The sequence below is a fragment of the Prionailurus bengalensis genome, chromosome D2 (assembly GCF_016509475.1).
Source record: "Prionailurus bengalensis isolate Pbe53 chromosome D2, Fcat_Pben_1.1_paternal_pri, whole genome shotgun sequence".
NCBI classification, from domain to species: Eukaryota; Metazoa; Chordata; class Mammalia; order Carnivora; family Felidae; genus Prionailurus; species Prionailurus bengalensis.
Genome location: NC_057351.1, coordinates 49,771,640 through 49,902,510, shown reverse-complemented (window position 1 = coordinate 49,902,510; position 130,871 = coordinate 49,771,640). Strand labels below are relative to the sequence as shown.

General features: G+C 43.1%; 2 protein-coding genes across 2 annotated transcripts; one reads left to right on the top strand and one right to left on the bottom strand.

Annotated features, from left to right (window-relative positions):
* Window positions 1–15,098: 15,098 nt before the first annotated feature.
* Window positions 15,099–95,426, top strand: SLC16A12 (solute carrier family 16 member 12). The gene is given in 8 exon segments (XM_043596942.1): window positions 15,099–15,206; window positions 72,155–72,291; window positions 72,294–72,405; window positions 82,404–82,507; window positions 85,411–85,554; window positions 87,488–88,067; window positions 90,014–90,273; window positions 92,620–95,426. Coding segments are annotated over 7 exon segments (1,545 nt in total). The 5' UTR covers window positions 15,099–15,206; window positions 72,155–72,200; the 3' UTR covers window positions 92,874–95,426.
* A 14,783-nt stretch (window positions 95,427–110,209) lies between these two features.
* Window positions 110,210–123,113, bottom strand: IFIT5 (interferon induced protein with tetratricopeptide repeats 5). The gene is made up of 2 exons (XM_043596941.1): window positions 122,853–123,113; window positions 110,210–113,213 (listed from the first exon to the last, which is right to left on the bottom strand). Exons 1-2 carry the CDS (start codon window positions 122,855–122,857, stop codon window positions 111,770–111,772), a joined length of 1,449 nt encoding a protein of 482 aa, XP_043452876.1. The 5' UTR covers window positions 122,858–123,113; the 3' UTR covers window positions 110,210–111,769.
* Between the last annotated feature and the right edge of the window lie 7,758 nt (window positions 123,114–130,871).

Sequence of the window (130,871 nt, the reverse complement as noted above, 5' to 3'; positions counted from 1 at the left end):
GGAGGGAATTAATCTGCTTGCAGAGGCTCAGCACTCTTGAAAGAATATCTTAGAAACATTTAGATGTGTTCAGAGGAAGGGGGATTTAGAGATTATCTTGTGGAAATGCCTAGAGGGGCCAGACAAATAATATGCATAAATGAAATGGGACAGGTGGGAACTGCCCTTAAATGAAGAGCAGCAGCCAATTTAAAAAAATTTTTTTAAATGTTTATTATATTGTTGAGAGAGAGAAAGAATGTGTGTGTGCAAGCAGGGGAGGGGCAGAGAGGAAGACACAGAATCTGAAGCAGGCTCCAGGCTCCGAGCTGTCAGCACAGAGCCCGATGCAGGACTCGAACCCATGAACTGTGAGATCATGACCTGAGCCAGAAATCAGACGCTCAACTGAATGAACCATCCAGGAGCCCCAAGCAGCATCCAATTTAAAGGCCACTCCCTCCCAATTATCTCAGGCTAGAATTTTCTTTTCTCTCTCTCTCTCTCTCTCTCTCTCCATCAGCACACACACCCCTTTTTCCTCAGGTCACCAAACAGAAAGCACTGCTCTCAGAAAAGTGGATTCCGAGAACCAGAGACAGGGCATCATCATCTTCAGGTGCTATTATCAGAGGAGGGATGAGGTGGGCAGCTGTGCCTTCCTCCCTGTCATTTGCGAATGTGAGAAGCTTGTGAGATGTGGAAGGGAGTCTCTGAGGCCAGAGTTTTCAAGGGAATTCAGATTTGGATTTTGCAAAAGAAACCAGAAATACGAAATTTCATGGGAAATCTCCCAACTTTAGAAGGTTGCCTATGACTGAAATTTTTGTCAATGCTACGGAGGGCCAATCCAAGCTCAGCGGGGAGCTAAATGTGCCTCCTTGCCCCATAGTTTACTCTCTAACCTAATTCCATCCTCTAATTTCATGGACCAAAGAACAGACTCGGAGAGGGGTGCCTGGCTGGCTCAGCTGAAGAGCGTGAAATTCTTAATCTAGGGATTGTGAGTTTGAGCCACACGTTGGGTGTAGAGATGACTTAAATAAAAAATTGGGGGCACCTGGGTGGCTCTGCCGGTTAAGCGGCCTGCTCTTGATGGCAGCTTATGTCAGGATCTCATGGTTGGGAGATAGAACCCCATGTTGGGCTCCGTGCTGGGCACGAAGCCTGCTCGAGATTCTCTCTCTCTCCTCTCTCTCTGGCTCTTGCTCTAGTTCTCTGCCTGTTCCCCCACTTACATGTGCATGCATGTACAAGCTTGCTCTCTCTCTCTCTCTCTCTCAAAAAAAAAAAAAAACCCACTTAAATAGACTCAGAGAAGCGAATGACTTGCCCAACATCCATATTCTCTCCCTGTAATAGGAAAATGGCTGGGAAAAGTGGAGGAGAGGTGTGACAGCTACCAGACAGCTCTTGTCAACTTTAAACACGCGGGGGCTTGAAAGGGAGCCGTGCTGCTTGGCAACGTTGGTGTTGAGACAATTCAGAGTGTGCTTTATCCTAACAATGAACGTAGTGCCTAATGTGGAAGATGATGATTATCGCGGAGGGGCCAGGGAGCCAACCAAAATGGGCTCCGTGGTGGTAAGCTGGAACACCACCGCGTGCGGGAGGCCAGCTGCGGGTTAAGGTCGGAAAATTCCGGGTAAGTCAGACATTGTATTATTTCACAAACCTAATAAGGGGAGCGCATGTGGGTTTGACTATTAAGTGAAGAAAAAACACGGGAAACGCAGTGAGCTTGGGGGTGTGGAGGAGGAGCTCGCATGGATGAGGACACGAAGGTGGCTGGGGCTTCCAATTCTGGGGGCATTTCAAATGCGGGCATTTCGTGGAAACGGGAACTAAAAATATTTTGGTACCATTTGAGAAAGTCCCATGTCCTCGATTGTCGACTCCACACGGCTGATTCTTGTGTCTTGACGTTCCGAGGGGAGAGCCAAGGGCTGACGTCAGCCTCCGGCTTCGTGAAGTCTAGTTCACCTCCCAGTTATTCTGTTGGGGCAGAGTGGGTATCTACACGTGCACTGTCACATTCCCGGTGAGGCCTCAGGCACTCACAAGACCCTCTGTGACTGCGTGTTTCGTTGGGCTGAAGTGACTTCGCTGAAATGAGAAGCCATTGGAAGGGACCGTAGAGCTAGATCTCATCGTGTGCACCCACTCCCACCCCTGCGAGTGTGACAATGCTCCTTCCTGTCACACGGCCGCTCCCGTCAGCGATGGGACACGCTATGTACTGTTGCCATGGCTGGCCAGCAGCCAGATCCAACTGCTCGAGACCCTCCCCAGATGATGACGCCTCACTCCAAACTAGATTGTCATGATGTTCTTGGCCAAAAGCCCATACTTTTATAATGAGACTTCATGTGATTCATGGGTTGTAATAAAACCGTAATAAGTATTAATAACACATGCCGTCTAATCAATTGGCATTCTCCCACGAAGAGCTCAAACTCTTCTTATTTCTTACTGTGATATCTTTGTACTTACGGACGCACGTCAATAAATCTCTCTACATAAGGGGAAAAACAAGAAGTTTCCAGGCAACAGTGTGAGTTAGCTCCACTAGGTCGGAAGAGCAACGGGGCTTGGGAATTCTATTGTTTATTTTTATTTTTAATTTTATTTTTAAGTAAATTCCGCCCACACCCAACGTGGGATTCAAGCTCATCGAGGGTCAACACAGTCTCCTGACTGAGCCCACCAGGCACCCTGTGATCTTGAAGCTTTTAGATCAATGGTCACTGAGATTACTCCACAATGGAGTTTAATTTCTCAATGCACGTTCTCACGCCACCCAAAAATGAAAGTTTCTGACCTAAGTCTGGGCCTTGCACACCTTGAACACTTTGGGTCCTTTTATCCATTCATCCAATAATTGAGTTCCTACTGTGCACCGGGCACCATGCAAGTTAACAGAGACACAGGATGAGCACCATGGACGTGATTCTTGTTTGCACTGAGCTGTTACTTCAGAGCCAAACAAAATGAAAACAAATGGCCTCGGAAGGCCTCGGGGAGATGACATTTAAGCTGAGGTCTTTGCAAAAAAAAAAAAAAAAAAAAAAAGTTGCAGCGCTTTCCAGGCAGGAGGAAGGGACACTGTAATAGACCTCCGCCTCCTTGGCTTGGTGCTGAGAAGAAAACCCAGCCATGGCCACAGCTATAGCAAGCAGGAGATGGGGTGCCAGATGACGTAGAGGGGCGCGGGACTCTCGCCGGTCATGCTCAGAGGAGCCCAGATTTTGTTTTAGGGCGTTGGGAGCCACGGAGGAGTTTTCAGCTGCGAGGCAATGCGATCTACTTTAAGTTTTGAGAAAAATGTTCTTGGTGTTGTCATGGGAATGGACTGCAGGGGGCTGAGAGCAGACACAAGTACATGGATTAGGAGGACACTGTGGGAGAGAAGACCAGACGGCTGGCTGCATCAGGCTGTTGGCCCTGCAGATGGAAAAACAGTGAGGCAGATTTAGAGTTCTACTTTGATGAGGTAATTGACAGGACTTGCGGATGGATTGATGTGGGAGGTGAGGGATGAGTCAGGTTTCCGGCTTGATGAATGGAATGCATGGCATCCCAATCTAATAAGACCATAACTAGAGCTGGTCCACTTAAGGAGGAAGACAAGGAAAAGGAGCAGCTGGTCCTGTCTGTTGGGGTGCCTTCCCCTTTTCCAACTGCCTTTGGGTCTCGCTCCAGTACTCACGCATGGCTCTCAATTTTTAGGGTGCTGAGACACTTGGAAAGTTTATTCAATACTGGTTTCTACATAGAATATTACTAGAGCAAAGCACTTAGAGCAGATACAGAGCAGAATGGTGAATGTGGACGTGTCTGCTGATAAGAACTATGTATCCACTCCTTTCAACTAACCTGCAGAGTGTTGGTTGGAAACACTTTTAAAGCAACTGGCAAGCAGTTTGCTGGTGGACTTATGGCTCCTTTTTGTATGCTTTTTCTTTTTTTAAAGGAGATTTTGTTTGTTTGTTTTTCTTTTTACTTTATGTTTTTCTATTCTTCGTACTTCACTGAAATAGAATAGAACCAATGACTATTACTCATATTCCTAGAAACTCTACCAGTGGTTCTTCCAGTGGTTGGGATGAATTGTACTTTTTTTTTTTTAAAGCAGGCTCCACACTCTCTCTGTTGATTGAACTCATGACTCCGAGATCAAGAGTTGCATGCTCTACCAACAGAGCCAGCCAGACGTCCCTGAATTGTACTTTTTTTTTAATGTTTACTTATTTATTTTGAGAGAGACAGAAAGTGCGAGTGGGGGAGGGGCAGAGAATCCCAAGCAGGCTCCACGCTGTCGGCACAGAGCCTGGCGCACTGCTCCATCTCATAAACGATGAAATCATGACCTGGGCCAGAATGAAGAGTCAGATGCTTAACCAACTGAGCCACCCAGGTGCCCCTGAACTGTACTTCTGTAACTTAATGATGTTATCGTAGCATCATCTCTAACCACAAGAACTAAGCAATATGGATGTGCAAATATGTGTCTCTGCTCAAAGCAGTAGATACAATAGTATCCTATAGTGCAGGTTATATAACATTTCAGATATACTTACAGCACATAGAAAAAAACTAAAAAGAAACTAAAAACGGTTGACGCTTTATTTATTTGGATTCGACTTACCCTCATCAAATCTTTTCTTCAATTTGCACTTCCCGAATTTATGAAAATGAATAAAAGTGAAGCAGAAATGTGCTAATTAATCCATTCAGAAGATTGACACCGAGGGTCAAAAGGGGGCAGATCAGCCCCAGACAAAGCTAGCTGGGTTTTCTTTTTCGTTGCGTGGCTTTTGTTTTTGCAAATAAGTGTCATGAGTCTCCTCTGTGTTTCTGTTGTTAGCAGGTGACCTGTCCAGCCGGAACCACGCGTCCCTCCGAGTGACTTACAGAAGCTGGGTGGCCCTGCTATGCGCCACAGGGACAGTTTCCGCTCTGCCGCTCTGTCTCCCTTCTCTGAACGGTGATCACACTTCTGTGACCCCTCTGGCACGCACTACATCCTACTTAGCACTCAGCTCTGCCTCTTTCTTATCTGCCCTGCTAGACATTACGGACATTCCCCGAGATCCAGGCCTTGCCCTTTTCCTCTGGTTTCATCTCGGCTTGCTTGCATTGAAGATTTTCAAGCCATATCTCTAACTTTTACCTTTCCCCTCGGCCCCTGACCTGAATTTCCAACGGCCTGCTGGGCATTTCACTCCCAGCTCAAGCTCCACGTGTCTAACATTGAAGAGTTCACCAGCTACCAGCTCTTCTCTCTCTGTTAATGATCACCATCCTCCTGGCTGGAGACACACAGGCTCCTCACGTGTCTTCCACTCCACATCTCATCAGGCACTTTGTCCTATTGATTTTTCTCTGTTCTCCTCAAAATGACTTATTTACTCTCTGCCAAATACACCTTGCACTTTCCCTCTGCTGATATTATAACCTGTAGTTGCACCTGCCAAGACGGCCCTCCTACCTGCTTAGTGAAAGGCTCCAAGAAGGAGTTCCAGCCCCACCTGTAAAGTCCAGCCTTCACCTGGGCGGTTTGTCTGCCAAGCATTCCACTTCGGAGCTCTCCTGGCAAGTGCTGACGTCCTTTTTCTGAACGAGCAGGCGATCATGCGTCTTGTCTTTTTGAGACTGTAAGGGTGTGGTGCAGGTGTTCTTGAAGTCTTTCATGGTTATTAAGCTTCTCTCGGTTCATGAATACTTACATTTCTTTTTTTTTTTTTTTAATTTTTAATGTTTATTTATTTTGGGAAGACAGAGAGACAGAGTGCAAGCAGGGGAGGGGCAGAGAGAGAGAGAGGGAGACACAGAATCTGAAGCAGGCTCCGGTCTCCAAGATGTCAGCACAGAGCCCGACACGGGGCTCAAACTCACGGACCGCGAGATCATGACCTGAGCCGAAGTCGGACGTTTAACCGACTGAGCCACCCAGGCGCCCCATAGTGTTATTTATCTTTGAGAGAGAGAGAGAGACAGAGCATGAGTATGGGAGGGGCAAAGAGAGGGAGACACAGAATCCGAAGCAGACTCCAGGCTCTGAGCTGTCAGCACAGAGCCCGACACGGCTCGAACTCATGAACTGTAAGATCATGACTTGAGCCGAAGTCGGATGCTCAACCAACTGAGCCACCCAGGCACCCCTAACTTTCAATTGCATTGTAAATTCCTTGAAGACAGGAACCTCATCTTAAAACACTTTGCACTGGGGGCCCCCGAGTGGCTCAGTCGGTTAAGTGTCCAACTTGGGCTCAGGTTATGATCTTGTGGTTAGTGAGTTTGAGCCCCACGTCAGGCTCTGCACTGACAGTGCGGAGCCTGCTTGGGATTCTCTCTCTCTCTCTCTCTCAAAATAAATAAATAAACTTAAAAAAAAAAAACACTTTGCACTGTGCATAGTGTCTATACACACTCGACCCTCAAAACAACTGGCTGATGTGTTCGCACTGGATTTGTCTGACGATAGAAACGAAGGAGAAACACACTGTGGTTGAGTTTCCAATTTAGTTGTTCATTCAATCGGCCCATCAAACAAAAATAATTTCTAATATATTGCTCACAGTATGTTCCCCCCCCCTTGAGTAATTAAAAAGAACAAAATAGCATGATAAAAACCGGGGAGGGGCGCGGGGGAGAGAAAGATTTCTGATAGGTATGTTTGTAAAAACGTATCCCTTCCTACAATTGTCGGGTACGTACAAGATCTGCGGGCATTGTGAATGTATACTTTCTCTTGGTAAAGTGATGCTGCATGATAAGCACGACACCCCAGTGGCTACAACAGTAAAGCTTTATTTTTGTGTATGCGTGAGTGGGTTGGCTGGGCAGGCCTGATCTGAGCTGTTCTCAGTGGGCTCCCTAGTGCACCTGCAGCCTGCCATGGGGATGGTAGCAGTTTCCCTGATCTTAGCTTGGCTCTCCCGGTGTCTGCGGCCTTGGCTGGGGTGGCCGAGCTGACTGGGCTCGGGCCCTGTGTTCTCCCATCTTCCTGCAGGCTAGCCCGGGCTTGTTCTTCCAGAGAGGCAGGGTTCTAAGAGACAGCCGGGTGGAGGCATGGCCCCTTAAGGCTCAGAAGTGGCTCGCCACTCTTCGTCTTTCCCACTGGCTGAAATAACGAACAGACTGGCCCCGATTCAGGGGGTGAGGCAACAGGCCCCACTTCTTGATGGGCAGATACAAATTCACACCACAAAGGATATGGAAACCCAGGTGGAGAGAGTCCCAGCTGTTTTTGTATCCAGTCTACTCCAGATTTACACCAGGCTTCACATACCAAGGGCGCTGTTACCTAGTTGCACAATGTTGCACAATTCCTTTCACCGCTCTGCAGGGGCCGAGGGCAGGCTGCCCCAAGATGAGTCGCTAGGGTGTAAAGATTATTTTGAGCTGAAGGCAGTTGAGAGCCTACAAGCTCAAGAGAAACTTTTGCCCCTCTGTTAACTACATAGAAGAATCTAAACTGGAGGGGGGTGTCTATCCCAGAATAGGGGTTACTGGCAGAGGTAAATTTTATCTAAGTGACCATCTGCATGGCAGGGCAAACGTCTAAATGCCAAACATCTGTTCTTCTTATTTCCCTGTGAATCACATTCCTTTCCCCTTCTCCCTCGTTCAAGAAGACAAAGACACCTCATTTTGCCTGACTGGCTTCAGCATTTCCACGTCTGTGTGGACTCCCTGTTAAGTATGTTATTAAATTTGATTTTCTCTTGTTAATCTGTCTCATGTCAATCTGAGTCTTAGTCCAGCCAGAAGGACTGAGCAGGAGGAGGGATTCCTGTTCCCCAAGAATTCTGAGCCACCTTCCTGCACTTGAAAAACGGGTGCTGTGAGACTGAACAAACTATATTTGTCTAGAACACTAGAGGAGTTCCGTAAATCCATCATACTCACCCTCCAGCCATTCAGGGGTGGGAAAGAGGGGTACACCAGCTATGAACATTAACGGAAGTTGAATAATTTTATTTAAGTTTAATTTGGAGAACCAAAATGCTAAAACCAACACATACTTCAGAAAAAAAAAATGATATAGAAGTTTGAACAGTAATTTACAAGATTTTTGAATAAATTAACTGGGAAACAAAGCTCAATGTTACTAAAATCAGTAGGGGCCAGAGTACCCGGGTGGCTCAGTTGGATCAGGTCACCATCTCACGATTCGTAGGTTCGAGCCCCGCGTCAGGCTCTGTGCTGACAGCTCGGAGCCTGGAGCCTGCTTCAGATTCTGTGTCTCCCTCTCTCTCTGTTCCTGCCCGCTCGTGCTCTGTCTTGCTCTCTCTCAAAATAAATAAACATTAAAAAAAATTTTTTTTAAATCAGTAGGGCCTGTGTGCTACTTTAACGGGAGCAAGAAAGGGTAGGTCATGAAGTCTGTGGGTCAGGCCATGGTGAATTTCTCATCTCTTTTTTTCCATACTCCACTCTGGTTGGTTGCTAAAACCAGTAGCTTTTTCTCTCTGTCCCATTCTTCATGGAAATATGCATTTCCATTGCAGATGTGTTCCCCAAAGGAGTTTTAGCTTGGTCAGAGAACTGTCAAAACTGCACACACAGTAGCTCAGAGCAGGGGAAACCATTGGCTTCAGGGAGAAAAGTACCGGGTTAGGTCTGAGGCTATCGTGATCCTGACCATGGTTGCTGACTTTGTTCGGAGTAAATGCTTCGTAAACAGTAACTGGATGAATCTATCAGAGGAACAAAAGCAGAGGTGAACAACCAAGGTGACATAGCTACAATCACTCATTCTGCAAAGATTTCTTAAAATTCCTGCTTTGTTAGCATTGGGAGAATTGCAAAGGAGACAGAGAGGGTCCCTGCCACCAAAGAGCTTATGCTTTATGTGGAAATTTATGTGTTTGTATGTGATTTTCAGCTAACATTTATTTTAATTTTTCCCCCAGCTTTACTGAGATACGATTGACAAATAAAAACTGATCTAGGGGACGCAATGTGATGATTTGATATATGCATACATTATGACATTATTACCATAATCAAGCTAAGAAAGCATCCATCACATCACGTAGTTACTTTTCTTGTGTGTGTGGTGAGAGCACTTAAGGTCTACTCATTCAGCAAATTCCGATATATAATAGAGCACTATTAACTATAGTCACCACGCTAAGTAAAAGCTTATATCCTTTGACCAACATTTTGCCATTTCTTCCACCACCGAGAATGGCAACGGCCATACGACTCTCTGCTTCTGTGAGTTTGACTATTTTAGATTCTACGTGTAAGTAAGATTATACAGTAATCGTCTTTCTGTGTCTGGCTTATTTCACATAGCATAATGTCCTTCTGGTTCATCCACGTTGTTCCAAATGGCAGGACTTCCTTTTTTATGGCTGAATAATATTCCATTTTATAAAAAGATACCACATTTTCTCTACCCGTTCTCATCAACAGATAGGTTGTTTCCAAATCTTCTTAGTGTAAATAATTCCACGAACATTTGCCAAATACTTACTATGTGTCAGCAACCGTGCCAGGCAATTCAGGAGTTACGTGTCTCACTTAACCCTCACAGCGGTCCTACAAGGAAGGTGTTGTTATATAATTTTATAGACGAAGAATCTGGAGTTTTGAGTTGTTACGGAACTTCCTCAAGGCCCCCCAGCCAGCGAAAGGTGGAGCTGGCTTTGAACTCAGATCTACCTAATAGCAGAGTCTGAATTCTTGATTACTATGGGTTAGACGGAAAGGCTTTGATATGTTTGTTTTATCTTTTAAAATTTTGGGGCGCCTGGGTGGCTCAGTTGGTTGGGTGTCCGACTTCAGCTCAGGTCACAATCTCGCAGTCCGTGAGTTCGAGCCCCGTGTCGGGCTCTGGGCTGATGGCTCAGAGCCTGGAGCCTGCTTCCGATTCTGTGTCTCCCTCTCTCTCTGCCCCTCCCCCGTTCATGCTCTGTCTCTCTCTGTCTCAAAAATAAATAAACGTTAAAAAAAAAAAAATTAAAATTTTTATCTCATTTATTTTTATTATGACCATTTTCAAACAGAAGAAGTTGAAAAATTATACATACACTGCTCCTCGATTCTAGATTAACATTTTACTACATTGCTTTAGCATGTGACTATCCATCTCTCCCTCCCTCCATCCAACCATCAACCTATCTTTTTTTTTTTTTTTTGATGCCTTTCAAAGGAGGTTACAAACATCAGTAGAAGCTAGGATTTGAACTGAGCCTGGAAGGATGTTATCAAGTCTATAAAGGCAGAAGAGATAGAGGAAGCAAAAGTCCATGTATGGGGAAAAGTGTGGGTGAAAGAACAGGGGCAGGAATGTGCATGATGACTTCATAGAACAAGAAGGAGGCAATGACAGAGGGTGACATGGGGGGGGGAGACAATGACAATGAAGGATGGGTAGGAAGGCTGGATGGAAGAGAACTTGGGCAAACGAACAGAGGAGTTCCACTTCAACGAGAGTAAATAGGGGAAACAGGAACAGCCAGAGTTTCCAGTAGAAAGAGCGCAGGTCATAAGCCGTATCGGGAGGGGTCGGTGTCCAGAAGGGCAGGAGTGAGGGAACACTAACCTAATGGAAGGCTATTAGTTGTAGCAAACTACGCATAAGGGAACCTGAGTCTGGAGAGCAGTGGGAATAGATAGGGAGAGAACAAAAATCACCAAGAAAATGTAATATAAGAAATTTGTTTTATTGTTGCTTAAATTCAAAAGCAATACTTTCTAGGATAGAATAATGTAGAACAACACAATCTAAATTAATTTTTTCTAAAAATGTTTTTCAACTGTGATCTTTGGAAAACCTGTCCATTGACAGAGCTCATGGGTGAGCGGATACCCACGTCCTGCAGATGTTGACCTAGTCAGGCTCTGTGCCGGCTGCTTCCTGTACATCGTCTCCTGGAATCCTCACAGACCCGCAGGGGAAGGCACTGACGCTCCTCCCAGAATTCCTCTAACCCTATGGGTGCCAACAGGAGGCAATTTTGCCCCTGCCCAGGGGACATTTGGCAATGTCTGCAGACAATAGCGATGGTCATGACCAGGGAGGTTACTATCGACAACTGATGGGTAGAGACCAGGGTTGTTTCCGAACATCCTTCAATGCACAGGGCAGCCTCGCAATGAAGAATTATCAGGTCCAAAAATCTAATTAGTGTGGAGAGTGAGAGTCTAACCTAATTAGCGCAGAGGTTAAGATAAGTAGCAGCTCAAGTCATAATTTTTGACAGGTACCGTTGGTCTAATTTTATTGATGAGAAACACAAGGCTTAAGAGGGTTAAGAAAATTTCCTAAGTTCACACTGCCAACGGGTGGCAAAAAACAGGGTGTTTACTTAGGTCTTTTGATGCCAAATTCAATGTCTTTCAGTTATACCATGACTCCATGAAGAAGAAAAAGGGGTTAAAATCATTCCATGGCTTCAAGTCACGGGACATGAGAGAATTTTAGCGCCAAAGACCAGGGCGGTGACATCAACGAGAAGAAAACAGCAAGTCTGGGGGCAACTAATGGCAGCGTGTACCTAATAAGTCCAGTTGCTGACAGGTCAACGTTGGAAGTGGCGGGGTGGGGAGAAGTTAAGTGACAACGTCCCCTGGGGATCTGGCAAGAAGACCCAGAGGTCAGGACCGGAAATTTACTGCCTCGAACAGGCAGCTGTTGGCTACAGGCATGACAAGAGGGGCTTGGGAGATGGGTTAAGTGAAGAGAGCAGAGGAATTGGGGCTGAGTTCTAAGACAATGCCCGTAAGAAAAGAAGTGCAGGAAAAGGAACCAAGGAAGACAACAAGGAAAGTGGAACCCGAAAGCTGCCCACAGGGTGTGATTTTATTAAAGAAGGCCCAAGAATAGGAGTTCGGGAAGGTCGTGTTTCTTGGCGTGTTGGGAAGAATTTCCCTGTATCCCATTCCATGTATCATTTGTATAACTAATTGGTAGAACTGACAGCAGGTAATACTTGTTTCTTTTTTGTGCTGTTTGTAATTATTCTTAGAATCTGTGTTAGCCCTGAAAAGAAACTTTCAACTTTCATTCAGGCAAAAGCCTCAGACTGCCAGCCCCAACCCCCAAGCTTCTGGTAGCTTCCAGTCTGACGTGGACACCCCAAATATTACTTATCTGGAGCCAATGTTCTCATTTCTCTCTGCTGAGTCCACACATCCTTGTTTGACCAAATAACAGGAACAAACAATTCTTTCCATAACGGATGTACCCTAAGGTGTCACGCTTCTGAGACTCTCCACTGAAAATTGATTCCCCTGAACTACGGCACGGTATGAGTTTTGTTAACACACTTGTTACTTATTGGACACAAATGGTAGGCGTTGGAGCAAATATGCCGAGCCCCCGGGGTTGGAATAGTACAGGTAGTGCCCAGCTCTGAGCAGGGGGGAAGAGGGGAGGGGAGGGGAGGGGTTGGAGCGCAGCTATAAATGGTAGCCGTGGTACCAGAGCAGCTGACCACACCAGCAAAAAGTTATTGACTAATAAGGATGTAACTGTTGTACTATGTGTCCCCCCAGCCCCCGCAACAGCTTTGTTTCTTTTTTTTTTTTTTACTGTAAAATGACTATTAATGCTTATACTGGTTAAGATTTTTTTGCACGTTTACTATAGGCAGGAATTGTGTCCAGCACATCGTATGGATTACCCCATTCTGACCCTCACGAGGACTCAGTGATCTTGGTTTAATTATCAACCCCTCCACCCACCGTAGGCCAGATGAGGTTCTGACAAGGATTTGGGACAGCTGGAATACCGGGGCTCACTCCCTCCTCAAAATCCTGCTGCACACTGAAACTTTCTGCGCTGAGGAAAAGCTTGATATGCTGTCCGGTGTTCGTGTGGAGCGCTTGAAACTTGGTTAGTGCAACAGACTGACACTCAAACACAAGCACACACGCACGAGACCTCTGAATTTTAACTAAAAATGTAATTACATTTTAATTACGTTTGTATTAATGCATTTCAATTACATTGTAATCAAAATTATGAAATGTGGTAAAAAGCCACATTTCAGAGCTGTATGGACCGTGCAAATGCAGAACGTTCCCACCCCGGAGGAACGTTCTATTAGGTAGCACTGTTTAGGAAAAAATGCTGCCTTTTTCCTTTCCTCCCTGGTTGGATTCCAGGGCAAGCACACAGGTCTTTCTCCTCCCCTTCCTTCCCCAGCTACTCCAAACCCCCAGCCTCTGAGAAAGGAGATTCCTTTCTTCTTTCCATCTTCCCTTCTTCCCCACGGCCCATCCCAACCGCATGGCATCAGCCCGTTCAACGCCCTGCGTAGGCAGATGGGCGTGACCTTTCCGAATCAGGCCCTGCCTGCAGCATTACCCTCCACATCATCAACAATCTGCAATTACTCAACTTGCAAAAGACGGAAATCATTCTGCCAGAGCTACCTTCGGGCAGACCCAATCTGAACATTCCAAGAATCACAAACAAACCCAAACACACAGCATTTAATGAAATAAACAAAATGCATGCTTTCGGCTTTGCTAGAGCCTCTCTGTAAGTGATGACTTTGGTTAGAGGGAAGCCTGTGAGGTTTGTTTCTATTCTCCAAAACTTCTTAAAAGAACTGGTCGTCCTACATTACTTAAATGGAGAATCGGCCTTATTTGCCACTGAAAACAATGTTCTGAAATGCAAAAGCCCTCAAGCCTTGAACCTAAAGACCTTCACAGATGAGAGCTCCGGCGCTCCAGCGCTCTACGTTTAGAAGTCCATTTTCAATGCTAATGAATTCTTTTACGAGCCATATTTTCTAATTCTTAGGTGTGTTTTAGACGTAGATTCGCTAATCATTACTTAGATGCAACCCAGAGGTTTTTGCACTGAAAATGGGACGTCAGTCCAGATTTATAAAGAGCAGGCGATTGCGGGAAGGAGAAGAAACAAAACAGCCAGAGGGTAAAATGAGGAAGGACTTGACTTAGCCTGTTTTTTAAATATCCTAAAGTACCGTGTGGCTACTGCTCAGTAACTTTGCAGTCCCCTTCTCAAATTTTCCAAAAACTCCAACTCTTTCTGAAACTTCCTGAAACCGACTAAATGACCTAGGGATGCTTGTGAAGATGGAGATTAGGATTTAGAGGGGCCGGGTTTGCATTTCTAGCAAGCTCCCAGATGACAACGATGTTGTTGAGTAGCAACGGTGTAGAGCCCAAGAAGCTGGAATCAGACTGGCAGCTGGAACCTGCTTCTGCCCGAGTGAGTTCCAGAAAGGTTAGCCTAGAATCTGCCTTACGTGGAGGTACCTCTGAGCAAGCTCGGGAAGCTGCTTCTTCAGGCCTTTGAGACGGCCGCCTTCAAGGCGAAGTTTGAGGACCTGGGCGAACCGCAACATAATCAACAGCAGTAACGCCTACTGGGGGCGAGTTAGACACGGGGCACCTGCACCTCCTTCGTTCGGTCCTCTAGGCAAACCCAGGAAGTGGGCCCTATTATTATTCCTGTTTCACAGGTGAAGAAACTTGAGGCTCAGAGACTTAAGTAACTTGTGCAAGGTCACAAGCTTTTCAGGAGATTTGAATCCAGGTCCACGTAACTCCAAGAGACAAGGCCCCGAATGGCCTCAGTTTCCGGTGCTGTGAAATGGGAAGCGCTGGCCGGCAGAATACAGATCCGTGCCAGATGGTCTAAGGGAGCCCTCGATTTTCCCCTGGAGACCCTGCTCGCTGACGCTGCAGGGAAAAGTTCTGTTTGAGAACACCGGGCCCTCTCTGCTTGCCTAGGTCAGGGGCGCGCAAGGCTGCTAAGGGTCACGGCGGACCCCGGGGAGGGTAGGGCAGTCCTGGAGCGAGCTGGCTCGGGACACAGCGGGCCGACCCGTTACATAACCGCCAGGCGTCCCTCCGCCCCCGCGCCCCTCACCCCGCGCCAAGCCGCGGCGCGCAGAGCGGGCGGCAGTGATAAACCCCTCTCGCCCGCCCGACAGAGTCCGCGGCGGAGCTGGCGCGGCGGGGGCTGAACCTGCCCGTGCGCTTCGGCACCCGGGCGCTGGGCTCTTCCCGGCCGCTCTCTTCTCCTCCTCCCGCGCTGCCCGCGGGGCCCCCGGCCCCAGCCCCGCCGGCGCCTCCGCCCCGAGCACTCCCCGCCCCTCCTCGGAAGCGCGGACCGTGGCGGCTGGGGCCCGGGACGGGGGCCACGGCGCAGGGACACGGCCGGGTGGGTGCGCCCCGGGGGCATGTCCGCGCGCCACGGCCCGGGATACAGCGGTCCACGCGAGGTGAGGACGCGGCGGGGCCGGGCGGAAGGGGGTTCGCGCGCCCTGGGCGGGCTGCGGGGCGCCGGGGTCGGCCCCGCTGGGCTGCACCAGGGGCACCCTCCCGCCGGCGGCTCTGGCGCCCGGAGCCCCCTCGGCTTTTCTTCTCCCAGCTCCCCGGCGGCGCGGGGCTCAGTTGACCCAGGCATCCTGCGCGGCGGGGCTCTCGGGCTGCGCTTGGTGGAGCTGGCGGAGGGCGCTCCGTCGGCTGCCGTGGCCCCCGCGCCCAGCCTCGCTCCGGGAGCCCCCACCCCAACCCGGGTCCCTCGGGACGCCTGCAGGGTTAGGAGGCGGACGTGTGCCCGCTCGTCGTGTCGGTGTCGGTGTCGGGCCAGCGCTCTGGCAGTTTCTGGGCAGGTGGCTGGAGAGGAAGCGGCTTTGATCTCCATCTCCTGTGCTTTCCAAAGGCGGACTGCCCGATATAATAGAGTTTCAGTGTCTTTTTTTAAATCTTCGTCTGTCTCGGGTAATAATATTTATTCCTCGTGGGCGGTGTACTAACAACACACCAGCCTCAGTTGATTGAATTTAATTTTTCAGCTGTTTCTTGTCCTCAAGGAAAGTAGTGCGGACTCAGGGTCAAGTGTTGGCAAGCACAATTTTAAAGCACGATCCCAGTAAAACCTGGGGCTATTTGGTTAGCCTTCTGTCTTCACAGCCCAGCTTTCTGACCATCTTATAACTTTTTTTTTTTTAATGTTGAGACGGATGGAACCTACTAGAACACTGGTTAAACCATTCCATTCTGATGGGCTCCTCATTTGTGCAACTTAACTTGTTTCTTGGCTGAGAGCGGGGTACTCTGAAGGCGCAGCCAGCTTAACCCAGGAAGAAAAGACTTCAGGCCTGACAAATTTAGAAATACACTGTCTCCATAGGTATCTGAGGTCCCTAGCTTTTAAAATCAACCGACCCTGCGGAGTTTGTCTCGCCCCTCCCCCCCCTCCCCCAATGTCACACCAGACTGGGCTAATGGTGTCTGACCCTTCCCAAGGTGCCCAATGTATGTTTGTTAAAGAAAACAAACGATTAAATAAGGAGTAATTAAGTGACTGGGATTTGCTCACCTAATCACAGGATCTTGGAAATTGCTAAGGGTTTTAGAGATCATCTCTTCAAACCCTTCTCCTTGCAGGCCCGGAAGCTCAGATTCTGGTGGTCAAGGATTGGCTAAACTCTTACTGGTAACTGGTGATGGAACCAAGCCCACAATCCAGGCTTTCTCCTTCCCACTTCCTTAGACTTTCAAAGCGTATTGCCACTAGGCATTTTGTTTTTTGTTTGTTTGTTTGTTTTGTTTTTTTAAATATTTATTTATTTTTGAGACGGGGAGAGACAGCATGAACGGGGGAGGGTCAGAGAGAGAGGGAGATACAGAATCCGAAACAGGCTCCAGGCTCTGAGCTGTCAGCACAGAGCCCAACGCGGGGCTTGAACTCAGGAACCGCGAGATCATGACCTGAGTCAAAGTTGGATGCTTAACCGACTGAGCCACCCAGGTGCCCCAACCGCTAGGCATTTTGAACTACAATGATAATACTGGAATCACTTATGATCATATCCTTTTCCTCTTCTTATTTATTTATTTTAACTGGTGTGATTTTGAAATAAACGAGAGGTTGATTTAGTCAAATTGTATTTGGAGTCCAATTTTAAAAAATGTGAACCCTTAATTTTAAATAATATTTACATTCTACCTGAACAACGATGAATATGCAGATATGTCCTAGGTGAACATCCAGAAAAGCAAAGCAATCAAAACAGGTGGACTGAATTTACCATTTCTCCCTGGAACGTCTTCTGATTCTCAGCTCCTGATGGCGACGATTGGTTAGAGGAAAAGGTGTAATGTATGATATTGGAGCCAACTTGAGGATCATTTGTGTGTTACAAGGAACACCACGACCATGTTGTAGAGCTGAGACGGGAACTTTAAGCTGACTTCTTTAGTGTTTTATGCATTGCACATTTTTTTATGTTTTTCAGTTTAGTTCAATTTAACAGATATTTACCTGCTGCATTATATAATGCCTACTATGTGCCTGGTGTATTCTGGGCATTTGGGATAGATCAGTGAACACAACAAAGAAAGTTGTTCCTGCGGAGCTCAAGTTACAATTCATTCATGAGAATTTTTTCCAGATTTTGTTTGGCAGCTAGAAGAGAATTTCAGGGGCACCTGGGTGGTTCAGTTGGTTGAGCATCTGACCATTGATCTCAGCTCAGGTCTTGGTCTCCAGGTCGTTGGTTCAGGCCCTGCATTGTGCTGGGTGTGGAGCCTACTTGAAAAAAAAAGAGAATTTCAGTTTTGCCTAAAGTAGGGAAATGGACATAAATGTTCCAGATTATCTTCCTTCCAATCCTATGATTCTGCTGATTTTATAATCACTGAAAAGAAAGAAGCGAATTCAGTGAAGTTACTTGGACTTCTATAAACCAATACCCTCCTATACACTCACGAAGAGCAAGTCCCACATTTGGTTATTTTATGGATGTTCATTCGGAGTCTCTTAAATTACATTATCTTTGGTGCAGGGATATCGCCGCCTTGGTGACATTAAACTTAAACATGGAAGGATTAGTTTTCTCAGTAGTGTTAGGGTACCCGTGTTAGTGTTACATACTGTAATTGTACTAGTTTGTAAGATGTAGCTTCTTATTTATTTATGAAGATGGTGTTCTGCTTTCATTTTTTCTCACTTTACATTTGTCTCCCATCCCCCTGACTATCCCATAGGCCACACAGTGTTGTGACTTCTTGGTAAATCTGTTACCAGGGAAGTTTTTATTCAGACATTCCAGTTTTAAGCATTTTCTAATTCTCTCACTTGCTTTTTCTTCAAAATGGCATGGTTTGCAAGCTTAGGCATGTTTATTGTTTTTAACAAAGGCTTATCAAAATGAACTTGGCAGTTTTTCAGTCGTATACAGCCAAAAAAAGTATTCAGTGCAGCTTTTGGAGCTGTTTATACATTCCTTAACTAACCAACTGCTTTGCTTTTAAAAATCGCTAATTTGGAAGCTATTTGCTTATGAGAGAACCTTTGTCGTATATCTCAAAACTCACCCCTTAAAGGGGTATAATAATTGAATTGAGAAAAACCAAATCCACATTTGATGTTGGGAGATTCCAAGTACAAAGATGTTCTCTCTGTCTGTTTCTAATTTGTTCTACATCAAAGGACTTCGGGAAGTGTCATTATCTAACAATGTCCTATTTGAAAGTGGTCTCTGTTAAACACTTGGAGGAGAGTCACGATTTCTGACGGCTGCTAGGCACCCAAGATGAGTTGATTTTCTTCATCCGCCCACCACTTCAGACACCCATCAGGTACCCGTCTCCTTTACCCCTTCTTTTACTCCACACTCATGAATGGGATGAGTTGCTGTAACCAGGTAGGAAGTTACACGCCATTAATTAATTATTTAATGTGCTCCTTCTTTACTTAATGAGTAAGTAATTAACACTTATCACTGCTACCCCCTCTGCATGCCATCCCCTCCATCCCCCCCCCCCCCAGTACTCCTGGGTAATGGAGTACTGACCCACACTAAAACAACACATTGGGTTAGCCAGTGCCCTCCTTCCCTCTGAAACACCTGTTGGTTGCTGCTCAGAGCACAGGGGCCACTATGGCAAATAGCTATCATCACAAGAAACTGGTGTACTTTGCTTTTATCAGCCCAGGTGTATGCTTACAGTGGCGTTTGCTCATAGTCCTGTTTATTCCAGCAGAACTTGCTAGTGTAATTTTGCAATTTAATGACGTGTCACATAAAGCGAAGAGATGGAAATGCCAAAGAATGCCTTTTCTATAAAAACTAAATTGATTGCCGTATAGGCGCATAAAAGTAAGTCATTTTTTTTTAAGTTTATTTATTTATTTTTGAGAGAGAGAAAGTGCAGGTGGGGGAGGAGCAGAGAGAGAGAGGGAAAGAGAGAGAATCCCAGGCAGGCTCCACACTGACAGTGACAATGCAGGGCTCGGATCCATGCACTGTGAGGTCGTGACCTGAGCCAGCGCTTAATCTGCTGAGCCACCCAGGTGTCCCAAAAGTAAGTTATTTTTAAAAACAGTATCAACACACGCTACAACACGGTTGAACCATGAAAACATTATGCTAAATGAGAGAAGCCAGACACAAAAGACCACATGTTGTACGATACGCCCACCATAGGCAAATCCATAGAAACAAAAAGTAGTTTCGTGGTTGCCGTGCTATGGGGGTGGGGAAAGTTGAGGGTGACTGGTGAGGGTTATATGGTTTCTTTTGGGGATGATGGCTTTGTTCTCGAATTAGATAATGGTGATGGCTTTGTAGTATGTGAGTGCACCGAACTGTAGCCTTTAAAATGATTAAAACAGTAAATTTTGTCTCAACCTCCTCCCCCAAAGATAATGAAGCTAAATAGAGAAAGAAAAGTCAGCAAACAGGCTGCTACTATTTAGGCATGGAACCGACAGCTATAAATGATTGGAAAACTATAATAAAGCAAATCCAGAAAGATTTTGCACTCAGGTTTTTCCACAAGTGACTTTAAGGTACAAGTGCTTTTAAGAAACAGAAGCAGGAAATCTGGGTGTGGTTTCACCAAGAAGGCAACCCAGAACTCCGGTCGTGACCTGATAGCTGAAGGTTAGTGAGTGATTTTGCTTGTATTTATGTGACTAATGTTGAAATACAATGTTTGAAATATGTCGTATCAACTTTTTGACTCTGCTTTTACTGACTTCTGACTGCCCCAGTTAAGAGAGATCTTAATTTTTCAGTTTCTTAGAGTACCCGTGTATCTTGAAAATAGCTCATCCCTCTGCTTCTGGAGAGAAATTCCATGTTTATAAGCCTCTCTTATGGATGTAATGTTAGCTACTCTGTGCCTCTCTTATGGATGTAATGTTAGTTACTTCCTGTTTATAAAGGGAACCTGAACCTAGTCTTCAAGCTTTAAATCCCCATAAAAGTCACTGTCTGTCTCCCCCCAAGATATCTTATGACTACTATATGTAAACAGAGTAGCCACATAAAATCTTAACCACCCCAATACTTAAACATTTGTTAACTTTATAATTTTTCAAATATTTCTGAGCGCAATCCACCATTTTCTGGTTTATTTAGCACATTACAGATTAAAGCTGTAATTACCTATCTGGGAGGCCAAGGGGTGTTATTTTTGTAATTTTACTTTTTTGGATGGGATACTTTCCACGGGAGTAAGCTCATATTTACCTACTGAAACCAGTCGTGTTTCTTGAAATAGTAATTTCATCGTTCTAAACTTGTGACTTCAAAACACCTGCATTCATAGCCCATGAAGGAACTGCCCCCCCCCAAAAAAACCCCCCAAAACAAACAAAACCCAAACCCACACTCACAACTAAGTTAGATCTGCTTGAAGGGAGAATAGAGAGTTATTTCTTCAGTCTGATGTTGGTCAACCAGACAACTAGCAAAAAGCAATCTTGACCATCATTATTAACGGGTCACGAATGCGGAAGCCCACTCACAGGCATCACTGCCATCAAAAAGAAGGTGTTTGTCCCAGGGGTACCTGGCTGGCTCAGTGGGTAGAGCACACGACTGTTGAACTTGGGGTCATGAGTTTGAGCCCCAAGTTGGGTGTAGAGATTACTTAAGGAAATTAAAAAGAAAAGTGGTTTGTCCAGGTTGAGGCCTGACTACTGAGTGATCAGTCACTTGATTCAAGACTATATCAATGGTTCTCAGCGCTAGCTTCACATTAGAATCACCTGGGAGGGAAGAACAGTATTTGTGCCAAGGACCCATCCTCAAAAATTCTGATTCACTAGGTCTGGGTTAGGGCCAGGGCACCAGTGGTTTTTCAGTCTCCCCTGGTGAACCTCCTGTGTAGGCAGGGTTGTGAACCTGATGTATATAATACTTAATAATTTTACACTTTTTCAGAACAACTTTTATTGAAACAAAGTATGATTTCTTTTAAAAAAAATTTTTTTTTCAACTTTTATTTATTTTTGGGACAGAGAGAGAGACAGAGCATGAACGGGGGAGGGGCAGAGAGAGAGGGAGACACAGAATCGGAAACAGGCTCCAGGCTCTGAGCCATCAGCCCAGAGCCCGACGCGGGGCTCGAACTCACGGACCGCGAGATCGCGACCTGGTTGAAGTCGGACACTCAACCAACTACGCCACCCAGGCGCCCCGATTTCTTAACATACTTGATGAAAATACTAAACATGAGACTTTTTTCTTCTTTTTAATTAGTACTACAATTTCTCTATATGGTACTCACTCAGTATATGGGAAGCTTTCCCAATGGTCGAATGAATTTTCACTGATTTTCCTCCTGTGGGAGGAATTCACTGAGCTTATGTCTGTACAATGTCAGAATAACCAAATCAAGGGGTGCCTGGGTGGCCAAGTCAGTTGAGCATGCAACTCTTGATTTTGGCTCAGGTCATGATCCCGGGGTTGTGAGATTGAGCCCTGCCTAGGGCTCCTCGCTGAGCATGCAGCCTGCTTGAAATTTTCTCTCTCTCCTCTGCCCCTCCCCCCTGCTCACATGTGTCTGTGCACCCTCTCCCAAAAAAACATAAAAAAAAACCCAAAAACAACCCAAAAACAAATCGACCAAGTTGGTGTTATTACAGTCAACCAACCAATAATTGATCAGTCACCCTACTTGTTCTATGTTTTGGTGATTGTTTTTCTTGAGGACAGTAATTTGGCCTTTTCTACAACAATCGGTTTCCTCTATAATAACTTAAAGATGTGTCCTTGTTTATTATGCATTTCCTCAAGTTGATAGGAATCTTAATGTTCAAACTTGTTTCTGAATACTTTTTGTTTAACTGTATCAAAATAAATTTTGAAAAAACATGGTTTCTATGTAAGAAATACCTAAGACTCGTAGAAGCAAGCAGCTTAAACCTTGCCTTATGTGACTTAAAAAAAGTGTCTACTTTAAAAAAAATTTTTTTTTTAATGTTTATTTATTTTTGAGACAGAGAGAGACACAGCATGAACGGGGGAGGGGCAGAGAGAGAGGGAGACACAGAATCGGAAGCAGGCTCCAGGCTCTGAGCCATCAGCCCAGAGCCCGACGCGGGGCTCGAACTCGCGGACCGTGAGATCGTGACCTGAGCTGAAGTCGGACGCTTAACCGACTGCGCCACCCAGGCGCCCCAATAGTGTCTACTTTTAAGTTTTTCCTTACCATTAAGATTTACTGTCTTTGAGAAAATGTGATAAGGTGATAGACACAGTGAAAGACGCTGATCTAGTGCACTTCTTAGAACTGACTTTATGTTTAATGACATTTGTTCTTATTTTACTTCTAATACTGTTGGGAATTCTCACCCACTGTTACCAGTTCGCTGTCCCCAAATGTGCTTTCCCTGTTGATTTTTGTATTAAAAGTAGCACCTTCATGGATGTTGGCCGGTCATTTTTGAACCGTGTTTTGCAGATTTCTGGGAGTTTCAAGGAGTCGCAGGGGCTGTTATGGGGCATGGGGACAATGAGGGGGAAAGATGTCCTGCATCCAGTTTGGGGTTCCCTTTGGTGGTCTCGACTGCAACCTGAGCAGGTGTGCTATTCTTGGTTTCGCATTTTGGATTTCCAAGTCAGATTTTATCTGAACAAAGGCTTTCTTGGTGAAAACAAGTTGGTAAATGATTAGGCCACGTGTTTGTAAGTTTCTGCTTCTGCAACCCTGCCAAATTGGGTTTATGTCATTCTGGTAGCTCCTTACTGTTTCTAACTGCTACTGTGCACCTGTGTTGAAAAAGCCTGGGAAGACCTTGGTCTTACTAACTTTATATCCTCTGTGCCTGTGCAGACAGACAGCCAAATGCGCAGTTAGATATTCTGGGCAAGAAGCATAGATCGGGAGTTATCCGCGTAGAGACTCAGTTTAAGTCCCGCATATATGGAAGTAGTCGTCCAAGGAGAGCGTCTATAGGGAGACATGAGGTGAGTCAAAGATGAAATCCTGAGGAATGGCTGTTCTGGGTCAGGTACCCTCTGTAGTCACATTTTGGTCAATGGAGTTTCCTCTTTCCTTTGCCATTTCCCCACGTATACTTGGGCATAACTGTCAAAAGAGTTGGAGTATGGCTGTATATGTGTGTGGGTGGGGGTAGGGGATGAGGTCAGAGCACATAGACTGTGGAAACCATCCAAGGATGTTTTCTGTTTCTTTTAATACCCTACATCCTAGAGGGCTTATTCTTTTTTTTTTTTTTTTTTTTTAATTTTAGAGAGAGAGAGTACACGCATGTGCAAGCAGAGGAGAGGCGGCGGGGAGGGCAGAGAGAGAGAGAGAGAGAGAGAGAGAGAGAGAATCTTAAGCTCCACACTCAGTGTGGATCCCAACGTGGGGCTTGATCCCACAACCCTGGGATCACGACCTGAGCCCAAATCAAGAGTTGGCCACTCAAATGACTGAACCGCCCAAGTGCCCCACCTAGAGGGCTCCTTCTGTATGTGTGTTGATGAACAGAAGAAGAAGATAAACTTGAGTGATTGCCTCATGGATTTGGTAGTGAGAGAGCCATTGCAGAATTTTTGGCCTACAATGATTTGTTAAGAAGCATTATGGTTTCTTGACTTTTAAAATCCAGACGTTGCCCCCACGTCTTCATTCTCCCCTCTGGAACGAGAGAGTGGTGACTGCTAGGCTCTCGGTAAGGTCCCACTGAAGCCCCAGGGTGAGTCTGCATTCCAAAGGGTCTGAAGCTTTATTCTGTTTCATTGACACAGACCCTGCCTTCAGTGCTGGCCAGCTGTTTGGCAAATTTACTTACAAGTCTCAACAGGCAACGGTGTATTAACATAATTTATTAACTCATGAACCCTCTTAGAAAAGCTCAAAGTACCATGGTAAAGAATAAATAAATGTTCATAAATAAGATACTGGCAAAAATATTTTGCTTCATAGTTAGGGGGTTCCAACAATAAGGAGGTTGGTCGTTGTGTCAAAAAATTAAGCACCACACATTTATTTCCTCTCATTTCTACTTCTTTTGGTTGACTTCTTCCCCACTCAAAAAAGATAAAGTACAGAAAACCATATATTCTAATTTTATTAGAGGTGAAGGTCTAATTAAAATTTCAAATGACACTGAATAGCTGCTGCATCCAAATCAGCATCTTGGAATTGTTCTGGCACATTCTGCTTTCTTCATAAACTCTTGCATGATGGTATACGTAATGGGTGGCATATACAGGCAACGTTAAGGTAATGGGTTTTTTAAATTTTAAATTTAAATTTTTAAATTTTTTTAATTAAATTTTTTTAAATTTTTTTAATATTTTTATAAATTTTAATAGTTTTTTAAATTTAAAAAAATTTTTTTTTTAATTTTAATAGTTTTTAAGCTGGGAAGAGACATTTGAATTAGATGAAATGGAATTCATTACTTTTAAAGCCCCTAATAAAAAACATATTGGGATTAAGTAATGTTAAAATAACTCAGTGAGTTTACCGCTTCCTCAGGCAAGCGTGTGCTGAGTACTTGTGTGCATGTGCGAGGTACTTGTGTCAGATGCTGAAGGCCCACAGAGAATAGAGAGGATTTTATCCAAAGGCTTACAGTCTCCTAAGGGATCCGGATGTGTGGACAAATAGTCACGGCATTGTGAAGAGCCCCCTAAAGACCACCTGCTACCTGGTTCAGAGCCAGAGACACTTCATGCTGCCTAGGTTGATCAAAGCATTAAGGAAGGGTAGAAATTCATGAGGCAGACAACAGGTGCAGGCACAATACGTGCAAAGGCACTGGGGTGGGAAAGTCACACTGTGGATGGGACCTCAGGGCGGTTAGGTATGGCGGACCTGCAGTGTATGCATATGGCTAGATGCTAGATAGGACCAGAAGAACTGGCAGGAGCAAGATCATTTAGGGTCTTTGTGTACCACACCACTGAGTTTCAGTTTTGCTTTTGTTGCTAAGAGTAGTCCTTGGAGGCCTTTAAACAGGGGGGTGGGGTGGGAATGGGGGTTGGGTGACAAAATTAGCTTGTGTTTCAAACATGTATGTCTGAATGAGGCTTGAAGAAAGGTCCCAGAGGGTGACACACTGGGAGCCTGTTGAAATGGTACAGATGGGAAGTAAGGTTAATGCCTCACGTAAGACTTCTGCTTTATTCATATTTATATTCTCCGTGCTTGCTGCCCTTATAGGGATGTGGTGGAGATGGCTGGTTAGGCAATTTGATAATCTGGGCAAGCAATCCAGAAAGTGGGCATCACCAGCCAATAGGCTCAGTTGAGCATGACAGGATTGGATGAACAAGACATAATTGGATGTAATTACCCGGGGAGCACGTAAAGGATGACGTGTGAAATGGGTCCAAAAATTGTGGAGGATAACTGGGGTGTGTTCGTTCGTGTTATACCCAGGGCACCTCTTGGTCATCATGCCTTTCTTTTTCCACTCTAGTTACATGTTGATCTTTTTCACTAGCCCGACGGTGAGGGCAGAGACTATGTCTTCTTTACAGTGTCACTGCCATTGTTCACGGTTTAAGTCCTGTGTGTGGAAGTAAGCACCCAAGGAGAGTGTTTATAGAGAGACGTGAGATGGATCAAAGATAAAAATCCTTGCACAGTTCCAGAAAGTGCCACTCACGTGTCTGAGTAGTTGCGTCTCACGGTGAATAGTGTCTTCTGGACTTGTGCTTCAGCTGTGCCTGCCTTACTTGTCCCAGCGGCTGTCACGGTGCCTAAGACATGGTAAGAGTTCAGTAGTGTTTGTTGGATGAATGAATAAATGATACGCCATCGAATGAGTGGTCAGAGGAAGAAGGATCTAGCAAAAGAAAGTAAGAAGCATGGGTATGTAGGGAAGAAGGATACACAGGGAGGACTCCTGTCACGGAAATTCAAGGAAGAAAGGGTTTCAACAACGAGAGAGTGCCAAATGCTGCCGAGAGGTCAATGAATTACGGATGGCAGAGTTACCACTGGCAATTAGGAGTCATTGGTGACGATGTCTAACACGGTGTGAGCAGTATGTAGGGGAGGCAGAAGCCAAATTCCATTCCATTGAGGAGGGAGTGAGAAGAGGGATGAGGAGACAGTGTAGACAGATCATTAAGAGGCTGGGTTTGTGAAGGGACAAAAGCCACTGGGGGCACCTGGGAAGGCGGCACGGTTGGAGGGGGGTTTCTTCCCTTGTCTTCTCTTCCCTTCTTTCCCCTCTCACATTTCTCCTTCCTGCTTTCAAGATGAGAGATACTTGAGTGTGTAGGCTAAAGAGGATCCAGTATAAAAGTCTAGGTTCAAAATATAGAAACTAGAAGAGGGGATACTAACCTGAAAAATATAAAAGGACATGTCTCTCTTTTGAAAGGAACAAAAGGGATCAAGGATGTGTGTGGATAGGGATGAACTGGAGGAATAAGCTGAAGGGGAAAAATGGAGTAAAAGCAGCCCCCATTTTCCCTCTAAAATAGTAACAGCATTTTTGGGACAGTTTATATGTTCTAAGCATTGTTAAGGCTACTTTACACGTGTTAATAACTCTCTGAGTTCTTGCAACAATCACGTGAGGAGGAAGTTGTTATCCCAATTTTAAAAACAAGACAACTGAAGCCGGGAGGGGTTCAGCATCTTGCTGAGGTTGTACAGCTGCTAAGAAACAGAACCAGGAAGCCCCTAAAGCTGTTCGCCATCCTGCTGAGGGGTACATGGAGTACTTAAGATTCTGAATAACCATTGTGCAGATGGAGCAGGTGCTGATATTGTTGCTGAGTCACTTCGAGCACTTAGTTTACGTGTTGGAAATCATAACTGTGCCATTTAATTTGCAAGGCTGAGAGATTTCCTCTAGCAAAACTTGCCTTACCAGTTATAGGAACGGACAAATTTGGATGGTCTGAATTGATTCAAAATTGGGGATTGGTGGTTTGGAAGGAGTGGGGGTGTCAGAAAAAGGGCAATTGACATAACAGAGAACGAGCTCTAGCCTCTAAGGAGTGGGACAAGCTGAGGAAATGGGAGAAAATGGAGAAACCAGGGACGTGGGCGCTCAGGGAGGTTGGAAGCTAGGTGCAGTAGGAGTTAGGGAATTGCTGTTGGATAGAAGGTTGGGGTTTGGGAGGGATACTGACATCTCACAACAACTGTAGATTCCAGAAGTGAGGATTAGCACTGGTGATGATTGATGATGTGGCTTTGGGAGTACATGGCTAAATTAAATGGAGGTGAATCTTTTTTTTTTAACTTTATCTTTTTTAATTTGCATCCAAGTTAGTTAGCCTATAGTGCAACAATGATTTCAGGAGTAGATTCCTTAATGCCCCTTACCCACTTAGCCCATCCCCCCTCCCACAACCCCTCCAGTAACCCTCTGTTTGTGCTCCATATTTAAGAATCTCTTATGTTTTGTTCCCCTCCCTGTTTTTATATTATTTTTGCTTCACTTCCCTTATGTTCATCTGTTTTGTCTCTTAAAGTCCTCATATGAGTGAAGTCATATGGTATTTGTCTTTCTCTGACTGGCTAATTTCGCTTAGCATAACACCTCCGGTTCCATCCACGTAGTAATACTCCAATACAGTAATACTGCCGAGAATGCCCCACATCTTCTTTATCGAATGGAGGTGAATCTTAAGGCTTGTGATGAGCTCAAGGTTGAGGCTGAGATCAGCCAAGATGTTGGGGACATGTTGACTAGATCCTTTCTCTTGTTGGAAGATGGTGCCCACTAGCCCCGTGGACTGGTCTGGACTTTAGAAAGCTGTAAGACAAGTATGTTACAGTTCTAGGGAAAGATACGAAAGGTTGACTAATATCCGGCATGCAATAAATATCACTCGATCTCAATAGAACGTTGTCAAAAGACAGTTGAATAGCTTCTATTTTGCACTGTCGTTTCTGAAAAACTAACTTGCAAGTACCGGTTGGCAAAACAACACATTTCACAAGTAACTTCTGATGCTTTCGCCAAATCGTCCTTATCAACCTGCCAAGAAAGGACTGCGTGCTCTCACGAAACCCCCTCTTCCTCTTCCTTCTCCCTCCTCTTTCTTTTCTCTGGTAGTGTGCAGTACAGCACTCTGTGGGCGGGGAAGCAACTGGGGATCATCAGGCTTCCAGCTGTCGAGCTTTGTTGTGATTTGTGGGGGTGGGGGTCATGGGAGAGGGGCCAGAAACTTGAGTGGGACTCAGTGTGGTGTCTTTGCTTCTATAGTTAGCCATGTGATGGGAACCAGCAATATGCATTCCCTTTGTACAGCTGTGCATACCACTGTCTGCTCTCCTCCTCTGCCCATTCAGGATTTTGGAAGTCAAAATTAGATCTGATGTAAGCTCAGAATACCCACACGTGAGGATCTGGGGCTACTGCACAGGGGACAGGACACGTGTGCTGGGCCCCATGTGTAAATGGCGTTTGTAGAGAGTATATCAGGTGGGCGGTTTGGAGGTCTAAGAACGGAAACTCCAACCTGGCCCGGCTTCACTGGTAAGGAAAAGGATTCTTTGTGCGGTGGAAAGTCCAGGAGCAGAAATGTCTGCGCTCTGACTTTAGTTCTCTGTGATTCTCTTGGCTCTGCCCCTGCCATGGTCCGCAGATGGCTACGGTTGTTTGAAGGGCCACATGGAAGGGGAGCGACGGCATCTTTCACGTCTGCTCAGTAGTGATGAAATCTTTCCAAGAAGCTCCCGAAAGACTTTGTTGTCACTGGCAAAGTTTGGGTCACTGCCCTTTCCTTAAATCAGTCCATGACTGGCTGGCGGAACAGGATTGCTATGATTCTTGATTAACCACTTGGGATGGACTGGGATGTTGGGAATCACGTCCATGATAGAGAGAAGGCTTGAGGCCATTATTACAAAATTCCAGCCTCCTCAAGGGGAAGGGGCCTTGGAGGACCGTCAAGTCCCCAAGTCAACATTTGCTGGCAGTAAGGACTTGGACAAATTATTCTGTGAGCTTCTGTTTTCTCTTACAGGATCACCGTGGGACTCGAAAACACTTTATGTAAACTTTAAGGAGCTATACAAATGCTAATTTTTCATTTAATAATAATGATGATGATAATAAGGATAACAGTTTCATTTACTGAGCACTTACATGTTCCAGGCACTTGCAGAAGGCATTTAATGCATTTTCTTTATTACTCACTAAACACAGATTGAGCAACCATTATACTCAAGGCATTCTCCTAAGTGCTTTATTTCTGATCTCTGTTAAGCTGAGATCTGGAACAGTAAGGCTAGGGACAGAGAAGTGGTGGTGGGGGGGAGGTGCTCCGTTTCATGTACGGATTTCAGTTTTTCGGACTGCGTGACTGAGAAGTGGCAGCTGGCTTGTGGTGCCTCTGACAATTGCTCTGTTTTCTGCCACTGATGGCCTTCGGCTAACTAGTGCAGGGCTCCCTGAACCGGGGATTTGCCGCACACAGGTGTGCATGTGCTTTTGATGCTTTTCTTTTATAAGCATTTGCATGTTTCTGCTCTTGAAATAGAGGGATTTATAAGTGTTTATTAGGTGCTTGTCTGTGCTGCCTCATCTGAGCCTCATGAAGTCAAGCCTTATTTTGTATTTGTACTGAGGCTTAGTGGTCATGAGATCCTCAGGTAATGAAGTCTGTAGGTGGTGGGGCATCGGTTTTTTGATGTTGCAAATTGCCCTGCTGTGAACATCATTGCAAAGTGAACTTTTTTCATATTTTGGTTTTGTGTCCTTCAGATAGTTTCCCTGAAGGAGAATCTGGGTCAGAGGGTCTGAACTTTTTATACAGATTGCGTGATTGGTTCACGGAAGGTTTTTGAATGGTGAAAATGGCACACTTGTAGTGTTTTGTTTTGGTTTTTAATGTTTGTTTATTTTTGAGAGAGTGAGAGCAAGTGAGGGAGGGGCAGAGAGAGAAGGGGACAGAGGATCCGAAGCAGACTCTGCACGAACAGCAGTGAGCCTGATGCAGGGCTTGAACTCACGAACCGAACCGTGAGATGATGACCTGAGACGAAGTCAGATGCTTAACGACGGACTGAGCCCCCCCAGGCGCCCCGGCACACTTGTAGTGTTACTTGGGGATCATGTGTTTTCTCATTCTACGGTGTTTTATTATGCCCGGGATCATAAGGTATTTCCAGAAAATCTGAACTGTTCTAATACCATACAACTTACATTTTCCCGGGTCCCCCCTTGCAATTATAATAAAAACAGTGTTACTGTGGCTCAGCCCCTACTGGATTTTGAGGAGGTCCCGCCTATGTCAGTTCCTCCCTATTAGTTCCTAACATCCTGGGGAGAAACTAAACTTCTCCATCTTGATTTATCCTTTCCTTAGTGTGTGAGTTGCTGCTCTTGCGGCTTCTTGATCTGCATGCAAATAGACTCCCTGCAGGGCTATCTTTGATGCACATCTGCTTTTTATTCGTAGTTCTGGCCCTCATGCTGGGAGCTCTGCTATACTCTTAGACAATATGTGAGCAAATTGATGGGGAAAATGAAGAGATATACTGTGTTTTTTTTGCTGATGCAGTATGAATATGGAAAATCTATTTTGGTGTTGTGGGGCAAATAGAACGACTTCCATTCGGATGACTTGACCTCCCCTGTAATTCTCTCAAGGGTTCCTAAAATACTTCTCTCCGCAATTCTTCCTACCCCACCAGATCTATTGATGAATGAAGCTACGTAGCCAATGGAAAGTCAGGGGAAGAAACCACGGCTATTCTTAAATAGATTTAAAAAAAATCATAATTGTAACCATAGCCAATTTGTATGTGTATTTTGCTCTTTGTACATTTCCTCAGCTAGTTTTTCACACTAGTGTGTTGAGTGGGATAATAGGAAAAAGCAAAAGAGTGGGACCTTGCAGGGGACTCTCAACAGAGCACACAGTGTGACCAGGGCTGGAGGGGACACAGAGAGTGCCGTGGCAGCAACTAAGTGGTTTGAGGGAGGGCCCAGGACAACCCTATGTAGCCCGTAGGACACTGGAGCCCCAGGAGGCCACTCCTACCTGGTTGGTTACACAGCAAGTCAGTGGGAAAGCCTGGATTTCAAACCAGGTCTTTCTACATTCAAATGGCACCTTCTTTATTTGCTTTTTTTGTTTTCTTTTTCCAGATTTGAATTTTCAAAATTACCTCTAAAATAATTCAGACTTCACAGAAGGGAACAAAAGGGCATACTGCTTCCCCCACCTTCTCTCATATCTGAGGCTTATGTTATTTTTTATTATTTTAATTCTAGTATAGTTAACATATAGTGCTTAGTTTCAGGTGTTCAGTATGGTGATTCAGCACTCCCATATGTTACCAGTGTGGACAAGCACACTCCTTAATCCCCCCAGCCCCACTCACCTCCCCTCTGGCAACCATCAGTGTGCTCTCTATAGTTAAGTATCTGTTTCTTGGGGTGCCTGAGTGGCTAAGTTGGTTAAGCGGTTAAGCGTCTGACTTCAGGTCACAGGTCATGATCTCACAGTTTGTGGGTTTGAGTCCCATGTCTGATGGCTCAGAGCCTGGAGTCTGCTTTAGATTCTGTGTCTCCCTCTCTCTCTGCCCCTCCCCTCTTGTGTTTCTCTCTCTCTTTCTCTCTCTCTCTCTCTCAAAAATAAATAAATGTTAAAAAAAAAAGGGGGGGCACCTGGGTGGTTCAGTTGGTTGAATGCCAACTTCGGCTCAGGTCATGATCTCACAGTTCGTGAGTGTGAGCCCCGCATCAGACTCTGTGCTGTGACAGCTCAGAGCCTGGAGTCTGCTTCAGATTCTGTGTCTCCCTCTCTCTCTGCCCTTCCTCTGCTGATGCTCTGTCTCTCTCTCTCTCAAAAATAAATAAAAACTAAAAAAAAGAAAAAAACGAATCTGTTCCTTGTCTTGTCTCCTACCCTGTCCCCCCTTGCTTGTTTGTTTCTTAAATTCTACATTGTGAGTGAATCAAGTTTACAGTTTACATTTTCAAATCTCCCCCTTCCACCAATAGGACTCAAGAAGCTATTTTCATTTTGAATTTTTAAAACATGGCTCTTGGAGCGCTTGGGTGGCTCAGTGGGTTGAATGTCCTACTTCGGTTCATGGTTCGTGAATTCGAGCCTCACTGGGCTTGCTGCTGAGGATGCAGAACCCACTTAGGATCTTCTGTCCCCCTCTATCTCCACCCCTCCCCCGCTCCCACTCTCTCTTTCAAAAATAAATAAATAACATTAAATAAACCTTAAAAAGACTCTTAAACCCTTGAATTTTTCTCGAATTAGGCCTTGGCAAGAACTATTTGCCTATTGGGGTGCCTGGGTGGCGCAGTCGGTTAAGCGTCCGACTTCAGCCAGGTCACGATCTCGCGGTCCGGGAGTTCGAGCCCCACGTCGGGCTCTGGGCTGATGGCTCAGAGCCTGCAGCCTGCTTCCGATTCTGTGTCTCCCTCTCTCTCTGCCCCTCCCCCGTTCATGCTCTGTCTCTCTCTGTCCCAAAAATAAATAAACGTTGAAAAAAAAAATAAAAAAAAAGAACTATTTGCCTATCATGGATTTAGGGGGTTCCTCACCCTTATTGGAAATATCAGTTGGCCCCCAAAGTCTCGTACCTTAGACAGAAGGTTAACCCAAAAGAAGTGCTAAAATTCAAATGGGAAATTACAGTGCCACTTAGTTCCTGTGATTTGCCAATTAATAGGAGGGGATTAAAAACTATTACTCTCTTCCTGTCCAAGTAGAGTTCAGTTTGAGAACCTTCCAGTAGTGAAGACTGGTAGACACTGAACTAAATTTCCCCTTCCAGCTTGATTCAACCAAGCTGCCCTAATTACAAGTTTGAAGGAGTTTATAATCTAGTAGGAAACAAGGTAGGCAGTCACCTTGCCAGGTAAAAAACAGGGTGCAGAGCAAATAACTCCTGGAAACAAGATCACAGAGAGAATACATCTATTCCAAAAGAAATCTTACCAGTTATTTACAGTATCCGTTCACAAGGAAATGGTCGGTCATGGCAGTTAAACCAGGGGTTGCAAAATCGCCCCTCTTTGGGAACTCAAGCGTGAAGTAGCTGAGTCTTGACCTAATAGGGAGGGAGCGGGCTGTCGCCAAATTGAGGAAAACATTCTTTTGCCATTGGACAGATCCTCAAGTTCTGTTCTTCGTGCCAGGGATATATCAGCCAACAAGGCCGACAGAAATCCCTGCCCTTCTGGAGTTTACATTCTAATTTGTCACTGCCTTGAAAAACAAATAACCAAGCCAGTTAGACTTCTCTCTAGAGTAAAAGTCAATGAGTCAGACACATTGGTGTGTTCCTGTAACCAAACTGCCCAGATCCCAGCTTTGTTTGCCTGGAGGCCCTTTTCACATAGCTGATGTTTCTGGATAAGTGAGATTCTTGTAATTACAATAGACGTTGAGGTGGCTAATTTTTGGTATTCTGCTCATTCTGTTGCCTTAATTTGCCAAATAACCATAATTATAAAATACCTTTGGCTCTACAGGGCAGCCCCTGGTCTATTTCGTTCCAGTTTTGCTACTGAATTGAAAATAGAGCATTGGGAAAAAGGCCATCTGTCCTTGCATGGATTGTGTTAATTGGTGATGCCCTAGTGCCGTTGACAACCACCCCAGCTCCCTCGGGGCTCCCCTGCGCTGGGAGCTCCCCCCATCCCCACGCCCACCCACCGGGAGCCGTGTGACTCTGATGAGATCACTAGAATAACACGCTTGAGAGAGCTTGGACCTCAGAAACCATGTGCCTTTTCTTTGAGCTTCTTGTGGGAAAATGGGGATAAGGAGCATTTGTGACTGCTCTTATCTCATTTTTGCAGATGGAACTTCTGCTGGGTCTGCAAAGTGAGGCGAAATTGATAGTTTGGGAGAGAGAAAACGCTGGCCACTGGCAGGGATTAGAGTCCTCTGTTCTGTTCAGCCTTCAATGCCTGGGAGACTGTCTTTAGCAATTTAATGGATATTAAGGATGTGAATGACTGTGGCCCGGATTCCTGTCTCAGGAACTTCTTGGCGTGTGTACCCACGAGCTCCTGCTTGCCTTGCATGTGGGGGGGTGCTGTGCTGAGCCCGGAGGCAGTGATTTTGCCACGCCAGCATCTCAGCAGTCCCGACCTGGGGCATGTTCCACTGGGGGGACCTGAGAGTCCCGACAGGCCACGTTGTATTACAGAAGTGGTCTTGGGTTGTTACCGCGAATCTGTGTGCCCTCAAGTAATCCCATCACCCACTGAAATGCTGCCAAACGCCTCATGGGCATCTTTACATCTACACAAAGTCCAGTGGGCACTGTTGGGAGCCCAACGTTTGTGTCTCCCCTGCATATGTCGAAGCCCCAACCCGCAATGGGTGGTCTTAGAAGGTGGGGCCTTTAAGGTGTTAAGTTTAAGTGAAGTTGTGAAGGTGGAGCCCCGTGGTGAGATTAGTGTCCTTAGAAGAAGAGGAAGAACCGGGAGGGCTGAGGAGAGGCCATGTGAGCACACAGCCAGAATTTAGCCCCCTGCCAACCCCAGGAGGAGAGCTCTCACCAGAGCCCCACCATGCTGGCACCCTGGCCTCCGACTTCCCGCCTCCACAACTGTGGTATTTTGTTACGACAGCCCGAGTGGACTAGGACGGGCTCAAGTGCCTCTTTTTAGAGTCTTACCTGATCTGCCAGTAGGGTTGATAATGCTGTTCCTTTCTTCTTTGACCTCTGACCCCGTGCTCTCCTGGATTTATCTTTACCTTTCTCAATTTCCTTGCAACCTCTACTTCTCCTGACCCTCCTTGAGAGATTGAGATTCCTCAGAGTCCTGCTTTCTCTCTTTACTCTCTCTTCTCTTCCACCTACCGTCAGGACACCTCACTCCTCAAATTGGGGTCTGTGGACCAGCACATAGGCCTCACTTGTGACTTTATCAGAAATTCGGATCTCAGGCTCCACCTCAGACCTGCCGAATCTGAACCTGCTTTTAACAGGAGACACTCACAGAAGTCTGAAGGGCCTACTCTTTAACGTCTCAGTGACCAAGGGTGCTCCCCAGCACCTGTGTACATGTGGACACCAGACCTCTCCCCTGGGCCCTAGACCAGTCTCATAGGGATAGCAAATGCTCCCTGTCTAGAGCTTTGCTCCTCTTTTTCCAAATAAGCACCTATTCCTTCGGGCAACCAATAAAATACAGGGGCTCTTCAAAAACTTAAACAAAATTGTTTTTTAATGTTTTGTTTATTTTTGGGAGAGAGAGAATGCGAGTGGAGGAAGGACAGAGAGAGGGGGACAGCAGATCTGAAGTGGCTATGCACGGAGAGCAGCAAGCCCGATACGGGACCCAGACTCACAAACTGCAAGATCCTGTCCTGGGCCGATGTCAGACACTCAACCAACCCAGCCACCCAGGTGCCCGTCTTCAGGAACTTTTACTTTAGAACTTCCATTTAACCTCATACTCCTGGTTAAATGGTTCCTTTGGGGTTAAGAGAGCTAATCTAATAGGCAATATGCTCTGATCCGGCTGACCCCATTGTTCAGCTGGCCTCTCCTCTGAGTGATCCGTGCAGCTAACAGCCTTTGCTAAATATTTTGAATATTGCCCAGGGTATCATGTTCAATTCATACCTTGTCTAGCTTTCTCCCTCTGTAGTAAACTTGAAAGTATACAGGTACTTAATAAATATTTTTAATTAGTATTATTCATTATATTTGTTACTAACTGTAACATATTAAAGGTATTAGGACTTAATAAATATTTTTAATGGTGAGCAAACATCAAGTTCTCTTGAGTGAAGTGCAAGCTTTCCAGAATATTTGTGAATGACCCTAGGTAGGGTTCCCTGGGAATGTAGTGTGACCTGATATGTTACATGATTGAATCATCCAACATCTTTTTGGGACAAGAAAAGTCAGAGGCAATGCAACTGTCTGACAACAGAGGACATTAATTATAGTAAATTCACACAAATACTTTGCAGCCATTACAATGATTAGAGTACATTTATTAACATTCATGATGTCAAACTAAATGAAAAGAACAAAGTAAAGATAAAATGATTACAGTTTTGTATTTTTTTTTTTTGAAAAAGAGCAAGAACATAAGTGGGGAAGAGGTGCGGGGGTGGGGAGAGAGAGAGAGAGAGAGAGAGAGAGAGAGAGAGAGAGAGAGTCTTAAGCAAGCTCCATGCTCAGTGCAGGGCCCTACACGGGGCTTGATGCTACTACCCTAGGATCATGACCTGAGCAGAAATCAAGAGTCAGGCACTCGACCAACTGAGCCACCCAGGCACCCCAGTTTTGGATTTTTTTTTTGAGGTATGGTGAAATATATGTACTGTACAGTTTACCATTTTAACCCTTTTAAGAGTACAATAACATTAAGTACATTCCTATTGTTAAGCAACCATCACCATCGTCTATCTGCAGAACATTATTTTTTAATCATTTCAAACTGAAACTCCATACCCGTTAAACAATAACTTCCCGTTCTTTGTCTGTCCAGCCCCTGATAACCACCATTCTTTGTGTTTTTATGAATTTGACTCACATAAGTGGAGTCATGTATTTGTCACTTTGTGACTGGCTTATTTCCCTTAGCATAATGTCGTCAGGGTTCGTCCGTGTTGCAACATGTGTCAGAACTTCCTTTTTAAGGCTAATATTCCATGATGTTCATAAACTTTATTTTGTTTACCACTTGAGTTGCTTCTACCTCTTGGCCCTTACGAATAACGCTGCTATGAAGATAGCTGCACAGATATCTGTTCGAGCCCCTGCTTTCACTTCTTTTGGGCATATACCCAGCCGTGGAACTGGTCGGTCATATGGTAATTCTATTTTTAATATTTTGCAGAGCCACCATACTGTCTTCCAACAGAGGCTGCACCATTTTACATTCCCACCAGCAGTGCCCAAGCCTTCCAATTTCCCTGTGTCCTTGCTAGCACTAGTTATTTTCGGGTTTTGTTTTTGTTTTTTATAGTCGCCGTTGTAATGGATATGAGGTCTCAGTGTTGTTTTTAAAAAGATGTAGGGAGGGGCGCCTGGGTGGCGCAGTCGGTTAAGCATCCGACTTCAGCTCAGGTCACGATCTCGCGATCCGTGAGTTCGAGCCCCGCGTCGGGCTCTGGGCTGATGGCTCAGAGCCTGGAGCCTTGCTTCCCATTCTGTGTCTCCCTCTCTCTCTGCCCCTCCCCCGCTCATGCTCTGTCTCTCTCTGTCTCAAAAATAAATAAAACGTTAAAAAAAAATTAAAAAAAAAAGATGTATTGACAGGCATACATAATATAGAAAAAAAAGATTCTCCAAAGGATTTACTCCAAATAAAAACAGTACCTATTGGGTGGCAGGACGTAGATGATTTTTGTCATCTTTGTAGATGATTGTTCTCCTTTTGCTCTATGCTCTCCTTTTTCTGCATTAAGGATGTATAATACGTGTAATTAAAAATGCCTGAAACTCAGAGTCAAGGTTTATCAGTTCAGATGTTGGCAGCAACTTGTTTGCCTCTGGCTGTGCAGCGCTCACGTGGGTCCTCATACTTGCTGATTTTGGACTTGAGGCTGCCCCTGTCACGTTGCCACTCTTCACGTTGAGGCCCTCCACGGATGCTCCAGTGCTTGGGGCCCGGCTGCTGCTCATTCCTCTGCCCAGTGAAGCAGAACCAGGTTTTCTTGGCATTGGATGAGATGCAGGAAACTATTCTAACCAGGTGTCAGCTTTCTGGTGCCCTAGGCCACTTCCTCCCCCATTTGGATTTTTAGCACAAAGAAATCTCCTTTTTGGGGGTGTTTACTCAGCAAGGTTTGGGCCGGTCGTCTTAACTGATTGCAAATGGAAGGGAAAGTTACTTTCTTCCTATTCTGTGAATTATACGCTCTGTCATTTTCCAAAGAGTTTCAAGGCTCATACATAAGATTGACTCTGTGTCGGCTTAAAAAGCAGTGAGGGTTGCATGTGTACCAGTTCAGAAAGAACCAAAAGAAAAGCTTTCATGGAGCAAATTACTACCTTTATGAAAATAAGGGCTGTCCAGTTTACAGTAATATAATTTATTCCTTTTTTTTTTTTGCTTACTGTATTTGTTGATGTGGTAGCTGAAAGGATGGCTTTCTGCTTGTTTTTTTTTAGGGGTGGAGAGGGAGCCAGGGACGGGTATAAGGAGAGGCTTCAGTTAAAGCTCTCTCTACTTGTAATTGGGTGTTTTAATCAATTACCAATGACCTTTCGTGGGGACCTTCTTTTGGTCGTTTTGCTTGGACGGGACGATTCTGGCTGCCGAGTTCGAGGGCCAAGATTTTGAAGCAAAGTCCAAGAGACTGTTGGAACAGTCCAAACTTGAGCTGTTAGCACTTGTGCTGATCTTGTGCAGATAGGAGACGGACTGGTGAGATCCGACAACTGAGCCTGGGGCCTCGTAGAGATGGAAGGAGTGGAAGCTGAGGACAAATTGTGTATCGGGGAGGCGCGAGAGCAATTCCACATCTTCATCATGTTACATCTGGATAAGGCATCGCTGTTGCTTTTATCTCCACATCTCTTCCCTGTGCTCAGATTTCTCACAGACCTCTCAAGAGAGAAGCCGTCGATAACTTCGGGTTTGGCTTTCTGCCACCTTCTCCCCTCACTTCCAGCTTCCTCCATGCCTGCCATTCCTTTCTGTCAGCATAGCCCCAGCCTGGTGCAGGCCTTGGTGGCCCAGATCGTATGGAGGCAACTTCAGACTCCACTGTAGGCACCGTGCCTGCCCACAGCCTGACTGTGGGCTCATCTCTGGTTACTCTGGGCACACCCACCCCTGACCCAGCTGGCCCCGTGGTCTTTTTCAGGTCACTGCCTCTGACTCACCTGCTCGTGTCTTTTTCTCTAGGCACATCTAGAATCCATGTGCTCCAGCACCCGCTGCACCCTCCCTCCCCTCTCTCCCTACAGTGCGTAACCACTCATTTTAGTCTGTTTACCATTATGCGCATCCGCAAGGAGAAGGCAGGCAGCCATTGAAAAGAGGTCCAGCACAGGTTGATGGGAGGGTACAGGGACCTTTTATAATTCCAAGTGGGATCTGGATAACAACTATGGGTTAGATGGCGTACATTAATTGTTCCTGAGTTTTCTTCTTACCAAAGTTAAGTCACCACCTCATTTTAAAACCTTTTTTAGGGGCGCCTGGGTGGATCAGTCGGTTAAGCGTCCGACTTCAGCTCTGGTCACGATCTCACGGTCCGTGGGTTCGAGCCCCGCGTCGGGCTCTGGGCTGATGGCTCGGAGCCTGGAGCCTGCTTCCGATTCTGTGTCTCCCTCTCTCTCTGCCTCTCCCCCATTCATGCTCTGTCTCTCTCTGTCTCAAAAATAAATAAAGGTTAAAAAAAATTTTTTTTAAACCTTTTTAAAATAAAACAAGGCCATGTTTACATGTTGAGGTTAACCACGGACCCACCACTTAAGTAAGACATTTTTAATATAAAAAGAAAGTAATGAGAAAAAAGGTGGAAGCCGGTTACATGAGAAGTAAGCCATTTCGATGTATTTGTAATTTAATAACGTTTGTTATGCCAAGAGAGAGTTGCCCTGTCCTTTTTAAAGCCTGTTGTTGAGTGATGTGGGGCTGCTTTTGAGAACATTCACTGGAGAGAAATGAACTGAGTGCTTGTCTGTCATTGACAAGGTACAAACAGGAACCCCCTGACCGTGACCTCAGATAGTAATTTTAATTGTGGGTAGAACATGTGTTTCCTATAAGCTTTGCCAGGCACTGTTGCTTCTTATTTGTTCAATTTCTGCTGAAGAGGTGAAAGAGAGACGACTGCTGGCTTCTTTGGACAGATGGAGGTCTAATGGATATGAAGTCGGGGAATTCCTGATCCTTTGCCAAATTAATATTCATAAGCGTCATGTTGGTCTCAGTCTGTGGCAACCCGTGTGATTTGGCAGCTGGAAACTTTAGTGCATGCTCCTTATGGAATGGGTATTGACTTTATCGATGCCCGGCAGATGCAGAGCTAAGATGAGTGATGTTTATTTGCTTCTGTAATCCCAAGGGCTCAAGGCACTTGACACATTTTTGATAGCCCTCCAGAGTGTGGCTCCGAAACCCTGCAAACCCCTGGGCAAGAGGCTGAATTCTCAGGAGCGTTGCTCGTCCGCTGGTGAATGCATGCAGCATCCAGTTCTCTGTCGTACCAGGAATATTTTGGTGGGCATCACTCCTGCCTGAATCCTGGCATCAGATGGAGGTTGTGCAGGCTGTATACCGCCTCTACTCCTCTTGTAAGCAGTTGTGAATCTGTGAGTAGCCAACCTACGTCACTGAAATGGAAAGCAACGCGGTGAGGATCAAATTGTCTTCTATTTATGAGGCAATGAATCTTGCATTTTCAATAAATGTTGGTTGGGGGTTTGCTGTATGTTAGGCTTGTTCTAGTTGCTGGGAATCCAGCAGCATTTAAGTAAGATAGGCGAGATTCGCTCCCTCATGGGCTTACAGTTTTGTAGTGAAGACAAACAGGAAACAAGTTAATGAATGAGACAACTTCAAATAGTGGTAGCTACATGAAAATGAAAAAGCCTAATTAGTGCAGAGTTACTAGGATTTGGGGGGACAGGGAACGTCGTAAATTATTATGGTGGGGAGGGGCTATCTTAGAGGCATTTGACCTAAGATCTGAATGGTAAGAAGGGGCCATCTATGTGAAGATACGGCATGAGGGGGCTTGCTGGCATGTAGGGGCTTTCTAGGCATGAAGGAACAAATGCAGAGGTCACGAGGCAGAAATGAATTTGAATTTGGCAAGTTCAGAGAGCAGAAAGAAGGATACTGCTCCTCCCATGGCTGAGAGGAAGAGTTCTAGAAGGTGACGTTTGAAGATTGAAAAGGGTCGGATCATTCAAGGCCTTATGTTAGAAGGATATTAGGTCATATTCTCCGGGCAAGGGAGAAACCATTAGAGAGTCTTAAGCAGGGTCTGATAAACAGTGCTTCTTTCTACCCAACTTTATAGTTATAGTCTATAGTCTTCCCTTTTTATATCCTGACTTTTTACTATCTAATGTTCCAGATTAAAAAAAAATTTTTTTTTTAATGTTTTTATTTATTTTTGAGACAGGCAGAGACAGAGCATGAACAGGGAGGGTCAGAGAGAGGGAGACACAGAATCTGAAACAGGCTCCAGGCTCTGAGCTGTCAGCACAGAGCCCGACGCGGGGCTCGGACTCACGGACCGCGAGATCATGACCTGAGCCGAAGTCAGCCGCCTAACCGACTGAGCCACCCAGGCACCCCAGTGTTCCAGATTTTTTATAAATACTTATATATATTTGATAAACAAAAAAAGAGATCATGCCTAGTTTTACAACTGAATTCATCCACATATCTATATATCTGGAACAACTTCCCTGGTCGGTAATTACATGTTACAGTCCATCGCATATGCATCATAGCCAATGTCATTAACCCCAATCAATTGAACTAGTAAGGGTTACTGTCTTTGTTTTCTCTGGTTATAAAAGTAATAGTTGTTCCTTGTTATATTTTTTGTTTTGTTTTTTGTTCTTATATTTTTAAGTAGTACAGAATTAGATAAAATAAAATTGTACCTATTTCTAACTTCATTTTATGTCGTCTGAGTGCCCAAGTTTACTATTTGGAGGGAATAATTACCTAGTTAACATATGTACCTAAAATATCGTTTTGACCTCAATAAGAAAATGTTAGTTTATGTATTATTGAAAGGGTCTTTTTTAATTGACAGAGACATGCTCTTAATGAAATAATTTTGGGTTTTCTTTTTCTGCCTGATGTCTATACCCTTCTAATTCCTTTTTTTTTAAATTACATTTTTTTAGTGTTTATTTTTTGACAGAGAGAGAGAGAGAGAGAGAGAGAGAGACAGAGTGCCACGAGGGAGGGGAAGAGAGGGAGACACAGAATCTGAAACAGGCTCCAGGCTCCAAGCTGTCAGCATAGAGCTTGACACAGGGCTTGAACTCACGGAGTGAGAGATCATGGCCTGAGCTCAAGTTGGACGCTTAACCGACTGATCCACCTAGGCACCGCCCTCCCCGTACCCTTCTAACTCCTAAATCAGTAATTGCACACAGGATAGCAATAGCATATAGTAGGATGTATGCTAGATTAGGAGTTAGGAGATCTGAATTTAGTTCCACTCTGCCTTTAACCAGCTGTGCATACGTAGACAGATTGGGGCTCCGAGCCCCTAACCCAGTGCTCTTTCCCCTGCACCATGAGGAATTCTCCCTTGTGCTTTTGCCAGGGACCCCTGTTGCACCATCGTGCTTTCCTCCTGAAGCTGAAAAGACCTGGTCTTTGAGTTTTCAGAAATCGGATGCAAACAATGCAGTATACAATAGTTTGATTTAAGAATGATATACATTTCTTATTGGCATAAATAGTAAATGTTCCCCTGAATTTCTTTGTTTCTACTTCTACTCTTTAAGAATACATAAATAAAACCGAAGAAGCTTGATACCCAAGGAGAACGTGTTGATCAATGTGGCACATGACCAGATGGATGGGTTCTGAGTGGACTCAGCATATCCATACAGTAGTACCCCCCCCCCCCCGCCTTATCCTCAGGGGATACGTTTTAAGATCCCCAGAGGATGCCTGAAACCAAGGGTAGTACCTAACCCTATTTATACCATGTTTTTCCCTAAACATACATGCCCATGATAAAGTTTAATTTATGAGTTAGGCAAAGTAAGAGGATTAACGGCAATAATTATAAAATATAACCATTATAATAGTATACTGTAATAGAAGTTATATGAATGTGGTCTCTCTCTCTCTCTCTCTCTCAAACTATCACATTGTACTGCACTCATCTTCTCCTCATGACAGTATGAGATGGTAAAATGCCTACGTGCTGAGATGAACCAAGGGGAATGATGTAAGCATGGTCTTCTTAAGGCTTAATTGTTTTGCTTTTCATATTTTAGTTGTATAGCACACCAGAAGTTGATGTTTGTGAATAGTGTGAGATGGGGGGCTGTGGGGTTTTGTGTTAAGATTTTTGCACACTCACATGTGGGGTATGTTTTCATCATATATTTTCTGTGTTCAGGGGACACCTATTGTGAACATTGGATCTCCTGAACTAATCCAATAATTTTCTTATGTCTCCACTCTAATATTCTATGTCTTTGTGTTTTTGTCTGCTTTTTGGGTAGACAAAGCTTTACTTTCCAATTCTTCTATTACGTTCTAAATTTTTTTTTAAATTTTTTTAATGTTTAGTTTTGAGAGAGAGAGAGAGAGAGAGAGAGAGAGAGAGAGAGAGAGAGAGAGCGTGTGAGCAGGGGAGGGGCAGAGAAAGAGAGGGAGACACAGAATCCAAAACAGGCTCCAAGCTCCAGGCTGTCAGCACAGAGCCCTATGTGGGGCTTGAACTCACGAACTGCAAGATCGTGACCTGAGCTGAAGTCAGATGCTTAGCTGACTCAACCACCCATGCGCCCCTAAATTCCAACTTTCCACTATCATTATTTTTGATTCCAAGAGGGTTTTAGTTCCCAAATGTTTCTTTTTTAAAGACTCCTTGCGTTGTTTCATTTATGCACTTTTTTGTGTGTCTGAGGATAGTAACTATAGTGGTTTTTAAGTTGAAGTTTTTTAAGTTTATTTAAGTTGTTTAAGCCTTTACGTTTATTTATTTATTTTTGAGATAGAGCGCCCACAAGCAGAGAGAGAGGCAGAGAGAGGGAGAGAGAGAATCCCAGGCAGGCTCTGCACGATCGGTGCAGAGCCGAATCCGGGCTCAAACCCCAAACTGTGAGATCACGACCTGGGCTGCAACCAAGAGTCGGACGGACATTTAGCCGACTGAGCCATCCAGGCGCCCCATCCTTGCCTTTTTCTTTTAAGCTCTGAATTATCCTTATTTCCTCTGAGTTCATTCCCCACCCTCCTCCCCTTCTGAATCCCCCATCCCAGCTCTTATATTAGAGGCTTTTAATTAATCTGGTGATCTTTGGTTGTCTGTTCATTTAGGAATGAGACACTAAGAAGCTGATCAGAAGGTCTTATGAATTGGCAGCTGCATTGTGAATGAGTTTTGTTGGATCTGGCAGTTTTGTTGGACTTAGTTCCTGCATCCCCCGAGTGACAGTGCCTTTTTCCTCAGCGTGGTCAGTCACTCCAAAGATAGAGCTCAGTCTTCTGCCTGGAGGTTAGAAGGCTGACTGCTAGTCTAATGGGGCCAGGGTGTTTCACCATTTAGCATGATTTCTATTTAATCCCCTGTGTTCCTGTGGTGCCTCGCCTCCCCGCTCTATTCTCCTGTAGTCTGCTATCCCCAGTAGGTGTGCAGCCTATCCACAGAGTAAAATCTAGCTTTCTTCCAGGGAGGGGAAGGCTAATTGTCTAGGGGGCAAGAACTTTTAAAGACCTTCCATTAATCCTCCTATTTTTAACCCCATCCTGTTCTGGCTGCCTTTAGAAATCCTCTGTTCCTTCATGCCTGACACTTTCTGAGATTCTGCAGTTGGCTTACTTTTTATTGTATTCCTTCCCTGTTGGTTCGGTTCTCTGTCTTGCTACATTGTATATACCATCTGTTGGGTCACTCCCAGCTTCCCCCAGGTGGTTCACCTCTTTAACCTGCTGTTCCCTTCTCTCCTTTCCCTGTATCTTTGTGGCTTCTTTCTTAATTTCTTTACTATCAGTGGTGTTTTAGGAGAGAGCAGATATAAACCTGTGTTTTCAACCTGCTGTATTAAATCAGAAGTTGTATGTACCACAATTTATCCAACTGATTTCCTGCTAATGGAAACTTATTCCGTTGTGTTTGGAGTTATAAATCATGCTAATGACCGGGCACCTGGGTGGCTCAGTCGGTTGAGCCTCCAACTTCAGCCCAGGTCACGATCCCTTGGTTTGTGGGTTTGAGCCCTGCGTCGGGCTCTGTGCTGACAGCTCGGGGCCTAGAGCCTGCTTGGGATTCTGTGTCTCCCTCTCTCTCTGCCCCTCCCCCACTCTGTCTCCCCAAAATAAATAAACATTAAAAAAATGTTTTTTAAATAATGCTACTGTGCCTTTATACAAACATATCTGAGCACATGGGGGAGTGTTGCTCTATGACATTACAAACTGTAGAAGCCTTGGGTCTGAAGTTAAGTTTGTTTAAAGTTTTGACAGATACTGCCTAATGTGACTCAAAAAAATTGAATCAACTAATACTCCTATCAACAGTGTGAGACAGAACACATGTTTTTTTTTTTAAATACAGAAAGATTTATTTATTTTTATTTTTTTTCAATATATGAAGTTTATTGTCAAATTGGTTTCCATACAACACCCAGTGCTCATCCCAAAAGATGCCCTCCTCAATGCCCACCACCCACCCTCCCCTCCCTCCCACCCCCCATCAACCCTCAGTTTAGAACACATGTTTTTATTCATGAACTAGCTATATGTCCTCCTTGATCCTTGACTGACAGATTTCTCTGTGGGGTTGAAAACATTCTATTTAATAATTTTGGCAGATTTTCGCATTAGGTAACCGAAAAATTCAATACTGAACATTATAGTTCTTCAAGACAAAAAAATGATACCATGTGGGTGATTAAATTACCAACAGGAATGGAGCCAGTATGATTGCTTGGATTTTCTTTATTTCTACTCTATTCTTGTGGCTCATAGTACTTCAGTTTCATAGGCTTCCAGAACTTTAAGTATTAAAGGAACTGATGATCGATTTGGTAATAGTCTGCTTTCACAAAATTGCTTTAGTGAGCATCCTTCATTTGTCTGCTTCATGTCACAGACTCATTCTCCTGATCCTTCTGCTTCTGACATGGCTGCTGGCCTATCTGATTACGTGAGTGCTTATGCAAAAAGAGGTAAAAAATGCAGTTAGGCCTGTAGAACGCTGGTAGTATAAGTATGTGGGATAGAGAACCAGCTGAGAATTGGGAAGAGCCACAGACAGGGAGTTTGACAGCTTTGGGTTTGCATCCTGGCTCAGCCACAGATCATTGCATGATCTTGGAAAATCATGTAGGCCCTGAGCCATATTTATGTAAGACAAGAATAACAATGGTTACAAAAACTAGTAAGGATTTTTGGGTGCAGTGAAAGAAATTAAATTCAGCATGACTAAAATCAAAAAACAAATTCATTTATTTACTTAACAGAGAACCCCAGGGATAGAATTTAGACATAGCCGAATTCAGATGTTTACACAATTCCAGAAATATGTATTTCTTTACCTCTCGCTCCTTCTCTTTCCTGGGTTGGCTTCATTTTAGGTGGGGGTCTCTCAAAGTGGAGAGAAAAATGGCTTACCACGGGCGCCTGGGCAGCTCAGTCGGTTGGGCATCCGACTCTTGGTTTCGGCTCCGGTCATGATGTCACCGTTAAGGGGTTCGGGTCCCTCGTCAGGCTCTGTGCTGACAGTGTGGAGCCTGCTTGAGATTCTCCCTTTCTCTCTGCCCCTCCCCTGCTTGTGCTCTCTCTGTCTCCTAAAACAAATAAACGAACTTAAAACAAAATAAAACAAAAAATGGCCGCCAGCAGCTCTTTATATCCATTCTGGGTCTTGGGAAGCCCATGCAAAGAAAGCACTCTTTCCCAACTGTTTCGGCAAATGTCCCGCAGCTGACTCTTAGCTCTAGCTTGGCACGTAAGTGTCTGGTCAGTCAGTGTCTCCAGCTGGCCAGGCCTCTCCAGGAGCGTGTAGGTTCTCAAGGCATGTGAACCGAGAATAGATAAGATGCCCAAGGAAAGCTGCTGCCGCCTCCAGGTAAGGACAGGATGCTGGGCAGAAAGAAAACGAGAGCTGTTTTTCTCACTGGATGGTCTCAGGCTTAAATACCGTAATATTTTGAATATAAGCTCCATAGCGCATATAACATAGTAAAGTATTCTTTTTGTCCCATTTTATGGATACTCAACCCACGTAAATTATTTGTAGTTAATTTTTGCAAGTTCTTTTAGGCCTGGAGGGCCTCATGCTTATTCCTAAACTACTCTTGTCCCAGGCCACATGACCTGAAGGATAACTTTAAGGGAACGTTAATAACCTTTAGTGGATAGTCTATGTGCATTTATCATCATCTTTATAGAGTCTTGTTTAAAATGCCTTGGTCAGGGGCACCTGGGTGGCTCAGTCGGTTAAGTGTCTGACTTCAACTCAGGTCGTGATCTCATGGTTCGTGAGTTTGAGCCCCGTGTCAGGCTGTGTGCTGACAGCTGGGAGCCTGCTTCGGACTCTGTGTCTCCCTCTCTCCCTGCCCCTCCCCTGCTTGAGCTCTGCCTCTCTTTCTCTCTCAAAAAATAAATACACATTAAAAAAATATTTTTTTTTTAATGCCTTGGTCAATGAGATAATGCTCACGATAGATTATTTTATCTTGGTATATAATGGTTATGGTCAATTAAGACATGCACAGTTTTAAAACATTGAAGTTGACCTTTTGTTTGCTTGTTAGTATGACACCGAAAACAGAAGAAGCCATTGGGAGGACATGGTTATCATATTAGTGCAAAGTATGACAGCATCTTCCAAATATTCCCTGTTTCTCTTGGTAGCCAATCTTGACATTATCCGTGAACTGATCTAAACTTTTCTTGAATCTACTTATACCTAAATTGGTATTGCCTCCGGAGATGAGAGCCATAATTTTTTTGTGGGTCCTTTCGATACACCTCATTTTGTGTGATGGTATGTTGAGTGAGTACTATTTACAGAATATAATAAGCTGCAACTGTATTTTTCATCTCCTGTTTTCCTTTAGAACGTGTTCCATAGGGAATAACCCTCTGCCGTCTCTCTAAATGAAAACGTGGACAGGTCCCATGGCTCTCTGTTCATTCTTGGGTAGCAGGTGGCCCCATGGCCACCTCAAGTCCTGAACATGGTCTCGATTCAGACATTAGAATAGCTAACCCATGCAGGTAGTGGAAACATAGAATTGAATTTAATGTCAGTCCTCACCTCCTCCCCCAGGCAAGGCTACTAAAATGTTGGCTGTTTGTAGTGGCAGAAGAAGGCATGATTCTTTCCCCTTCCCCAGCTTAATGTTTCTTCCTCACTAGCTTGCTGTAATTTTTTTTTTTTTTTTTTAACTCCTTGGGACCTGGCTTAAGTAGGAGAGGGGATTAGGAGAATAGGGCACAATGTTACACTCGTCAGCTCTTTATCTGGCGGGTGATGTTTGTTTGTTTTTAGTTCTTGTTTTTTGTTTTTGGGTTTTTGTTGTTTTTCAGCCCTTGGAGCACAGCGCCTGTGAGGCATGTAATACTTCTCATCTGGCTGCCTGCAACCCCCTTGGCTCCTGGTTCTCCAGGGATTATGGACCTTTGCTGTTAGAGAACCATCTCCCATCAGGAGGCCCTCCTGGGCAGAAGTGTAATGGCTCTAGACAGTTCTTTCCTCAGCAGGGTCTGTGCCTGGCCCAGGGGAAACTATGTGGCACCTGTTGAGTCACCTTGAGGGACGGGGGAGTTCTGTCTCCTTCATGCCAAGGTCAAACCCATGTATTAGCCACTCTTGGGATTCCCTGGGCCTGGACTCATATCTCCCTCCTCTGTTCTCAAATGCAGAGTCCAAGTAGCTCCCCCCCACAAGGTTTCACTGATACCTTACTTTTTCTAAACTTGAGGTAGGGTGGGGGTATCCCCTCATCTCTAAGGAAATTGTCTTTAAAAACTCCTATTTATTTATTTATTTATTTATTTATTTAGATAGATAGATAGATAGATAGTGAACAGGGGAAGGGCGCCCAGTGTGGGGCTTGAACCCATAACCACAAACGAGATCACGACCTGAGCTGAAATCAAGAGTTGGACACTTAACCGACTGAGCCACCCAGGTGCTCCCCCCCCTTCAAAATGCTCTTTTAAATTTCTAACTCTCAGTTCTTTTGTATTTTCAAAGCTAGATGAGGAGCCCAAGAGTTGTGGGATGAGATTTTTGTGTGTAAGTTCCGAAGACAGTCATCTGGCCTGTCACAATAGAATTTCACATTTATTTTACTTGGGTGTTTCAGATAAGACTTTAATGTTAACAGACTTGTAGTATGATAAAAAAAAAAATTTTTTTTTTCCGTCTCTGTCCCTGGCTCCTGGCACAGCACTCCTAAAACTCTTGGCATTTCCTGAGTGATAGGGGAATGTCTTTTGTTATTCATAAGGAACCACTTCTTAGCACACTGGAGTGTGCTAAGGAGGTGACCTAGGGTGGGGCCCTGGGTAGCCTCAGGATGGGGCTGGTCACCAGAATGACCATGTGATTTGGACTTGCAGCCACACTCACTAATTTCCTGGGAGCAGCAAGAAGTGGGGCTAGAGATTGGGCTCTGTAGTGAGTCAGGTGGGAGTTTGTTTTTTGGTTCTTGTTTTTTGTTTTTGGGTTTTTCATTCTTGTCGCTCAACCCTTCGAACACAGCACCTATGAGGCATTCAGTACTTCTCATCCAGCTGTTTGCAATTCAGAGAGCTTCCAGGTTGGTGAACACATCCACATGAATTCATCCGCCAGGAGGGTGGCCCGCCCCAAGTCCACAGACGGGAGCGCCCGACTCAGGACCCTTCTGGTCCTTGCCTTATGTACCTTTTCATCGGTTTCCTCTGTATCCTTTATAATAAACCCGTATATGTAAGTAAAGTGTTTTCTTGAGCTCTGTAAGCTGTTCTAGCAAATTAGCAAACCTGAGGAGGGGGGCGTAGGAACTCGAGTTTCTAGCTGGTCAGTCAGGAGTACAAGTGGCCCAGAATTTGAGATGGCGTCTGGAGCAGGGGCAGTCTTGTAGACGAGGCCCTTAACTTGTAAGTTCTGATGCTAACTCTGGGTTGATAGTGTCAGAATTGAATTGTGGACACACCGTTGGTGTAGGATTGCTGGAAGACTTAAGAATCAGAGAATACTGTATTACACATAGGCCACCGCAGTCTCTTCTAGCCTTCCGGAATTGCTGGCAGGTTCTGAGATTTGTTGCAAGTCCAGATTCATCATACCTACTCGTCGTGATTTTTTAATCTTCAAGCCCATTAACCTTTGATCTATTTCTTTGCCTACTGAAGAAGAGCCCCACGTTTTCATTTCTCTTCCTATGAAGATGTCTTGAGACACTGTAGTCATCTTTGGTGGACCCTTCTGAAATTGTTCTATTTTTCTTGATTTTCAAGTGAATGGAACTGTAGCATTATGGATGCTGATGTTTGATACAAGGGGAATTACATTTTTTTAGTTTGTCCCTATTTCCCCTTGATGATGGCCAGAAATTATATTGACTCTCTTGATCACAGAAGCACTTGAACTGATGATACCTTTAGGGACTATTCAATAATAGATTTACACCTTTTTTTTTTTCATCATTTCTGAAATAACAAACATTATTATGTGTTCACAGGTTTAGATACATGTAATACACTATTGACTCAAAAGGAAATATATATCCAAATGATATTATCCTCATAAAAGTAGCTACCTTAGGAAATTTTAAGGTCAGCCTATTGTTCACAATATTTTAGAGCCTCATGTTTTGAAACTGCTTTAAATCTTTAGCATATTCTTTTGAATGTCCTCAACAATGGCTATTCACTCCAAGAAAGTGACTGATTTTTGGAAACATCAAAAATCATTGGAAACCACGTCTGAGTGTGATATTGATTATTCATTTGAGCAGTACTGTTAAGGTCAAAATAGTGTGTCTATAAAATGGTGGGCCTGGTTTCCTTATTTAAATGAAAACAATACCAAGAATAATTGTAAGGCTTTTTTGACAATGATAATTCCATTGATATTGATATACCCACATTTTGTAGAGATAACTGTTTAAAAGTAACAAGTATAATCACTCTTTCTTTCCTCATGAAAGACTCCTTCCATGAGGCTGTAAGATATCTAGTGCCGACAGGGAAGTGGGCCACTCTCTAGTCACTTTCCTGACATATCAGTTCTCATTTTGACTCTTGTCACATCAAAGCTTCTACTTACCCTGATACTGTGCAGAATGATCTCAACCAGACCTTGCCATGTCTGGCTATCGCCTGTATCTCAGTTCCCCTTGAGCTTTTTCCATCCTGGGACATATCCTTCCTCCTTATTTCTTTCATAAGTGGGAAGTGGTCCTTTGGGAATCCATACTGCTCAGAAAAGGAGCATCTGTAGATTTGTAAGGCATCATTTGGTGGAGAACTGTCATTGTAATTGGTTTGTTGCTGCTGGTATCCCAGGCGTACGTATTGCAATGCCCAAATTAATTAAAGCTAGATTATTTAAAACATTTTTTAAGTTCATTTATTTATTATGAGAGAGATGGGGAGAGAGACAGAGAGTGTGGGGGAGGGGCAGAGAGCTAGGGAAAGGGAGAGAATCCCAAGCAGGCTCCACATTGCCAGCGTGGAGCCTGATGTGGGGCTCGAACCCACAAACCTTGAGATCATGACCTAGGCTGAAACCAAGAGTTGGGTATGTAACCTACAGAGCCACCTAGGTGCCCCAAAGCGAGGTTATTTTCAAACCTCACTGACTCTCGCACAGTCTATTCGAGGGTGAGGGAGTTTGGTTGCCAAGCTCTCAGCACTTCTGGAGGCTTGGAATTAATTCAGAAAGGAAAGGGAAATTCTGCTATGCAAAATCAAGGTACCATGATGCCACCGACAGTGAGGAGCAGGTACCCAGATCCTCTTCTGAAAGACTATATTGCGTATGTGACTCCCTGAGCACAGTGCCTCGCCTGTGGATCAGCGCTCACAAAATAGTAGCTTGTTGCTATTTTGATGATATTCATCTATAGAATTAAAATGCTGAGTTGTCTTTTGGCCACACCATCCTGGGTATTTCCTTTAAATACCCAATTAGTCAAATGTTATTCCCCCTTAGAGAAGTCTTGTTGCCTTGCCCAGGATGGCCATGCTCGTTTGGAGGAATCTGACCCTTTGTACAGATCCCACAGATCTTCCCAGCCAGCTGTGAAAGGGATTGATGGTGGCCCTCCAGCAGCTTTCTGGAGCACTGCCGCCGGGCAGTAAGAAGGTCTTCATTTCATCCCATACTTCCAAATTTCATCCTTGAGCGTCTTTTGACCTGCACGGGTCCATTCACTGCTAGGAAGCAACACGGATCTCTTCTGGAACACTGTGTATCTACTGCTTTCTGACCTAGGACCTTTGAACTGCCAACTGCAAAAGGAACTTTTCCTCAGAATTACATTATCCATACTAGAAGCTGAGTCGAGAAGAGGAGAAATAAGGGATCTAGGAGGCCTCTGTTTTTGTAACATTGGTTTCCTCTCCTCCCTCTGTTTCTACTTAGTACATGTCACAGTCACATAACTTACATATGTAAATTACAAATTACATTTGGCTCTGGTTTTTCAAATCTTTCTTCCCCAGAAAGAGTTAATGATCCTTTTTTTGTTTGTTTGTTTTTAATCCTAAACCTCCTTCTTTGTCTGAGGTTGAGGGGATGTCCATTTCTCAGTCTTTGTGGACTTCTTGGTTGTTTCATAAACCACAGGAGGCGTTTCCATGTAACCCCAGATGCTCACCCATGCCAGGCAGTGAGCTTGCTGCCCACCAACCCTGCAAGACACGCATCAGCTTCCCCTTCCATCTTCTGGGGACCAAATAGCTCATTAGGAACTATTTCAGCTAATTGCCACAAATGCTAGAGATTTCTGCCTCTGCTCTGGTTAATTTTACAAAATGACTCCAGGCTCTTGACTTTTTCTGGGTCTTTTCTTTTTTTATCTTTTTCTCTTTGTTTCTTTTATTCTAGGTTGTCTCTGTTGCTCTCAGACTGTCAACAGTGATCTCACACTTGGTTACAGATTTGTCTGTGATACCAACCCCCCCACCCCGCCAACACTATGACTATTGCTTACCGTTGGTGGGCCTGAAACCCATAACTTGTTCATGTAGAAGATACAGTGGAAACACACTGGCCTTTGGAACATAGACTTCAGCCATTCATCAGCCTTTTTTTTTAAAGTTTATTTATTTTTTGAGAGAGAGAGAAAGCAAACGGGGAGGGGCAGGAAGAGGGAGAGAGAGAACCTCAAGCAGGCTTTGCACTGATCGTGGGATGATAGCCCCAATGCGGGACTGGATCCCATGAACTGTGAGATCGTGACCTGAGCTGAAATCAAGAGTCGGATGCTTAACCAATTGAGGCACCCAGGCGCCTCCCCCCCATCAGCCTTTTTTGCTGTGTTCTTAATTAGTTGCGTTTTTGAGAAATGAGAACCAAGTAAATTGAATTTATATTATTCAACACTCTATTCTAAGTGAGGAATACCAGTTTAAGACATGAGTGATTAAGTACCTGCAAAGCCGTACTTCTCAATCTTATAGACGATTGTCTTGTAGAAATCAAAATGTTTATTTTCTTGGTTCAGATTATTCTCATTCCAAGATCCTGCAAGTATCCCATATAACTCAAGCCTTTATTTATTCTTACTTTGAAGATGTTAAGTAACTCCTTCCCTTGCCCCCAGAGAAGACAATTCTGTCATTGTCCACATTCTTTCAAAACACAGGTCAAAGAAGACCGAATGAGATTCTTATGGGAGCCTAGAATGTCCTGAGCAAGAACGTCCGATTTTCATTCCATCCAGTACAGTTGTTAAGGTGGACATGTTCATTCCCTGTTATTTACTCATCAAATATTGCATCACTGAGGTGTCTGGGTGGTTGTCGGTTAAGCATCCGACCTCAGCTCAGGTCATGATCTGGCGGTTTGTGGATTCAAGCTCTGCATCAGGCTCTGTGCTGGCAGCACAGAACCTGCTTGGGATTCTCTCTTTCCTTCTCTCTGCCCTTCCCCTGCTGGCACGCATGTGGGCGAGGGCTCTCTCTCTCTCTCTCCTCCCCCCCCCCAAAATAAATAAATAAACAACAAATATTGCGTCACTTTGTAAGAGGAGAACAGACTTGGAAATTATAGTGAAAGACCATGCTGGAATAAATTTATTTTACATACACACACCACACCATACCACATACCCCACACCGCACATACACATACATGAAAAGAAAAACAACAATAAAAATTAAACTCTGCCAATTGAATTGTTTCCTTAGACAACCTTAAAATATGATCGGAAAGCTTCTCTTTCCACAAATAGATTTCTTGTTTTCAGCCTGTTGGGAAGAAAAGAAGTGAGGGGTACCCTTTAATTCATGTGTGAGAGAGTGGTCCCAAAGCATAGCCCTCTCAGGTATTACTGGAGGGAGAAAGATCTTGACAAGTTTGAATAAGGACAGTAAACATAAGCGTGAGAAACATAATAAATGGGAAATGTTATCTCTGTAAAATATATGAAAAAGCATATATAAATGTATGGAAAATGGAAAAACCCAGCTCACTTAGTTACAACTGTGTAAAAATGGTTTTGTTACTGTTTGTGAGAAGGCTATGAGTATTATGAGACTTTCAAAAAATACACGAAAAGACCATTCATCATCTTACTTTCCTCACACAGCTACTTTCTATTTTTGTACATTCCTGTCTCATTTTGTCTGTATGCATCTGTATTTTCTGTAGGTGTGCTCAGAGCACGCACATTTTGTGTTCTGACTTTGGGTTTGCCCAGCATAGGCGTGTTTTTGGTGCTGCCCCAGTCCTCATGACCATCATTGGGAAAGGCTTCATAATAATCCATGGCTTGGACGTGCCCTCCCCGTACCTCTTAGGAAAAGTCATTAAAAGGGAAGAGAATGTGGCTACGGATGTTTGCTATACAGGTAATTGCCTGCAAAGAATTGCTGTGTGCACTTCAAAAGGACCAACTAAATACTGCAAAGAAGTGAAAATTGGCTTACATGTTCAAAAGACATTGCATTTCTTGGATGTATTGTTTCCTCTTTCATTTTCTCTGCCACTCTCTCTCCATTATTTACTCTTTTGTATCGTCTCTGTAGCATAAGAGAAAGTTGACATAGCAACGTGAAGTCATTGGGTGGCTCCTTGGCTTTTTTCCTCTGGATACTCTAGCAAAAGAAACATGGGTACTTTCAGCTATAATGAAGATACTCATTGACTAATAATTTGCTAATCATGTCACTACTGGAACTAGTAACTGGTATGAGTTTAACTTAGGTAAGTATTTTGTGAGTGTGTACTGTGTTAATACGTGAATTTTTTGGTCGGCGCTAGGTGCTTTTACGTGTACTTCGCCCTTCAATCCTCATTAAAGCCCTATTAGAGAGGAACTATTAACTCCCACAGACACAGCGGTAGACTGTGATTCAGCAAGCTAAGTCCCGTGGTCAAGGCCACTCAGCCAGCAGTTGTCTGAGTTGGGTTTTTCTAAGCCGGAGATGTCTGGCCCCGCCCCAAGCGCACTGTTGTGCATGCTTAAAAATGTGATCCAGCGTTTGTATTTGTGGCAGTTTTAAAGACGTCAAGGTCAGTAGTAGAGGGAGGAGGGAACCCCTGGAATCCTTTAACGGGGGAGATCCTGTCAGAGGAATGTGGATTTCTTTTTGCTCTTAAAAATGTTTTTCTGGGGTGCCTGGGTGGCGCAGTCGGTTAAGCAACCAACTTCAGCCAGGTCACGATCTCGCAGTCCGTGAGTTCAAGCCCCACGTCAGGCTCTGGGCTGATGGCTCGGAGCCTGGAGCCTGTTTCCGATTCTGTGTCTCCCTCTCTCTCTGCCCCTCCCCCGTTCATGCTCTGTCTCTCTCTGTCCCCAAAATAAATAAAAACGTTGGAAAAAAAATTTTTTTTAAAATGGTTTTCTAGGGGCACCTGGGTGGCTCAGTCGGTTAAGCGGCCGACTTCGGCTCAGGTCATGATCTCACAGCTTGTGAGTTCAAGCCCCGAGTCCGGCTGTGTGCTGACAACAAAGAGCCTGGAACCTGCTTCGGACCCTGTGTCTCCCTCTCTCCCTGCCCCTCCCCTGCTCGTGCTCTGTCTCTGTCTCTGTCTCTGTCTCTCTCTCTCTCAAAAATAAATAAACATTAAAAAATTTAAAAAATAAATAAAAATGTTTTTCTAGGGGCGCCTGATGGCTTCGTCGGTTAAGCATGACCTGACTTCAGCTCAGGTCATGATCTCACAGTCGTGAGATCGAGTCCCACGTTGGGCTCTGTGCCTGCTTAAGATTCTCTCTCTCCCTCTCTCTGCTCCTCTCCCTCACTCACGCTTTGTCTCAAAAAAAAAAAAAAAAATTTTTTTTTAACCGTGTTATGTCACTATGTCCAGCTGCATCATGGCCTAAGAGCCTCTTGTAAGCCTCCTTCTCAGGGAACTGCTCTTTGAGAACATTTTTCACACGCAGCCTCAGAACACACATATGTGCTCCAGTGTGAAGTCTCTGGAGAGGGGAGGATGATAGGTCTTCTTTTGCAGTTTTTGAGGTTCCACTTGATATAACTGTTATCCCCCCACGCTATCTCAATATAAAAAATTATAATAATCAGGGCACCTGGGTGGCTCCGTCGGATAAGCGTCCAACTTTGGGTCACGTCATGATCTCACGGTTTGTGAGTTTAAACCCCACATAGGGCTCTGTGCTGACAGTCCTCTGTCTCCCTCTCTGCCCCTCCCTCCCCTCTCTCTCTCTCTCAAAAATAAATAAACATTTAAAAAATTATCATAAAATATTGAAATCTTATCCCTCTCCTATGGCTCATGGAGGCAGTCTGTAACAATTAGGGTAGTCATAGCTAACATTTATTTGAACGCTTGTGCTGTGGGGAGGGTCTATGCTTCGTGACATAATATGGGTTACTTATTTCATTTTCCAAATAACTCCACGAGGTAGGCATTGGGATTTGAAAGGATCAAGAAAAAACACGCATCTTTTCCCTAAATTCTGAACCAGTGTAGAGGTAGAAGCGGATATCCAACAGAAGAAGATCAAAATGCCACCTCCCGTGCTAATGATTACCGATAATTGGGGAACGAGGCTTGGGACTACCAGCCAAGTAGGATTGCAATACTTTCCCCATCAACAATACAGATTTACCTAGTCGCAGTCCCTGCCAGCCCCGGACAACCACAGGCTTACTGGCAAGGGCACCTGCCCCTATCTCATTTATAGTGTGGGAGACCCGAGAAGGATGAGCACGGTCTACTAACAGGCAGATCCCAAGTGGAGGGGCGGGGGGCGGGGGAGACAAGGGTGAGAAAGGCGGAACTGAATATGTGCAACTGTATCTGTTTCTCCCAAACTCACAAATCAGGTAACTGCTTTCCTCCTATGGAGAAAAGGAAGTGAGGAGGTTGAGACAGGTTAAGGACGTCACGTCTGCTGGAGTCCCTGACACATGGAATCAATCGAAAGAAGGCCTTTGTCCCCATTTGTAGGTATTGTACATGGATCTGTCCTACAGATATGGCAGCTGGGGCACTGAGACACTAAATAAGAGTTGCGAGTAGTGAGTAGCAGAGAAGTCTAAATGGGGTCACTCTGTAAGTGATGGATGGAGCCAGGAACACTGGGGTGGGCTTCAGTGTGGCTCAGGTACAAGACAAAGGGAAATTCAAAAGGGAGGGCAGATGTGAGAGGCACACAAGCAGAAGCCATGAGTTGCACTCGCTGGTTATGAGAGCTGGGGAGTTGTCAAGGGGACTCAGAGTGTTCTAGTATGCCTAGTTGGAAAATACTGAAGGCATTAAATGTGTGCGTGCGTGCGCGTGCACGCACGCGCACACACACACACACACACACACACTGTGTTTCCAGGGGAGAATAGCCTGTCCTCTTTTGGACATGTGAGTTTGAGGTACCCCGGAGGCTATTGGAAGTTTGAGTCCACAAGTTGAGGAATGTCGGCAGCAGAGAGGCAGATTTGGGCATTGTCCCTTTAAGGGTGAGTGCTGGCTGAAACTAAGGGGGGACTAAAGTAAGAGCAGCAAAGGAGGAGGTCAGTTTCACAACTGAGTTTTGTATTTGAAATAAGCCAAAAGGTTGGAGTTGGTAACCTTGAGCGACTTGCTCTTGTCTAAAGGCAGGCCTGGCTGCGGTTCAGGAATTGACCTCATCTTTTAACCAGAGCCCCGGTGCATGACACAAGCTTACAGCCCACACTGGTGTGCCGGACGGCTTCCATTTGTCCAAGTTCACTGTTTATCCATTTCCACCCTGGGAGACTGACGTGTGGGCTGCATTAAATGGGTCCCCCTTGAGTCCAGCCACTGAGAGGACTTGGAAGGCATCTGGAGTGCGAGGCTGGTGCATTTGTGTCCTTGGCTCTTTTACTGTCTGATCCTTGTGGACTGGCTGCTTTCCTTTGCTCAGGATTTTCTATGGTGACTTTATAGAAGGTTCCAGTAACTGTCCTTCAGACCTAGAGGTGGTAATATCTTCCACTATCACTACCCCCTGGGGACTCTACTGACCTTTGTTAGAGTTTATGAACACAGCTCACATCTTTCTAAATGTCTTTGTGGAAGCCTCCCCAACTTCCTGGCCTTGGATAGAAAGGACCTTGGATAAAAAAACAAAACAAAACCAAAAAAAACACCTAGTAGACCAGAAGGAATTTATGGTCTCCAAGGCACCAACCCTACCCTTAATAGACAGAGAGGGGCTTCTAATCGGGGGGGTCTCTGACCTGGAAGGAGACAAGAGAGTTAGTACAGGATATGCAAACCCACATGCACACGCAGCATCCTCATCCATAAACAGAGTAATATCTTACACAGTTGTCAGGCTCTTTCAAATGTTTGTAAGTGCCTTAGTGATTTGTAAGATGAAATATATTTGAACATACCGTGAGATTCATTTTAACTGTTGTCTTTATATATTTTCTTAATCAGTAAACATATTAAAAATATAACCATTGCTAGAGTGCCTGGGTGGCTCAGTCGGTTGAGCATCTGACTCTTTTTTTTTTTAACTGTTCTTTTTAATGTTTATTTATTTTATTTTTGAGAGAGGGAGAGAGAGAAAGAATCCAAAGCAAGATCCGTGCTGTCAGCACAGAGCTCAAAGGCAGGGCTTGAACCCATGAACCGTGAGATCATGACCTAAGCTGAAATCAAGAGCCGGGCATTTAACTGACTGAGCCACCCAGGCACCCCAAGACACCGACTCTTGATTTGGCTCAGGTCATGATTCCAGGGTCACGGGGTCGAGCCCCACATCGGCTCTGTGCTGAGCATGGGGCCTGCTTGGGATTCTCTCACTTGCCCCTCTCCCCAACTCGGGCTCGGTCTCTCTCAGATAAAATGAGCACATATGTGTGTGTGTGGCCATGTTTGGCTAAGGAAATATTTTATTGATTTATTTTAGGAAATATTTTTAAACGTTTAGTGCAAACTCACACATGAAGAAGTTGGCAACTACTTCCAAGGCCTTTGCTGTTAAAATTCACCAGACTTTTCCTTGGGCCCCAAACTAGGAGAAAGTAGAATGAACTGGTTCCGTTCTAACTCATTCTATCAGGATCGAGACAGAGGTGACCACCCACATCTTGAAAGAATTTTTGTAAAATCCTTTCCAAGTTTTTTTATTTCCAGAAAGAAACTCAGGTCCTCGGTCTTGAACCAAAAAGTACACCACATTCTCAGCCTTGGCAACACCTTGTCCTTTGCGTGACCTACTGTGGCTCAAGCAGTGAGCAGAGTCTGCGGAGCGCAAAAATAAACATCTCTAAGGGCCTGTGGAATTTGATGGCCTGTGCAGTGTGTGAGGCAGACCGTGGGCTGAGTGCCAGGCCCTGTAGGTGAGCCCTCCAGCAACCCGTGTGCATTTTTAGCCTCTCTCTTGGTCACCAGAAAGGCCAAGCCTTGATTAGAAGCGCGGGATTTTCAGCCTCACACCCACCTCTCTTTTTCAGAGAAGGGAGAGGGGCTGAAAATGGAGCTAATTGACCCTGTCTCTGCGAGGATGTCTCCATAAATTCCCAGTGGTGTGGGGTTCGGGAAGCTTCTGGTTTGGCGAACGCATGTAGGTGCTGGGAGAGCGTCATGGCTGGAGACAGCGTGGAAGTCCCGCGGCCCTTCGCACATACCTTGCCCTATGTGTCTCTTCCATCTGGATGCTCATCTGTGTCCTTTATCGTACCCTTTTACAGTAAACTGGTAAATGCGAGCAAGTGTTTCCCTGTGTTCAGTGAGCCGCTCTAGCAAAATAGTTGAACCCAAGGAAGAGGTCATTAGAACTGCCCGTCTACAGTGTGTTGGTCAGAAGTTCAGATGACATCCTAGGCTTGTGTCTGGTGTCTGGAGGTAAGGTGAGAGGCAGACTTCTGGGCCCGAACCCTCAACCTGTGGGAGCTGACACTCTCTCTGGGTTGACAGTATCAGAATTGAGTTGAATTCTTATTGGTGTGGGGGAAACCTCCACGTGTCTGGTGACCAGAAGTGACAGAAGTGTGTTTTGTGTGGGAGGTTAAGGAGACTCATAGGAGAGAAACACCCAGAGGGAAGAACCAGGTCTTCCCTACTCAGGAAGGAAAAATCTGAGTTTTTATATTATACTAGCAGTGAAGTTGTGTTTCCAGGTTTAGCCTGGTAGGGGGTCAGGATCTGGCCATGCTTGGTGTACTCAGTGAGATACATTCACTTAAGGCTCTGTTACCCAGATTCTGGGAAGGCTGGTCAACCTGGTTTGACAGTGGGTAAAAAGAACAAAGAATGATGGGTAATTTCTTCCCCCCATTCCTCAAGCTCCCCTTCCCCCTTCCCCATGCGATTTGAGAAAATGTCCAGAACGTGAGAACTGGGGATATTCATTCCCTAAGTATTTATTGAGTGCCAGTGTCCAAGGCACTGAAGCGTCAAGGGTCCCCGCTCCCAGGGAGTTCACACTCTGTGCAGACTTCACTGTGGCTTTCAAACAGCCATTCTCCACGACCCTGTATGACCTGAGGGGTTAAGTTCTAGCCCACCAAAATAACGGACTGGTCGCCCCTCCCATTCCAACCACATGGCAGCAACAGCGATTACAGAGCGAGGAAAATGTTGTGGTATAGACAGGTGGCACTGTGCTCCAATAAAAGGCTCTCTGTCAGCTAACAGAAAGACCCTATGAAATTCATCACAAGCCCCGAGGTTCTCCTCTGCAGCCAAGAAGCCTCTGTTATAACATATTCTCACCTAATAACTCCATATGCCGTAAGAGTGCAAAATTAGACTCCGCAAGGCCACGGAGTTAGACTCCAGGATTTATTCACTGAACCACACAAATGTTGAACTCCAGCTTCATACCAGACACTGTCCCAGGCCCAGGCATCTCTGACTGCATATTGTGTGTGTGTGTGTGTGTGTGTGTATACATACATGTACACACACACATATTTTTATCAACGTTTATTTATTTTTGGGACAGAGAGAGACAGAGCATGAACGGGGGAAGGGCAGAGAGAGAGGGAGACACAGAATCGGAAACAGGCTCCAGGCTCTGAGCCATCAGCCCAGAGCCCGACGCGGGGCTCGAACTCACGGACCGCGAGATCGTGACCTGGCTGAAGTCGGACGCTTAACCAACTGCGCCACCCAGGCGCCCCCACATATTTTTATCAAAGAGGGCTACAGCTCAGGCCTGTCACTTCTTTTACATGCCCTTCCAAATAGGAGAGAAAAGAACTCCCTCACTGCAAAAGAAAACAGTAAGTGGGAGCAAGCTCCTGGTTATGAGTTGCACCATCAACAAACTATTAGACGCAGAAGTAAGCATTTTTTCTGACGTTGCCTAGACTCAGCAGCTTCTGTGGGTTAGGAGCTGGCGGCGAGGGAAAGAATGTTGCTTTCTGCTCTCTGCGCCTTACGGGAATCACAAGTCGTACCTTTTTCTCCCTTGTGTAGACCAAATACTATATAAATTGCTCTGCTGTTTATTCTAGGTCTTCTGTAACGTATTCCTGTCCCCGAAGTCTCACACAAGGTAGGAACTTGAGCAGCTGCATTGCCAGAAGTCAGAATTTCTCAGTTTAGTGCCCAAAGGTGCCCAAGGGACAGCCCCAGCTTTCTGGTCGAAGTCAGTAGTTGTACTCCCCTGTTACCAGGATCTGTTGGAGGACTAAGCAGAGAGAAGCAGAGAGGAGAGGGGGCAAAAGCGAATCACTAGTTTTTCTTTACTAAGAACAATATTTTTCATAGCACACATGTGATATCATTGAGCAACAAAAATAAATAAATCCATATGCATTAGGAGTCATCCCTAAGACCCAGAGACTCCGATGGAAAAAATAGGTGGGTCCCTGAGCCACAGACTGTGCAAACCCAAGCAGAGAGGACTTTCTTTAACTTCCCTCCCCATTCAGTCCTTGTCAGAGCTTGTGTTTGGCCCAGGCTACAAGTCTGCAGGGTTACCAGCTGGAACGCTTTGCTCCACTGCTATAAAGGCTATAAATGCTGTGCAGAAAAGTGTTGGAATCCTCTCATGGCATACTTGGAAGATTGCCCTTCGGTGTACCTGGCGCCCTCTGTGATTCCTCGCCACTGAAAGGATCAGTCAACTTGGATAGATTTCGGCATCTTCCGTGGAATGAACGTGGTAGCTCTCTCTCTCTTTTAGGCATTTATAAACCGCTCTCAGCACTGTTTTGGAGTTTTTAGTGTAAAAATAATGCAAATATTATGTCAAGCTTGTTCCTGGACATTTCATGGTTTTTGATGCTACTATAAAGTAGCATTTTTAAATTTTAATTTGTAATTGCTCACCCTAATATATAGAAATACTATAATTGACTATACAAGACAAAATAATAAATTCCTGTTCGTCAAAAGTAATAGCTTCTGTTCTTCAAAATACACCACTAAGGAACGAATGGGCAAGCCACAGAATGGGAGAAAATATTTATAATACATAAGTCTACAAAGGACTTGTATCTACAACATACAAAGAATTTTTATATCTCAATAAAAAGACACCCCCCCCAATGTGCACGATATTTGAATAGACAAAAGAATATGTATGAGTAGTTAATAAGTACATGAAAAAACTGGTTAGTATCCTTAATCATCAGGGAAGCACAAATTAAAACTAAAAGGTGTGGGGCATCTGGGTGGCTCAGTCGGTGAAGCGTCCAACTCTTGGTTTCAGCTAAGGTCATGATCTCATGGTTCGTCTGTTCGAGCCCTGCATCAGGCTCAGCACTGCTGGTGCAGAGCCTGCTTGGGATTTTCTCCCTCTCCCTCTCTCTCTGCCCCTCCCCTGTGCTCTCTCTCAAAAATAAATAAATAAACTTAAAAAGAAACTACAATGTGAATCCATTATACACCGGAGCATCTGGACTTCTGATATATTACTAATAATATTGTACAGCCATTTTTGAAAAAAAGTTTGGCAGTTTCTTCTAAAGTTAAGTATATACTTACAACATGACTCGTTAATTTTATTCCTATGGATTTACTCAAGAGAACGAAAATAGATGTCCACAAAAAGACTTGTATAGGTGATGTCACAGAAGCTTTGTTCATAATCGTCTAAAACTGGAAACAACATGTCCATCAACAGATGACTACATAAATAAATCGCAGTATATCCATTATATAGGTTACTATTCAATAATAAAAAGGAATCTACAGATGCACACAGCAACCTGGATGAATCTCAAAACATTATCGTGAGTGAAAGAAGCTGGAAACAAAATAGTCCCTGTTGTGTGGTTCCATTTTTATGGAATTCTTGACTGACAAAACTAATCTATGTCGGACAGAAAGCAAATCAGTGGGGGCGTGGTGCTGAGGTTGGTTGAGACTGACTTCAGAGGAGCACGAGGGAATATTTGGGGTGATGGAAATGTTCTATATCTTGGTTGTGGTGGTTGTGGTTATGTGAGTGTATACATCAAAAAGTCATCAAAACAAAGACTTAAAAATGGGTGTGTTTTATTGTGTATGAATTGCACCTCAATTTCAACACGTTTCTAGCAGCCTTTGCAAGTTGAAAGTACTCTCTTGCATCTTCGCTCAGTCTTCTGGGATCAATATTTAGCCAAATCCAAGGTTAATCTCTAAGTAAGTGTTGTTTCTCCTTTCTGTGGTGTTTATCCCTCCCTCCCCTCTATGCCTGTCTGGCTTCGGGGAGAACTCATGCGTAATGGTGGAGGAGGTGGTTGGCATGCAGGTCCCTGAGTTCGTACTAGCCTAGGCACAGCTTTCCTTGGTGTTGGTGCCTGGGCGTCCTGCCCACGACTCTCATCTGGCTGGTCTCTGGGTGTTGGCTTCTGTCCTCACTGTGTACCATGCTGACGCATGTGCTACTGGTGAAACTTACAGTCCGTACTGCCTTTATGGCCAGGACCTGGGGGGATTCCCCATCTTTCTTGTTGCAGATCCTCGTGTGAAGATCAGCCATGATTTCCGTTTGGCTCAGCCTGTTTCCCCTTTGCCACAGCCCTGCCTCTCATCGCTTAGATGTATTTCATGTCTCCACTGAGAATACGAAAGAGCATCTGGGCCACTTCTGTGTCACATGGGAGGTGAGGGACGGTCAGTAGGCACTGTCTTTGGCTTTCTCTCTGCCCTGACACATCACAGGCCAAGGGCACCCAATGAAGTTGGGTCTTTCCACAGTTACCCACAGGATACATAGCACAAGCCTCCTTATTGCAACCCTCTGCCCCAAATACCCAGTTTAATTCTTCGCTGTACCACTTACCTACCCCTGCTCAGGACTCGAGAGAATGGGAAAGGCAGCTCATCACTCTTCCTTTAAAAAAAAAAAGGGGGGTGCCTGGGTGGCTCAGCCGGTTGAGCATCCGACTTCGGCTTAGGTCATGATCTCACGGTCCGTGAGTTCGAGCCCCTCATTGGGCTCTGTGCTGACAGCTCAGAGCCTGGAGCCTGCTTCAGATTCTGTGTCTCCCTCTCTGTGACCCTCCCCCGTTCATGCTCTGTCTCTCTCTGTCTCAAAAATAAATAAACATTAAAAAAAAAAAAAAAACCTTTCCCCTTCATCTCTGGGCAGGCTTCTACTTTCCCTTTGTGTGGTGGAAACTTCCCCTACAGCACAATCCTATGGTTCCTTATTTATGGATGAAGTTATTATGGACAGGACCCATCTTCTCGTTTCCTACAACAATAAACTTCTGGGCTTAGCCTTAATGATAGAACGGGGCCAATGAGAGAAAACCAGCTTGCCAACCTAATATCAGATATTTCCAAAAATTATCTGCAGTAGAGGAATATTTTAGAAATGCCGAAAAAAAAAAAAAAAGACTGGCAAATTTCATGATTCTTAAGTAAAAACAAAGAGTAGAATCAATCCGAGTTTACTGAGAGTGTCTGGACTACCAGGTAACTCACCTATGGGGGAAGAGGTCCTTAATAATCAGTCACCTGGTTTGAAACATCAGTAATTCAACTCCCTGGTTTTATAGATCAGGAAATGGTAGCAGAGAGGAGGTGATTTGCACAGGGTCATTACTAAGTAGTATCAGTTGGACCCAATGGTCTTGATTCCTGCTCTTGATATCTTTCTCCCACACACCCTTATCTGTTTTGTGGCTGCAAAGCAATTAATAAAGAAGCGTACTTGATGAAGGTTAAGGCACTGGACATAGAAGGGAATGGAGGAAGGAAAGAATAATAGACCATGTTGGGAGCCTAACAAAATGAGTGGTTCCAGGACCACTGTGGACTTTTCTCTAGCAGTGTCCTGACTGTAAGAAATATGTGGGTCTTCTGACAGAGGAGATCACTTCAGAAAACTTTACTGAAGGCAACATGAAAGATTTGCCCCCAAAATGTAGTGCCATATTGGAAAGTCATGGACCATTGGCAAGAATTCTTTGCAAATGTCTAGATTTTTGAAAGCAAGGAGGATGAAGTGAAATTGAGCATATAGCCTAACTTGTACTGTGAAGGAGTAATCTTAGTGGGATATCATAATATGGAGCCTCCTTTGTTCCAAAAAGATTTTTCTGAAACCAGAATGAGATGCAGAATGCAATTATATTTCAGTGGTTGGACGTCAAAATGAAATAAATTAGAGGCTGATTGGGGCGCCTGGGTGGCGCAGTCGGTTAAGCGTCCGACTTCAGCCAGGTCACGATCTCGCAGTCCGGGAGTTCGAGCCCCGCGTCAGGCTCTGGGCTGATGGCTCAGAGCCTGGAGCCTGTTTCCGATTCTGTGTCTCCCTCTCTCTCTGCCCTTCCCCCGTTCATGCTCTGTCTCTCTCTGTCCCAAAAATAAATAAAACGTTGAAAAAAAAAAGAAAAAAAAAAAAGAAAAAAAGAAAACAAAAAAAAAATAAATTAGAGGCTGATTAGTAAAATGACGAACTACGTGATGGTAACATGCTTCCTTTGCATACTGTTTTAGGTATACTGTTAGCTCAGTAAAGGACTTTTTCATTATATTTGTGCCATATCGGGCCAGTTAATTATTTATAAGAATGTGCAGACTAATACTGTAGGGGACCTGCAGGTTGCTCCAAAGTCTCTATGAAACTAGGTTAGCCTGGTCTAACTTGTGCTCTTCTGAAGGCGTATAAATCTAGTAAGTGACCTGTTTTGAAAGAAACACGAGTTATTTTTTGGGCAGTATACCCTTGTGTTATTAACCTGTGGGCTCCCTCCCCTTTCTTTCGTCATGAGCACTCACACGAATGGGTGCTCAGCCTTCACCATTATTTGCACGGCTTGTTGAAAGAAATGCCCAATAGCCGCTCTGAAATCTGGAGGGTGGATGGGCAGGCGCACCGTCCAAAATCCGCCAGACCACGCGTCTCCACCTGCATCTCCGCATAGCGCTGCCAGGTGAGTCCCTTCTCTTCTCTGGGCTTCAGCATCATCACGGTGAAGGGGAGAAGCCAGTGCCCAGCTCTGAGGCTTGGGAGGCTCACGTGTGCCTGCTCAAGAGGACTGATTAATCATAGGACTGCACACCGATGCTTTCAGAGCTGTTTCTCCCCACCCTGGAACCCCGTGAGAATGTTCCTGGGTCTGTGGTGTTACCCAGGTTGACTTTAACTTAACAACAGACCTCTCTGTTCGCTGTGCCGTCAGCTCGGCGCTGCTTGGGAGGGTTACTCCCCTCTTTAATTTGGATTCATGCAATTGTATCTTTTGAGAGATCCTCTCAAGTTGGTCCTGAACTCCTAGGTTGTGGGAATGCCAGGGAGAAGCTGCTCGGCTGAAACAAACGGAGACCGCAGAGGCGAAGTAAAAGTTAATGATGCTTAATGTTTTTGTAATGAAACGGAACATTTTCTTTTGCCAGGCCTTGTTACCTACATCATATCTTCTACTGAACAATCACCTAAGTTTCATTGTGTTGCATCAATAAATGATACAGTTCTTTCTAGTCCTCGAGAAACTATACAAAGAATTTTCGTGCGCATGTCCACGGTGCAGGAGTGGATCTGAATTACCTAAGAAAACTATATATAAAATGGTATCAAATACAGTTTTGAAAGTGAATCATAACAGTCATACTGGCTGTATACTTTTCTGCATAGTCTTTCCAACTGCATTCCTTCTGGCACAGTCTTCCTACTCTTTGTGACAGTTACGAATATACAACTTTTACGTGAGTTTCATATCGCTTCCTTCCCAATGCACACACAATATTAGTGGCGGCTTTTTGCCTTACCATTGCATCATAAATGTTTTCCCATATTACAATGTTATCTTCTTGTTTATGGCTTTAAAGGGGTGGATACTGTTCCATTTGTTGCTTGTGTCATAGCTCTCGAACACTTCCCAGTTGTTGAGCACTTAAGTTGTTTCTGCTTTATATATTATTCATAATGCAACTATTATTTTTCACCCATAGTGTCCATCTTCTCTTAAATTGTTTTCTTAGGATAACTTCCCAGCAATGAGATGACTGTTCAAAGAATTTGAACAACTTTTTAATTCCTGATCTATCGCGCTGTATTATACTGCCTCCTTGGGCATTCTATTTTTTAATTTTTTAATGTTTATTTATTTTTGAGAGAGAGAGAGAGAGAAAGAGAGCAGGAGAGGGGCAGAGAGAGAGGGAGACACAGAATCCAAAACAGGCTCCAGGCTCTGAGCTGTCAGCACAGAGCCCAACGTGGGGCTCGAACTCTAGAACAGTGAGATCATGACCTGAGGTGAAGTTGGATGCTCAACCTACTGAGTCACCCAGGCGTCCCTGTTTGAGCATTTTTGAACAGCACTGGGCAGCACTGACTGGGGATGGTCCTTACGCTGGACATTTATGGGTTCGTGGATGTATAGTCTTTTTTTTTAATTTTTTTTTAACGTTTATTTATTTTTGAGACACAGAGAGACAGAGCATGAACGGGGGAGGGTCAGAGAGAGAGAGAGAGGGAGACACAGAATCTGAAACAGGCTCCAGGCTCTGAGCTGTCAGCACAGAGCCCGACGCGGGGCTTGAACTCACGAACCGCAAGATCATGACCTGAGCCGAAGTCGGACGCTTAACCGACTGAGCCACCCAGGCGCCCCTGTATAGCCTTAAATTGGAACACAGCTTACCCTTGGGGTTATTTTAATGGGAAAACCTATGAAGAGGCTAGGACCGAACCAAGGCAGAGGTTTCTGAGTTTTGCTTTTTGACTCGTACAATTGATTCTGTCATTTCATGACACTTGCCACCTCATTATGTCTAAGCAGTGAGTTATTTCGTTGTGCGCGTGCAGGTGTGGGCAGAACTTCAAATGCTAGTCCCATTAAAATTGTGAGAGAGAGACGTGCTGGACGAAAAGTATCCCATAAATGTGACCCACATGTGGCTGTTCAAGAAACTTGGAGTTATGGCAATGTGGTACAGGCAGACGTTCAAAATCTGTTGCAGGAGCCTGTCAGGTGTCGTATACGAGTGAAACAGCAGGGCTGGGCGATACAGGAGGTCAGGGACGGGGTGACGTGGGGAATACGGGCCTTATCCAGGAATGTGCTGGTACTTGACTCCCTCTGATAGCTTCAACAAAGGAATGCCAGCTCCATATCTTTAGCACTTCCAATTTTTCAAGAGAGTTTGGAAATCTAAAGTTTTAGGTGTCTTGGTCCATTTGGGCGACTGTAACAAAACTACCACAGACTGGGTGGTTGACAGACCTTTATTTCTCACAGTTCTGGAGGTGGGAGGTTCAAGATCAAGGTGCTGGCAGGATTGGTGTTGGGTGAGAGCCTGTCTCCTGGTTCCTAGACAGACTTCTTTAAGCTGTGTCCTCATATGGCAGAGGGGGTAAAGGAGCTCTCTGGGCCTCTCTTATAAGGGAACTGATCCCATTCACTGTGAACTCACAGGCCACCGGTTTGTTCGGGTGGCTTTAAAGAGGCACACCTGTAAGGTTCTACCGTGAGCCGTTTCCTTCAAAAATTGTGGTTTTAAAGTAAAAGATATCTTATTAGTTTGATTTGCCCATCACTTACCAAGTGGTACATAGCCCGTGTTCCAAACAATGCGGGCTTCGCCATATTTGAAATGGTGTTGCATTGAATTAATATTATTTCAGATTTCTTGCGGTGACCATGATACAATCGTACCGACCACTGAGTGATTTGCTCAGTCCAGTGGAAAATGTATCTGTCCTGTCAAAACTCTTATTTTCGCCTCTTAAATAATTCATCCCTAATGGTAATTTAAGAAGTCTGTTTAATATACTAAAAAACACACTGAGAAACACCTTACGTCACCGTTCCTGTGAGGCCAGAATCCAGGACAGCTTAACGGGGTCTTCAGCTCAGGGTGTCGCAGGCCGCGGTCAAAATGTCAGCCAGTCTGTGTTCTCAACTAGAGGCTCAGTTGAGGAATAGAGGAATAGAGGAAAAGAAGTCGGCTTCCGAGATCACTTAGGATGTTGGCAGAATCTGCTTCCTTTCTGTTGTAGTACTGAGAACTTCAGTTTTCTGCTGTCTCCTGGAGGCCGTCCTCAGCTCCCAGCAGGCTGGCCACAGTCCCCTGCACGTGGCCCTCTCCATAGGCAGTGTGCAGTGGAGCAACTTGCTCTTCAAGGCAAGCAGGAGAATGAGAGCTTTCATTTCTAGCATGACTGAGCCTTACACAGGATGCCATCATCGTGGGATTCCTGTCCAGTCACCTGTGCCCTACTCTGGTTAGGAGCAAGTCACGGGTCCCACCCACACTCAAGGGGAGGGATGATACAAAGTCAAGAACACAGGAGGAGGGACCATAGGGGTACGGTAGAGTCTGCCCACCATAGGATTTCCAGTGCCCTAAATACTGCCTGGCGCATGGTACACAGTGAGTGCTGGTAGTTGATTGAATTAATGTTGCAGCCATTACTTTTTGAACCACGTATTGCTATCTTTTTCCCAAGTCTGTGGTTTATCATCTGGTTTTATTTATTACACGTTTTGATATGCAGGAAAGGTTAAATTTTAATTTAGACAAATCAACCAAATTTTCCCTTGGTTTGTTACGTTACTTTACATCTCCAGGGGCCCTTCTCCTATCTAGCGATCAGAGAAATATTTGCCTCTATTTTCACCTAGATTTTTAATGGTTTTTCTTTTTTTTTTACATTTAACTCTGACCTATCTAGTAGGTTTAGAACTAGAGGGAGAGCTGTAACATGATACAGTGAGTAATCCTTTTTTTCTCCACTAATCTTTGCTACCTTATTTAGCTATATTGAGTTATTATATACTTGCTGCTGGACTCTCTATTCTGTTTCACTTATTTGCCATTCTCTTCTTGCTTTAATTACACACTTACGAAATACAGCATTGACAAAAAATTTTTCATGAAAAACTAAAAATTATTGCATCACCAATCAGAAATGCCAAAGAAGTTACTATCAGACTCATTCAGTGTAAGAATTAGGTACGTGGCCTAAGCTGTGGTAACAGAGAGACTGAGAATACAGAGGCTCAAATAAAATTGAAGCGTTTTGGTATTTTGTGTAACTGCGCAAAGCTATGTGTAGTCCAGAGCTAGAGAGGCAACCCTTATCCACCGTCATCTAGGGACCCAGGGTCCTTCCACCCCATAGCTGTCCAGCCCCCAGGGCGCTGTCCTGTTGTGTGTGGGCATAGCTGTCTCACCCTTATATCCATGCTCCAGTCTATGGAAAGGGAGTGGTGGAAGTCTTGGGAAAGTGCCTTGGCCTTTGAGCTCATGAGCCAGAAATGGCATATTATTTTTCCTTGCATCCCTTTCATTTAGACTAAACCATGTTATAAAGAAGATGTGGTGTGCATGTATGTGTGTGTGTGTGTATATGTGTATATATATGTGTATACACACACACACAATGGAATATTACTCTGTGATAAAAAAGAGTGAAATCTGCCATTTGCAATAATGTGGATGGAAATAGAGTGTATTAAGCTAAGCTAAATAAATCACAGAAAGACAAGTATATGATTTCACTCATGTGAAGTTAAAGAAACAAAACAGATGAACATAGGGGAAGGAAAGGAAAAATAAGATTAAAAACAGAGAGGGAGGCAAATTATAAGAGACTCTTAAATACAGAGAACAGGGGCGCCTGGGTGGTTCAGTTAAGCGTTAAGCGTCCGACTTTGGCTCAGGCCATGATCTCACTATTTGTGAGTTCGAGCCCCGTGTCGGGCTCTGTGCTGACAGCTCAGAGCCTGGTGCCTGCTTCGGGTTCTGTGTCTCCCTCTCTCTGCCCTTCCCCCACTCACAATCGGTCTGTCTCTCAAAAATAAATAAAACATTAAAAAATTTAAAAAAATACAGACAACAAACGGAAGGGGGTTGTCTGGAGGGGTATTGGGCAGGGATTGGGCTAAATGGGTGATGGGCATTAAGGAGGGCACTTCTTGGGATGAGCACTGAGCATTACATGTAAGTGATGAATCACTAACTTCTACTCCTGAAATCATTAGTACACTGTATGTTAACTAACTTGCATTTAAATAAAATTTAAAAATTTAAAAAAATAGGCTAAACCATGTTGCCACATCCACCTTCAAGAGAGGTTAGGAAATATGGTATCAAACTGGGCGGACCTGGATTTGGCTAAAATTTAGGAGGATCTGTTATTAAACAGAAGGAGAAGGGGTATCAAGGACAGCTAATGGCCTTTGCCCCGGTCCACGATCCATAGCTACAAATAACCGTTTTTAACAGGAAAAGAATGATCATTTTTGTCAAGTGAAAAATCAGCCTTTGGTTATGACCATAAAATATAAATATGTCCTGGTTTTTGGTTTTAGATGGCCAGTAACCCGTGTGCCAGGTAGCATTCTGTGCCAGTCTTGAATGCCAGCAGGAAGTCACTGGACAGCAAACCTCTTCCAGGATCACAACTGGGCTATTGAAGTAACTCGAAAAAGAGGAAAAAAAGAGCTGAGGCCATGGCAAAAAGAAACCGAGTTCGGTCTACCTCTCCTCCAGATGGAGGCTGGGGCTGGATGATTGTGGCTGGCTGTTTCCTTGTTACCATCTGTACTCGGGCAGTCACCAGGTAGGTGGGATTTTCTTCGAGATTTATTAAGATGATCTGGCTTGTCTTTTCTTCTAAGTCTGCTTCGTTCTATTTCTGAACCCCTCATTGTGAAAATATCTGTGTATATGTACAGGGTGTGTGTGTGTGTTTGCGTGTGTGCGTGTGTGTGCGCGCGCATTTCCTTTGCTTGGATATCTTTTTCTTTGCGAGGAATGTGATTTTCTAATACCTGAAAGTCCTGGATAGTGGTGTCTTCTATAACATCTGGCACATACACCTGAAATGTGAGGCCATTTTTAGACGAAATGTTGTGGCTATTCCAGCCATTTGTTTTCGTAAACAGCTCATCCCAGAAAAGAAAAATACATAAGGTCAAAGCAATCCTTGAAAACCTCTTGGCTCACCAGATACTGAGCTGTTGGAAAGCTTAATACCTAGAATTTAAATTCTTCTGCTTCCTTTTACATTTGGCTGGAGGCTAAGTTCTAGGTTGAAGGAAAGTAACAGCGTAAGTACAGGCTTCTCTCATTCTTGTTCATTTCTCCTCGTTCTTTTATCCAAGGCCCTATTGTTGAATATGCTTAAGTTAAACCCATGTACATTGGGACTCATTCATCTCACTTATATTTGGAGTAAATGTATGCTTGAAGTCTGCATGTGCTAGCTCTTCCCTCTACTAATACCTCATTGAAGTAGAACTCTTTATTCTTCTCTGGCAACACACCCTTAGTGACCGAACGTAATTTGCCCTGAAAACTTTATTTGATGACATCATCAATAAAAGCATCAGTAACAAATATGTAACGCAGGAAATAAGCAGGCTCTTTGTGTTTGGTTAAATAAGAGTTGGTTGATTATGTATCATAGAAACCTATAGATTTGTTTAACATAATATGGTATTGGGTCTGTTTTTTTTTTTTTTTTTTTCCATCTCTATCATGGGTCTTGTGTTGTGGGTGTGAGGAGTCATAGAGTTAAAAAGGAATCTTTTGGTTCTTACGTGCGGAAGCTCCCATCATTTCCATCATGGAAAAGTTCTGGAAGTGACTTCAGTGCTTTATAAGGAGGTTGATATCTTTATAAGGAGGTAGTGGAGTCTTCATGACCCCTTTTATTTATTTATTTATTTATTTATTTATTTATTTATTTATTTTTAACGTTTATTTATTTTTGAGACAGAGAGAGAGCATGAACGGAGGAGGGTCAGAGAGAGAGAGGAAGACACAGAATCTGAAACAGGCTCCAGGCTCTGAGCCATCAGCACAGAGCCCAATGCGGGGCTTGAACTCACGAACTGTGAGATCATGACCTGAGCTGGACGCTTAACCGACTGAGCCACCCAGGCACCCCTCATGACCCCTCTTAGATGGAATAGTTTTATATATCCCCACGAATAGATTAGGACACTGGTGCTAACATAGGTTAAGTGACTTCCCTACAGTTTTGGTCTAGTGGGACAGAACTGGACTGGATTTCTAGTCTTTTTTACTTCTTGTCTTGTTTACTTGCCATTGCATGTGCGCATATAATCCACCAACTCTTTCCAACACAAACCAGATTATCTTCCTACCTCATTATTTCTCACACATGCACCGTATCTGCCCCATCTTCCATACACATGTATATATTCACACACATATCCTCTCTTAGTGCCTTTTCATTGTGAGAAGTGACTACTTCAGTCTTCACCTTTGTTCTGCTCTAAGATGTAGGCACTTTGAGGAAGTTCTGTGGCCAGTTCCTTGTCCCCTGAAACACTCTGCACCTTATCCTGTAGAACAGTGTGGTATCACCAGATGTAGGTTTTTAAAAAATTGCCTTGGTGGTGGAATCGTTGTCTCAAGATCTTCCTTCCTAATCTCCATATGGTTGTCACACCAGTGATGAGAAGTCATGGTGCCAGGGGACAGCTGTTTCTAAATTTTTCTAACGGAGGCTCTCTACCCTCCTTGTCCTGTTGGCAATTAGTCATGTTAGTTGTCACCCTAATTCATGTACAAACAACTGCACATTAAGGCTTGGAGACATCTGGATTGTTTGAGTGTTGTACTCTGAAACTTTGGAAGTGACTTGGGGCAGGTGTCTGTAGAAAATTGAGGACTTACCTTAAGGACTCTGATTTCTTGATGGTCTTTTATGCTCATTAGCACCTTATATGGCTTGTCTTGTTTGGCAGGACATTGAATCTCATTTTTTTTTTTCTCAATCACAGTGGAATTGCTGTGGAACCCATGACTGTCACCCAAGGCTGAACATCTTGCATATTTTTTTCGGTTGTATCCTTACGTTTTCAACTTCAAGTTAATGGAAATCAAGTTCCCTAATATCTAGCTATACGTTCATTGAGGACAATGCTCTATCTAGGTGTTTTCCAAAAACACAGAGATGCTGGAACACCGCCTGGTAGGCTCGGGCACAAATAACTGAAATCCAAATCCAAATGGGCTAAGTATACATCGGATAAAAACAGTGTGTAAAATAACGCTGGTGAGAGAGGGGTTAATTCTGATCTGGGAGTTCAGGACAGCTTTCAAGAGAAGTTGTCCCTGGAGTGAAGTCTTGAAGAGTGGATAGTGTTTGGCCAGGAGGAAATGAGAGGGAGAGAGGTTTCAAGCTGCATTAGGTGCATGTACTTTATCTGCTTTCCTCACTTTGTGATAACAGTGGGCAGTCCCCCTTCCTGAACTGCTAAGGGTTTAGCCAGAAACCAGAAGAGCGTTGTGGCAGGTAGCAAAGACCTGTTCTCAGAGGTTAATGGGAGAGGCTGAGAGGGGCATAGCTGAGCCGAATTAAGTTTAGAGGAGAAAAGTGCAAAGGCACGGCCAGCATTGGAACTCAGTGTCGTGAACAGGCAGCAGCCAATAGGACTGGAGATAGGGCCAAGGAAAGCGGCCCCTAGGGTGATCTGTCAATTCAGAGGATCAGTGCCTATTGTGCAATTAAGTCTTTTTTTCCCTGTTTAAACTGTATACTTAAAAATTAAACCATACTTCCAGGTGCTAAAAATTTGAACAATACAGAGATGCATCAAATAGTCTTTTTCTCATCGCTGCCTGAATGCCAGTTTCACTGCCCAAAGTTAACCTTGTTATTAGCTTCTTCAGGCGTGCCCCCCCCCCCAATTTAAGAACCTTATATCCATCTGTAAAGCATATTATTATTCTTTTCCTTGACACCAATAGGATCATACTGTACACACTGTTTTGAACTTATTATTATTTTTTTTTTTTGCTTAATGATATCTCTTGGAAGTATTTCCATATTCAGCACATACAGCTCTACCTCACTGAAAAATAACAGCTTAAGATTCCATCACAAGGATGTGTGCATAATTTATTTAACACATTTTGATTGAAGGACTTACATTGTTCCCTGGGTTTTGATTTACAAACAATGCTCCATACAGTCATGATCCAGACCACTTTAAAATCAACTTTCAACTCTTGCCTTGTAACTGACGATGCTGCCTTACACGTAAAGTTTACATAAAGCTCGAAGTTGTCTAGGCTATTAAAGCCGTCACTCTCATTTATTTATACTCTCTGTTCATTAATGTGTGTTGAGTACTTATTTTTTGCCTCAAGATATCTTATTACCAAACACATTCTCTATTTCAGGAATCACATTTCATCGTGAAATTATGTGACATTCTGTTTGTGAACTGACAGCTTGAGTTGGAGTTGATGGTTGAAAAAGCAATACTTGATTTGAATGTTCAAAGAAAACCTCCAGCTGTAAGACCTAACTTTTCTCAGGGCACCTGGGTGGCTCAGTCAGTTGAGTGTCTGACTCTTGATTTCAGCTCAGGTCATGATCCCAGAGTTGTGGGATCGAGCCCTGCATCAGATTCTGCACGGAGCTTGGAGACTGCTTAAGATTCTCTTTCTCTCTCTCCCTCTGCCCCTCTCCCCCACTCACTCTCTCTCTCTCAAATTAAAATAATAATAAATAAAATAAAAAATAAAAGTAGTACATGCTCATCAAAAAAAAAAAAAATCAGAAAGTAAAAGGAAAACAAAAGTTCTATAAAAAAGAGCACCTGGGTGGCTCAGTTGGTTAAGTGTCTGACTCTTGATTTCAGCTCAGGCCATGATCTCATGGTGCGTGAGTTCGAGCCTCACACTGGGCTCTGTGCTGACAGCACGCAGCCTGCTTGGGATTCTTTCTCTCCTACTCTCTCTCTGCTCCCCCCCCCCCCACTCTCAAATTAAATATTTTTAAAAAGTTATATTAAAAAAAGACCTATTTTTCTTGACATCTTCTGGATCCAAATTAACTTCGTTGCAGTAGATGTCTAGAGTCCTGTGGAATTGGGGAGCTCTTTTAACAATGGCTGAATTCCTGTAAATAGTAGCTAATGTTAGCTGAGTACTTGTTCTGTGCTGGTTAACATTGTCCCAAGCACTTTTCATTTATTAAATCATTTAGTCCTTGAAACAACACACAGAGGTCGAATAATGTGTCCAGAGTCACAAGGGTAGTCAGTAGTACTGCTTTTAACTACTAGGCTACACTGGCCAGTGGATCACTTCCACATTGATGCACTGGATGACTTCATCAACTGGAGAACCGTCTTTCCCAAATACCGGATGTTGTCAACATCTAGCTCTATAGGAGCCAGAGAAGAAGTTTTATTTTTTAAGATTATTTTTTCTTTAAAAAAATTTTTTTTTAATGTTTATTGATTTTTGACAGAGAGAGAGAGAGAGCTCAAGTGGTGGGGTGGGGGGTGGGAGGTGGGCAGAGAGATAGGGAGACACAGAATCCCAGCAGGCTCCAGGCTCCGCACTGTCGGCACAGAGCCCGACACAGGGCTCAAACCCGTGGACCGTGAGATCAGGACCTGAGCCTAAGTCGGATGCTCAACCGACTGAGCCACCCAGGCGCCCCAAGATTTTTCTTTCTTTTTAAGAAATCTCTACACCCGACAAGGGGCTCAAACCCACAACCCCGAGGTGAAGAGTCGCATGCTCCATCAACTGAGCCAACCAGGTGCCTTGAGAAGAATTTTATAGCAGAGTGGCAAGATGGAGATACTAGGCATGTTGGCCCCTTGAGGGAGAGTATCTTTGAGAATGGTATTTCATACAGATGACACTTGCGTGATAATTTTGTTTCCTTATTCTTAGGAACAGAGCTTATCAACCACTGAAGGATGATACTTGCATGATAATTTTGTTTCCTTATTCTTAGGAACAGAGCCTATCAACCACTGAAGGATGTTAGGAGTTGTTTGCTACTGAGCATGATCTAATGAATGCATTATGACTGATCCAGTTATGCTGATCAAACTGCTTATTTCAGAAATGAGGAAAAGAGACTCTGAGAGATTAAAGCTTTATCCAAACTCTCAGTTACTCAGTGTGAGGATCAGCGATCAGGACCCAGCTTTCCTGACACATCAGATGCACAGATTTTCCAAAGGACAATAAAAATCATTTCTGGAGTGAGAAGCACGTGTGCTCCCGATAACATTTATTTTCTTTAAGGTCACGCCTGTGTTTAGAAGCCATAAATCATGGAACTTTTCCATTTGAAAAGTACTTTTTTCCCTTTTGAGAACAAGTAAGAAGTGGTACTTGTTTTTTGAAAGTCGCAGTCAGTCAGAAGCATGTTCATGGTTATTAAATTTTGCCTCTGGCAAGCCTGTTCACATGGTTAGATAAGAATCTCGGGTATTGTTTTTGAACTTTGCATACCTAAAGTTTGACTGATATGACTAATCAGGTCAGTTAAGAAAACCATCAATCAGAAAACTAAACAGCAATAAAACAAGGTAAAAAAGTTACAAGAGACAAACATAGTCGCACAAATACGAAATCCCTCAGAATGATTTAGTGAAGAGAAGAGACCGGCGTACCATCGCAAAATGTCTTCTCATCATCTGGGACCCTTTTTTCTTAGTCACCCCGTGTTCTTTCCCATCTCTAGCTTCGGGATCTTCCTCCTACTGATACTGCATTCTGCCAGCTTATGGACTCAGATTCTTCACATCTCTACTTCACCTTATCCGGCTACACGTTCCTGGTCAGCCACCCTCCAGTCTTCCTCTTCCCTTTCTCATTCATGTCCTTGAAGTTGCTGTTCAACCTTTTTTACTTCCTTCACTTCTAGTCACTTCTTTACCAACGCTAATCCTTCCTTCCTTCTTTCTTTCCTCCCTGCGATACCTTGAACCTTGAACAATATTTAATGAACACCCAGGTAATGATATGAGATCCAGTGCAGACATGGTCTTTGCTGTGACAGAGCAACAGTCTAGTGGAGAATACAAACAAATGCAAAGGGAATCGCCATATCCCTGTAGTGTGGTAGGTGTCCCGCACGGCATGTAAACACTTACGAGAGGTATTAAGCTCAGACTCAGGTTGTCAGGGAAGCCTTCCTGGATGAGTTGACCATTAATGTTTATTTTTGAGAGTGAGAGAGAGAGAGAGACAGAGCATGAGCAGGTGAGGGCAGAGAGAGAGGGAGCCCCAGAATCTGAAGCAGGCTCCAGGCTCCGAGCTCTCAGCACAGAGCCCGATGCGGGGCTCAAGCTCCTGAACCGTGAGAACGTGACCTGAGCCGAAGTCTGATGCTTAATCAACTGAGCCACCCAGGTGCCCCTGGAGGAGTTGACTACTATCTTTAGACTACAAGAATGAGGGCAGCTGAGAGAGCAGCCTAGAAAAGAAGAAAACTCTTTAATGCTCAGAGGTGTGAAAAAGTATGGGTGGTGTGTTGAAAGTGATGGAAATAAGTTCAGTCTGGCTGAAATGAGGAATGCATGGTGTAGGTTAGGGGAAACACTGAGAAGGGTCAACTCCTGCGGGGTCTCAGAAGTCATGGTAAAGAGTCTGAAGCATCAGGATCTCTTTTGCGTTCTAGTAAGGTCACTGACCATTGCATATAAAATGTACAGAAGGCAGCCAAGTGTGAATTCAGGGAGATGAGTTAGGAGGGTTTGGGCTGCAGTCCAGGAGAGAGGTATGGGCATGCATTATGAATGATAAGGGGAATGGAGAGCTGTGGAGGCATTTGAGAGCTATGTATAAGGTAGAATAAAACCTGACCATAGATTAGATCAGTGGTTCTCAACCAGGCTGATTTTGACCTCCAGGGGACAGTGGGCAATGTTTGGAGACATTTGGGGGGTGGAGACCAGGGATGCCACCAAACACTGTATGATACCCAGGACAACCCCTAAAACCAAGAGTTGTCTTAGTTAAAGATGATGGCCAAAATGTCAGTAGTGCTTGGGTTGAGAAACCCAGGCTAACGATCACTTAACTATTTTGATAATGAGGCGATGTCTATGAAATTATTATTCTCTTTTAAGTTTATTTATTTATTTTGAGAGAGAGAGAGAGAGAGGGAGAGAGCATGCATGTGCACACACGGGCAAGGGGCAAAGAGAGAGGGAGAGAGAGAATCCCAAGCGCTCTTTGCGCTGTGAGTGCAGAGCCCGAGGTGGGTCTCTATCTCACAGACTGTGAGGTCATGACCTGAGCTGAAATCAAGAGTCGGATGCTTAACCACCTGAGGCCCCTCCCCCTCCCCCCCCCCCCCCCCCCGCCCAGGTGCCCCTTCATAGAGTTTTTAATTTGCTCTTCGGTGTTCTTACTAGCATGAGTTTACCTTTCATCTTTACATCCTGCAATCCCAGTTTTGAACACAAACGTGAGCGTTGAACTCATGCAGAATCACTGGAGCTCAGGCACGTGTATGTATTTCATTTTCACCAGAACAGGGGAAACCCTGCACCAAAAAACAAAACAAAACAAAACAAAAAACAACCTCCACCGTTTTCACTTCGTTTCTTGATGCACTCACTTTCTGTCAACATTCTCTATCTTCCACTTCCTGATGAATAAGGGAAGACAGAGAAGGAAAGGGAAAGGAACAGTGGGTAGCCCTACCTTTCTTTTTTCCTCCATGTCATGATTTTCAGCGTAAGTGGTTGGCTAGTAAAATACTGAGACATAACCTGAGTCGGAAAGGATATGGGAATCCTCAGTGCTTTGTGTTTCCTAGAACACCGTTGCTTGCTTTCTGCATTTGAAACAAGTTCTGATTTGAAAGGAAAGCATGGCCTCTCTCAGGAGTGAGAGCCTTCCTCTCCCTACCCCCATGCTTATTCAGTTGTCAGTGTAACATAGCTTGCACACACTCTGAGTCTAACCCAACGCCCACACATTGTGAGTCCGCCAGAGTTTGCGTGTCTAATACCACCCGTGTCCATGGGAAGGCGGAGAGTCGCAAACACACGTGGTGCGTGTATCTCCTCTGCTCGCGTGCATGCCCTGTTGCTCCTTTGGACTTTACTTACAAAACATGAATTCAAAGATGAGCGTGTTAGAAATTTGAAGACCGCGACAGCTGAAATGCTATGCTTCTGAGTGCCAGATTCTGTGCGATTGCCGAGGACGCACGCTGGGAAAGCTGGCCCTGCCTGACACAGTTGTCCCGGTTCTACCTGATTCTCCTCCTTCTTCTTTTTCTCCATCACCCGCCTTCACATCTAGCAGCAACTGGAAAGGGCTGGGGAGAGAAATAACAGGTTACTGCGGGCTGCTGAAGCATGATGGGTTAGACGGTAGCCCTATCCAGAGAGACGACCTCCTATCTCATCCTCACCAAGACCTGATCCTTCCCTGGCTGTAATCGAGTACTAGAAGCTCCTGCCCTGAATTGGGAAACTTGCTAATCTGTATGACATTCATTCAAACTTGTACAGTGATACAAATCATTGCTCTAAAATCACTTACATCTTTTTTTTCCTAATTAATTTTTCAGTGTAAAGTTTCTCTGTCTCTGTCTGTCTGTCTGTCTCTCTCTCTCTCTCTCGTGATTATTTATAATGTCACCATTCACGTATAATGACTGGGTACTTTTTTGGTTTTTTCTCTATTTATATGAACTATGATTTTATCAAAATAAGCCTTTACTATATAAACTACTTTGTTTTACTTAACATTGTATTGTGAATTTTTTCCCAAATCAATAAATACATATCAAATCATCGTTTTTAACACCTAAAAATATTTCATGTTATTGATGTCAAAATTTACTTAGCCAGTCCCTTATTGATGGGCAAATAGGTTGGTTACAATATTTGACCTTTACAAATAGTTCTTTAAAATATATCCTTTTGGGGCGCCTGGGTGGCGCAGTCAGTTAAGCGTCCGACTTCAGCCAGGTCACGATCTCGCGGTCCGGGAGTTCGAGCCCCGCGTCAGGCTCTGGGCTGATGGCTCGGAGCCTGGAGCCTGTTTCCGATTCTGTGTCTCCCTCTCTCTCTGCCCCTCCCCCGTTCATGCTCTGTCTCTCTCTGTCCCAAAAATAAATAAATGTTGAAAAAAAAAATTTTTTTAAATAAAATATATCCTTTTATGTGTATCTATTATTACTATTATTATCATCATTTGATTATTACCTTTTGTTAAAACCCAGAACTGAAATTGCTGGGAGAGGAGATGTAGAACTCCTTTTTTTGAGAGAGAGAGAAAGAGAGAGCAGAGGATGGGCAGAAAGAATCCCAAGCCCCGACATGGGGCCCGATCCCATGAATTGTGAGATCGTGACCTGAGCCAAAATCAAGAGTGGAATGCTTAACTGGCTGAGCCACCCAGGCACCCTGAGAGATGTATAATTCTTAATTGTCAAATTTTAACTTGTGTAACAACCTCTTAAAAGTCACAGATGTTGGTGAAATATGAAGATAAAAAAGAACCCATATTTTTGACCTGCCATATTTCCCATAAAACCTTCCCTACAGCAGTGATCCTCATATCCACTTGGCTTCAGCAGCCCTTCTAGTGGATGAACATTCTTTCTCATCCTTTAGAGTGGCTCCGTAGCCATTGGCCCATTCTGACTTCCTACTTACTATGGTCCAGCAATGTACCACTGAAAACCAATTAAACCAGCTGAACCAGAATTTGAACAGCTGAACCAGAATTTGAAGCTGTGGTTTTGATCCATGCTCATTCATTTTTTTTTTTTGTATAAAATTCTTGCACTGTATTTTTCAGATGTATTTCCATTTTTTTTGTGGAGTTCCAGACATACTTCACTCAGGATTATGCACAAACAGCTTGGATCCATTCCATTGTAGACTGTGTGACCATGCTCTGTGGTGAGTATCACCAGGGCTAGACAATTATTGGTTACTCTTGAACTGTACGTGACACTGGCCTTCCACTGCTTCTGTTTACCAGCTTTTTATGAATAGAAGGGCTTTGCTAAAAGTTGGCTAAGACTATATAAAAAGAAAAGACCGATCCTACCTTCAACCAAACCCAACCAGACCTGCCCTTGGAATTAATGGTCTTCGCTGAGGGCAGATAGAACAGGTGATTAACACTCTCAAAAAGACATACTATTTGGTGCTCCCATATAGAGATAGGGTGCTGGACCTCACAGGACTCATCCTGATTTGGGAAACAGTTAACCATACAGTATATGCTTGACCTCTCTTTGCTAAATGCTATGGCCCCTCATTCTCCAGTCATGAAAACGGTCATTGGATCGCACTATGAGCCATTCCTATATGATCTCCTTAAGCAAATGCCAACAAAATCTTGTTCTTATTCTGTTCCCTTCCCAGAGGTTCAAAATGTGGCTCATGGATTTTGTTTTTCATGTGTAAACCTTCATTCTTAGAGAAGTATGAGGGAAGGATGGGATGGTACAGTCATGTGATCAGCACGTTCACCGTCACTATAATTTCATTCAGGAAACCCCAAGGGTACTACAGAGGACGTACAGAGTCGTCTCAAAATCCATGGAATCTCTCAATCCATCTATGTCGTAGAGGAACGCTAGTCTTGAGATTTTTCTTTTCAAACGTTTTAAACCAAAGTTCTTAAATGAATGTCTTAGAGAGTTTCTGAGATTGGGACAAGTTGGAATGATCTATTTGCAGTCTAGACCCATTTAATCATTTCATTTAAATGAATCCTTAGCATTAAAAAAAAATACTATTATCTCTTCAGGCCATGTCTTGTGGCAAAAAGGAAATCCCATATTATTTAATAACTTATAAATAACATCAACTGATTCCACTCTAGGTACTGATTCATACTTATTTTTAGAAAAAAAAATGGACATACTCAGGAATAAGTTGAATTGTGCTGAAATGTATTTCCTTTGTTGGGAGGAATTTGAGAGCAGTTCTAGGACGAAGAGTACGTTTCATGAAAAGGCTAAGTTGACTCTGTCTACTGATAACCCTGGAAGGTCTTAAGGGATCAGAAAATAATATCTTTGGGTTTTCTACCCTGTTTTCTTGTTTGTTTGTTTGTTTTGTTTGTTTTTTTAATCAGGAAGATTATCAGTTGGTTTTCAGGGTCATGTTATTAGTCGCAGCCTTTGTATGCCAAGTGAGCCATGTTTATCTTTCTCAGATGACACAGGTGACTCATTTCCCTCACTGTTATCTTTTGGAGAATATTTATAATCCCCAGAAGAAGACTAAATGGCCTTCGGTGACCAACAGGATCACAGTGACTGTGTGATAAAGCTGGGTCATATTAGATGCAGCATTTTAAAATTCAAGGACTGGAGGCCATGCAAGGACTTGAGGCCTGTTGGATCCAGTTTCCATGTACCAGTTTCCATGTTGCTCATCTGGCAGGAGATGGAGAAGAGGCTGCAGACACCCACTGGGGGCACTTTTCATTGAGTTTAGTGTAAGTTTTGTCACTTTCCAATAGCCATAGCGGCAGTAGCCTGGAGAATTAGATATATTCTCAGGAGTTTTGCTCCTTCCTGTTCTCCAGAGATTATATAGGCACACAGCCACTGTTTTAACTAGGCAGGAGACATCAGGCTGACGACTGGTTCTGTCACGTACATTTGAGTCAGGCCCCAGTTTCAACCTGACCAATACAAAATTATACTCCACAGATACCCGAAGAACTTGCTCTTCTGGTCTTCGTACTAGGAATACTGCTCAGCATGAGTTGTTCCATAGAAAGAATTCTCATGCTTTCCCCATGTCTCCTCTGCCATCAGTCTGGGAGGCCCAAGGAGACAGAGTAACAGGGTGAAATAACCCTGAACTTGGTGTCAGGTGCCCTGAGCTATACTTGTTGGTGATCTTGGACATGCCATAGTCCCCTGAACTTCAATTTCTCCTTGGTCTATTCCAGCTTAATTCATATTCTATAAACCTGAAAACTGGCACAATTATAACACATTGTTAAACCACAAATAGAGTGAGGCCAACCCAAATGTCGCTACGGATGTGAGGCATTTTGCTAGATTTTCTGGGTTTTGATTTCTCATCCACAGGGTTTCCTAAAGCCTGAAAACAGTACCAGATTGTGGAATGGTCTTTTTCCTTGGCCTTTTCCTGCATAACACTAGTGGCCACACAGTGTTGCCACTTTCCTTCCCTACTGGTTAACTGTGATAATTATTGCTAATGATGCATGATTAATACTATGTGAAACATACAATCCACATCCCTGTGTAAGTGGCATGTAATTTAAATAAGGAGCTGATTCACTATTTAAAAAAATTTTTTTTTCAACGTTTATTTATTTTTGGGACAGAGAGAGACAGAGCATGAACGGGGGAGGGGCAGAGAGAGAGGGAGACACAGAATCGGAAGCAGGCTCCAGGCTCTGAGCCATCGGCCCAGAGCCCGACGCGGGGCTGGAACTCACGGACCGCGAGATCGTGACCTGGCTGAAGTCGGACGCTTAACCGACTGCGCCACCCAGGCGCCCCTGATTCACTATTTTAAAAGCACCTCAAGCCCTGGAATTATGACTATAATAGAATGGAGAAGCGAAGGGCGCACGGAAATGCAACTCAGCAGAACCGATCCTAATTCCGGCTTTGCTACTTGTTCTCCGTGTGACCATAGACAAGTCATTTCCTCTGTTCTCAGTTTCCAAATATGTGAAATGAGCGAGACGGGCTTGATGCCGTAAAGGTCAACCATTCTCTGTTCTGTCAACGCAACCCCACAGCCTTTCCACAGTGCCCTCAAGGCCTCTCTGCTGAACCTATTTATTATTGTTTTTGAAGCTCCACTTGGGAGTGTCATCAGTAACCATTTATCCTGTCAAGTGGGAATCATGCTGGGTGGCTTGCTTGCATCGACTGGTCTCATCCTGGGCTCATTTGCCACCAGTCTGAAGCATCTCTACCTCACTCTGGGAGTTCTCACAGGTAAGGGCTCTTTGTACCGCTTGTCTCCCCACCCCCTTCAGGTGTTGTCAAGCAATCAACAGAACTGTGTTCCGTAAAATAGTCATCTTGTTAGATGCGTAACGTAAAATTTTTTTCATGTTTATTTATTTCTGAAGGAGAGAGAGAGAGCATGAGCAGGGGAGGGGCAGAGAGAGAGGGAGACGCAGAATCCAAAGCAGGCTCCGGGCTCTGAACTGTTAGTACAGAGCCGGGGCTCGAACCCACAAGCGGTGAGATCATGACCTGAGCCAAAGTCAGACGCCCAACTGAGCCACCTGGGTGCCCCATAGTTGCATAATTTAGTTGACTTAGCTTATGTCCACCTACCTAGCAGTTAAAAGAGCTGGAAATGCAATTGATTGCACTCCTGGAATGAAAATGTATCAACTCCTTCAATTCAGCCACATGATAGAAGTGATTTCCGGCTTCCCCTCTGGTAGCGGTGGATGGCTGAGATTCTGTACTCAGAAGCAATGAGATGTTAGCCAGGGCACCATAAATTTTCAGCAGTCATCATTCTCCCAACATCTTTGCCGAGACACCAAAACACTATCTGCGCTCGGCCTGAGTTGCCCCTGCTTTATAGTGAGTGAGGAGCATCATCCAATAAATAGGGGTTTACAATTTAAAAAAGAAAGCCCCTTATTGTGAAGATTTTTACATTATGCATTCTCTCTCAATGTGATGGAATTATGCTTTAGAGAATTATGACGAACCCTGCAAGAAGAGAAGTAATCTATGTGCATCCCATAAATCATACCTAAGGGCACTGCAAAGCATCAAGGTGGGGTCACTCGGTGGCACTGGAGTGGCATTTTGCCCCATCACTCAAAGGAATGTGGAATAGCACTAACTCAGTCTGGGCCGTAGGGGTAGCATGATCTGGTCAATGAAGGACATAATCTCATAATGATTTTATAAATCTGGCTCTGTCCGCTTAAAAAAAAAAAAGGTATCTGTTCTATGTAACCCAAAAGTCCCAACTGCTAGGTGTCCAGTCATCCCAGTTTACCAGGGAGTGCCCTGGTCTTAGCACTGAACATCTCATATCCCGGAAACCCATCAGTCCAGGCAAATCTGGATCATAGGTCACCCAGCACTGCAGATGGGAATAGGAGCCGAAGGTCGTTCTGTTTTTCCATTTAGATGCCATGAGTTCAAGGTTTTACACTCTTCGGATTTTCTTGACTTAAAAGGAATAGAAACTGAAAATCCTTAAAAGGCTTTCTGCTGACTTTAAGGAATATGTTCAGGTTACTATGTGTACATGCTGTGTTCATACACAAAGTTGGCATGAAGTTTCCCCATTATGTGAAATTATTCTGAAACTTTCATGGGGTCATATATGCTATTTAAACCCAAATTCCATGAGTGGTCCAGATGATCAGAGTTGTGTTTTCATAGGCAGTGAAGAGTTGAAGTAATCCTCTGGATAATTCAAGATAAAAAGAGGTATTGGGTGGGGAGAATAAGTTTCTTGGGTCAGCATTATCTTCATTTTCCAGTTATTCAAATTCAGTTCGCGTAATGATTTTTTAAGCTCTTCCTTTCATTTTAATATTTCACATATTAAAATATATTTCATTTCATATATCTCTATATATCTATATCTATATATATGACTTTCTTCTTTGGAAGCAAACCTTAAAAAAATATGGCAGATATAGATATCTGTAGATATCTATCTATCCATCCATCCATCCATCCATCCATCCATCCACACATACTATGCTTCCCAAACTGTGAATGACGGGTCAGGGAGACTCCTCTTCAGCTTGGTGTAGAAAATAGTTTTAAAAGGGTTTGACAGAAGGCCAGATTCTCTTTAATCCAAATAAATTTATTCTGAAATATTTTGTTTCATCGGCTGCTCACGGTATACCAGAACTCATGTACTTCTCTTCATCCTTAGGTCTCGGATTTGCACTTTGTTACTCTCCAGCTATTGCCATGGTTGGCAAATATTTCAGCAGACGGAAGGCCCTTGCTTACGGGATCGCTATGTCAGGAAGTGGCATTGGCACCTTCATACTGGCTCCGGTGGTTCAACTCCTTATTGAACAGTTTTCCTGGCGGGGAGCGTTACTCATTCTTGGGGGCTTCGTTTTGAATCTCTGTGTTTGCGGCGCCTTGATGCGGCCTATTACTCTGAAAGAGGACCCTACGACTCCAGAGCAGGACCACATCTGTAGAACTCAGAAACAAGACTTTAAGCGAGTGTCTCCCTGTGCAACTTTGACTAAAAAATGGGTGCAGACCTGCCTCTGTTGCTCTTTGCAACAGGAATACAGTTTTTTACTGATGTCAGACTTCGTTGTGTTAGCCATCTCTGTTCTGTTCATGGCTTACGGCTGCAGCCCTCTCTTTGTGTACTTGGTACCTTATGCTCTGAGTGTCGGAGTGAGTCACCAGCAAGCTGCTTTCCTTATGTCCATACTCGGGGTGATTGACATTATTGGCAATATCACATTTGGATGGCTAACTGACAGAAGGTAAAATCCGTGAAACCACAGTCGGCGCCCTACCAGGGGACTCCCAGCTTTGAGATCCCCCTCATCCCCTTACCCTGAACAAAACCTACATCTGAGTGACGTCAATGAGTTTTCAGTATCTGAGGGCAACCCCCCTGCTGTTTCTTCTAGGTAGAGGTTGGAAACCTTTTCCCGTAAAGAGGTAGACAGTAAACGTTTTTGGCTCCATGGGTCATGTGATCACAAGTATTCAGTTCTGCTGTTGTAGCACAAAACAACTATAGACAATATGTGAAGAAATGAGAGTGGCTACGTTCCAGTAGGACTTTACTATGGATACTGAAATTTTAATTTCCCAGATAATTTTCACACGTTGAAATAGTATTGTTCTTTTGGTTTTTTGTTCCAACCACTCAGAAACAGAAAACGCTTCTTAGTTCACAGATAGTGCAAAAACAGGTGGTGATCTAGATGTGGCCATGGTTTGCCAACCTCTGTTCTAGACGGTTCAGGATGATGGGTATGTCTAAATTGCAGAAACCTGTGGTAACCACAAGTTCTGGTGACACATTTCATTCCATCCGAAGTCAAGTCAGTGCTCAGGCTGGGTGTTGCGGTTTTAGTTTAAAGACAAAACAAAACAAAACAAGCAAACAAACAAAAAACACAGAGGCTGGCTGGAAATGGAGAGAGGAACAGAATTGAGTCCAGGCAGGGAGATTAGGTGCAAAACTAACACATTATTTATAGCCACACATTTGTGTTTGACCATGTGGATAGCAAATGCTTACAGTATGATTTTAGGCTTAGAAACCCAAGTTGTAACAAATCTACTAGGTAGTTTCTTAAGCTAATGCTTACTGCTTGGATTGAAGAAGAGTGAGATACTCAGATTCTCTTCACACTCGAGCTGTGACCTGGGAGAGCAATCATCATGTGGCTTCTCACATGTTATGTCTTCGGTACTTACTCAGTGTCCAACAGCCATTCTCCAGTGCTATGAGTATAATATTTAAAGTTAATTCCAAATTTAATGGTTAAGGAAAAGCGGGAAGAGCTGGGGTCTCTATCTTGACCACTAACACCACAAGAAGCAGCCCCAGTGTAGGTTTGATAGAGGCATCTCTGCTCAGGGGCTATACCAGACCTAAGTTCTTCTGCTGGCTCTGCCCCTTACTATCCCTGTGACCTAGGGGAAATTAGTGACCCTCAGATCTTCAAGGGTCTTCATCTGTAAAACAGGCGAGTGCAATATTTCTCTGTTGACCTCTTAGCATTTTGTGAGGCTCAAATGAGACTGCGGGTTGAAAAACATTTGTAAAGCATAAATGGCCGGGGCTGATACTGTACCGAGTCTTTGAAATAATTGGTATCAATGATGAGTTTGGAGCCATAGGGGGAAAAGGTAACGGAAGTACCACTGGGGAGGTCTTGAAAATAACACTTAGTCCTAGTACAAGACTGACATCATCTCTGGCCAGTCATTTTAATGTCTTCATATTCTAGCTTCTCCCTTGTGTAACTTGGGTTATTGACCACATATGACGTAGCAGACACCAATGGGTGACGTACCTGAAAGCATCTAATATGGTAGACGGCTAGAAAATAGTCTCCTGACACTCGACTTGTTAGTTTACAACTATCCTTAGGGTGACCGTATGGGATAGGTAACCTTCCCATTATACAGCTTAAAGAAATGGAGATTAGAGTTAAGCAGTTCGTAGGTGACAGAACTGGATTCAGTTCTTTCTTTTTAGTTTTAGAGCGTATTTTGTGCCACACCATGTTTCCTGGGAAGATGAAGTCTTGTGTGTTCCTATACCAAAAGAAAGATAGGTAGACGACACGGATAACGGGAAGCCTTCTCTATAAATAACTGCAGTGCTTATCGCTGCATGGCCATGGTTCCAAAGCTCTTTGATAGAAGCTGTGCATTCTGCACTCATTCTTGGTCTTCAAATCCACAGGTGCCTGAAGAATTACCGGTATGTCTGCTACCTCTTTGCCGTGGGACTGGATGGGCTTTGCTATCTCTGCCTCCCGATGCTCCAGAGTCTTCCCCTCCTCGTGCCTTTCTCTTGTACCTTTGGCTACTTTGATGGTGCCTACGTGACTCTGATCCCAGTAGTGACTGCAGAAATAGTAGGGACCACGTCTTTGTCATCAGCCCTCGGTGTGGTGTACTTCCTTCATGCAGTGCCGTACTTGGTGAGCCCACCCATCGCAGGTAAGTTTCCAGAGAGATCCCCCAGACGCCTCTTCTGTTTGTCATACTGATGTGAAAACTGTCAACTCACACACAGACAATGGGGACTGGAAGTTAAGTTGGGAAGAGCGAAAGAGAAAGGGATTCAAGAGCCACCGAGGTATCATGGTCTCACTTGTGTCCTTGTTTTATCATTTTCTTCCAGCCAAGTGGAGACTTTAGCCTACTTGGAAAGAAAAAGTCCAAAATTAGGGTCTTGATTCCATTCCACACTAATGATGGGAGCAATGGAATGGAGCAGCTGTCCAGGCTTATAAATAAGTCAGGCACATTCAGAGGGAAGTCTGGAGGGAGTACAGGATTCCACTTGGGGAGAGTGGGCAGTGAGGCTGAAATGGTAAGTGGGTGTCATAGCGGAGGGTCTTGAGTGCCAGCCAAAGGAGCCAAAGGGGCCCTATATTCTTAAGAGACTACGGATAGTATTTTTATTTTATTTTTTTTTTAATTTACATCCAAATTAGTTAGCGTATAGTGAAACTATAGAATGATTTCCGAACCCAGCCATTGCTAAAGCAGCCAACTAGGGGAAACTGTGGCTGTTTCACAGCTGCAGATAAAAATTCCTGGTCAGGGGTGCCTTGGTGGCTCAGTCAGTTAAGCCTCCGACTTCAGCTCAGGTCATGATCTCATGGTTCGTGGGTTCGAGCCCTGCATTGGGCTCTGTGCCAACATCTCGGAGTCTGGAGCCTGCTTCAGATTCTATATCTCCCTCTGTCTCTGCCCTTCCCCTGCTTATTCTCTCTCTCTCTCTCTCTCTCTCTCTCTCTCTCTCTCTCTCTCTCTCTCAAAACTAAATAAACATTTAAAAAATTTCCTGGTCAGTTTAAATTCTGTGATACAGGACCATCTTTTTAGTGCTTCATTTTTTGGAAACTGCCCCCAAAAGTCCCCCAATCCTCCTTTGGTAGCCAATTTTTGTGTTTACCAACCTTGGAGGGAGCAGTGTAATTCAGTTAAAAAGTCATAGTGCATAAATGAAATTTGGATTCCTGGATCCTTTTTTTTGATCCATGGCCTTCATTTGGCAAATTAGACATTCTCGTTGCCAGGCATTGGAGGATTAGGGTGTAAGTTCTTACCATAATACTTCTCTTATTTAATTACTGTTAAAATGACATCTCTCTACTCAGTCTCTTTTGTTTGGTGCTACAGAAATGCATAAGCAAATCACAGGATAACTAAAATATTCGAGAGTAGTTTGAATTACAGGAAACTTGGTGGGGCTTGTAACAACTTCTGCATACCGTTTTTGACTAATGAAGTGGGTGAAAGGAAAAATCATATACTTTTCCAGAGGATTTTCTTGGCATAGAAGTTTAGAGGAGTTTTTAAAAAACTTTTTAATCGTAAAATAATTGCCTGCCAAGGTCTAATTTGATGCCATCGATTCTCTGATCATTGTGGCCCATATTTTGCATATCATATGCCCTGGTTCTCCTCAAAATTTAGAGCGGGAATTGATATTGGGATTAATTTGTTGCAAAAGGAGATAAAGAAAAGAAGAAAAAAAAAAGCCATGATTGCAGAATGATATCTTGTGATGTTTGCGTTGGCCGCATCTAAGATGGCCCAAAGTTCTGATTTTCACTGTATGGGGTACAATGACTGGATCCAGCCGAAAATTTGGATTCTTCTATATCCAGGAGCATGTTAATGTCACTCAAGATAGACAGTATGTGGGTGTTGGGAATACTACCAGCATTTGGTACAATTATATTCTCTTAACACCAGAGATAAGTGATCCCAACATCAATAATTTGATGCTATTTTTTATCTTTTCTACCATATTGTCTAGGATTAATAACAATATTTATTGTGCGATTACTAAGAATGGGACACTCTTCCAAGCACTTTACCCAGCGATGACAATCCATTTAAGAACTTTTCCTAGAAAACAGAATGCATTTTCAGTTGCTGCACCATATTTTTAGATCTGCTTCTCATGTCAAAATTATAATGGTGGTGCTACCAATCTATTGTTCTTATCCTTCGAAATGATTAGATTTGGGGCACCTGGGTGGCTCAGCTGGTTAAGTGTCCAACTTCGGCCCAGGTCATGATCTCACAGTTCGTGGGTTCGAGCCCCACGTGTCAGGCTCTGTGCCGACAGCTCAGAGCCTGGAGCCTGCTTCGGATTCTATCTCCCTCTCCCTCTCTCTGCCCTCCCCTGCTCACACTCTGTCTCTCCCTCTCTCTCTTTCTCAAAATTAAACATTAAAAAAAAAAAAAAGAAATGATTAGATTTGAGAGTAGGTAAATAATTGAATTGTCAACTCCACAATGTAATTTCGCTGTTGCTTATTACAGGATGGCTTGTGGATACGACGGGCAGCTACACTGCAGCCTTTCTGCTCTGTGGATTCTCAATGATATTTAGTTCTGTGTTGCTTGGCTTTGCTAGACTTGTAAAGAAGATGAAAAAAACCCAGCTGCAGTTCCTGGCCAAAGAGTCTGATCCGAAGCTGCAGCTCTGGACCAATGGATCGGTGGCTTACTCTGTAGCAAAAGAGTTAGATCACAAAGAGGAGGAAGCTGTCACTGTCGCAGTGTCGCCCACATGACCAGTGGCCCGGAGCCTGGGAATCTTCAGGGCTGAGAGAGGTGGGACCACCAGACCGTGTGTGTCTCTGAAGCATTTTTATTTTGGCAGAAGCACTGCCTTCCAAGGAAATTATTATTGTTGTTTTATTAACGCGTTTATAGGGGAAAATAGCAAATAACAAAGCACGTTGGACTGGCTCAGAGTTTCCTCATTTGGGATTTGTACTCACAATTGAACTCACATCTTTCAGGCAATGAGCATCACTCCGTGGAGAATGTTAGGACATAGCGGATGCAGTTAGTGGTAATTGGGGGTAATTTCAAGGCATGACCAAAGAAGATGACATTGGGAAGCTTTGTCTCCAACTCTCTGGCCCTCCATCTTCCTCAGTCAGAAGGTAAAGAGAAACAATGACGTGTAGGTGAGCTTACTTTATGCTTTTTTGGAGAAGGGGGTCTGTATGAATCACTGCCTTTTGAAGAATCTAAAGTATTCTTCAACGACTCTGTTTAAAGCCCTGACGAGAATCTCCACTGTGAGGAAGGGTTGGCATCTTCACCTCTCCACCTCCACTGAAAGCCTTCTTCCTAAGACTGAGCCCCTCACCTCTGACCCGGCCCTCACCTCTGTTCCTATCACATATAATACTGAGTTTAGCAGAATACGCCAAGTCACAAGGGTGATTCCTCAGTCTCACCTGAAATGTTAACACCAACCCGTCTTTAGAAACAAAGCTTTTATTGAACTTACACACACATTCCCGTTAGGAACTGAAAAATGTTGGCAGTATTCCAACTGGGCAGGAATTGAATTCTCAAATCAGCAGGGGTCTGACGGGAGTTTTCTTTTCAGACCAGACATTTAGGTTCATCATTACCCAAAAGGGAGGTTTGCCTGAAAAAGATTGTTCTAGAGATATTCCAGAGGTGAGATTCCTTTCTGCCTGTGTTAATTCTTGTTCCGATGTCCACTGCCCTTTATCTCTTGATGGATAATCGTTCGGAACTTTATGGGCCTCTCCAGATGAATGAGAAGGCTTCAGGGGTTAACCTCAGCATCCTAGCCCTCTCATTAATCAGAGCTTTGTTCAGGCGAGAGGGAGGAGAAGGTTAAGAAGGCTAGAGGTGTGGTATTTTACAGTTCATAGAACTCTTTCACATACCTTCACTCCTTGGATTAGAATAGTTTACTCATTCTCAAGTACTCTATTTTCCTATAGTTTGGGACAATTTCTGACACTTCGGAGGGAGGGTATCAAAGAGAAGAGAAAGGCCAGAGCCTCCAGCTTGTCTCCAATAGCTTTTAAATCCACAAAGTGATAGCCCTGAATCGCCAAATCGTGTCATACCTGTAAATTAGGAGAAAATTACACAATCGAAAAAGGATTTTAATTATAGAGAAATTTTAAATCTGAACCTCAAAGAAATATTTTTACCCTAAAGGCCATTTAATCCATTGTCCCTCAGGCGGTCTCACAAATGCCTGGTGGGCACTGAGGAGGATCCTAGGTTGACGAAGCGTGTTCACCAAGAGTCTTCGCCTATAACTGGATTATTTCATAAAATTGCATCTTAATACCTTGCTTTCAGAATGAAATACTGACTTGATTTAATGGAAGAAAACTGTAATATTTCACTGCTGCTTTCCAAAGATAAATTTGAATGTCGCCTGTTATCTTTTTACTTAGCTCAAGAATTAAGTTTTGAACCCACTTACTAGATCATTTGCAATCTACAAATAATACTTGGAAAATATCTGTAAAAAGTCAAAGTTATGATGAACTTATGTGTGTTTGGAATAGCACTTTATACTAGATATCGTTTCTTGAATCTTCAAGCCTAAAGATTTTTTGAAATATAAATAGTTCTAAATATTCCTAGACATATTTTTTCCTAGCGGCCAGAGTAAAACTTTCTTTCTCCAGTTCTGCAGTATGATTTCTCTGAAGTATTCTAAGTGTTCCTGAAAAATGAGTATAGAAACCAGAGCTTTAAAAAATCTGTTTAAAGTATTTGGGATATTTTTACTTTCTACATGCATAAATTTGTATTTTACTTGCCCATTTGGAGCGCAATTTTAGAAAACCAGCAAGGAAAATGTAGATCTTAGACTCCACCATTGTATCTCCACAAAATTTTACTGTTAAGGTTCCATGTGCCTATACTGTTTTTTCCAAAAGGGAGAGATTCGTAGGAATGATGTGTTTTGTGGAATCAAGAACAAAATTGTGGTAGGATGATTCTGCATCTTAAAATATTTCTTCATATCACTGTGAGCTCTACTTTGAAATTGAGTAGAAAAGCAAAAAAGCTAACTTCTATCGATACACTGTACCATTGGGCCTTTTTTTTTTTTTTTTCAGATTGTGATTTTACTAGTAGATCAGATATTTATGCTCATATTTTCTTATTTCAAAAGCGTAATAAAATGAGTTTATATTTGTGTTTGGAAACACATTTTTCCCTGTACAAGGGGTTTGGATTGAATGGCGAGTGAGCTTGTCTGGATTATGCTAAAATGTAGCTGGCGTATAAAGATGTGGTAAACAATCAAATAATTTACAAAAGCCAAACCCATGTATTGAGTGTTTTCAATGTATTAGCTGCTGTGCTAAGCACTTCCTATGCATTGTATTATCTAATCCCCATAACCTCTATTGTCACCACTTGATAGATGTGGAAACTGGGGTATCACATGGCCACTGCATTTCCATTGCCTCCAGGGAAATCCGGTAAAGCCAGGAATCTATCTGATGCTGGACCCTGCCTCCTTCCCCTTGTGCCTATCTGGGTTATCTTATGTGTGTTGAAAAGCCATTGGGAAGCAGGCCCTCCCTTGAGAAAAATTTAAAATTTTTTTTTTCAACGTTTTTTATTTATTTTTGGGACAGAGAGAGACAGAGCATGAACGGGGGAGGGGCAGAGAGAGAGGGAGACACAGAATCGGAAACAGGCTCCAGGCTCTGAGCCATCAGCCCAGAGCCCGACGCGGGGCTCGAACCCACGGACCGCGAGATCGTGACCTGGCTGAAGTCGGACGCTTAACCGACTGCGCCACCCAGGCGCCCCTCCCTCGAGAAAAATTTTTAAAAAAACCTTTGGATTATGCTTCAATCTACCAATTCCTATAGATAGGAAGATTCTAGAATGGAAATTTCCAAGAGTTTTCCCAAGAGTCTGGTTCTAGCAAGACCACTACTTCCAGGCTAAGTGGTTTAATTTGCTGTCTATTGATCCAGGCCTCTCTTGGGGAGCATTTACGTGTGTGTAACAGGGAGCAGGAGAAGGTTGGGAAACATACTTTGTCCCAAAAGAGAGTTCCACCTTCTGCATTACCAGAGTCATGCTTTCTCAGTCAACAGTTGAATTCGTTCTTAAGTGCCTGCACCATTGCCCAGTGATGACGGAGATGGTAATGTCTATCTGGCACTCACCTTCCTCGTCTCGGTGGGTCTAATTCTGAAATTGTTTACTGAGCTGAGATAGTATGAAACATCAAGGTAGATATCTGAGTTTCTCTTCTCATACTTCAAAGTTCGAGCCTTTATTTTTTTTTTCTAAACCAAACAATAGATTTTTATACCTGTTGCCAGAGCAGCTACTAGTGAGAGACGACTGGGATTTTGTCCCATAACACAGAGAAATATTTGGCCGGGGGGAATGGGAAAATACTAAATCACGATCAAAAGACTGACATTTAAAACAAAACATTTTATTATGGAACTTTTCAAACGTACAAAAAAAGAACAGTAAAATGAACTCGACATCACTACCACACAGCACCTACGATTATCTATCTTTCACCCTCCCCCTTGATGAACCTATTTGAAATACATTAACATGCTGACAGGGTATGTCTTCCTTCAGCTGCCAAGGAATAACTGAACCTGGCAAGAATAATTTATTCCTGCAAGCAGAGGGTCTGGGTGGTTTAGTATCACCTATTAATGGACCACGTCATTACAAAGCTGATTGGGTCCGCTTTCTTTCTGTGGACTTTGGGCATCCAAGTTACAGGTTAAAATTCTTCCTCTGTCTTTCCCCAGCCCCCACGTGATCTATCCACCTGAAGCTTAAGGAGGTATCATATAAGTGAAAGTGCTTTTGAATTCTGGAAAAAAGTGATGATTATTACTGTTAGTTATTTTAAGTGTCAGCAACCTCTTTCAGGAGTAAAAGCACTATATGTGTATACATACATACGTATGTTTATTTATTTATTTATTCATTTATGTATTTATTTTTGGGAGAGTGCGAGTAGGTGAGGGGCAGAGAGAGGGGGACAGAGGGTCCGAAATGGGCTCTGCACTGATAGGCTGACAGCAGTGACTCTGATGTGGGGCTCGAACTCACTAACAGTGAGATCTGACCTGAGTTGAAGTTGGATGCTGAACCGATTGAGCCCCTCAGGTGCCCCTATTTTTAAGGAATTAATTTATGGCCCACTTAAGATTTAGTTGGCATTAAAAGGTATTAAAATTAACATTTTACAAGATGACCCTTGGGGCACTTGGGTAGCTCAGTCGATTGAGCCTCTGACTTCTTCAGCTTGGTTCTTGAGTTCAAGCCCCACATCAGGCTTGCTGTTGTCAGTGCAGAGCCTGCTTTGAATCCTCTGCCCCCTCTCCTGGGTGGCTCAGTCGGTTGAGCGTCCAGCTTCAGCCCGGGTCATGATCTCGTGGTCCGTGGGTTCGAGCCCCACATCGGGCTCTGTGCTGACAGCTTGGAGCCCGGAGCCTGTTTCGGATTCTGTGTCTCCCTCTCTCTCTGACCCTCCCCTGTTCATGCTCTGTCTCTCTCTGTCTCAAAAATAAATAAACATTAAAAAAAAAAATTTTGAATCCTCTGCCCCCTCTGTCTGCCCCTCCCCCCCTTGTGCTCTCTGGCATGCACGCGCACTCTCTCTCTCAAAAACAAAAATTAAAAAATAAAAAGGCAACCCTTTTAGTTTTCCCATAAAATTGTTTCGCTTGTGATGGCAAGTTAGGTGTTCTCTCACTAACACAATGACGGGAGAAAAAGAGAGGCCCCAGTGCTAGCTGTGCTGAAGACACATTCTTATTCCCAGATAACTTGTTTCTGCAACTGGCCCTGAGCAGAGTCTGGGTGTGGCTCAGGGTGGGGAAGGAGATGTGAGTGAGGGAAAGGGCCGTGTGGTTACCTGAGATTCCATCAGACTCTGAAAGCCTCTGGGTCTAAAATTTGCTGATCCCTGCCCAAGCAGAGGTGGAAGAATTTGGACATCTGACTCTAGTTTTCAAAATTCAACAGGGGAGAGGAGACCCTGTTTTGGAATCACAAGTTACAGGCCTGGTGTGAGCACTGGGTATGCACACTGGAATAGGGCCTACGAGGTCGCGCGGGGTGTAGCTCCCACCTAACTTCCAGACCCCACGTTGGGCTATACTCTCGCTGCTCATTCTACTGCAGGGCCCGGCTCTCCAGGTGCCCTAGGTCATTTCACGCATGTTGATCCTTCACTGTCATGTCACTTTCTAGACACCCCATCTTTAACCACTGCCCCATCTAAATTACATATCCACACCATCACCACCCTCGTTACTCATTTTCATAACACTGTTCTTTTCCTTTAAAGAATAGAGTTTAGGGGTGCCTGGGTGGCGCAGTCGGTTAAGCGTCCGACTTCAGCCAGGTCACGATCTCGCGGTCCGTGAGTTCGAGCCCCGCGTCGGGCTCTGGGCTGAAGGCTCAGAGCCTGGAGCCTGTTTCTGATTCTGTGTCTCCCTCTCTCTCTGCCCCTCCCCCGTTCATGCTCTGTCTCTCTCTGTCCCAAAAATAAATGTTGAAAAAAAAAATTTAAAGAATAGAGTTTAATTATAATTAATACTCATTTGTGCGTTTAAAATGTCATCCCCACAAAACCATAAGCTTTCTGAAGATGGGGATCACAACGACTGACTATTCACCGGTCAGTCCAGTGCCTAAAATGTAGCAGGCACTCAATAGATACTTGGTGAATGAGTCAATGAATGGAAAAAAAAAAAAAATCAGATGAAAACAAGAAGGAATGAAGAAGCTGCTCAAGAGAATTGTAACACAGCAGGGATGGGGCTGATTGAAGGGTTGGGTTTGCTTGAAATTGCCCTTGTGCCCAAAACAGATAGGACATGTTAGATGTTCCCCATTCGTTGGCCTCAGTAAGACACCGGTGAGAAGTGTCATATGAATAGTAGAGCTCCAGAGCACGGGGTATCATGGGGCAGGTTTGCGAAAGCAAATAAAGGTGGCAAAGAGCAGGGTTGGCAGATGTATATTAAATAACCAAACCTTTCGATTGAGGCCCGAAAGTAAAAATGATGTGATTGTGTTCAACCCAGACAGGCTTACTTGGAAAGCTCGGTTGTGTTCAAGTTGAGTGGAAGGCCCGGGGGCTGGGGCAATGAACAAGGAGCCCTGGGACATTAGGAAAAGGTGGAGCACGTGTGCCTCATGCACGAGAAGAGGGGATTTCAGGAACAGGCACCACACAAGCCGCTTTTGCTTTACTGGAAAATGACACCAGTATTTGGCCAGGAGCAGAAGTCTCCAATTAGTCTTTTGCACAGTCCCTATGGCTGGCCTCTTAACTCATAGGACATTACTGAAAATTAGCGTGCTGGCAAATATGTTTAAGAATTGGTGAGAGGAATTTAATCAACTAAGCTATGTATTAAGCGCCTCATCAGGATTTGATATTGTGTTTTTCTGGTGGGGAATTGAAAATACACGGAACACAGCCCCATGAGTTCAAGTTAATTGCCTAATTGGTAAATTGAAACCATCACCATGAGAACAACACCATGAAGTTGTTAAATGCTGACCCGAGGCTCAGGGCACCGTAAGCAAAGGAGTTAGAAGAGGAAGAATTCATTAAGGGCTGGAGAAATTTAAGGCTGGTCCAAGCAACTCAGGTATAGGACCGAATGGGTTGGAATTGGCCTCTACTCTTTTTTTTTTTTTAATTTTTTTAAAATGTTTATTTTTGAGAGACAGAGCATGAGCAGGGGAGGGGCAGAGAGGGAGACACAGAATCTGAGGCAGGCTCCAGGCTCTGAGCTGTCAGCACAGAGTCCGACGTGGGGCTCTAACCGGTGAACCATGAGATTGTGACCTGGGCCAAAGTCGGACGCTTAACCAACTGAGCCACCCAGGCGCCCCGGCCTCTACTCTTTTTAAGGTAAGAAGCTGGGAGTAGGGGTAAGGGATATGCGGCAGCTGCTTCATGTGGCTCCTTGAGGTTCTAGCAGATAGATATCCGAGGCCAATGCAGCACTAAGTTAACACTAACAAATATTCTGATGAAGGGATCCATAACGGTGTCTGGGACTTTGCGGATTGCTGGGATTTGGGGTTGCATTTGGCGTCTCTAATTTGAAAACGGGAATTTTCAGGGAATGGGGTTTATATACTTCGATGTTCACTTCTCAACTCTGAATAGGAACCATTTAGGGGAGCCTGGCTGGCTCAGCAGAAGAGCATGTGACTCTTGATCTTGGAGTCAGGAGTTCAAGCCCCACGTTGAGTGTAGAGATTACTTAAATAAATGAAAACTTAAATAAGTAAAAAGGAATCATTTTGTAAGTTTTCTATCTTAAAGGATCCACAGCTTCCGGAAGTTTTTTGTTGGCTTGGTTTTGTTTTGTTTTGACATGTTATGCGGTACTGCCATCTGCTGGAATTATGAGAGCACCTCCCAGAATTTGCTGACTCCTCCAATTATAGCTCAATTGGACAAGGACAGCCTTCAAATAAACATTGACGTTTATTATTGTTTCCTTCTCCTCCAGCCCCCAGTTCCCTGCTCATTACCCATCCCACATGTATCTTGCAGCACACATAAATACAGGTATAAAGATGCTATGTTGTATTTTTCAGCATTTTGATTGTCTAGGTCAGTTTTCTGTGTGGAATATCAAAGTTGATATATATGAACGATGGTTTTTGATTGATTTGACTAAAGATAGCAATTGGTAAATGTAATGTAGAGGAACTGTTTTCTGAGTCTTCTTGTCTTCCTCAGGAATCCAGATAGCCATTCTGGGTCCCCTTGCCAGTCCCCTACTAATATGTTAATTGTTTTGATATGAGTTAATGAAGTGTTAGAGTGTGAGACACAGAATCTCAAACACCTATCAGAAGTCAAATTTTGAGAAATGTTGAAACCAAGTGATATAGAGGAGTGTATTGTGTCAATTTGGAAACGTAAAACATCATGCTTATTGTATTGTACACAAATTACGAGACTCAGGGATTGGATTTCCTTAAAAATGTGTAATTCCTATGAAATTGTGAGGAGATGCTATTTGTGTATAACAACAATTGCTTTCAAAGGGAAGTATATTTCTGTTAAAGACCCTTTTATTGAACTAAGCAACTTGATGAGTTTGGCTACGTCTCAGTGGGTCTGTGGATGAGGATGAGTTAGAACTGAATTGCTGTTTAAGAAAAATGGATGAATTGGTTCTTATTTCAGAGGGAGAAGAGAGAAAGGGAAGAGGTAAGGCCCAGAATCATGGAAAGAGGCAGGGTCATCAAGAAATGGTTGAGGGTGTTTCCTTCTTCTCCCTGTCCCTCAATCCCTCTCACATTCCTTTCCTTACTTCTTTCTCTACCCTGTCCCTCTTTCCCTCCTTTCTGTCAAAAAAAAGGGGGGATTATCTAATATTAAATTTTAAGTTGTAGATTCTTTCCTCCTGAACCCTCAATGAAGTGTTTTTGTATACAAATGATATATAAGTGGTTTATATTTTTTTTGGATTTGTTTTAGTTCTTATGTTGTTGTTTGTGTGTTTTGGTAAGATTGGCACATAAGGTTGCTGGAATTAATGTGATGTGAAGGAAAGTCATGTGAGGCTACTCTTAAACTAAATCAATGTTCAGTGGAATTAGGGCTCAGAGCCACTTTCCAAAATCCACAGCTGGGAGGCCCAAGGCAAACCCAGGCCATCTTAAAGGGGAGGTGGTCCTAGCCTACCTCTGGTTGTTACATTTTTACAGCACTCTCCTTCCCTGCCTTCTTGTGCTGTTCTCCGCACTGGGAGAAGGTTCTGACTCTGGTTGGTGTGGAAGACGTATCCTTTCTCCCAAGGACGAAGGACTGGGTGTCCTGGCTTCTAATTGTCTACTGGTTCTCCAGCCTTCCAAAGTAGGCTCATTCCAAATCTCGGTTTTCCAACATCCACCTTGAGATAGGCCTCTCCCTTAGATTGAGTTCCTTGATTTCTTAAGGCCATTCTTTGGAGTTTGAGAGCAGCTTTGAATCCCACCATCAAAGGCAGCTAATGCGAACAACCAGTTCTTCTTTATTCATAATTCCGTCTGGGGAGTTTTGGGACCCTATGTAAAACAGTGTTGGGTGACCTATGATTGTAGAATGTCTGACCTCGGTGTGATCCTCTGTAGCATTTTCCTACAGTCTCTGTAAAAATTGGTCCTATCTTCCCACATCCTTCATTACCAATTTTAAGACTATCTTGAAAACACTATACAGTGGTTAAGTGCTAGATTCTAGAACCAGACATTTAGGGTGTGAATCCCTTTTCCACCTCTTCTTAGCTGTGTGATCGTGGGCTAACTTAATTTCTCCAAATTTCAGTTTATTCACATGCAAAGGAAGGAATAAAAATGCTATCTGTAGGGATTTTGTGAGGATTTTATATGTTTAATACATGTAATGTACTTAGAACAGCCCCTGGTACATAGTGTGTACTAAGTAAGAGTTAGCCGTGATTATTCATGAGTCACCAGCATCTAAGATTGGCTAAACTGGCATTCCCTTTTTCTTAGGGCTTTGCTCCAGTCTGATGGTTAGTTAGGGACATGTATAGAAGGAACTCATCAGTAGACTGACATCTGAACTCTTGCATTTCCTCTCTTTCTTTCTTTACCTTTACTCCCTTTTACCCCGGGTGTAGGAATGGAAGAAGCTTAGACAGAAACGGCTTTTCCTGAAGAAGAGGAAAGGCCAGTATGTTCAGTGTTTTCAGTATTCAATCCAAATGACACCAATCCATGCTTGTCCTTCAGAGTTTATCTGTGAGGCGTCTATGTCCTGTCATGAGATACGGCTTCCCCAAAACTTACACATCTCACCTTATTTCATTGCTTACTCTGCCTAGGTGCCAACATGAAAGGAGATGATGAGAATTCTAGCTCATCACTTATAAAGACCTCTAGGTTCAGAGCAGATATGGGAATACATACATGGCATTTCTGTGCATGTTTCTAGTAATTAGATGCTGTTTTTTAATTCATTTGTAGTGAATGGCAACAAATGCTTAATGAACAAATTTATTTTAGGAAATATGAAACTTCCAGAGAAGGTGGTAGTTTTGTTTGGGGTAGGATGAGGGATATATGGCGTGATCACAGAGAAAGAGGAAGCTAAGGAGAAGAAACCACATCTCAAAGATGCAGAGAACCTTGGCTAAGAACAGAATTGGAGAGGCACGAGAGCCTTGGTCCTGGGGGAGAAGTGGGGAAGAAGAGAGGAGGAAATGTCAGAGTAGAGAGGTAAGTGATAAAAGTGTGGCCATTGGATATAAAATAACTCTGTTGTTCTGAGGGGAGGGAGAGAGGAAGGTCAGGTTTAGGGGAGGAGTCCATATTAACCTACAGTGGGTGCCTGTGGTGGGCTTACAATGCTATTTCTTGATCTATTTAATGTAGACTTTATTGATTGCCTGCTATGTTAAGAGAGGACTTAATTATTGAATTTGAAGAACTCCTATTCCAATTCCTCACAGCTTTGAGACAGTTATGGCTCAATTCTTAGTTACTTTATCAATTAGTTTTATAATGTACAATAAAATATTTAAACCTTTATTTCTTCCGTCAGGTTGTAACTCAATGTCTTGACTTCCCTTTTTGCAAGATAAGGTCTTTTTTTTTTTTTTTTTTTTTGGTTTCTACCCTCCGCTAACCTCATTCCCCCTTTCTTTTCCAACTCAAAAATTACAAGGTTAGAAAGATTATGTTCTGTTCTTTAACCATATTACTGATCCAAAAAGTTGAAAAGCATTTAATATTAGGTAAACATGATTTACTCGACAGCCAGTTAGAGTCATCTAATTGTATTTCTTTCAATAGGTGAGTTAATTTGACCTCCAAAAGCATAGGATGGAATACAAAACATAGGATTGAATACAAAATCCTAGGACTTTGAATACAAAACATAGGATTGAATACAAAAAATTCATTAGGGAAACACATGTGAGAGAAAATGAACTGGAGCAAAGAGAGGCTGGAGGGCCATCTGACTGTGATTCATGTCTGTCTCCAAGTGTAGGAGAGAGAGAAGGAAGAAAAGTTGGGCAGAAGCATCTTAGAGTACAGTATAGGTTTGGTTTGTTTTGTTTAAAGATTTTATTTTTTAATCTCTACACCAAACGTGGGGCTCAAACTCACAACCCCGAGATCAAGAGTCACATGCTCCACCAACTGAGCCGGCCAGGTGCCCCGGGGTACAGTAGAGTTTTAAGTAAAATTTGGCAAGGCTGATCGAGAATCCTCGAGCCGAAGTCATCTGTCAGAGGAGTTGTGTGTCTCCCAGGTCAGGGCCCGAGTTGGTGTCCCTGCCATGGCAGCAAGAATGGCCTCCGTGCAAATTCAATAATGGATGTCAGTGTATAGCAGATGGGACCCTCAGTCTCCATGTAGCTGGAGATCTTAGAGGTGCTTCTCATGGCCACCACACTAGGGTTACAATGTTATTGCCCCTGAACTATTCAGAGGAAACTATTCTAATTGTGAAGGCCAAATAGATTTTCATTTCTTATAATCAACCAATTATACAAAAGCATGCTACATTTTCATTTGTTTTACATTTCTTTCATGTTCTTTAATCTCAGCAATAAACACATTCCATAAAAGAACCATCCTTGGGCCTGCTTGTGTTGTGGTTGATATCATACAGGCATAGGCATATCATGGCCAAACTGTCAAAGCTTAATTGGTATAACAAATGTTACTGATTATAGGTAGAAACTGTCAAACAGTGAAGAGTGTTGCTGTTTTCAAGGAGCAAGGAGAAGAAATCGTAGTCCATAACTTGTGAGATCTTAAGTGACATCATCAACTAGGATCCCAACTTTCTTATCAATATGTTTGGTTAGAGCAGGGTCCTCCTCGTTCCAAAGTTCTGTGGGTCTATGCAGTTTTTCTTGAACTGTGGTAATTTGCATCTTGGACTTTTAGAAAAGAATATTGCCCGGTTTTATTGTCATTGAAAGTCCAGCAGAGGGAATGTGATCAACTGCTAAAGTCAGCTCTGCACCCAGAAAGGACAGAAAATGTTTTGTTTTGTTTTTTAATGTTTACTTACTTTTGAGAGAGAGAGAGAGAGAGAGAGAGAGAGGGGCAGGCAGAGAGAGAGAGAGGGAGACAGAGGATCCAAAGTGGGCTCTGTGCTGTTAATGTGGGGCTCAAACTCAGGAACTGTGAGATCATGACCTGAGCCAAAGTCAGATCCTTGACCAACTGAGCCACCCAGGTGCCCCCAGAAAATGTTTAAAGCTCCATTACTCTGAAGCCGGTTTTCCTGCCAGCTGATTTGCCTGTTGAAAGGGTTTATCTCAGCTTTTGTGAGGCTTGTAGCATAGCTTTAGTGCTGAACAAAACAGCTTCCAAGAGCACCTTCCATCTCGGAGAGAAGCATTTCTGTCTTCCTGAAGGGGCAAATTACCTGAAATCAATTACAGTCACTTTCCTTGAGTGTATTTTTTGGTTTGTCTAATAGGCAAAGAAATAAACTCAGGCCCGATAATTCTGGACTTTATCAGGCCAAATGATGAGCTTATCTAACTAGTCTGATTTTAGACCCATTTCACAGGCTTTGAGTCAACTAGTAAGGCCAGCTTTCAGAGGTGGGGACAAAAACTATGGAATTCAATTTAGGCAACTTTTATTAGACCTATTATATACCAAGCACTGTGTTATATACTGAGAAAGTCAAGTAAAAGCAAGATACTTGAGGAAATCTAGGATACCCAGAATTAAGTCTATTAGCCTAATTAATTTTATTCTCTGTTTATGTTTTCCATATTGTAGACCAGAGGCTCTCAAACTTTGCAGTACAATAATTTCACCTAGGGAACTTAAAAATCATACTGTCAATTTAGTCAGCCTCTGAGGTGGGACCCACACACCAATAGTTTGTTTAACTTCTCAGGTGATTCCAATGTGTAGCCAAATTTGACGAACAGTTTTGTACACTCCTACCTGACAGCAGTGTTGTTATTAGTTGGGATCTTGCAGAATCTCAGACCCTCTGTGACATCTACAGAATCAGTATCTACCTAACAAAATGCCCAAGTTATTTGCAAGCACATTAAAGTTTGATAAGTGTTGCAGTAGGCCATGTTTCCCAAAGACTTCTGCGTATAAGGCAGCTCTTGTTTGCTGATTTCTAAAAACAAGTTAGATGAAATGAATACTCTTTTCTATGACTCACTCCCAATGGCACCTGAATATGAGAGTTTTCTGAATTAGGTGGCAAATGTTGGAGTTACTATGTACTTTAAGGTAAAAGAACAGGATGGCTCCATAGTTCATACTGAGGTCCCAGAGAAAGGCCATGGGGAGGGGGAAAGAGAGAGCTGATCCTGAAAATCCAATTTCGCAGTGGAAAGGGCTAAGGTATATATGCACGTGAGAGAGAAGGAGAGATGGAAAGTTTCAGTGGGCAACTCTGATGGATTTTGAAGAGACTCTTAATATAATTGATGAGATAGAATTTTGGGAAGAGATTCAAGGTAATCCTAGGTTATCTGATTCTACTTTAGCAGATGTGGCTCCAGAATTCTAAGTTAGGCTGACATTCTGAGGCAAGACCCTTCCCAAACCCGATTGATCATTATTCTTGCTTTTCCTTCAGTTATTTCCCCTAACCTCTTTATTTGGAGAGCTTGCACATAACAGGTTGAGAATTGTGTCTAAATTTGGACTGTTAACTTTCACCTAACACATATACAGTTGCCCTTAGGATTTCTAGTTGCAAATGAAATGCATAGGATATAGAACAACAAGGCCACCCACCAGTGGTGTTGTAGGCTGTAATAGCCATTTCCCTACCTGGCTAATCCTCAGGATCACTTTGGGCGCTTTGTAAATATTTAAACTTCCAGATCTCACCCCTAGAGGTTCTAGTTTAGTAGTCTGTGGGGGGAACCTAGGAATTTTATTTTATTTTATTTTATTTTATTTTATTTTATTTTATTTTATTTTATTTTATTTAAAAAAAATTTTTTTTTCAACGTTTATTTATTTTTGGGACAGAGAGAGACAGAGCATGAACAGGCGAGGGGCAGAGAGAGAGGGAGACACAGAATCGGAAACAGGCTCCAGGCTCTGAGCCATCAGCCCAGAGCCCGACACGGGGCTCGAACTCACAGACCGTGAGATCGTGACCTGGCTGAAGTCGGACGCTTAACCGACTGCGCCACCCAGGCGCCCCAGGAATTTTATTTTTAAAAAGCTTAATCAGTGACTCTAATTTAGGGTTAGGGTTGTGAACCACTGATACGATGGAGAGAGAGTACACTACAAATTTAGGTTGGGTCTGGTTTTAAGTCCTAGTCTCATCACTTAGTAGCTTACTAATATAGATAGATTAGATAGATAGATAGATGATGGATAGAGAATATATTCTCTGTCCTTATTTTCCATATTTTAGGCCAGAGGCTCTCAAACTTTGCAGTACAATAATTTCACCTAGGGAACTTAAAAACCATAATGCTAATTTAGTATATATCTCATGTATGTAATCTGTTTGGGCTTTGATGTCCAGATATTTCCATGCCCACTCTTATTCTCTACTTTTGTCACCTTGAATTTGAACTAGTCATGTTCAAGACCTGGAGACCTCACAGCAGCTGGTGAATAAGCTGGTGATGGCCCTTTCAAGGGCTGCTCAGCTTTACTGGATATAGTTTATTCAATTAACACAGTCCATAATGCCTCTGGTTGTTTTATTTTTTGAAGTTGTCTGAATTACAGTTGGTAGCCATCACTACAGTGTGAGTTTGACTTCTTCCTTTCCTCCATCTTCCACATACCACCCCCTTACCAGGCTGCCCTCTATGATGCCAAGGTGGAGTGCAGATCTGAAGGAATAAAGAAGAGGAATTAAGAGAACCAGAATAAGGAGACACAGCACTTCGGATCCCATCAGAAAGTTTACTGGGGGCTTCAGTGATAAGAATGACTCTTAACTCCTTTCCAAAATATTTTACTTGCTACCGAGAAATGTATGGAGTTAGAAGGTATTAATTTGAATCTATATACCCATGGTGTTTTGGCTGTCAGTATCCACTACCAATTTTCCTGAAAATTTCACCCCTGCAGCTTGCAATCCATATGCTTCTAGGAGAGTCCATTTTCTCCCCATTCTTCGTTCAGGGTCAGCTATGTGTCTCAGGCCTAACTAATGAGCATAACTTCCTCCCTGGCCATGATGACTGATTTGAGAATGGCACATCACTTAAGGCAGTCCTATCAGAGAGCAAAGCTAGACTTCTTAAGCGGCTGGGAGAGCAAATACACTCTTTCCCACTGCATTGGGATAAGAGTACATGCGGCAGCCATCTTAGTATCACAAAGATGGAGCTTTCTCAGAATGGAGCCAAATCTGATCAGAGCTGAGTAGAGTGATTATGTCTTGGTCACACCTCTTAAGATTAGGTCTTGCTTGAAAACAAGATTTATTTCTGCTACTATTTTAAAGATAAGTTAGGATTCAATATCTGTTGTTATTTGCAATGAGTAGCATTTTATATATAAACTTTTCCTCAACTTTTTAAAGAGGTATGGGTTATCTGAATTGAAGTGCTGAATGCTACCAAGTGACATAAAGCACTTTTAAAAGCCAAATGCTCAGGTAGAGGATATGAAAAACATACCTTTAAATGGCATGGGTGGAAAAACCTACACATGGGTAGATACCAAGGAGATATTTTGGTTGGGGCCACATTAATAGGAGTATAGTTCATAGAAAAAAGAAAGGATCATTCTACTATAGTCCTAAAACCTCAGTTTGGGTATTAAGTTAAACTTTGAGCACAAACCATTAGCAAAGGATAGAGACAATTTGGAGAGAACTAAAACTGACCATGATGGAGATGGGGGTGGGCTGAAAGAAAATAGCATGCTTAACTTAAAGAATTCTTAGGGGACAGAGAGCAATTGTCTTCAAATACTTTTAGACATATATAGTAGACACTTGGTTTTTGGCTACTCAGCATCACTTGACTTACAATAATAGCCACTGATATGTATTTGGTGACTCGTCCCTCAAATTTATATGAACCTAGTACTGCCCCTAGACTATTAAATTACAATAGCCATTACATTCCCATTTTTGCTTAGGTCAGTTTGAGCTAGGTTTTATGCCACCTGCAATCAAGAGTTTTGATACAAAATGTCACCTCTAAAAAGGATTAGATCTTTGAGGCCCCTAAAGACAGACCAAAATGTATACACTTCAGGCCAAAAGTATGCAGTTAAATGGAAGGAACAAATTTCTAAGATTAGGACTATCTGAAGATGAAATTATCATTTAGGAAGATAATTCAAGCTCCAAGTTTTGATGGTTAATTGATAAAGGTGAATGAACTCTGAGGTCTTTTTAAAACCTAAGACTCTCTGAAATTATCTCTAAATAGTTTTAAATTTTAGGAAGGCAAGCCCAAAATTAGTGACAAAACTTACAGTTATTATAAGCATACTAATTTTAGTTCAGTGTTTTATAGAGTTGTATTTTTCATATACCAATTTTATACTTTCTTGGTGTTTATGACTTCTTATATGTTGGTATGTTATAATATCTAGTAAATTTTATTTATTTTTTTAAGAGAGTGAGCATGAGAGAGAGGGGCAGGGAGAGAGACAGAGAGAGAGAGAGAGAGAAAGAATCTTAAGCAGGCTCCACACTCAGTGTGGAGTCCCACGTGGGACTCTATCTCATGACCCTGGGATCCTGACCTGAGGCAAAATCAAGAGTCAGATGCTCAGCTGACTGAGCCACCCAAGCGCCCCTCTAGTGAATTTTAAAGTCACTTAATAGACTCTATTTAAGTATTTAAATAGAGGCTTATAGTTGTGTCATTGTTTTGATATCATAACTGTATTACATTGTGTGCAAATTCCTTACTTGGGAATATAACCTTAATTACATTATTCCCAGTGGGGGAAAATGACTTGCTGCAAAATAAAATATTTGCTGCAGAGTATAACACAAGCTTCTACTGATAGGTCAGGACTTCAGTCCCAAATTTCTGAAATACTTAAGTAAAGATCATTCCCTTCCCATTCTTCTTTCTTGAATAAGCAAATGAGCAAAATAAACAAAAACAGCAGGGGCTTAAGTAAAACAAACATTTTTAAAAATTTAATTTATGAAATACATTGTAGTATGGATGTATGTTTGAATATGCATTGAAAAAATATCTGGAAGGATACATATTAAATTGTTAACAGATTACCATGGGGGCATAGAATTAGGGAAGGGTGAGGGGAGTGCTCTTATTTTAAATTCATATGCTTCTGTTAAGTTTGAAATTTTACAGTGAGAATTCATTACTTTTATAATAATCAAAACCATAACAGGAAAAAAAATTTAAAAAGTAACAAAAAGTAAAAAAACACACAAACATATATACAGTAGTTTTCAGAGCTACAGTAGAGGTATGGAGAATTAAATCACATAGCACACTTTCCCACCAATACTGTGGTGGTAAATATAATTGTGCAGTCCATAATCAAAGAAGCAACATTAGAGATGCTACTTTTAGCAATATCCCAATTAACAATGTCCCCTGGGGTAAGCGCCCTTAAGCAGTGACCCTTCAAGATGGATATTAAAACTGAAAGGATCTATAGGAAAACATGTCAGTCTGAAAACTTTAGACAAAAGAAAAAGATTCACAGAAGTAACTTCAGAATACTAAAATAGTGAACCAAAGATCAGAAATTGGAGGTATGAGAATGATCCAGTCCAGACCAAAACCCAAATCACTGAAATCTTGTTAATCTAGGGATGTATGTTAGGAACATCTATTTTACCCATTTGTCTATCATTTCTCCCAATTTCCCAATTAGTCTGCTTTCAAGCTTAACGATTTTAAACTAAAAATACTGCAATTTTAATGTGAAAGAATAAAATTAATTTCATCTAGATTAGTTTAAGTTCATTCTTCTAGTTAAAAGAACCAGAGAAACTTGAGATATGATTTTCCATTCATTTTTTTTCTCACAACTATTTCTAGCTAGTTAATGAACATTTTGGGAGATAATGCTTGTGATTTCTCATGGGTCCCTTAGTTCTGTATTTAAAGAAATTTTTTTTCCTGTTCTAGATTTTTCTCCTTTTATTAAAGTCACCATAGATAACAAGTTTTTATTATTATGAACATTTTTCTTTCACCAAAGAGGATTCTTTAGGTGACTATCAGGTTCTCAAAGTGAGAACATCTGTAACTGAACGTTCATCTTCTGCAAGCTACACAGTTAAAAGCTTAACTAATATAATTCTGCTGAAAGAATATTCCTGACCTAGGTGTCAAGCGTTTATGCAGAATTTTACTCACTGTGTGAATAATATGGGAAATTTGATAAAATTTAATAAAAACTTATTATAAATAACAAAGATAAAGGGTATAAAGTCATAATGACCAAACCATTTTTAAGAGTTATAAGAGCTGAAATGTTTCTGTTTCTCAAAGGATTATATGAATTTAAAAGAGAAGAAAACAGCAAAAAGATTCATCATTACGTATATAAAATAGTATTTAGCATAATGCTTAGTACATAATAATCATTCAAAAGAATTGGCTCTATAATGGACAATGGATTAAAATAACAAACAAAAAATACAACCCAAAATGGAGACAAAAGCTTATAACTAATCTCCTAGAGTATGTGTTTAAATAGAAAGTCGAAGTTCACAGAGAGCGGTAATGAATTCTGCATTTTCTGGATCTACCTTTTGGGCCCTCTCATAGTACTCAGCAGCTTGCCTCTTTTCTCCTTCCAGCTTGTAAACAAACCCTAGGGCACTTAAACTCTGCACATCTGAAGCATTGTGACCAAGTCTCTTGATAGCTAATTTCTTCAGAGCACTTGTCAATTTGGTGCGTAAGGACGACCGGTCTTTGACCTTTAAGGCTTCTAAATAATGGTGGATAGCAGTACTTTCCGATTTGCGGTGAAATTCCTGAAAGCGGCCATAGTGATAGTGGATCTGATGTTTGTGATCATCAGTTATGTTCTCCAGACGAAGGGCTTTCTGGAAAATGTCTTCAGCATTGCTATACTGGCCTCCCTCAGCATACATGTTGGCCAGATCTGTGTAGGCAAATGCAAACATAGAGTCTCTTTCCACAGCTGCTTTGAAATGAGATATAGCAGATGTAATTAGCTCATCAACTTTTAGTTTATCCTTTCCTTTAGGTCTGTTGCGCGTGGCCTTCTTGATTTGGATCATTTGTGCCCTATAGCAAAGTCCCATCTGGTGATGCAGGAAAGAAGAGGTTGGTGTCACCTCCAAGGCCTTTTTCAAAAGTTCAAGAGCTTTGTCCCAGGAATTTTTTCTCCTGTAGAATTTGGCTGCATAACGAAGGACATAAGGTTGGGATGATATTTGGTCCAGGATTTCTTCAATATACCTTTCCCCTTCAGCTTCTGCATGTACATCTTGAAGCTTTAGTGCCAGAAAAACTTTAATGTAGGAGTTATCTGGGTTCAGGGTAACAGCTTTCCTCAGAGGACCCAGAGAAAAGCTCTTTATAGACCCCTCTCTGTCAGAATCATCCAGCCGATACACCGTGATGGCATAGCCAATGTTAAATTCTGGATTGTCAGGTTCCACTTCCAAAGCCTTCTCAAAAGCTGCTTTAGCCTTTTGGTAATACTTTCCTCCAAATTTCAAGAGTGCCCACCCTTTTTCACAGTCAATCTCAGGACGCTCCAACTTGTAGTTAGAAGGACTAGACAATTTCTTACAAACGTTTGCTATCTTGTCTATATACTTCTGAGCTTCTTTGAGCTGGTCCATGTGATAATATACCCAGGCATAGTTTCCCCAAGTGACCAGACTTCGTATTTCCTCTTTGTCTGAATGTTCTCGCCGGATTATTTCTTCTGCTTGTTCCAAGCATTCTAGGGCATCTTGATTTTGGCCTTTTAGGTGTTTCACATAGGCCAATAGGTTATAAAGAGTGAGTCTGGATTTTGTGGTAAGAAATTCAAGCTGTTGCCCAATTGTATCTTCCACATCAAACAGGTCAATGTCTTCCTTAAGTAAATTCCATGTAAAGTGACATTCTAACTCCAACAGAAGGGCCTTCAAGGAGTCTTTAGGAATTTCACTGCAAAGATAAAATCCTTTTTAACTTTGAAGAAATAAAGGAAATAATCAATCTTTAAACCTTAAATACTGTTTTTTGCTTAACAACACTTCTATCTTTTATTTGATCTTACAGTTCAAGCACTAGTCCCCTACAACTTTATACTAATTTCCTTGGTGTAGAGTTAAAGTCTAGAAATATTCTCATTATTTATTGCAAAAGCAGCTCTGGAGAGATGTCAGGGTTTTCTATGTCACAGAATATATATTTCCTTTGGCAGTCACTAACCCACCAGTACCTCCAATTTTTACAAAAGGGAATTTAAAATGTTTTTATTTACTTGCCTTAAAAATTAAGAATAATAACTATATACACAGTCAATAATTAATATAAAAATTACACTTCTGTATTATGAGTAGGAAGGGGGAGAAGAGGAGGTGAGAAATAAGAAAAAGCAGCACACTGGAGGAGACACAGAAGCCATACCAATGCATCATTTTTGTGAAAGAAGGAAGGACGAGAAGGAGAGAGAGACGAAGGAAAGGAAGGAAACCCCACAGAGAGAAAAGTCACAGAAACACACAGTAACTGGTATACCACAAGATGAGGAGAAGCATAAGTTTGAGACAGATAAAAGGAGAGTAACAGATATTTCCAAATAGATGGGGAAAAGGCAAAAGGAAATTTAGTAAGCTTAGTAAATTTGATATTAAGTGCTACATCCTTCTGAATTCTGGGGTTGTGGGCAACAATAGCTAATACTTATTATTACCCTATCATTGCCCCTAAAATTCACTTTACAATATTTGTTGAGCTCCCTTTGTGCAAGGCACAGTGGAATATCTGCAGGGCACACTGGAAACACTGTCTCTGAAACTAGGAAGATGAAGGGGAAAGGAAGAACAAGGAAATATTTATTAATTACTGAGAACCTTTTATGTGTAAGATTTTCTAGATAACCCTTGGTATGTAACTGCGAACAAGACACAGCCCTGCTTATACAGACCTTATAAGTAGTGAATTACAACTCAGCATGAAGTTTCTTGCAAGTGACCCAGGAAACATACGTAATCCGATGCTGTGGACATCTGTGGTTTTTACTTGGTAAGGATGCCTCTTTTGGTTTCCATTTCTGGAACATCTCCCTCTACTCTCAATCTATGTGATTTGAAATGGGATGTCTACTGCTTAGTCTGGGAAGACACATGATATTCCGGCCATCACCTGGTCCCAGGGATTTATTCAGAGATAGTCCAATTAAAATACAATTGTGCTGAAATGGGACTTTGATAGAACTATCCACCTTCCTTCTAAAAATTTTAAGTTGGTAGGATATAAGCTTAGATTTGCCGGTGGACATCTTTCCAAACTCGGGGAGAGTCAGCCTGCTTGAGAAACAATCTAACAGAGAGGAAAGCACAGCTTAGATGGGAAGAAAGAGAAATTGTTCATGACAGTAACTAGTTTTGCCTGGATCACCTCGTCTACTCTGGACTTCTATTTACTTAAGGAAATAACCTCTCTCTGTCTGCTTAAGCCACTCTGAATTAGGTTTCTACTGTCTGCAACTAATTAACATTTCTGGCTTTATTCATTTGTTTTGCTGATAGTGGTGGTGTGGCAGTCAGGAAAGACTTTCTAAATCGACTATTAACTATAATTAAGAAATGCACAGAAAATAAATTCCTTAAGTCTTCTCTCAAAGACAAAAATGCCCTAATTATGGGATGAACAGTACACAGGGCATGTGTGTGTGAATGTATGTTTATTTCCCTTTCTGATGCACACAGAATCCTCCACCCACTTGTATGTGAAATATATAGTTATATAAATGTCTTTGGGAATTATAGTAATAGTGCCCTCAAAACATTTATTGACCACCTCATGTCATATATGCCAGGCAATATTCTAGTTGTATGGATATAGCAGTGAACAAGTTAGAAAACGGCCCTTTCTTCGTGGCAATTCCATTCTGGGAGAGGAAGGAACAAAAGGAGTTGATGGAAAACAAATATGTAAACAAATCAATATGAAAACAAATGGACACTATAATTCCAGATAGTAGTGTTAATTAAGCTAAGAAAAAAAAATCAGAGTAATGGGATTAAGGGTGATGGTGGTTGGGGGAGTACTTCCGTTATAATTGTGAATGAATAGCCTTTTTGAAAGGGGCAATTTGAAGTAAGAGTTTTTAAAAAAAAAATCCCTCTGGCTGCTCTGAGGAGAATGGACAATCAAGCATCAAGAGAGGAAGCTGGGAAACTGATAGGGAAATTATTTATTCAACCAAGATGTACTAAGAGCCTACAATGTAGAGGGCACTGTTCTAAGTGTTGGGATACACCTGTTAACAAAAGTGAAAAAACAACCTGACTTCATGTAGCTTATAATAGATAGGGCAGTGGTGTATACCAAGAAAAGACAAAAAAATAAATGGAAAAAAAATAAATGAAAGTATAGAGTATGTGAGATGGTAATAAAAAGAAAAATATAGCAGAAAGGGTGGTGGGGGGGGGGAATGGAAAGTTGGCAGAGGTTCTGAGAAGTGGTTAACATTTAAAGAACATGGCCAGAGCAAATCTCCCTGAAGGAGACATGAAAGAAGCTGTAGAGGAAATCCAAGGAGAGATGATGCAAGCTTACACTGTGGTTGCAGTATGGGGTTAGTGAGGACTGGACTCGTTATATTTGAGGCAGAGTTGACAGGTCTTTCTGATGGACTGGGTGTAGGGAGGGCCATAAGGAAAAGAGGAAATGCAGGATGATGCCTATGCTTTTGACTTCAGGAAGTTGATAAATCAAGAGGACTATTTGGAAATATTAATTTTGAGATGTCTATTGCACACTCAAGTGAAGATACCAAGTATGAAGTTGGATATTAATGAAGAAAATACCAGGAACAAGGAGTGAAGTTAGAACTACAGATATAAAATTGGGAGTCATCACATGCAGATGAACTTTAAAAGCACAATATCTAGAATGAAATTACCTAAGGAGTGAGCATAGACAGAGAAGGTCAAAAACTAAGCTGCAGGACACTCTAAATGAAGCAGAGTAGAATGACCAGGAAAGGAGGCCAAGAAAGAATAATCAGTGAGGGAGCTGGAAAACTAAGAAACCTAGTATCAATGAAAGCCTAAGGAAGAAAATGTTTATTTTGAGAAAGAGAGATCAATATGCAAGTGTACAATGATTCTAAGAGATTGAGTAATCGAGGACAGACAGGAGATCACAGTTTTAGCAGGAGTAAAGCTGTGGAGGACCATGTTAAGTGTTTCACTAGAATGGTAGGGATGAAAATATTACTGGAGTGGGTTGAGGGGATAATGCAAGGTAAAGAAGTGGATATGGGGAATACAGGCCACTCTTATCAAGGAATTTTGCTATGAAGGAAGTAGAGAAATAGAGCTATATCTGGAAGGAAGGTAGGAGGCTGAGGGAATCGTCAAAATAATTTGTACTCACAATATTTTTAATAACTTAATGATATGCCAATAGGAATGATCCAGTAGTAAGGGAAAAAATGATGCTTGGGGGAGAGAGGTGAGGATAACTGCAAGAAAGATGGAACATGACGCAGAAGCAAAGCTATACATTGTTATTATTCAAATCTTTATCTCCAGTCTCAAACTCCTAACCATGTCATCCAGCCCTTGACTACTTCTCTGGCCTCATTTTGTACAACTTTCTTCCCACTCACTGCACTCCAGCCATACAGTCCTTTAAAAAAATTTCTTTGTTATTTCTTCTGCAAAGTACGTATCTACCTAAGGGCATCTGCATGTACTTTTTATTCCCACATTCTGTGAACTTTTCCTAAGAGAGTTCTAGGGCTTACTTATTCTCACAATTCTTGTCTTGGCTCAAATGTCAGCGCTTTAAAGAGTGGTACCCCTAATCACCTTAGCTAAAGCTGCACCCCCACCTTGCCAGTCATCCTAAAGTCTAGTCTATCATATTTCCCTTTCTGTAGAGCACTTACATCAATATTTGGTGGGGGGTGAGGAGGAGAAGAATGCTTTAAATCACATATGGTGGGGCGCCTGGGTGGCTCAGTTGGTTAAGTGTATGACTCTTGATTTTGGCTCAGGTCATAATCTCATATGCCAGGCTAGTGCTGGGTGTAGAGTCTGCTTAAGATTCTCTCTCTTCCTCTGCCCCTCCTCTGCTTGTGGATGCATGTTCTCTCTCTCAAAAAAACCCAAAAAATATGAGATTGAGGTTTTAAATGGAATCAGACAGAGTCTTTAGGAACTGGAAAGGGGCTGTCCTAATAGCAAAAAGTAACAGAAGAGTTAGAGAACTGAATTAATTGCACATTAGTAGTAGTGATTGGAAAAATAAAACCATTTCATATTTATAACTCAAATACTACTCCATGAATTGTTTTCCAATTTTTATAAATACTAAATGTAAACATAAATAATTGACTTAATATTATATTTAGGGGGCATTTAAGTTTATAATTAATTAATAAAATTAAATATACAGGTCTCACATTTTAGCATATGTAGTAGGTTCTACACCAGAGCTTTCCAAAAGAACTTCCTGCAATGATGGAAATGTTCTTATGTGTGCTGTATAATATGACACACTGGCCACATGTGGCCACTGATTACTTGAAATTTGACTAGTACAGGTAAGGAATCTAATTTTTTATTTACTTTTAATTAATTACAATAACCACATATATGACTAATGGCTACTATATGGGATGGGAGAGTTAGAGACACTGGGCCTACAGGGCTTAACAGATAAAAGCCCAACAGGTTAGAGCTTTCCTTTAACTTGAAATTTCTGCTATTTATTCAAGGTGAAGAGCTAAATTAAATGACAGACAAGGACATATTTAAAAAAAACAACTTAAACAAAGGACCTGGGCTCACTGCAGATTCAGTTTGTTAGTATGAATGTTATATTATTTCTAGCATACTATCTAGAATCAGATGAGTACTCAAAACAAAACGAAACAAAAAAACCCTGAAGCTGGGGCTCCTGGGTGGCTCAGTCGGTTGAGCATCCAACTCTTGATTTTGGTTCAGGTCATGGTCTCACAGTTCGTGAGTTCGAGCCCTGAATCTGGCTCTGCAATGACAGTGCAGAGATGCTTGAGATTCTCCCTCTCACTCTTCCCCTCTCCCTATGATCTCTTTCTTTCTCAAGGTGAATGGATAAACTTAAAAAAAAAAAAAAAAGCAAATACAGAAACATTAAAAAAAAAAAAAGAAGAAAATAACAACCCTGAAGCTACCATTAATAGTTTACTATATTCCAGGCAGTGTGCCAAGCTCTTTATACGAATTATATGTAATTTTTCTAAGAATCTTTTATTATTTTCCCAATTTTATGGATGAAGACAGGGAGATAAGAGTTTAAAATACGTTTCCAAGGTTACACAGCTATAAACTGGCTGAGCCCAGATTCAAACCTAGTTCTGCCTGACTGAAAAGCTTATGCCTTTCGACCATAATGGTATACTACTTCTTTAATATAAAAATTAGAGGTTGTTTAAAGAAGAGCTTGCTTTAAAATATGTGATATATATAATGTATTTAAAATTCACTTTGCCTCAGGAGGACCTAAAAAAATAAAAATAAAAATAAAGGGATTTTAGAGAGCAGCTTAAAGAGCAGGTAAGAAGTCTGTGTGGCTGCCCATTAGAAAGGATATGTCAGATATTTACTTAAAGGTCTCAGGTTAAGAAAACAATGGTTTCAAATACGAACCCTCATTCTAAAGTCACAACATTGTACATTGCTGCAGTTGTTTTAGATGAACTACTTCTCGCCAGGACTTGCTGTGCACAGTGCTTTAGATAAGGAGTGGCAGAGAGATTTACTTAAGGATGATTAGTGATTCTCTCAAACAACAAAAAAGCTGGGTAAAAATATTTTAAAAATGAACCAGGGGTGCCTGGGTGGCTCAGTCAGTTGAGCGTTCTACTTTGGCTCAGGAGTTGGGCTCTGTGCTGACAGCTCAGAGCCTGGAGCCTGCTTTGGATTCTGTGTCTCCCTCTTGCTCTGTCGCTCTCTCTCAAAAATAAAGACTAAAACATTTTTTTGAAATGGTGCAAAGGAAGGGCAAAACTCTTAGTTATCAAGATCCAACTATCATCATTATTAAGAGAAGTGAATTAAAATATTTTTTCCCCACAATTCAAGACTTTCTAACGTAGACCTGATGATCTTCCAATATATTTCTTTGATCTCTGATCTTTGCCCTAAATTCCAAACTTAATGACTTTTTTTTTTCAACGTTTATTTATTTTTGGGACAGAGAGAGACAGAGCATGAACGGGGGAGGGGCAGAGAGAGAGGGAGACACAGAATCGGAGACAGGCTCCAGGCTCTGAGCCATCAGCCCAGAGCCTGACGCGGGGCTCGAACTCACGGACCGCGAGATCGTGACCTGGCTGAAGTCGGACGCTTAACCGACTGCGCCACCCAGGCGCCCCACTTAATGACTTTTTATTCACATCTTCAGTTAGAAGTTCAACTGGCATCTCAGGAGCACCTGGATGGCTCAGTCAAGCATCCAACTTTGGCTCAGGTCACGATCTCACAGATGTGAGTTCAAGCCCCGGGTTGGGGTCTATGCTGACAGCTCAGAGCCTGTATCCTGCTTCTGATTCTGTGTCTCCCTCTCTCACTGTCCCTACTCCTCTCACACTTTCTCTCTCTCTCTCAAAAATAAACATTAAAAAAAAATAAACATTAAAAATAAACATCAACTGGCATCTCAAACAAACATAGCCAATCCAGAAATCTGGATTCCTTGAGCCTGCGCCTCAGGACCTCATCTTTTTTGGCACCTCTTAGTTCCACAGGCCAAATAATCTAGGAGAAATCTGATTTCTCTTCTTCCCTCAACCTCTCATCCAATACAACAGGAAGTCCTGTTAATTCTATCACCCAGATACATCTCAAATCCATCCACTTTTCTCCATTTCTACTCCATTTCTTCCTAGTCTAAACCACAATCACCTTTCCTTTGAGGTGGAGCAAATATCTGGTCTCCCAGCATTGGCTCTTGATCCCCTCAGAGTACTAGTAAACTTTTGAAAATGTGAACCAGATAGGTCAGTCTCATGCTTAAAATCTCCCAATGGCTTCCCAACACCGTTAAATATTAATCCAGCCCTTGTCATGTCCTAGAAGTCCCTAAAGGACTTGTTATTATCTATCCGTCCAACCTTTTCTCCTCCTACTTTCCTCCTCATTCACTGTTTTAGACATATTGACCTTCTTTCTCTCTCAAACATATCAAATTCAAGGACTTTTATCCCTGTTGTTTTTATTCTTGCAATGTTCTGCTCCTAAGTCTTTACATGACTAGTTCTTTCCTGTAACTCAGTTCCAACATTCCCTACCCAGGAGGCCACCTGTGGCAGAACTATCTAAAATAGCCCCCTCCATTCTAGATCACTTTCTTAGCCCATTACACTATTTTATTTTCCTTGTAGCTCTTAACACTTTCTGTATTGATCTATTGTTTATCTATTTCCCCCATTAAAGGCAATTTTTTTAAATGTTTATTTATTTTTGAGAGACAGAGACATGGCACGAGTTGGGGAGGGGCAGAGAGAGGAAGACACAGAATCTGAAGCAGGCTCCAAGTTCTCAGCTGTCAGCACAGAGCCCGATGTGGGGCTCGAACCCACCGGCCTGTGAGATCACGACCTGAGCCGAAGCCGGATGCTCAGCCGATTGAGCCACCCAGGTGCCCCTATTTCCCCCATTTTAAATTAAGCCCCATAAGAATAGGGACCTTGTTCTGATTTTTGTATTTCACTACTGTGTCCCTGGAATTTATTATTCCAGGCAATTAACAGAAGCTCAATAAATATTTGTTGAATGAATGTAGTTACATGCTGGCAACTTCTGGCAAGTCCAGCCCAGAGGTATAGGCGATCAGCGTAACAAGTACCTGGATTCCAGAGGAGGGAATTCTTACTAGTTCTTCGCTTCCTGCTAATGGCTCCAAACTTTTCTCCCACTGCAGTTCTCCCTATCCCACTTGTCTTTATATCTTGGCATACTCTCTGTCTGGCTCCATGTTTTGATTCTGAAAATAAACTTTGGACTATTTCCTATGGTGCTGACTGGGAAACCTGGTATGGCTGTCCCGTGGTAGTTTGTTCCTTACTCTGGTGTAACTGCACCAAACTCAGAGGCAAGACATCTCCTTAACAGCCTGCCCAGATGGGTGACAAATGGGCTAACCAGCCCCCTGTCCATCCACAGAGTAAAATGAACATCTGCTTTTGTTGTGAAGGTTTACACCAGCCCCCCCTCAAGAACGATAAGGAGGGCTGCCTCAGGTTATTCGAATGTGGTTGTGAGATCTCAATGGGCTATTCAGTCACTGAAGTGCCTTGCCCAGGCTCTGGAATTTATGCACAACTTGATGCCTCGAGAAATGTTATTTTTTAAACTCTGCTTAATTTTTAAATTCAGTCTCTGGGAAGCTGGCAGAGAGAGGCTATTGTGTCTGAAAAGGCAACATTTATCTTTAGGCAATTTGGGGCTTTTTCTCAGGAAGAAGCAGTCTTTCATCGTCCTTGGGAGAAAGTCCCCACTGGGGTCCACCCCTCTTCCAGCGCATCCCGCATACACATACAGAGCACCCCCCTTTTCCTCCTCGTTTCTTCAGGCACCGTCCTGATACCTCCCTCCCTTGTTACAGATGTGAGAAGCGAGGCACTTATTAAATTTCTTTTTTACTTAAAATAATAGTAAACATTTGCAAATATTAGGTACTACGCCGTGCATTAAGCCCACAGGCCTAAGATTTGGATGCCAGTAATTTGCACAGATAAGGAACAGACTCAGAGCGTGGAAGCAACTTTGCTTTGGGTCACCCAACTAGTAGATGTTCAGAGTCAGGATTGAGAAGAAAGGGCTTTCAGCTTCAGGAGCCCCAAATCTCACCCGTCAACTTATTAACTGCTTCACTAATCACGCACCGGGCAGGGTGCCAGCCCCCGGGGATACGAAACGGGACCCCACCACCAAAAGGCAGTAAAGGAGACAGATGAAGACACCCCCGTAAAATAGCGGATTGGGGGGAACAATAAGAATCTGGACGCGGCACAAAGGCAGCTCCCAGGAAGGGAAGGACTCAGACCCAGAATCGGAAAGGCAAAATGGCAGTAGTAGACCTAGGTGACAACTGCAGGGCTGCGGCCAAACCGCGTCTGTCCACCTCGGGGGGAATGGCAGCTGCGGTCCCGGGAAGGGGAGGAAGGCGACGGGCCTCAGGCGACGCGTGCCACGTAGAAGCCGCCCGGGAACGGCCCGGGGGCGGACGACAACCAAGCACGGCCGTCGCCGCCGCGGAGAAAAGCCGCAGGGAGGGCACAGGCTCCCGGGGCGCGTCGCCTGGCTCCCCGACCCGACAGTCCTGACCGCGGACGCCCTGGAGGGTCGGAGCTCCCGGGAAGCGCGCGCGGTCACCCTCCCCGCCAGGCCCGACTCCAGACGCCCGGGACCGGGACAGGGCTCTCGGGGAGCGCTCCGAACACGACGCCCGGCTGCAGGACGCAAGGGGCTCGGCCCCCGGCAGGGCCGTGCCGCTGCGCTGGCAACGGAATGAAAGAAAAACACCGGCTTGAAACAAAGGCCTACGCAGTCTGAGAGCAGAAGCGGGGAAAGCCCTCACCTCATGGTGGCTGGGCGCTGCGGGCCGTCCGGGAGGGGGGAGAGGGGCGGCTGTCCCCTCGGGCTTTCTCCTCAGGACTGGGATCCCCAGCGGCCGAGCGGCGGGACGCGCGCGGGCGGGCGTGTGCGCGTGCGCGGGGAGTGCGGGCGGGCGGCGCGCGCTTCCCGCGGGGCGTCGGCGGCGCGAGGTCGCTGCCCAGGCGTGGGCTTTGTTAAACGCAGGACCCGAGCGGGAAAAGGAAACTGAAAAGTGAATCTGATCCCGGACTAGGCGGAGTCCAGTTCCAGGAAACGGAAACTTATGCGAGAGCTGAGTGGGGCCCCAGCGGGGCTGAGGAACCCAGGGTGGGGGTGGGGGGCACGTTTACGGACCTCGCGGTGGTTCGGTGTGGAATTTGCAGCTGGCCCTCTGGACTTTGGGCTCTCCCCTGTCTCGCTGAGCCTGCGTGGCGCTAGAGCAACTTCATTTATTTTTAAATAAAACGCCAGGAGATCGTTCAGCATTATTTTTGTCGTAAGGGTGGCAGCGATGCTCTTTCCAGCTTCCCGCATCCTAAGCTGAAACTGAAGCCCCTGCTTCCAGTCTTGATTCAAACAAACAAACAAAACAGGTGCAGTGCTGTGCACCCGTGCCATTATTTCCGTTGGGCAAATTTAAAGAGATTTGGGGGGGGGGGCGCCTGGGTGGCGCAGTCGGTTAAGCGTCCGACTTCAGCCAGGTCACGATCTCGCGGTCCGTGAGTTCGAGCCCCGCGTCAGGCTCTGGGCTGATGGCTCGGAGCCTGGAGACTGTTTCCGATTCTGTGTCTCCCTCTCTCTCTGTCCCTCCCCCATTCATGCTCTGTCTCTCTCTGCCCCCCCCCCCAAAAAAAAAGTTGAAAAAAATAAAGAGATTTGGGGGGTATAATGCATATACATTTAAAAAGTTGATAGGTATTGCAGAATACCTTTGCAAAGAGGTTTATACACCTCCACTCACAGTTGTGTGAGAGTGCCTGCTTTCTGTGCCTTTGCCAACTGTGCTCCGTATAATAAGATTCATAAAGATGGGGGTGGTATTTGTAGTCTAAGCAGAAAATGCCAAATACCCATAAACCAAAATTTTTGCTCATCTCGGATTTATTCGTTCATTCATTCAACGAGTTATATTGAACAACTGCTAAGAACCATTGTTCAAGACACTGTCAATATAGCAATGATGAAGATAGAGGACCTAGCTTTATGGAAGTTATCTTCTAGTATGGGAGATAGAAATAATAAAGAACAAATAAAATATTATATATCAGATGGTGCTATGGAGAAAAAGCATAGAGAGGTTTTGACTCCAGGGTGATTTTTGCTAGTATAAATATGTTCATAAGGGCCAGTTTCATTGAGAAAGTCACAATTGAGCAAAAATCTGAGGTGGGTGAAGAAGTGAACACTGTAGATATGGAGCTAGAGAAGAATATTCCAGACATGGGAAACACTAAGTACAAATCGCTTGAGGTGGGAGCACACTTGGCATGCATGGATGGTGTGGTTGGAGTGGTGAGAACAAGGAAAAAATCATAAGAATATAGATCAGAGAGGTAATGTGGTGGGCCTGAAGGCTATTGTAATCTTTATCTTAAGTGGGAAGCCACATTTTAGAAAAAGTACTGAAAGGGTTTTTTTTTTCTTCCAATTTTTAATTTAAATTCTAGTTAGTTAACATGTAGTGGGATATTGGTTTCAGGAGTAGAATTCAGTGATTCATCACTTACATACAACACCCAGTGATCATTATAACAAGTGCCCTCCTTAATCCCCATCACCCATTTAGCCCATCCCCCAGCCACCTTCCTCCATCAACCCTCAGTTTGTTCTCTTATGATTTGCTTCCCTCTCTCTTTTTTTTCTGCTCCCATATGTTCATCTGTTTTGTTTCCTAAATTCGACATATGAGTGAAACTATATGGTATTTGTATTTCTCTGACTGACTTATTTTACTTAGCATAGTATATACTCTAGCTCCATCCACATTGTTGCACATGGGAAGCTTTCATCCTTTTTTGATGGCTGAGTAATATTCCTGTGTGTGTGTGTACATACATACCACCTCTTCTCTATCCATTCATCAGTCGATGGACGTTTGGGTTCTCTCCATAGTTTAGCTATTGTTGACAATGCTGCTATAAACATCGGGGTGCATGTGCCACTTCAAATCTGTATTTTTGTTTCCTCTGGTAAATACTTAGTAATGCAATTCCTGGATCATAGGGTAGTTCTGTTTCTAACTTTTTGAGGAATCTCCATACTGTGTTCCAGAGTTTGCATTCCCACCAACAGTGCAAGAGGGCTCCCTTTCCCTGCAACCTTGCCAACATCTGTTGTTTCCTGTGTTGTTAATTTTAGCCATTCTGGCAGGTGTAAGGTGGTATCTCATTGTGGTTTGATCTCCTGATGAGGAGTGATGTTGAGCATCTTTTCATGTGTCTGTTAGTCACCTGGATGTCTTCTTTGTGAAGATGACTATTCATGTCTTCTGCTGCCCATTTCTTAACTGGACTGTTTGTTTTTTAGATGTTGAGTTGGATAAGTTCTTTACAGATTTTGGATACTAACCCTTTATCAGATATGTCATTTGCAAATGTCTTCTCCCATTCCCTAGGCTGTCTTTGAGTTTTGATGATTGTTTCCTTCGTGGTACAGAAGATTTTTATCTTGATGAGGTCCCAATAGTTCATTTTTGCTTTTGTTTCCCTTGCTTCTGGTAACATGTCTAGTAAGAAGTGGCTACATCCACTGGTGGATGGAAGGTAGAAGGTTGGAAGGTGGAAGAGGTTGCTGCCTATGTTCTCTTCTAGGATTTTTGATGGTTTCCTGTCTCACATTTAGATCTTTCATCTATTTTGAATTTATGTGTATGGTGTAAGAAAGTTGCCTAGTTTCATTCTTCTGCATGTTGCTGTCCAGTTTCCCCAACATCATTTGTTGAAGAGACTGCTTTTTTCCATTGGATATTCTTTACTGTTTTGTTGAATATTAGTTGACCATATAGTTGTGGGTCCATTTCTGGGTTTTCTGTTCTGTTACATTCATCCATGTGTCTGTTTTTGTGCCAGTACCATAACTGTCTGATGATTACAGCTTTGTAATATAGCTTGAGATTCAAAACCATGATGCCTCCAGCTTTGCTTCTCTTTTTCAGGATTGTTTTGGCTCTTTGGTGTCATTTTGTGTTTCAAATAAACGTTAGGACTGTTTGTTCTAGCTCTGTGAAAAATGCTGGTGGTATTTTGATAGGGATTCCATTAAATGTGTAGATTGCTTTGGATACTATAGACATTTAAAAGATGTTGGTTCTTCCAATCCATGAGCATGGAATGCTTTTCCATTTCTTTGTGTCTTCTTCAATTTCTTTCATAAGTGTTCTATAGTTTTCAGAGTATAGATCTTTCACCTCTTTAGTTAGGTTACTAAGCATCTTATTGTTTTAGGTGCAGTTATAAATGGGATCAATTCCTTGATTTCTTTTTCTGCTGCTTCATTATTGATGTATGGGAATATAATAGATTTCTGTACTTTGATTTTATATCCTGTGACTTTGCTGAATTCATCTGTTAGTTCTAGCAAATTTTTACTGGAGTCTTTTAGGTTTTCTACATAGAATATCGTGTCATTTGCAATTAGTGAAAGTTTGGAATATAAACATTGGGGTTCATGTGCCCCTTTGAAACAGCACACCTGTATCCCTTGGATAAATACCTAGTAGTGCAATTGCTGGGTCATAGGGTAATTCTATTTTTAATTTTTTGAGGAATCTCCATACTATTTTCCAGAGTGACTGCACCAGTTTGCATTCCCACCAGTAATGCAAAAGGGTTCCTCTTTCTTCACATTCTCACCAACATCTGTTGTTGCCTGTGTTGCTAATTTTAGTCATTCTGACAGGTGTGAGGTGTTATCCCATTGTGGTTTTGATCTTATTTTCCTGATGATGAATGATATTGAGCATTTTTTTCATGTATCTGTTAGCCATCTGGATGTCTTCTTTGGAAAAGTGTCTATTCACGTCTTTTGCCCATTTCTTCACTGGATTATTTGCTTTTTGGGTGTTGAATTTGATAAGTTCTTTATAGATTTTGTGGATACTGACCCTTTATCTGGTATGCCATTTGCAAATATCTTCTCCCATTGCATCGGTTGCCTTTTAGTTTTGCTGATTGTTTCCTTCACTGTGCAGAAGCTTTTTATCTTGATGAGGTCCCAATTGTTCATTTTTGCTTTTGTTTCTCTTGCTTCTGGAGACATATCAAGTAAGAAGTTGCTGCAGCCAAGGTCAAAGAGGTTGTTGCCTGTTTTCTCCTCTAGGATTTTGATGGCTTCCTGTCTTATGTTTAGGTCTTTCATCCATCTTGAGTTTATTTTTGTGTATAGTGTAAGAAAGTGGTCCAGGTTCATTCTTCTGGATGTTGCTGTCCAGTTTTCCTAACACCAGTTGCTGAAGAGATTGTCTTTTTTTTCCATTGGATATTCTTTCCTGCTTTGTCAAAGATTAGTTGGCCATATATTTGTGGGTCCGTTTCTGGGTTCTCTATTCTGTTCCGTTGATCTATGTGTCTATTTTTGTGCCAGTACCCTACTGTCTTGATGAGTACAGCTTTGTAATACAGCTTGAAGTCCAGAATTGTGATGCCTCCAGTTTTGGTTTTCTTTTTTCAGATTGCTTTGGCTATTCAGGGTCTTTTCTGGTTCCATACAAATTTTAGGATTGTTTGTTCTAACTCTGTGAAGAATGCTGGTGTTATTTTGACAGTGATTGCACTGAATGTGTAGATTGCTTTGGGTAGTGTTGACATTTTAACAATATTTGTTCTTACAATTCATGAGCATAGAATGTTTTTCCATTTTGTGTGTGTGTGTGTGTGTGTGTGTGTGTCTTCTTCAATTTCTTTCATAAGCTTTCTATAGTTTTCAGTGTATAGATCTTCACCTCTTTCGTTAGGTTTATTTCTAGGTATTTTATGGTTTTTGGTGCTATTGTAAATAGGATAGATTCCTTGATTTCTCTTTCTGTTGCTTCATTATTGGTGTACAGAAATGCAACCAATTTGTGTACATTGATTTTATATCCTGCAACTTTGCTTAATTCATGGATCAGTTCTAGCAGTTTTTTGGGTTTTCCACGTAGAGTATCATGTCATCTGAGAAGAGTCAAAGTTTGACTTCTTCCTTGCTAATTTGGATGCCTTTTATTTCTTTGTGTTGTCTGATTGCTGAAGCTAGAACTTCCAACACTATGTTGAATAACAGTGGTGAGAGTGGACATCCTTGTCATGTTCCTGACCTTAGGGGGAAAGATCTCAGTTTTTCCCCATTGAGGATGATATTAGTGATAGGTCTTTTATATATAGCTTTTATGATCTTAAGTTATGATCTTTCTGTCCCTACTTTCTTGAAGGTTTTTATCAAGAAAGGATGCTGTATTTTGTCACATTCTTTTTCTGCATCTATTGAGAGGATCACTTGGTTTTTATCCTTTCTTTTATTAATGTGGTATATCACATTGATTGGTTTGCAAATACTGAACCACCCCTGAAGCTCAGGAATAAATCCCACTTGATCGTGGTGAATAATTCTTTTAATGTACTATTGGATTTGATTAGCATCTTGTTGAGAATTTTTGCATTCATGTTCATCAGGGATATTGGCCTGTAATTCTCCTTTTTAGTGGAATCTTTGTCTCGTTTTGGAAACAAGATAATGCTGGCCTTGTAGAAAGAGTTTGAAAGTTTTCCTTCCATTTCCATTTTTTGGAACAATTTGAGAAAAATAGGTATTAACTTTGCTTTAAATGTCTGGTAGGATTCTCCTGGGAAGCCATCTGGCCCTGGACTTTTGTTTTTTGGGGGAGATTTTTGATTACTGATTCAATTTCTCTGCTGATTATGGGTCTGCTCAAATATTCTATCCTTTCCTGTTTCGGTTTTGGTAGTTTGTATGTTTCTAGGACTCTGTCTATTTCTTCCAGATTGCCCAATTTGTTGGCATATAATTTTTCATAATATTCTCTTATAATTTGTACTTCTGTGGTGTTGGTTGTGATTTCTCTCTTTTATTCATGATTTTATTTATTTGGGTCCTTTCACTTTTTGATAAGTTTGGCTAGGGGTGTATCAATTTTACTAATTATTTCAAAAAAGTAGCTCTTAGTTTCATTGATCTGTTCTGGGTTTTTTTGTTGTTGTTGTTTCTATAGTGTTTATTTCTGCTCTAATCTTTATTATTTCCTTTCTTCTGCTGGCTTTAGGCTTTATTTGCTGTTCCTTTTCTAGCTCCTTTAGGTGTAAAGTTAGGTTGTATATTTGAGAACTTTCTTGCTTCTTGAGGTAGACCTGTATTACTTTTTTTTAAAAAAATGTTTTAATGTTTATTTTTGAGAGAAAGAGAGAGTGCAACTGGGGGAGGGGAAGAGAGAGAGGGAGCCACAGAATCTGAAGCAGGTTCCAGGCTCTGAGTTCTCAGCACAGAGCCTGACGCAGGGCTCAAACTCACAGACTGTGAGATCATGACCTGAGCCGAAGTCAGCCGCTTAACCGACTGAGCCACCCAGGTGCCCTGCAGTATCCTTCAATCTTAGGACAGGACTGCCTTTGCTGTATCCCAAACGTTTTGTTTTCATTTTCCTTTGCTTCCATGTATTTTAAAATTTCTTATTTAATTTCCTGGTTAATCTGTTCATTCTTTAGTAGGATTTTCTTTAACCTCCATGTATTTGTGGTCTTTCCTAATTTTTTCTTGTGATTGAATTGAAGTTTCATAGTGTTGTGGTCTGAAAATATGCATGATATCAATCTTTTTTCCTTGTTGATTTGTGACCCACTATGTGATCTACTCTGAAGAATGTTCCATATGCACTTGAAAAGAATGTGTATTTTTTTGCTTTAGTATGAAATGTTCTGAATGTATCTGTTAAGTCCATTCAGTCCAGTGTGTCATTCAAAACCATTGTTTCCTTGTTGATTTTCTGCTTATATGATCTGTCCATTATTGTAAATGGGGTGTTAAAGTCCCTTACTATTATTTATTATTACCAATGAGTTTGTTTATGTTTGTGATTGACTTATATATTTAGATTTATTTATAGATTTATTTATTTTTTTATAGATTTATTTATATTTAGATTTTATTTATATATTTTAGATTTATATATTTAGACATTGGGGGCATAAATATTTACAATTGTTAGATCTTCTTGATGGATAGACCCCTTAATTATAATGTAATGACCTTCTTCATCTCTTGTTACAGTCTTTTGTTTAAAATCTAGTTTGTCTGATATACTTATGGCTACTCTGTCTTTCTTTTGACATCCATTAGCATGATAGATAGTTCTCCATTCCTTCACACTGAATCTGCAGGTGTCTTTATATCTAAAATGAGTCTCTTGTAGGCAGCATGTACATGGGTCTTATTTTTTTTTACCCATTCTAATACCATATGTCTTTTGATTCAAGCATGTAGTCCATTACATTCAGAGTGATTATTGAAAGATATTAGTTTAGTGCCATTATGTTACTTGTAAAGCTCATGTTTCTGGTTATCTTCTCTGTTCTTTTCTAGTCTTTGTTGCTTTTGGTCTCCTTCACCCCCCACCCCAAGAGTCCCTTTTAATATTTCTTGCAGGGCTGGCTTAGTGGTCACAAAATCCTTTAGTTTTTGTTTGTCTGGGAAACTGTTTAATTTATCCCTCTATTCGGAATGAAAGCCATGCTGGGTAGAGTATTCTTGGCCACGTATTTTTCCCATTCGGCACATTCAGTATATCCTGTCACTCCTGTCTGGCCTGCCAAGTTTCTGTGGACAGATCTGCTGTGAACCTGATCTGTCTTTCCTTGTAGGTTAAGGACTGTTTTCCCCTTTTTGCTTTCAGGATTCTTTCCCTATCTGTGTGTTTTGTGAATTTGACTGTGATATGTCTTGGTGACTATGGTATGTCTCAGCTTTTGTTGAATTTAAGGGGAGTTCTCTGTGCTTCTTAGATTTCAACATCTGT